This window comes from Ranitomeya variabilis, chromosome 4, assembly GCF_051348905.1.
Source record: "Ranitomeya variabilis isolate aRanVar5 chromosome 4, aRanVar5.hap1, whole genome shotgun sequence".
Classification (NCBI taxonomy): Eukaryota; Metazoa; Chordata; class Amphibia; order Anura; family Dendrobatidae; genus Ranitomeya; species Ranitomeya variabilis.
Genome location: NC_135235.1, coordinates 233927024 through 234071202, shown reverse-complemented (window position 1 = coordinate 234071202; position 144179 = coordinate 233927024). Strand labels below are relative to the sequence as shown.

The window sequence follows — 144179 nt, the reverse complement described above, 5'->3', positions numbered from 1 at the left end:
TCCGCCACTAAGGGGAGTGATGGTACGTCTGATGGCACTAAAGGAGTTCACCTGACCAGGTATCACAGTCACACACTACACTTCACACTCCAACCACCAGGGGAAGCAAAGGGTTCTATGTATTAGGCCACTCCTCACACTCGGGTAAAACTGGGGGTTGGATAGGAAGTTAGAGGAGAACGCTACTGGGTGAGACCCAGGAAAGACCTGTCAGGCAGACAGGGAGAGAAGGAGGAACATCTGAGCTGCAGACAGAGGTCCCTGTCAGGGGTGGGATCCTGGCAGAGACTTAGCGAGATAGAACGTTAAGGAGCTGCGCCTGCACCTCATTGCGGCAGCATCCTAAGAAAGGACAAGAAGCGGAGTATATTGTGGAGAAGTGAGAAACGAGATCACAGCACAAGGAGATAACACCGGGAGGAGTTCTGCCTTAAGATCGGCAACATCCTTCTGAGGTGCGTAGCCGGTGGCCGGAACACCGAGGGAGTAATAGGCTCTACGCATTACTTCAAACTATAGCAGGACAGTTAATTCCAAGTTGGCTGCCCAACCTTTAACCTAATGAAGACAACGGAGGCAAATTGTGGCAGAGGGGCGTCTCTAGGGTCCCTATAAAATAGCTCCAGGCCTACCCCGTCATACGGGTCGTCCTATCCATACCATCTGGGGGACGTAGAGAGAGAATATCAGAAACATACACGACAGTTATGAGGACTATCCCGTGGTGCTCAGCAGGGAAGTACTACAACACACAGGCGCTAGTAGGAAGGCTACTGATTTCCACCTGCAAAGGGAACTCTGGATGTGCCTTCGGACCGGCCGGATTCAACTAGCCCTGTTAGCAGTGCTCAGGATTGTGGATGCTGAAGTCTACAGTAAAAGGTAAAGAGACTGCAACCCTGTGACCTCGTTATTTACTGCGACCTACACCATCATCATCTATCTTACTGGGAAGCCCTGGGGACATACTTCACCTGTGGTAAGGTATACCATCTAGCTGCCATAACATCACCCCAGTGGACCCCTAAGCAGCGTCGGTCACCCTGACCGAACACCACAGGTGGCGTCACGAACACTTGACAAACTACACCTTTAATTGGGCGCCCTTTAGCAGGGCCACGGACCAGGTCGGGCCACCGTGACATCCCCAGAACCGAGACAGAAGGGACCCGGTACCGAGTACCCCATTGCCCTGCGCCTGGGGGCGATCCAGAGGCTTGGGAGAGGGACCTGGGGATCACCTTTTCTGAGGCGGATAGTCTGAAAATCTTCACTCTTGCACATAAGATGACGATGTCCAGTCAGGTGCAGGAGAGGAATTATAAATTACTGACACGCTGGTATAGGTGTCCCACCTTTCTCCACAGGATTAACCCGGAGATCTCGGACGCCTGCTGGAGATGTGGCTCCACCACGGGCTCTATGCTTCATGTTTGGTGGTCCTGTGGTCCTCTGCAACCCTTCTGGAACTCAGTTTTCGATGCCTTTCACTTGATGACTGGGGTCCGCCATGAGCCCTCCCCCCAAATGGCCCTACTGTCCCTAATACCAAGTTCGATAGCTTCCGTTAAAAAGGGGATCCTGAGATTTTTCCTAATAGCTGCCAGGGCAGTTATTCCCCGACATTGGAGGTCCACTGAGGTCCCCTCCATGGAGGAATGGATAGCTGAAATGGATAGATTACATCGCCTGGAGTCGCTGGTGGCGGGTGATGGTGATGCTGCATATGACCAGGGACGCACCCGGTTCCTCTGGCAATCCTTCAAGGAGAGCACAGGGTTCCTGACTTGGCTGCGTACATACTCATAATTCTCAATACGTGGGCGTGTACATTGCTGGGTCCCCCTTAACCCCCCTCCCCTCTCCCTCCTTACTCCCCTTCCCCCCCCCCCTTTTTTTTTTCTTTTCTTATTTTTTTCTCTTTCTTTACTTTTCTCCTATTTCTACAATTGCTTTTCTTACAGGTTCTGTATTCTGTATATAAGGTCCATGTCCCAAGGTGATTCTCAAGATGAGAAGTATGTACCCTTTATGTGCCAGAGTCCTTGTTCAACTACACTTGTGTTGTGTTATCAGAGGCGTAAGGTATAGCTCTGGACATTGTAATTATTCTTTTTATTGTTTTTCCTGTTTAAAACTTCAATTAAAAATTTCAATAAATATATTTACTGAAAAAAAAAAAATATTGCCCATGCTTTCTCCAATATCTGGCGTATCTGATCAGATTGTGAGCTCAAGGTAGTGATAAACCTCGTTACACCATTACTGTCGCCAATAGGGCGATCAGGAGCCCCATATATGAGATTTTCTCGTGAAGTATGTTTGGCTCTCAGGTATGCTTTTTAATGGATCTACCACTATAGCCTCGCTCCCTAAATCGTACCCGCAACTCCTTGGCTCTCTTTTCAAAGTCCACATTGGTGGAGCAGATCCGTCTAAGACGAAGGAACTGCCCCACCGGGATAGACCTTATCATATGTCTCGGATGTCCCGAAGTAGCATGTAGAAGGGTATTCGATGATGTTTTTTTACGAAAGATATCCGTATTTATGGAGCGGCCCCCAAACGCAGGGCAACGGGGTACTCGGTACCGGGTCTCTCTCTCTCTGTTCTGGGGATGTCACGGTGGCCTGACCTGGTCCGTGGCTCTGCTAAGGGGCGCCCAATTAAAGATGTAGGTGACGGTGTAGGTCGCAGTAAATAACGAGGACACAGGGTTGCAGTCTCTTTACCTCTTTACTGAAGGCTTCGGCATCCGCAATCCAGAGCACTGCTAACCGGGCTGGCTGAGACCGGCAGGTCCGAAGGCACATCCAGAGTTCCCTTTACAGTTGGAAATCAGTTGCCTACCTACCAGCGCCTGTGTGTTGTAGTACCTCCCTGCTGAACACCACGGGATAGTCCTCACAACTGTCGTGTTTCTGTTCTTTCTCTCTCCGTATGACGGGGTAGGCCTGGAGTTATTTTATAGGGACCCAAGGGACGCCCCTCTCCCACAATTGCCTCCATTGTCTTCGTTAGGTGTAAAGGTGAGACAGCCAACCTAAAGTTAACTGCCCGGCCGTAGTTCAAAGTAATGCGTAGTCTCTTACTTCCTCGGCGTTCCGGACGCCGGCTACGCGCCTCAGAAGGATGTTGCTGATCTTGGGGCACGACTCCTTCTGGTTCTATCTCCTTTGTGCTGTGATCCCGTTTCTCACTTCTCCACAATATGCTTCACTTCGTGTCCTTTCTTAGGAGTCTGCCGCTAAAGGCACAGGCACGGCTCCGTAATGATCTGTCTGTGCTAGGCCGCTGTCAGGATCCCACCCCTGACAGGTCCTCTCTCGAACTCTCCCCAGTTACTTTCTCCCTGACTTCCTATCCAACCCCCAGTTTTACCCATGTGTGAGGAGTGGCCTAGCAGATAGGACCTTTTGCTCCCCCTGGCGGCCGGAGTGTGAAGTGTAATGTGTGTCTGTGATACCTGCAAGGTGAACTCTTTTAGTGCAATCAGATGTACCATCACTCCCCTTAGTGGCGGAGCGACAGTACTGCAACGACCAGGACTCTGGGGCGCTGCATTTAGAATACCCTTAGAGTCTCTCTTTATTGTCACGTCCAAAAAGTCAATAGATTCAGTATTGAATACAAATGTGAGATGAATATTACGGTCGTTACTGTTCAGGAGAGATATAAATTGCCCAAGGTCGACGGATGTGCCCTGCCAGATGAAGAAGATATCATCAATATACCGTGTCCATAATGGGACACGGTCGATTGATCCCTGTTCATCTGACAGGGGGAGGTCCCTCTCCCACAGCCCCAGAAAGAGACCAGCATAGGCGGGCGCGAAGGCCGCTCCCATGGCGGTCCCCTGGAGCTGTAGGTAGAAGGACCCCTTGAATACAAAAAAATTGTGGGTGAGGGTGAACTCCAGAAGCTCCAGCAGAAGTGATCTCATACCAATGGAAAGTGAAGAAGTTTCCAAGAAAAATCTTACGGCACGAATACCATCTTTGTGCCTAATGTTGGTATAAAGGGACTCAACATCTGCTGAAACCAATAGAGAACCACCCTCTAGACACAATCCGTCGACCCTACGCAAAAGGTCCCCAGTGTCCTTGAGGAAGGACGGAAGGCTGGTTACAAGTGACTGGAGGTGGAAATCTATCCACCATTAACATGCTCCAGCAGGTTACCCCTACCAGAGATTATAGGTCTGCCGGGTGGGGACTGGAGGCCTTTATATATGTATAAAAATGTATATAAATATAATGTTGGTATAGTTGGCTCTTTAACCATTAAGACTGACGCCAGATCTTTGGTGATAACGTCGTCCTGTAAAGCCCGCTGGACAATAGAATCTAATTGTGCAGTAAACGCTGAGAGGGGAATATACGTAAGTTTTTTATAGCAGATATTATTATCCAACTGTCTGAATGCCTGCCTCTCGTATATATCTATGGGCCACAGGACGACGTTACCACCCTTGTCTGCTGGTTTTATGACTACATCAGGAAGATTTTTAAGAAACTGCAGTCTATTCCTTTCAGCCTTGGACAAATTATCCCCTATAGACGACTTTTGGATGTTACCAAGATCCTCCGTCACCACCCGGACAAACATGTCTATGTTGGTACAAGAAGATAATGGGGGGAACCTGCTGGAGCAGGGGCGGATAGATAGAGGAATCTTACCTCCATCGTGCTTGTGTTCCACTGCCAGCTCTTCCAGAATTCTCAGCGTATTCTGCTCAACCTCTGTTGGGAATAATAGATGTAATTCATTGTTAAAGTGATATCTCCTGAACAGCAACGACCGAGCAAAAAGATGAAGATCCTTAATAGTAGAGAATAAATCAAAGTTGGACGTTGGAGAAAAAGAGAGACCCCTCTCCAGTAATTGCACATCAATATCAGAAAGTACGTGATTACTAAGATTAATCACCTTATTATCTCTCTTAGATGTAACAGAGGCCATATTGTTCCTCCTATATGGGTGGTAAGCATGATCACGTAGTCTATTCTCACCACCGCCGGACGTGGATACCGATATCGAGGACACATCCGATCGTCCACTCAGAGGTGACAGGGAAGTGTTAGATGTCACTCTCTCCAATTGTTGATTCACCTTTGTCTTCCATAGGTAGACTCTTTTAGTTTGGTAATCTTTAGTATCCCTACTGAACTTGGAGACCTGGGAATCCTGAATTTTCTTTGCCAAAGAGTCCATTGACTTATCTAGGTCACATTCAAATTGTAATAATTTAGCAGGAGGACAGCCAGTCTTTACTTCAGCCTGCATAGAATCAATTGTTTTATCTAATTCAGAGATACTGCCAGTATTAAAATTAATTAGCAGCTGCATGAGAGCGGTGGAACAGAGGGTACATGCCTCCTCCCATTGTGCTTCTTGGGACTCGCTGGGTACTACCGCCGGTTTGTTAAAGACTTCGCGAAGGTGGTGGTCCTCTTAATGAGTTGTTGAGGGGGACCACTGGAGTGCCGAAGACCCAGCACATCCCCTGGGCACAGGGACAAGACGAGGCCTTCCAGGCTATAAAGAATACCCTTACCTCAGCCCCGATTTTGGCCTACGCAGACTTCGATCAACCATTCCTGTTGTACACAGATGGTAGCCTTCATGGACTCGGTGCAGTACTTTCTCAGATACAGGATGGACATGAGAGAGTCATCGGGTATGCTAGCAGGTCCCTGCGAGACAGCAAAAGAAACCCTCACAATTACAGCTCCATCCGGTTAGAGCTCCTGGCCCTGGTGTGGGCCATGATAGAGAAGTTTGCGGGCTTCCTGACAGGTACCAAGGTTCAAGTTCGAACAGACAATAATCCCCTGGCCCACCTTGAGAATGCTAAATTGGGGGCCTTGGAACAACCGTGGGTGGCTCGCCTAGCCAAGTTCAACTTTACCATCCGTTATCGCTCTGCTACCGAAAACGCAAATGCGGATGGGCTGTCAAGAGTGACTGTGTAGACTCCAGTGGGAGATCTTGATGAGCAACTTGAAGAGGAAGAAACCCCAGACTTTCATAAGTTTAAGCCCCCAATGGTTGCGGCCCAGTCAAGAAGGGAGGCCTGCGCATTACCCCGGTCCCTGGGGAGAACCAATGAGGAATGGGGACACGTTCAGGATGAAGACGAAGGGCTGAGACAGATGAAATGGTGGGTAACTCAAAAGCGGAAGCCTGGCAAACAAGAGAGAGATGATCTGGACTCTGAAATGAGGAGTGTGCTACACCAGTGGGATAGACTGGAAGTGCGAGAATCAGTGTTATATCGTTAGAGGCAACAGCCAAAAGATATGGAAGTAAGGTGGCAAGTGGTCATCCCAGGAAGAATGGCTCAAGAAGTAGCTAAAGAAGCCCACGAGTTTGGAGCACACTTCGGCCCCACAAAGACCTACCAATGGTTACAGCGGTATGTGTATTACCCCCGGTTGGAGTTTGTGGTGGAAGAGGTTTGCCGGCAATGTCGAGTATGTGACCTCTTTAAGAGTACCGAATAGAGGGCACCCATCCAAACCATACAAACTAAGGAACCGCTAGAAGTCTTGATGGTCGACTATCTCCTCGTGGGACACTCGGCCCGGGGGCTGCAATACTGTTTGGTGATGACCGATCATTTCTCTAAGTTCGCAGTAGTCACTCCGACTAGAGATCAGACTGCGGAATCGGCGGCGCAAGCCATCTGTCAAGACTTCATCCGGGTGTATGGGTGCCCAAAGCGCATCCACTCCGACCAAGGCGCATGTTTCCAAGGCAAGGTGATGGAAGAATTGTATTGTATGTATGGCATCGAGCGGTCCCGGACCACCCCTTACCACCCTCAAGGCAACGGAGCTTGTGAACGCTTCAACCGAACCTTACTTCAAATGCTGAGAACGTTGGAGGATAAGAAGGCATGTTGGCCAGACTATCTGCCGGAATTGGTCTGGACCTACAACAATCGGGTCCACTCCACCACGGGTTATACCCCTATCTACTGTTGTTTGGAAGAGCTGGACGAGAGATCATTGAGCTGAATTTGGAACAGCCAGAGGAGCTGATGAAGCGAACTGTCACCTCATGGGTGAAAGAGCATCGGCAACGACTACAAACGATACGGCGGTTGGCGGGTCAGCAGCTGCAAGAAAAAGAACATACGGGCCGCAAACTGACTCAAGAGTTACCCCTCCAACCTGGAGACCAAGTATTAGTGAGAGAGAAGCACCCCAAGGGAAAACTAAGTGAGAGATGGGAAGTACAGCCGTACAAAGTTATCGAGCGAGTGTATGCTAACGGCCCTGTCTACAAGGTACAGACTGAGACTGGGGCATCCGCCCCTAGAGTACTTCACAGAAATATGCTATGGCCTTGCCGGTCTGAGGTCTGTTCTACGCCATTGTTGCCTGAAGGCGCTACTCCACTTCCTGAATCTGTCATGCCTGATGGTGAAATCGATGATGAGTGGTGGACCGTCCCTGACACAGTAAGGGGTCCTCAGCCGCACAGAGACAGTAATCCCATGGATGTACCAGTACCGCCATGCGAGGACGAGACCAGACAAGAGCTCACAATGTCTCCTGCAACAAGTGTTCCTCTGGAAGATAGTCAAGCCTTGCCTGACAGCCAAGAGCTTCGGAGATCCCAGAGGTCTAATGCTGGGGTTCCACCAGTCCGATATGTAGAACAGTGTGCTCTGTCTGTTTTTGCAACTTTATTGCCTCCTCTCTAGGTGCTGTTTCCGCATTGAACGTTCCTCCATTACACTTTGACCCTGATGCTGTGATGGCCGAGGACGACCATCATTAAGAAGGGAGGCATGTAAGAGGCTGGTGCTGTTATGGACAGTAGGGAACACGCTGTCACTTTAAGAGGCTGCACCCCCTTGTCTGGCGTGATGGAATGTTCTGCTTCTCCCCTGCAATAGTCGGTGTGATGAACTAGTCTGGCAGAGTGCAGGTGTGGAGCTGGAGCAGCGTGTGTGAGCTGAGGCTGATGCAGAGAGGACTTCTTGTGCTGATAGCTGAAAAAGAGAATAACTGTGCCCTGATATAACTGCAAGAGAGCCATGAGGATACAGAGGAAGGGATTTACAGTTTCCAGGAGCATCCCTAGGATCCAGAAGCAAGGAGAAGACCAACCTTCACAGAGCTGACAGAAAGCCGTGCGCACCACCGTATTAGACTGCTGGGGGCCCCCTGGGACTGGAGCTGATTCTCCAACATCACTGTGAGTCTGTTCCTGTTTTGTGCACCTGTTAGGGCCTAGTGTAGGCTTCAATAGTCAGTACACGGCAGCCGTGAGGCCTGCTTAGTAAAGGCCAGGGAGGTTATATGTAGAGTAGCATCATCACCTGTTTATTGTTTACATTTGCTGGTTAGATATATTTTGAGTCTGTAATAGTTGGAGCACCATGCTATTTTACGGGAAAGATAAAGTTTATAACTCTTGTAAATTGTCTTTTGCCATTATATACCCCTGTTTGCATCTTCCTCATTCACTTTATCCCTTGCCTCCTAATAAATCTACCCTTTGTTGTTTGCACCTCATCTTGTGTACAGTAGTCTTCCTGCACCGTGGTGGTCCCCCGGCCATCGCTTCACCTTCCTCAGCCCACAATCTACTAAAACTCTTGTGCATGCCCTCATCATCTCCCGCCTTGACTACTGCAACACCCTCCTTTGTGGCCTTCCCGCTAACTCCCTATCACCACTCCAGTCTGTCCTCTACTCTGCTGCCCGGCTCTTCCACCTCTCTCCTCGCTACTCCCCTGCTTCTCCCCTCTGCAAATCCCTCCACTGGCTCCCAATTACCCAACGAATCCAGGTCACACTACTAACACTGATCTACAAAGCCATCCACAACCTGTCCACTCCCTATATCTCTGAACTAATCTCCAAATATCTTCCCTCATGCAATCTCCGGTCCTCCCAAGACCTCCTACCCTCCTCTGCACTTATTCACTCCTCACCCAACCGCCTCAAAGATTTCTCCCGAATACCCCCCATCCTCTGGAATTCCATGCCTCAACACGTCCGATTATCCACCACCCTCGGATCCTTCAGACGGAACCTGAAAACCCATCTCTTCAGGAAAGCCTACAGCCTGCAATAACCATTCTGCCGCCTCACCACTACCGGAGCTACCGCCTCACCAACCGCCCAAGCTGCCGCCCCACCAACCACCCGAGCTACCGCCTCACCAACCACCCGAGCTGCCACCTCACCAACCACCCGAGCTGCCGCCTCACCAACCGCCCGAGCTGCCGCCTCACCAACCGCCCGAGCTGCCGCCTCACCAACCGCCCGAGCTGCCGCCTCACCAACCGCCCGAGCTGCCGCCTCACCAACCGCCCGAGCTGCCGCCTCACCAACCACCCGAGCTGCCGCTTCACCAACCACCCGACCCGCTGCATCACCACCACCCGATCTGCCTGCCTCACAACCGCCCGAGCTGCCGCCTCACCAACCACCCGAGGTGCTGCCTCACCACAACCAGAGCTGCCGCATCCCCGACCTTCTGTCTCTTCCCCATTACCCCGTAGAATGTAAGTCTGCAAGGACAGGTCCTCTCCCCTCTGTACCAGTCTGTCATCATAAATTTGTGTACTGTAAATGATATCTATAACCCTGTATGTAACCCCTTCTAATGTACAGCCCAATGGAATTAATGGTGCTATATAAATAAATAATAATAGATAGACAGACAGACAGACAGACAGACAGACAGACAGACAGATAGATAGATAGATAGATAGGTAGATAGATAGGTAGATAGATCGCCAGAGCAGCCACCTCACCACCACCAGAGCTGCTGCACCTCCGACCTTCTGTCTCTTCCCCACTATCCCATAGAATGTAAGTCCGCAAGGACAGGGTCCTCTCCCCTCTGTACCAGTGTGTCATTGTAAATTTGTTTACTGTAAACGATATTTATAACCCTGTATGTAACCCCTTTCTCATGTACAGCACCATGGAATTAATGGTGCTATATAAATAAATAATAATAATAGATAGCTAGATAGATAGATAGATAGATAGATAGATAGATAGATAGATAGATAGATAGATAGATAGATAGATAGATAGATAGATAGATAGATAGATAGAGATAGAGATAATTAGCTGCCGTTCTGACTTTGAACACTTGATGGCGCACGTCACCTGGCTGCTAGTCTTCCTAAGTGCACGGGCTCCCTCTGGCAGCAGACTCTAGAAGTGCAGCGTGACGTAATTTCTCCGGAGTCCCGGACATGACACGTTAATGTCGCGACAGACTATACTGGCGGGAAGACTGAAACTTCTTGTGAGGAGCGCTGAGATCCGGTTGCTGTCAGTGAATCTCCACTGCAGCCGGTGAAGAACAGTGAATTGTCGCCGCAAGGTTGTTGTGTGAGAGACGCAGTCGCGCAATGTTTTCCTGTCCTCGCGATATGCTGGCACTTGTTCCATTCTTCTGGGTGGGATTTGTGGCTGTTGCGGTTTGCTGTAGTTATAGTACCCCGGGCCTTAGCTGGTACTTGTAGTGCTTCACGGTCTTGTGTGCTTGGTGTAGGGCTGTGCTGGGGCTTGTAGTCCTATCTGTCACTCAGCTGCTGGGACTTGTGGCTCTCCACAGACTGGCCTGCCTCAGCCTTTAGTGTCTGGCTCCCAGGTGTTGCTGGGGGTTGTAGTTCTTGCTGTGCTGCTCGGGGGTGCAGTGTCCCTGTGTGACCACCAGGGGGGGCTGACTATTCTGTGCAGGTAGCCCCCATAGTTATAAGCCCCCATATTTATATTTCAGTGTTTCCTTCCAGGGATGGATCGCAGGAGTCTGGCGCAGGATCTGCGGCGCTGGGCGGTGCAGGAGATGGGGCTCCCGCCACACAAGGCGCCCAGCGAGGAAATGCTGCAGAGGTGGGCATCACCGGCCCTGGAGACCCCCAGGCCCCCCATCATCCCACCACGCAGCTGACACCATTCTGTCTTGCAGACTCTTCATAGGACAGTGCGCCGACATCTGGAAATACGTCATCCGCCACGTGCGCAGCGAGAGGTGAGGGGGTCACTGAGCGCTATTTAAAGGGCCAGCATCGTATTATTGGGGCATCAGACAGTGGATGAACTAATATAGCAAGAAAAAAAGAGAGAAACAGACCAGGTCTATAGTATGAAGGATCACCACACAAAATTTATGATAATAGTAATTAAACACAATTTTATTCAGACAACAATATATATATACAGCAAACCACATACAGTTTTTTTAAAAACAATTAAAAAGGCAATACTTTGCCATATAACATAACCAACAATATGGTTAGTAGCCCACACTTGGTTCAATAAATATAGTGATACTCTCAATACATCCAATACTGCATAGACAACATACCCTACTACCAAAAGAGGCAAAATATAATGCAAATCAACTGCCAACCTTTAAGGTAAGTGTCCAAGGCTTGAGGCTGGTCATGGGGGGTAAAAAATAGTTAGTATATATACCCCACCAAATACATAAATATGTCCTAACCACCCATAGAGGGCAAGTATATGGTAACCTGGCTCAGAAACAGAGTAACAGTATATACATAAAAGGCCACAAAGGGCTACTCAGAGCCAAATGGTAAACAATAAGCATAGCCACACTATGGTGAATCGATGTATAGTTACCAAACGGACCAGTAACCCCTAATACGCAAATAATCCTGCAGCTGGACTAACTCAAAGTGTGGGCTACAAAGCTACCCAACGCGTGTCGCCACCTGCTGGTGGCTTCGTCAGGACCCCTGATTGCTTATTGTTTACCATTTGGCTCTGAGTAGCCCTTTGTGGCCTTTTATGTATATACTGTTACTCTGTTTCTGAGCCAGGTTACCATATACTTGCCCTCTATGGGTGGTTAGGACATATTGATGTATTTGGTGGGGTATATATACTAACTATTTTTTACCCCCCATGACCAGCCTCAAGCCTTGGACACTTACCTTAAAGGTTGGCAGTTGATTTGCATTATATTTTGCCTCTTTTGGTAGTAGGGTATGTTGTCTATGCAGTATTGGATGTATTGAGAGTATCACTATATTTATTGAACCAAGTGTGGGCTACTAACCATATTATTGGTTATGTTATATGGCAAAGTATTGCCTTTTTAATTGTTTTTAAAAAAAACTGTATGTGGTTTGCTGTATATATATTGTTGTCTGAATAAAATTGTGTTTAATTACTATTATCATAAATTTTGTGTGGTGATCCTTCATACTATAGACCTGGTCTGTTTCTCTCTTTTTTTCTTGCTATATTGGTTTACTACAGGTCTTGTTGTGATCCCACGATTCGTGGTGCCCCCTTTTAAAATTATTACAGTGGATGAACTAATTGCAAAAGTTTTCACGCCTTTTGTAGGACGGTGCGGAACATGGAAGGGAACTTGCGCTGGTATCCTTGCAGTCTGTCGGCATCATCCTGAACCAGGAGGCCCCGGATGAGCCGAGTGTGGAAAGTCTCGTTCATACAGCAGAGGGTTTGTTGCAGTGTTACATGTGTTTTCTCCTTAACTGGCAGTCCAGGTATCAGCAGATGCAACACTTGGAGGTGAGTGTGATCCTGGGGGACCCCCTGGCCCTTATAGTTCAGGGGCATCCCGGTGTTAACAAACCCTCTTATATTAAAATGGCGATGGAGGGGTATGCGGATTTATGCAACACCCTGTCTATTGATGGACGGGGAGTATTGACGTGATCCCCCATGTTCCATGGATTATATTTCCTTGTCTGGACCTCCCCTTTAAGTGTCCCCATTGTGGAGAGGAGTCTGAGGGTCTTTGTTCCACTCTTGCAGGTGCAACGCTCTGCGGAGGAGAAGGAGCAGCAGCGCAGAAAGCAGCTGAGTCAGGAGATCCTCGCGCTGCGCTCAGAACTGCAGCATCTGCAGGAGCAAATCCAGAGCGCAGAGAAAGACGTCTCCAGGCAGGGTGAGTGCACAAGTATTCACGCCCCCTGAGTCTGCATAAGTCTTCATGCCCCCTACCACGCTGCACTGCCGCCTTCTCTGTAGAACTGAGCAACCACAAGTCCCAGGATATCAACCAGCGATTGATGCTGCTCCGAGCCTACACCAGGTCCAAAGAGATGGAGTGCGACGGTGTGCGGGACGAGACCCACAATGTGCAGCAGAGCTGCGTCCGGCTGGTCGACATGGGCAGGTAAGGACCGCGCTCGCCCGGCTCTGCTGCGTCGCTCCGCGGAGACCCTCACATGTTGTATGTTCCCCCCGCAGAGTGTCGCAGTGGGACCTCGTCTTCCCACCTCCAGAGGAGGGTCCCACCATAAACAGTATCCCAGAGCCGCAGGTCCTGGTACGTAAAATCTCTCCACATCGCCGGTGACCCGCTATATATCCGTGTCGCCCATTATTCCGCTCATCCGTATCTTCCTCCGTATTAGAGGGATGTGCGCGAGGCTTGTCAGACGCGAGTCAAGTATTTACGCTCCCTGTATGATGACTTTTCTGGCTCCATGCCGTAAGTGTATAGAATCCCTCCTGCTAGTTCTGCTCTTCAGCATTGTGGTCTCTCTGCTCTATACGTAGGGAATCCCTCCCTGCTTGTTGTGTTCCAGTCTTGTGGTCTCTCTGCTCTATGCATAGAGAATCCCTCCTGCTTGTTCTGTTCTTCAGTCTTGTGGTCTCTGCTCTATATGTAGAGAATCCCTCCTGCTTGTTCTGCTCTTCAGTCTTTTGGTCTCTCTGCTCTATGCGTAGAGAATCCCTCCTGCTTGTTCTGCTCTTCAATCTTGTGGTCTCTCTGCTCTATGCATAGAGAATCCCTCCTGCTTGTTCTGTTCTTCAGTCTTGTGGTTTCTCTGCTTGTTCTGTTCTTCAGTCTTGTGGTCGCTATGCGTAGAGAATCCCTCCTGCTTGTCCTGCTCTTCAGTCTTGTGGTCTCTCTGCTCTATACATAGAGAATCCCTCCTGCTTGTCCTGCTCTTCAGTCTTGTAGTCCCTCTGCTTTATATGTAGAGAATCCCTCCTGCTTTTTCTGTTCTTCAGTCTTGTGGTCCCTCTGCTCTATACGTAGAGAATCCCTCCTGCTTGTTCTGTTCTTCAGTCTTGTGGTCTCTATGCGTAGAGAATCCCTCCTGCTTGTTCTGTTCTTCAGTCTTGTGGTCTCTCTGCTCTATGCGTAGAGGATCCCTCCTGCTTGTTCTGTTCTTCAGTCTTGTGGTCTCTCTGCTCTATACATAGAGAATCCCTCCTGCTTGTCCTGCTCTTCAGTCTTGTGGTCTCTCTGCTCTATACATAGAGAATCCCTCGTGCTTGTTCTGTTCTTCAGTCTTGTGGTCCCTTTGCTCTATACGTAGAGAATCCCTCCTGCTTGTTCTGCTCTTCAGTCTTGTTGTCTCTCTGCTCTCTGCGTAGAGAATCCCTCCTGCTTGTTCTGTTCTTCAGTCTTGTGGTCTCTATGCGTAGAGGATCCCTCCTGCTTGTTCTGTTCTTCAGTCTTGTGGTCGCTATGCGTAGAGAATCCCTCCTGCTTGTCCTGCTCTTCAGTCTTGTGGTCTCTCTGCTCTATACATAGAGAATCCCTCCTGCTTGTTCTGTTCTTCAGTCTTGTGGTCTCTCTGCTCTATGCGTAGAAATCCTTCCTGCTTGTTGTTCTTCAGTCTTGTGGTATCTTTGCTCTACACGTAGAGAATCCCTCCTGCTTGTTCTGTTCTTCCGTCTTGTGGTCTCTATGCATAGAGGATCCCTCCTGCTAGTTCTGCTCTTCAGTATTGTGGTCTCTCTGCTCTATGTGTAGAGAATCCTTCCTGCTTGCTGTTCTTCAGTCTTGTGGTCTCTCTGCTCTATGCGTCGAGAATCCCTCCTGCTTGTTCTGTTCTTCAGTCTTGTGTTCTCTGCTCTATACATAGAGAATCCCTCCTGCTTGTTCTGTTCTTCAGTCTTGTGGTCTCTGCTCTATATGTAGAGAATCCCTCCTGCTTGTTCTGCTCTTCAATCTTGTGGTCTCTGTTCTATGCGTAGAGAATCCCTCCTGCTTGTTCTGCTCTTCAGTGTTGTGGTTTCTATGCGTAGAGAATCCCTCCCTCCTTTTTGTCATGTCTGATCCTGATTTTTCGGCTCAGGGTCGGAGGAGATGAAATGCGCTTGTTTACCAATCGGCATTGGATGAGTCAGACGGAGGTGAGTCGGCCGTGGATAATCCGGCAAAGTGTAGTTCCTCCAATAATCCAACGTTTATCCCTCCATCCACTAATCCGGCAGTTTTCCACCCCTCCCCCACGATTCATGTGTTTTGCAGAAGATCTGGTGTTTGTACCCCCCGAACCACGTGGTCTCGTGTCTGAAGCACTTCTCCTTAAAGAGCGCCTGGGACATGAGGCAGCTGCAGATGTCGGGGGCCAAGGACCAAGCATCGACGTCCCGAAGCTTTTCCGAGATGGCGTCCGACCTTGAGCCGGAGAATCTGGAGCCGACCAGACCCAAAAGGTTTGTTGCAATGTGTCAGTCTGGGCCGCAGCGGAATCCTCCATCCTGATCGTCTGCTACAATGTATCAGTCTGGAGATCCGACCAGCTGCCACTGTGACGACCCCTCAGCTGTGAGAAGTGACTGTCCAGGATGGGCTGTGTCACGTGTTTGTGTTTTAGGGCTCTGTACCAGGACGCGCGCCAAGACGTTTTGGATACTGTTCCTGCCTACAGCGCCCTCCTCCAGGTGAGTCCTCGGCAGCGGTCAGGGGGGCACTTACTTTCTGTACCTGGGGTCATTCTCTGTCGTTGCTGCAGGACGGCTGGAAGGAGTCAGTGACCGTCTGCTCCGCGCTCCGCAACGTTCAGCAGCGGCTGATAGAGGTGTCGTCCCGCATGGCGCAGAAGATAAAAGAGGTCCACAGGACGCTGTCAGACGGCACCGAGCTCTCCGCCCTCAGCAGGTAGGGGGCGCCGGCGGGAGCGCATGGAGCCCTAGGGGTGTTGGGGCTGTGTACCTGGGGGGAGTGACAGGGTTTGGGGGCTGTGTCCCTGGTGGTCTAGGGGTGTGACGGGTGGGATTGTGTCCCTGGTGGTCTAGGGGTGTGACGGGTGGGATTGTGTCCCTGGTGGTCTAGGGGAGTGACGGGTGGGGTTGTCCCTGGTGGTCTAGGGATGTGACGGGTGGGGTTGTGTCCCTGGTGGTCTAGGGGAGTGACGGGTGGGGTTGTGTCCCTGGTGGTCTAGGGGAGTGACGGGTGGGGTTGTGTCCCTGGTGGTCTAGGGGAGTGACGGGTGGGGTTGTGTCCCTGGTGGTCTAGGGGAGTGACGGGTGGGGTTGTGTCCCTGGTGGTCTAGCGGAGTGACACGGGGGTTGTAGGCTGCAGCCCTGGTGGTTTAGAGGAGTGACGGGGGTTGGAGGCTGCATCCCTGGTAGTCTAGGGCAGTGACTGGGGGGGTTGGGGGTTGTGTCCCTGGTGGTCCAGGGGTGTGAGGGGGTTAATGTCTGTCTCCCTTTTATGCATGTTGCAGAGCCGCCTTTGATGCGGAGCTTCGGTTGGTGCTGCTGCGCGGCTGTCAGACGGCTCTGCAGCAGGAATGTTGCGTTCTTCAGGCGGAGGTGGCTGACAAGAAGCAAGAAGTGAAGCTCCTCCAGAAGCGGCAGCACAACATCCATGTCGCCTGCGACCTCCTGGTGAGTGGTCCTTGGCTGGGGATCAGTAGTGGTCGGGGATCAGCGGTGGTCGGGGATCAGCGGCGCCTTTATCTGACGTCTGCTTTCCCCACAGGACAGGAAGCAGAAGCAGATGCAGGTCCTCACTCAGGGCACCGCCATCTGCAGGACTCAGCTGCGGCAGCAGAGGCTGGAGGTGAGGTCATGTGACTGCGGATGGGCCAGGGTGCACTGACTTATGAGAATGCAGCAGCCATTCCTCACTGCACCATCTCTGCTTGCTGTCAGTGATATGAGACCCCCGGACTGACCGCAGCGTTTCATTTCACCAGGTGCAGCGGTTCGTGCAGGAGAAGCTTCGCCCGCGGCCGCACGAGATCTTCCAGGAGACGCAGCGGCTGCAGGACGCTGTCCAGAAGGACATGAAGCATTTCTCCTCCGTCTTCCTCCCGGCGATGCAGAAAGTGCGCATAGACCGGTGAGAGAATCCCGGGGGGCCCGTCTGCTGCAGTCACCTCCAGAGCTGCAATCACTGCTCTGCTTCCTCCGCACGGTGGCTGGAGGTCTGGCTCAAGCAGGAAAGTAACAGAAGTTGTGCTTGCATCTCTGGGTGTGACTGGAGGATGAGGTCAGGTCTGTTCTGTATGATCCTGACTGCTGCCCCCTGCTGCTTCAGGACAAATCTGCAAAATTGTGCATGCAGCTCTGGATGTGACTAGAGTATAAGATCTGATGTGAATTGCCCCTTGTGCAGGATGACCCTGGTGCCGACTCAGGACCTGTCCATAAACCGCGTCTCCAATCCCCACTCTCCGCACTACGCCGCCTACAACGAGATCTACGCCAGTGTCGGCCTGTCTCTCTATAAGGTGAGTGATCGGTGCTGACACACTGTGACGCTCTCCAGCTGTGGGGGTGTATAGATTCCTGCTCTGACGCACTGTGACGCTCTCCAGCTGTGAGGTGTATAGATTCCTGCGCTGACACACTGTGACGCCCTCCAGCTGTGGAGTGTATAGATTCCTGCGCTGACACACTGTGACGCTCTCCAGCTGTGAGGTGTATAGATTCCTGCTCTGACGCACTGTGACGCTCTCCAGCTGTGAGGTGTATAGATTCCTGCTCTGACGCACTGTGACGCTCTCCAGCTGTGAGGTGTATAGATTCCTGCGCTGACACTGTGACGCCCTCCAGCTGTGGAGTGTATAGATTCCTGCGCTGACACACTGTGACGCCCTCCAGCTGTGGGGTGTATAGATTCCTGCGCTGACACACTGACGCTCTCCAGCTGTGGGGGCGTATAGATTCCTGCGCTGACACACTGTGGCGCCCTCCAGCTGTGGGGTGTATAGATTCCTGCGCTGACACACTGTGACGCCCTCCAGCTGTGGAGTGTATAGATTCCTGCGCTGACACACTGTGACGCCCTCCAGCTGTGGGGTGTATAGATTCCTGCGCTGACGCACTGTGACGCTCTCCAGCTGTGGGGTGTATACATTCCTGCGCTGACACACTGTGGCGCACTCCAGCTGTGGGGTGTATAGATTCCTGCGCTGACACACTGTGACGCCCTCCAGCTGTGGGGTGTATAGATTCCTGCGCTGACACACTGTGACGCCCTCCAGCTGTGGAGTGTATAGATTCCTGCGCTGACACACTGTGACGCCCTCCAGCTGTGGAGTGTATAGATTCCTGCGCTGACGCACTGTGACGCCCTCCAGCTGTGGGGTGTATAGATTCCTGCGCTGACGCACTGTGACGCCCTCCAGCTGTGGGGTGTATAGATTCCTGCGCTGACACACTGTGACGCCCTCCAGCTGTGGAGTGTATAGATTCCTGCGCTGACACACTGTGACGCCCTCCAGCTGTGGGGTGTATAGATTCCTGCGCTGACGCACTGTGGCGCCCTCCAGCTGTGGGGTGTATAGATTCCTGCGCTGACACACTGTGACGCCCTCCAGCTGTGGGGTGTATAGATTCCTGCGCTGACACACTGTGACGCCCTCCAGCTGTGGGGTGTATAGATTCCTGCGCTGACGCACTGTGACGCTCTCCAGCTGTGGGGTGTATAGATTCCTGCGCTGACGCACTGTGACGCCCTCCAGCTGTGGGGTGTATAGATTCCTGCGCTGACGCACTGTGACGCCCTCCAGCTGTGGGGTGTATAGATTCCTGCGCTGACACACTGTGACGCCCTCCAGCTGTGGGGTGTATAGATTCCTGCGCTGACACACTGTGACGCCCTCCAGCTGTGGGGTGTATAGATTCCTGCGCTGACGCACTGTGACGCTCTCCAGCTGTGGGGTGTATAGATTCCTGCGCTGACGCACTGTGACGCCCTCCAGCTGTGGGGTGTATAGATTCCTGCGCTGACACACTGTGACGCCCTCCAGCTGTGGGGTGTATAGATTCCTGCGCTGACACACTGTGACGCCCTCCAGCTGTGGGGTGTATAGATTCCTGCGCTGACGCACTGTGACGCTCTCCAGCCGTGGGGTGTATAGATTCCTGCGCTGACACACTGTGACGCCCTCCAGCTGTGGGGTGTATAGATTCCTGCGCTGACGCACTGTGACGCTCTCCAGCTGTGGGGTGTATAGATTCCTGCGCTGACGCACTGTGACGCCCTCCAGCTGTGGGGTGTATAGATTCCTGCGCTGACACACTGTGACGCCCTCCAGCTGTGGGGTGTATAGATTCCTGCGCTGACACACTGTGACGCCCTCCAGCTGTGGGGTGTATAGATTCCTGCGCTGACGCACTGTGACGCTCTCCAGCCGTGGGGTGTATAGATTCCTGCGCTGACGCACTGTGACATCTTCTTGCTCCCCGAAGGCCCCGGAGATGGTTGTGCCCCACGTGGCGGAGATGAAGCGCCGCCTCCATTTCCTCCGCTCCCAGCATGGCAGCCGCCGTCGCGCTGCCGCCAGGTTCGAGTGGCAGCTCGCTGACAGCCCGACCACCTGCGTCGACAGTGAGTAGATGTTTCCATCTCACAGCTGAGGGGTCGTTACTTTGTATCGATCGTCCTCTGGGAAGCGCACACCGATCCGTCACAATGTGTTCAGCTCCCAGGATGTGGTCGCTGGTACACTGTAACAAACCCTCTGCTTGGCCGTCTCTTCCCTCCGCAGCGCTGATGCAGCAGCTCTCCTCTCACTACACGCAGCAGACGGAGCAGCTCGTCCCTCAGCTGCAGCAGCTCATCCAGCAGTGCGAGAGAAGCCAGGAGTACGGGAAGGCGGTGCAGGCGGCTGTGAGCGACTGGTGAGTGCGCGGCGCCCCCTGTGGCCACCATATTGGCTGTGACTTGGTAATAAGTCCTCTCTCCTCTGCAGGTGGGAGCAGCCGGCGCAGCTGTGCCTCCCCCAGGAGGAGCGCGGCGGGCAGACCCTGCGCCAGTGGCGGGATCGCTGGACGGTGGCGGTGACAGCACTGCAGAGGGCGACCGGCAGCCACAGCTGAGCGGAGCGGGAAGTCTCACTGGTGGTGGAGGCGGCAGATCCCCTGAATGTTTATACCATTGTGGGGGTCCTCCCCTGTAGACTAGAAACTCCTCACAGCCTACACTTGCACACTGTAACAAACCCTCAGCTGTGGACGACACGAATAGGAACGTTCCCATTCACTGACAGCAAACGGGGCTGAACGTCTGCTGAGACCGGACTCTGCAGCTTTATTTATAGGGGTCCGGCCCGTTAAATGGCAGTTGTCTCCTCAAAGTCGCGGAGCAGAGAACCTGTTCCCTGATATTGGTCACGCACTGCGCTGGAGACGTGCGGCCCCTCACTGTAACCCCCCACTAACCCCAATAAACAGCATTTTCTCCACAACTGTGTCTGATCCCTTCTGCGGAAGTGTCCAGAAACTGTATATGGGGGGGCGGTGGATGCCGACCAGACCCTCCTTGGTAACATTAGTGCAGACACATCGCAAGGTTTCGGCTGCGCTGGGCCTTTATCGAGCCATAAACAAGAGCGCTGCATTCTAAGGCTCGATAAAGGTCCCGCGGCCTCAGCCCTTGATATATATTGTTATTCCTGTAGCAATAATGTTACCAATAGGCCGACGTCTGCTCCCTGGATCTCGGTCTTATTGCACTCGGGGGCCACAGGGCCCTTCTACTGCAAGTGTCAATGTAACGGTGATGGGACACGAGGACAAAGTCGCCTTCCGGCTCGGCCATGAGAGGACTCACATATTGTGGAGTTTTCCTTCCCATTGCTGCTCCATCTCCTGTGTGTGTGTATGTGTATATATATGTATATATGTGTGTGTATATATGTGTGTGTGTGTATATATATATATATATATATATATATATATATATATATATATGAATTCTGGGTGCTCATCACATCTAGGTGGCACTGCTTCCTTTTCTCATTGCTGCCCCCTGGTGGTGATGTTCATTGCTGCCCCCAGGTGGCGCTGCTGCTTATGCTCGTTGCTGCCCCCAGGTGGCGCTGCTGTGCTGCAGCACTGCTAAGCTTCCTCTGGGGGGCACAGTTTGGATTAGGAGCATTAATGGAATTTGCAATATTTTCTCAAAGTGCATTGAAAATAGAACGTGTAGAGGGCTAAGATGATTTATAAGCTGCTGCACTCCCTAGTGTGACCAGCGGGGGCAGATGAGAGCAATGCCAGTGTAGTTCCTCTGATGCCTGTGGGGTGGCGGACAAGAACAGTGCTGGTGCAGTTCCAATTGTGGCCAGCGGGGGCAGACATGAGCAATGATATAATATAATTTTTATTTCTAGAGCGCCTAGAGGGTCTTGTACATAACTCGGATACAGGAGCAGTGAGTCCCACTGCTCGCAGGCTGGAGATAAGGGGGACGTGAATGGTGAAATGTGCTTATATTGTACAATACAGCCATAATGTACTTACTGGGGGCTGCACAGACCGGTCACCGGACAGAGAGGGCTAACCAGAGCATGGAGAAGAGGACAGATGATACGGGGGTCTGGATTCTGTATGGGCGAGTCGGTGGAAACGCGTTTTAGGCCGCGCAGTGGGGGTGATGTCAGGAGTAGAGGTGTATAATTGGGGGTCATCAGCAGAGATGGGACTGGAAACCGAATCTACAGATGGTTTGTCCAATAGGGGCGGTATACAGAGCGAAGAGGAGGGGGTCTAGGACTGAGGACCCCCGACAGTAAGGGGAAAAGGAGTTTGGAGATTACTGACCGGTGTGTAGTTGGCTGCGCAGTTCTGGTCCAGGGATGGTTTTAAGTAATGATGTATGCTGGGGTGATTAAATAAGGAGGGAAAAATACTAGATGAGAGGGAGAGATGAACCCCTTTCTGCCAGCTGACGGAATAGTACGTCAGCTGGCAGATCCCCCGCTTTGAGCTGGGCTCCGGCGGTGAGCCCACCTCAAAGCCACGACATGTCAGCTGTTTTGTACAGCTGACATGTGCGCGCAACGAGCGCGAGCGGAATCGCGATCCGCTCGCGCCCATTAACTAGTTAAATGCCGCCGTCAAACGCTGACAACGGCATTTAACTATCGCTCGCGGCCGGAAGCACTCGCGCCGCTGACCCCCGTCACATGATCGGGGGTCAGCGGTGCATTGCCATAACAACCAGAGGTCTCCTTGAGACCTCTATGGTTATTGATGGCCGATTGCTTTGAGCGCCACCCTGTGGTCGGCGTTCAAAGTGCACCTGCATTTCTGCTACATAGAGGTGATCTGTGCTTCACCTCTATGTAGCAGAGCCGATCGAGTTGTGCATGCTTCTAGCCTCCTATGGAGGCTTTTGAAGCATGCCAAAATTTTAAAAAAAAGTGTTTAAAAATATTTAAAAAAAATTAAAAATTTATAAAAGTTCAAATCACCCCCCTTTCGCCCCAATCAAAATAAAACAATAAAAAAAATCAAACCTACACATATTTGGTATCGCCGCGTTCAGAATCACCCGATCTATCAATAAAAACAAAGGATTAACCTGGTCGCTAAATGGCGTAGTGAGAAAAAAAATCAAATTGCCAAAATTACGTTTTTTTGGTCGCCACAACATTGCATTAAAATGTAATAACGGGCGATCAAAAGAACGTATCTGCACCAAAATGGTATCATTAAAAACGCCAGCTCGGCACGCAAAAAATAAGCCCTCAACCGACCCCAGATCACGAAAATTGGACACGCTACATGTAACGGAAAATGGCACAATTTTTTTTTTTTTAGCAAATTTTGGAATTTTTTTTACCACTTAGATAAAAGAGAACCTAGACATGTTTGGTGTCTATGAACTCGTAATGACCTGGAGAATCATAATGGCAGGTCAGTTTTAGCATTTAGTGAACCTAGCAAAAAAGCCAAACAAAAAACAAGTGTGAGATTGCACTTTTTTTGCAATTTCATCGCACTTGGAATTTTTTTCCCGTTTTCTGTTACACGGCATGGTAAAACCAATGGTATCGTTCAAAAGTACATCTCGTCCCGCAAAAAATAAGCCCTGACATGGCCATATTGACAGAAAAATAAAAAAGATATGGCTCCGGGAAGGAGGGGAGCGAAAAAGGAAAAAGCTCTGGGGGTGAAGGGGTTAAATATATTAGGTGAGTGGTGACAGCTGTGGATAGGGACTGGAGGAGATGTGGGGGAACAGGGTGCTGGTGCAGTTCCTCTCATGGCCAGGGAGGGCAGCCAAGAGCAGCGATGGTGTAATTCTACTTTGTTACCAGCAGGGGCAGACAAGATCAGTGATGGTGCAGTTCCTAATATGACCAGGGGGAGCAGTGACGGTGCAGTTCCTAATGTGACCAGGGGGAGCAGACCAGAGCAGTGATGATGCAGTTCCTGATGTGACCAGGGGGAGCAGACGAGAGCAGTGATGGTGCAGTTCCTAATGAGACCAGGGGGAGCAGACGAGAGCAGTGATGGTGCAGTTCCTAATATGACCAGGGGGAGCAGTGATGGTGCAGTTCCTAATGTGACCAGGGGGAGCAGACGAGAGCAGTGATGATGCAGTTCCTAATGTGACCAGGGGGAGCAGACCAGAGCAGTGATGGTGCATTTCCTAATGTGACCAGGGGGAGCAGACCAGAGCAGTGATGGTGCAGTTCCTAATGTGACCAGGGTGAGCAGACCAGAGCAGTGATGGTGCAGTTCCTAATGTGACCAGGGGGAGCAGACCAGAGCAGTGATGGTGCAGTTCCTAATGTGACCAGGAGGAGCAGACAAGAGCAGTGAGGATGCAGTTCCTCTCCTAACCTGCGGGGGGCAGACTAGCATTGCTGCATTCTTTACAGCACACAGGTTTTTCTCTCCTTGGGTAGGGGGGACACAGGATGATGATGACGACTAATTGAGTCTCTTTTTGGGCCCGTCGCTTGCTTTTTACCCCAGGCTGCTGCTCACAATAATCACATATTACTTAAGAAAAGCAAAAAATATATATTTTATTATGTAAATACAAAATATATCGAAATATTTACAACTAGTCTTAAAGGGGAATGTACCTGAACATGATCTATACAAAGCAAAGGATGACTGGAAACAATCCTTAAAGGGGCGGTGCACCAGTAAGTTAGTGGGTTAGCATATCGCTCAGTTGTTCATCCTGCCCCGTCCCCCGGTATCCTCAGTGCTGGGGTGGTCCTGGCTTTGGAGGATTGAGGGTTTCCCCCCTAACCACAGTCCAGGACCTGTGTGGAGTCCTCAGTGCTTGGCGCGGGGCCCTTGTGGCCCCTCAGATGTTCCTCTGGCTCTTGGCTTCCTGCTGTGAGGGTCGGCTCAGAAGCTCCTGGAGGTCGCACACAAACTTGTAGACGTAGCGCTGGCCGCCCGTCTTGTGGATGATGTTCTTGTGGTAGTAGTAGCGTAAGCCGCGGCTCAGCTTCTCGTAGTTCATTCTGGGCTTGTTCTTACGTTTCCCCCATCGGCGAGCAACCTGTGAGACGGGAAAGTGACGGAATAGGTCAGACCCCGCCCACGAGGAGCAGCGAGAGCAAGGACAGAGGGTGGAGAGGGGGAAACCTACCTCGTTAGGGTCCGAAAGCTTAAACTCCCAGCCGTTCCCCGTCCAGCTGATCAGTCGCTGACAGGAGGAGTCTTGGAGTAATTCCAGGAGGAACTGCCAGAGTTGGATGGGACCAGAACCTGCTGGAAGCAAGAAGAAGCCATTGTTATTGGATGATGGGATCAGATCCAGGCAGTATGGCTGGCGGCGGCTCGGATACACATGACTGGTTAGATACACAGAAGGGGTGTGCTGGGGCTCACCTGATGTCGGGGGCTTGTCCTTTCCTCCGCTCCCCTTCGGGGTAGAAGTGGGGTAGTATCCATCTTTATCAGTGGTTCTGTGTCCGGTGCGGCCGGCCGTCTGCTGGAAACAAGCATCGGTGTAGGAGAAACCTGGGGGACGGCAGCAGATATCGGAATGTCATTGCAGTGATACATTGTAACAAACTCAGAATTATGTAGAATGGATACAATTGAGCCGTACACGGAGCGTACACGCCATTGTTTCTGCCACCCTTCTCTTTACGGTTCCGTGACTCTTATGTTGCACTTTGTTTATTTAATTTGCGCCTTTGTGATGTTCCCTTTATTTGTTTTGTTTATCTTATCCTGATATTTTATCATTCATTTGCAACTTTTTGAAAGTTTTTGCCCGATTGTTCTCCGCTCCCAAGATCTAATCTTTCGGGCACGGATGAAGATTAAGGGTATGTGCACACGTTGCGGATTTGCTGCAGATCCGCAGCGTTTTTTGAGGTGCAGAAATGCTGCAGATCCGCAATTGATTTACAGTACAATGTAAATCAATGAAAAAAAAAAAAATGCTGTGCACACTTTGCAGAAAATCCGCTGCGGTTTAAAAGAAGTAGCATGTCACTTCTTTTTTGTGAATCTCTGCAGTGTTTTTGTACCCACTCCATTATACAAAACCGCAGGGGTAAAAACCGCAGCAAAAACGCACAAAAAACCGCAGGTGCGTTTTCTGCCAGGAGAGGCAGAATCCGCACCAGAAATTCCTAAGCCTAATCCGCATCGTGTGCACATAGCCTTACGTGTGACATATTTTAAAGGATTGTGCAACTTTTTTGCAATTACTAAGACACAATTTTAAAAAATTCTTTGATTTTGGCCAAAATGTAATAATCAGCGCGCGCTGTTGTAAAGTTTGGCACAAAAACAATGAAACTATGACGACTGTTTGCCAAAGTCTCCCAGTCTGTGACGACCAGGCAGGAGGCACCTGCTCCTAGTGTCGTCGGACCCTCCTTACCTGTGACGGGCGCTGTCCGGTGGGCTGTGCCATGTGTCTGCGGGCTGCTCACGTCCTGGTTGCAGTTCATCCAGCTGGCGTCGTCCCAGCTGTGCCATTCCTGCGATGCCCAGGCGAAGCTGTGGTCACCCACCGAGCCGGCTGCCATATGGCTGGGGTAGGGATCTGACATGGGAAAGGACGCCCCCTCCTGGCCGTGGTATATGGAGTCCTCGCTGTCCATCGTAGGGAGACGCTGCAGCTCCTCAGGCATCACAGGGGGTAACGTCTGCAGCGACGGCAGATACTCCTCCTGCGCTGTGGCCTCCAGTCCTAGTAAATAAAAATATATATATTTACCAAGGGATGGCTGCTGTAAGAGATAGGCAGCAGGGAGGAACTACAAGTGCCAGCATGCCTCACAAGACCAAAGGACAAAGTTAAAATATGGGTCCTCATCATCACATTTTCAGACTAGGTAGTAAATGATGGGACTTGTGATTCCACTGCAGGAGTCTGCATGGTGGATGTTGGGAGTAGTCACCCTCAGCCTGATAATTGAGGGGTTGTAGTCGCCAGGTACTGACGCCCCCGCCTACCGTCCTCAGGTACTGCCGCCCCCGCTGCCACCTACCGTCCCCAGGTACTGACGCTGCCGCCTACTGCCCCCGGGTACTGACGCTGCCGTCTACCGTCCCCGGGTACTGACGCCCCCCACTTCCGCCTACCGTCCCCGGGTACTGACGCCCCCCACTTCCGCCTACCGTCCCCGGGTACTGACGCCCCCGCTGCCACCTACAGTCCCCGGGTACTGACGCCCCCGCTGCCGTCTATCGTCCCCGGGTACTGACTCCCCCGCTGCCGCCTACCGTCCCCAGGTACTGACGCTACCGCCTACCGTCCCCAGGTACTGACGCTACCGCCTACCGTCCCCAGGTACTGACGCCCCCGCTGCCGCCTACCGTCCCCAGGTACTGACGCCCCCGCTGCCGCCTACCGTCCCCAGGTACTGACGCCCCCGCTGCCGCCTACCGTCCCCAGGTACTGACGCTGCCGCCTACCGTCCCCAGGTACTGACGCCCCCGCTGCCGCCTACCGTCCCCAGGTACTGACGCCCCCGCTGCCGCCTACCGTCCCCAGGTACTGACGCCCCCGCTGCCGCCTACCGTCCCCAGGTACTGACGCCCCCGCTGCCGCCTACCGTCCCCAGGTACTGACGCCCCCGCTGCCGCCTACCGTCCCCAGGTACTGACGGCCCCGCTGCCGCCTACCGTCCCCAGGTACTGACGCCCCCGCTGCCGCCTACCGTCCCCAGGTACTGACGCCCCCGCTGCCGCCTACCGTCCCCAGGTACTGACACCCCCGCTGCCGCCTACCTTGGGTGTAGGGCTCCCAGTAATACAGGGATTGCTCCGTGTAGGCAGCGCAGGAGGGCAGGGGGACGCTGCCGGGGCACACGGCTGCCTCCGGATACAGGCCCTTGTCTGGGTTCAGCTCAAGATCATGGAGAAAAGTTGGATCTTCATATTTGAAATCTGGAAGAAAAAAAAAAATGGGGAAAAGGGGTTAGCACCTCAATCTGTGCCCAAAACCAGTGCCAGACCCCCATCGGCCGGCCTCAGCCGCTGGCAGTGACACAATGTAACAATTCAGTCTCTTGTGACTGCAACATTGTATCAAGTTATTTACAAATATGTGCACAGTATATAAAAACACCCAGTGATGGCATGATGGGATTTGTAGTTCTACAGAATCTGCTTACTCAGACATGAGCTGTGAGGGGAAGGATTTAACCCTTTATCAGGCCGAAAAGCTTCTTACCTATAGAAGAAGTGTCCACATTGGGGACCTCCTGGGGGGTCATCTCAGGGCAGTAAAAGCTGCTGGACTCCATCTGAGCAGAGAAGATAAGAGGTTACATCAGATGTGACCTGATGGGGGGTTGTCCTGTGTGGTGGGGTGATGATGAGGAGGAAATAGTAGACAATGTTGGGGTGGTAGGAGGAAGAAGGTTAGGGCCCAGGCTAAGAGGAAAGAAAATGTGTTATTGGGTGTATGATGAGGAGATAATGGGGCACAAATAATAAGGAAAATTGGGTCGGTGCCTTTAAAATGTTACAATGTAGATTGCAAGTATTACTAGGGAGCACTGGGGTAAAAGCTGGGGTGCAGAACATAATGGATAAAAAAAATGGGTGCAGGTAAATGAGGATGGGGAGCGGATAGAATGGGGGATAGGGGTGCGGGTAGATAAAAATGAGGTGCAGGCAAATAAAGATGGGATGGAGGCAGATTAGGATGGGGTGCAAGTTAATAAAAATGGGGTACAGGTGAATAAGGGTGTGGTACTGGTTGGTAAGCATGGGGGGCATTTGGGTAAGGTTGGGGGGCATATATGGATGGGTTTGGGCACATGAGGATGGGGGGTGGGTAGATAAAAATGGGGTGCAGGTAAATAAGGATGGGGAGCCGATAGATGGAGATGGGGTGCGAATAGATGGGGAGCGAATACATGGGGAGCTTGTATATAAGGATGGGGAGCGGATAGATGGGGATAGGGGGTGGGTAGATAAAAATGAGGTGCAGGAAAATAAAGATGGGATGTAGGCAGATTAGGATGGGGTGCAAGTTGATATAAATGGGGTGCAGATGAATAATGTGGTCCTGGTGGATAAGGATGGGGGCATTTGGGTAAGGTCGGGGTGCAGATATAGGGATTGGATACGGGCAGATACGGATGGGTTTGGACACATGAGGATGAGTTATGGGTAGATGAGGATGGGGAGCAGGTAGGTAAGGATATGGGGTGGGTAGATAAAAATGGGGTGCAGGTAAATAAGGATGGGGGATAGATAGATGGGGATGGGGAGCGGATAGATGGGGATAGGGGGTGGGTAGATAAAAATGGGGTGCAGGTAAATAAGGATGGGATGCAGGCAGATAAGGATGGGGTGCAGATATAGGGATTGGATACGGGAAGATACGGATGGGTTTGGGTAGATGGGGAGCGGATAGATGGGGATAGGAGGTGGGTAGATATAAATGGGGTGCAGGGATCAGGCCTCTGTGGGGGTCACTCACCTCTCTGTGTGGTGGCGGCTGCTGCTCAGGGCTGCTGTACATTGATGTCCCGGATGAGTAGAACTTTTGACTTTCCCTCCCTGCTGCCCCCTATATACAGTCAGCTCGCCTCTGATTGGTGAAAGGGGAAGTGACGTTTCTTTCTTCTCCAAACTTTCATGGGGGGAGAATTTCCGTGACGTCAGAAATCACATCTCCAGACTCCTGTCCCACTGCAGAGGAGGGGGCTGTTATCAGTGGGGTCATATAGCAGCCTGACACCAGGGACATGGGCTGGGGGGGGCGACAAATAATGTCCAGCACTAATTAATGACAGGAGTAATACTGAGCTATAAATACCCGGCCCTTCTAAAAAAAGATGGAAGAATCCAGAAGTTTGGTAACAGTTTTCTGGGGTGAAACAAAGTTGCAAATTTTGTCTCTTCCATTTTTGTGTAAATATTTACTAATTGTCACTTTTTTGTTATTTTCACCCCTGTTGATATTTTTGCAATCTGTCACCAGGTCATTAGGCCTGATACAACCTGCTCTCCTCCAGTCTGTGTCAGTGGGCATGCTGGGAGTTGTAGTCCTGGTGTTTGATGTTCTTCCTGTGTCAGCAGAGCTGTGACTTTATCTATTGTCTCTGGGGACTGATTTCTTTTCCAGTCCTTTATCTCCAGCTCCCAACTTCTGCTGACGAAGATAAAGGAACAGATATTAATCAGTGTCACTCGCCAGCAGAGCTTGCAATCTAAAGTGAAGCAATTTGCTCATTCGCTCACAGACCGGGGGTGAATTTGCTCAAATCTACATCATTTTCTTGCCAGTTGATTAATTTTCATTATATAGTAGGTGGGATTTGTGGCAAAAATGGAAATGATGGGGTGCCAAAACTTTTGCAACATCCATTAAAATTTTGTGCAATGGCCTAGGACTCAAAGAATGTTGTGTAACATTGCACAAGGATATAAAGAAACCCCAAAAGACAAGATCTTTGTACCTACACCTGGAATGACACATTGTATCTGCTATGGCCGCAGCGATTATTTGGTAGGTATTACCCAAAGGTTCTGTTCACACTTAATTTTTCGAAGAGGACTCGCGTCAAAATCCTTCTTAAAAAAGGCTTTAAAAACTTTTCAAAAACTTTTCCTCTTCATTATTAAAGAAAAATCAACTTTGCAGTTCATATGAGGATTTTTTTAAGGCTTTTTTTCCCCCCTTGAAGAAGACATGAAAAAAACCTGATATGAAAAAAATTTGAATAAAGGAAACGTCCCCAAAGTAAGCAGAGTCTAATCAAAAAGGCTGCAATGAAAAAAAGGAAAAAAATCTCTTCCAAAACTTTTCTAAAGTTTTTCAGGAAAAGAAAAAAAACTCCTCTAAAAACTTCCCCAAAATTTGACTGTTTCCTGAAGTTATTTACACTTGAAAAACTTTTTTAAAAAACATTAAAAATACTTTAATAAAAAACAAAAAACGTAGCCTTAAAAATATTGACTGAATACATATCAATATATGATTTTATGATATCAAGAAAATTAACAGAAATTATATCACTGCCCCCAATTATAAGGATTCATTTTATGGTCCATTGTTATTTTTTGTTTCCTAAAAGTAATAAGGTGTGAAGCCATGAGCTTTAAAGATGCAGTAATAACCAAAAATAGCAGGGTGCCAAAACTTTTGCAAATTCCATCAATGTTGGGTGTCGCATAGGAATAAATGGAAATCATGTGACTACAATGACAATAAAGGACCGAATGTGACACCCCCTTCTCACATTATGGGGACCCCCGCAGAGGTGCTGATTATGGCGACTTTGACTGATGGGATCCCCTTTAGGATAAGTCTCATCAGAGAACCATCAGACTCCGCATTTGGTGCAGATTTTTTCACAGTTTCAGCAGCTTTTCTGCAGCAGAATCTGCACAAGTTAAATGTGGATTTTGGTGCAGATTTTGATGCAGATTAAGGGTATGTTTCCACGTTCAGGATGGCCGGCGGTATCGCCGCAGCGGCGAAGCCGCTTGGCGCTAAGCCCCGCCCCCTTTCTGGGACGCGATCATGCCGGATGTGTTAACTCTTCACATCCGGGATGATCGCTCTCTCCCATAGCGCCCTGTGATATGCCTTGCGGGGACGCTGCGTCCCCGCAAGGTGTACGGACATGCTGCGATCTGAAAAGACGCGCAGCATGTCCGTAGTCGCAGGGCCGCCGCGTGCGGGTTTCCACGCATAGTGGAGACGGGATTTCATAAAATCCCCTCCACTATGCTGGAACATCTGGACGCTGCTTGTTTGACGCTGCAGCTCTGCGCAGCGTCAAACAAGCAGCGTTTCCTGACCGTGGAAACATACCCTTAAGCCGTCATATTGCAGAGTGAGGTCCAACTACTTATGCACAAAGAATAAAAAAATAATCAATTTCCGTGCGATTCTGCACAAAAAAATTGCAGAAACTGGATGATTACATCGAAACTGTAAAATACTGTGGATTTTAGGTGCAGAAAATCTGCACTAATTAAGCGACATGTGAACTCTGCCATATTCTAGATTCACAAGTTGCAAGTTTAGTGCAGATTTTCACCACTGATTTGGTTGCAGAAGATTCCCGGTATAATGCAGTAAAGCAAAGGTGACATCAAGAAATCTCATCTATTTGTTGCACAAGTGCCAAAATCGAAATGCGTATCGGATTTTCGTATTCTTGTCGTGTCAATTTTTTATTCACTGGAGAGGATGAAATCTGCACCAAAATCTGCAGCAAAATCTGAATGTTGCATGTTCAAATTTTGCTGCAGAAAAGCTAGAAAAATCTGCACCGAATGCACAAGGTGTGAACTTATCCTTGCAATAGAACTGTACAGGTAAAACAAGGACGAGCCCACCAAGCCATAGGGCCGAGCGCCCCTTTAAGGGCCCATTATTAGGACCCCCCCAATGTCTGCAGGACAATCTGGAATGACATACGTTGCAGATTTGTTCAGACCTCACATGTCCTCAAATCATGAAGATCCAATTAGTCAAGATAAGAAAGTGCTGACCTGGCCGGGGAGATAAGCTACTGGAATCCACCCCACCCAAGATTCTGGGGGGCAGTTATCAGAGCCCCCCTGCCCGCAGGACCAGAGCACAGAACATTCAAAGAAGAAAAATCTTTGTTTCTTGGTTTTAGAATTTACCCTCAGATTTTCTGCAGTCAGATAACCTGCGCTGATAGCGAGGACGCGGTTAAAGGGACGGTCACCCAAAGCCATCCACAGCCACCAGAGAGCGGAGGGACATAAGGGGAGTTAAAGGGATTCTCAAACAAAACAACAAACAAGTCTATGTGTCTGTTGTCCGAAGTATTTCTGTAATAATTCCCTATAAATAACCACATGGGGTCCATATGATTTCTACATGAACTCTAGCGCCACCTATAGGAAGTAGCGATCCTAAAAGTCAATATCGCCCCTTTAACAAGCCTTGCCACATGACAGGGTAACAAACCAAATCCAGCACTCTATTTGCAGACACGTGCAGGAGGTCTTATTGTCCTGGTGAGAAGCTTCTGACAAGGGGAGATGGGGGGAATGTTTCCCTGTGTGGAGAGTGTGAAGCTGGTGTAAGGAGACTAATAGCACTGCATGGCTGATAAGTGAGAAACGGTACATCGTAAGACCCCCTTAGGGTACGTGTCCACGTTCAGGAAACGCTGCGTGTTTGACGCTGCGCAGAGCTGCAGCGTCAAACACGCAGCGTCCAGATGTTCCAGCATAGTGGAGGGGATTTTATGAAATCCCGTGTCCACTATGCGTGGTAACACGCATCCGTCGGCCCTGCGACTCCGGACATGCTGCGCGTCTTTTAAGATCGCAGCATGTCCGTGTTCCTTGCGGCGACGCTGCGCTGCCGCAAGGAATAACACAGGGCCCTATGCGAGGGGTGCGATGATCCCGGATCTGTGCAATGAACACATCCGGCATCATCGCGTCCCAGAAGGGGGCGGGGCTTAGCGCCAAGCGGGTTTGCCGCTCCGACGATACCGCCGGCCATCCTGATCGTGGACACGTACCCTTACACAATTACCTGATACCCCAATATGTCAGCATTGGTGATAGTGACCCAAATATTGCACCCCTGTCTACTACTTATCTAACTGGATTGATGGAGAGAGAGAGATAATAGATAGATGATAGATAGATAATAGATAGATAATAGATGGATAATAGATAAATAATAGATGATAGATAGATGATTGATAGATAATAAATAGATAGTTAATAGATGATAGATAGATAATAGATAGATAGATAGATAGATAGATAGATAGATAGATAGATAGATAGATAGATAGATAGATAATAATAGATAGATAATAGGTAGATAATAGATAGATGATAGATAACACAGGTCAACAAAAAAAAAAAAATGTTCTGGTGTCCAAAATATTTTAATGAATTTGGGGTATTTTTGGGGTGCTGATTCTGAATATGCTATCAGTTTTGCCAGATTGGCTCAAGTTTTTGAGATTTTTGGTATCTTATTTATAGCACTTGTTGGTAAATGCGACGCATCATCTCATTAATTTCTTTGGATTAGTACTTGAACTGAGCAGTTCTCAATATAGTTTTGTGTTAATTAGTGTTCTAAAAGTTTGTTCATAGCTTGATTTTTGCACTAACTTTATGTTGTTGTCTGTTTTCCAGTGAAAAGCATGAACTCATCAAGAAGAAGTTGTCTTAACGATCCAGACTCATTCTGTTACATTTGTGGTGAATACACACTGCCAAAACATAGAAGAAACATAACAGACTTCGTAAAAAAAGTGTATTTTGCCTATTTTGGGGTTATGCTTGGGGACCAAGACAAGTTTTGGGCACCACACATAGTGTGCAAAGCATGTATCGAATTATTACGAAAATGGAGCAAAGGACAAAGAAAAAGCTTCAAATTTGGTGTTCCAATGGTGTGGAGAGAGCCAAAAAATCATCATGATGACTGTTATTTCTGTGCAGTGCAAGTGCAAGGATTCAATAAGCATAAGAAACGAAAATGGGAGTAACATGGAATCTGCAAGAAGGCCTGTCCCTCATTGTGAAGATGTGCCTGTACCTGTGTTTACCATAAATAACAGTCATCATGATGATTTTTTGGCTCTCTCCACACCATTGGAACACCAAATTTGAAGCTTTTTCTTTGTCCTTTGCTCCATTTTCGTAATAATTCGATACATGCTTTGCACACTATGTGTGGTGCCCAAAACTTGTCTTGGTCCCCAAGCATAACCCCAAAATAGGCAAAATACACTTTTTTTACGAAGTCTGTTATGTTTCTTCTATGTTTTGGCAGTGTGTATTCACCACAAATGTAACAGAATGAGTCTGGATCGTTAAGACAACTTCTTCTTGATGAGTTCATGCTTTTCACTGGAAAACAGACAACAACATAAAGTTAGTGCAAAAATCAAGCTATGAACAAACTTTTAGAACACTAATTAACACAAAACTATATTGAGAACTGCTCAGTTCAAGTACTAATCCAAAGAAATTAATGAGATGATGCGTCGCATTTACCAACAAGTGCTATAAATAAGATACCAAAAATCTCAAAAACTTGAGCCAATCTGGCAAAACTGATGACATATTCAGAATCAGCACCCCAAAAATACCCTAAATTCGATGAAATATCTTTGGCACCAAAAATGCTGTTGACCAGTGTAATAGATGATAGATAATAGATAGATAGATAGATAGATAGATAGATAGATAGATAGATAGATAGATAGATAGATAGATAGATAGATAGATGATCTCTGCACACAGAGCTCAGTCCCCGATCGTCGGCTCATAATTATTTTAGAAATCAGTTAATTTATTGATTCAGAATTTCACATGAATTTGTAAGAAAATGATGAAGAAATAAATGCAATAATTGTAAGTAGCAGGAGCTCCTCAGTGCCTGTGATGGGACCTGTGGGACCTCCATGATGAGCTCCCTGAAGTGCCCCCTGCCTCCCCTCACCCCAGGCACACGCACCAGCAGCCCCTCCCCTGACCCCGGAGCAGCAGGGACCCCCGCTTACAGGACTTGTGTTTAGATAAGTGTTTTTTCCACAGTTCACCGTCTTTTTGATGGATCCTCGCAGCCACTTTCATAGTTGCTGTTTTATTTTGGAAAAAAATCTCATTGACAAATGATGTGGAAATGGTTTCAAATCACAGAGGAGGAGGACAGGCGGCAGCCCCCCACAATCACTGAGCCCCCAGTGAAAGTGCTTTTATCAGGATCACATTCCACCATTCAATCTCCATTTTATTTACCGCCTCTGATCCCACCGCTCCTGATCCCACCACCCCCTGATCCCACCTCCCCTGATCCCACCACCCCTGATCCATCCCCTGATCCCACCGCCTCTGATCCCACCGCCCCTGATCCCACCACCCCTGATCCCACAGCCTCTGGTCCCACCACCCCTGATCCCACAGACTCTGATCCCATCACTCCTGATCCCACAGACTCTGATCCCACCGCCCCTGATCCCACAGACTCTGATCCCATCACTCCTGATCCCACAGACTCTGATCCCACCGCCCCTGATCCCACCGCCCCTGATCCCACGACCCCCTGATCCCACAGCCTCTGATCCCACCGCCCCTGATCCCACCGCCCCTGATCCCACCACCTCTGATCCCACCGTCCCTGATCCCACAGCCTCTGATCCTACCGCCCCTGATCCCACCACTCCTGATCCCACCACCCCCTGATCCCACAGACTCTGATCCCACCACCCCTGATCCCACCACCCCCTGATCCCACAGACTCTGATCCTACCAGCGCTGATCCCACCAACTCTGATCCCACTGCCCCAGCCTGAGATACACGACAAGGTGCAGGGTAACGATAGAAAAGGTGAAAATATCACATTAATAAAGATGGATCATAGGGGAAAAAATAACACTATCATAAATAGTAACAATGTATAAATGGAATGTTCTAAAACTTGGAAACGACAAGAGCAACTAAAATAGTAGGATTGGCTACAGCGGTCAGGAGACTTGCAGGATCGGTAAGCTGGTGCAATAAGGGCTAAGTAACACCATAGCTATGCCTTCCCAGGTGAGGTGGATCCTGAAAGCCCTGCGGATGGAAAAACAGTTGTTATACAGCACAGACAGATGACGCTGGCGCAGCAGAGAGATCCAGATGTAACAATACAAGATGTGGCAGAACAATAACAGGACAAGCAAATGAGAACCCTGAGATCCGATGAAGCAGAGCTGACATTTCGACAACGTCTACCAAAGTTGCGACTCACAAAGGAGCAGAGAGTGAAACTGTATCAGACGTTCCATGATAGAACTGGTCTGATTTCATAGCAGAATTATTTCAGGATTATAAAAACAGTAAACAGAGCTTGGTTTGTCACAGAGTGCTTTGTAGAGCTAGCAGCAATATGGCAGAGTTACTAAGCAAAGTATCAAAAGTAGCAATCTGGGTTATTCACAGAATACTATGTAGAGCTGGAAGCAATACAAGTGTAATCCAGCAAAGTATCAGAAGAAGTAGAGCTGGGTTTGTTATAGAGTGCTTTATAGAGATGGTAGTAATTTAGCAAATTTGCCCAGTAAAGTATCAGAAGTAGAAGAGCTTGGTTGGTCTTGGAGCGCTACATAGAGATGGTAGTGGTATAGCAAAGGTACCCAGCAAAACATCAGAAACAGCAAAGGTGGGTTTGTCACAGAGTGCTACTTAGAGCAGGCAGTATATGGCAGAGTTACCCAAGAAAGAATCAGAAACAGCAGCACTGGGTTAGTCACAGAGTGCTATGTAGAGCATTCTGTAGGTTGATCATACAGTGGTATGGAGAGCTGACAGTGATATAGTAGAGTTACCCAGCAAAGTATAAGAAGTAGCAGAGCTGGGTTTGTCACAGAGTGCTATGTGGAGCGGGCATCGATATATCAGAGTTACCCAGTAAAGTATAAGAAGTAACAGAGCTGGGTTTGTCACAGAGTGCTATATAGAGCGGTCATTGATATATCAAACTTACCGAGCAAAGTATCAAAAGTAGAAGAGCTGGGTTTGTCACAGAGTCCTATGTAGAGCAGCCATTGATATATCAGAGTTACCCAGCAAAGTATAAGAAGTAGCAGAGCTGGGTTTGTCACAGAGTCCTATGTAGAGCGGGCATTGATATATCAGAGTTACCCAGCAAAGTATCAGAAGTAGCAGAGCTGGGTTGGTCACCGAGTGTTATGTAGAGCATTCTGTAGGTTGATGATAGAGTGGTATGGAAAGCTGACGGTGATATAGTAGAGTTACCCAGCAAAGAATCAGAAGTAGCTGAGCTGGGTTTGTCACAGAGTCCTATGTAGAGCAGCCATTGATATATCAGAGTCACCCAGCAAAGTATCAGAAGTAGCAGTGCTGGGTTTGTCACAGAGTGCTATGTAGAGCTGGCAGTGAAATAGCAGAATTACTCAGCAAAGTATCAGAAGAAGCAGAGCTGGGTTTGTCACAGAGTCCAAAGCAGGGCCAGTCAACAATATGGCAACTTTCCAGCAGAAGCCTAAGGGTATGTGCACACGTTGCGGATTCTGCTGCGGATTTTATCGCGGTTTCTTCTGCGGATTCCTCTGCGGGTTTTCAACTGCACTTTCCTATTCGTTCATGTTGAAAACAGCTGCGGAATCCGCAGAAAGAATTGACATGATGCGGAAAATAATCCGCTGCGTTTCCGCGCGGATTTTTCCGCAGCATGTGCACAGCGGTTTTTTTTCCCCATAGGTTTACATGGTACTGTAAACTTAGGGAAAACTGCTGCGGATCCGCAGCGTCAAATCCGCAGCGGATCCGCAGCAAAATCCGCAGCGTGTGCACATACCCTAAGAGTGTTGGAAAACGATGCACTATTGGACATAAAGAGACGCTGCTGGATGCTGGAAACAGTTATTTCTTTATTTGATAACTTTTTCTATCTTATGGCGACTTTGTTAAAATCCAGGATTTATATACCCCCCCCTTCCCTTCATCCCTTTGTCAGCATCGCTGTGATGGAATATTCTTAACCGGTCATTAGCTCCTTTACCAGATCAGGTTCAGCTCTTTATTCCTTTCCGTTGGGTTAATGGGGAGTTTGTCATTTAAGGGTCACTCAGGTCAAACAGCTCAATCCCCCCTCGCCCCCTGCTCGCTATAGTGTAACATGTCCATCCATAGCCATAACATTCCTGATCACTGCTCAGCACAGGAGCACAAACATCACCGATGCACTAAACATATTATAGATACAGTCACCCGGTGAGATGGTTGCTAGATATTTCTGATTTTATCATTTGGCTGTTTTCAGGTCCAGAATAAAGTGCTGATTAATGCCTTTATACATCCCTATCGCAGGCGGGGCTCAACTTTCCAGATAATAAGTTCCAAATCATCTACATATACAAAGTCAAATCCTGTCTACCTGCATTCACCACTAGGGGGAGCTCAGGGGCTTGTTGCATACAGGTTCTACATAGACCTCAGTAATACAAGGAACGGCTCCCCCTTGTGGTGGCTGAGCAGAAAACCGATAATAATATCGACAAACTGATCGGCACAATATTTCGATAAGGTCAAATAGTGATAAAAGCTTGAATGTTAAAGTAGATGACTCTGCCCCATATATTGGGAAAGTCTAAGATCCCCTGCAGCTTCACGTCGGGACATTTGTTCACATCATGTTGTGGGATACAAAGTATTCAGTGCTCTACTGCTGTAACTTCTCACAGCTGAAGGTTTGTTACAATGTATCCAATCTAGACAATGTTCTGTAAACTGATCTTTAACTTGTTACATTGTAACAAAATACAAGTTGGGGTTTTTGACCCGATGGCGATAAATACTAATCTTTCCCATACACTGACAGCAAGCAGAGATAGTGAGCATGATGCAGAATGGAAACACAAGGTTTATTACAAAGATGCACAACCTCCATTGGGGGGACTGGGATGAATGGAAACATAGTGACCAGTTTTATCTGAGGATACAATATTGGGGTCTCCAGACCCCCTGAGATCAGATCAGTGTATGGGGCAGACATCAGCAGACTCCATCAGATAAGCCCCTTATACCGCAGGCCTGCAGACCCCACTGCACACAGAGAAGCCTCTAATCCCCTAATGAGGAGACAGCAGACCCCAGAGCTCCTCTGACACAGACACCAAGACCCCATTGTGAAACCCTGAGCAATCAAGAGAGTCTGGGGGGAAGGAGGTGACGCTGATACATTGCAACAAACCCTCACCTGTCATGCAAAATACTTACCACCCCTAGCAGGGGTCTGATACATTACAAAACGCAGGGTGATCAGCTCTCAGAGCTGATTTATTCCCCCCAACTAGATGTCATCATATATGGTCTGCATGTAGCTGAGCGCAGTAGGTTTTGCAATGTGATATGACCATGGCTTAGCTAGAATTTTGCACAGGACTGCCGGTTCAGCCGTATTATGATGATTGGATGAACCACTTGGCAGAAACAGCGCAAAGACAAATTCAGCTCTGCTACATCTGCCCCGGACACCCGCTCTGCTACATCTGCCCCGGACACCAGCTCTGCTACATCTGCCCCGTACATTCGCTCTGCTACATCTGCCCCATACACCAGCTCTGCTACATCTGCCCCGTACACCAGTTCTGCTACATCTGCCCCAGACACCAGCTCTGCTACATCTACCCCGTACACCAGTTCTGCTACATCTGCCCCGGACACCAGCTCTGCTACATCTGCCCCGTACACCAGTTCTGCTACATCTGCCCCGGACACCAGCTCTGCTACATCTGACCCGGACACCAGCTCTGCTACATCTGACCCGGACACCAGCTCTGCTACATCTGCCCCGTACACCAGTTCTGCTACATCTGCCCCGGACACCAGCTCTGCTACATCTGACCCGGACACCAGCTCTGCTACACCTGACCCGGACACCAGCTCTGCTACATCTGCCCCGTACACCAGTTCTGCTACATCTGCCCCAGACACCAGCTCTGCTACATCTGCCCCGGACACCAGCTCTGCTACATCTGCCCCGTACACCAGTTCTGCTACATCTGCCCCAGACACCAGCTCTGCTACATCTGCCCCAGACACCAGCTCTGCTACATCTGCCCCGGACACCCGCTTTGCTACATTTGCCCCGGACACCAGCTCTGCTACATTTGCCCCGGACACCAGCTCTGCTACATCTGCCCCGGACACCCGCTTTGCTACATCTGCCCCGGACACCAGCACTGCTACATTTGCCCCGGACACCAGCACTGCTACATCTGCCCCGGACACCCGCTATGCTACGTCTGCCCCGGACACCAGCTCTGCTACATCTGCCCCGGACACCAGCCCTGCTACATCTGCCCCGGACACCAGCACTGCTACATCTGCCCCAGACACCAGCTCTGCTACATCTGCCCCGGACACGCGCTTTGCTACATTTGCCCCGGACACCAGCACTTCTACAGTTGCCCCGGACACCAGCCCTGCTACATCTGCCCCGGACACCCGCTCTGCTACGTCTGCCCCGGACACCAGCTCTGCTACATCTGCCCCGGACACCAGCCCTGCTACATCTGCCCCGGACACCCGCTTTGCTACATCTGCCCTGCACACCCGCTCTCCTACATCTGCCCCGTACACCCGCTCTGCTACATCTGCCCCGTACACCAGCTCTGCTACATCTGCCCCGGACACCAGCTCTTCTACATCTGCCCCGTACACCAACTCTGCTACATCTGCCCTATACTTTCGTTCTGCTTCATCTGCCCCGTACACCCGCTCTGCTACATCTGCCCCGGACACCAGCTCTGCTACATCTGCCTCGGATTCCCGCTCTGCTACATCTGCCCTGGACACCAGCTCTGCTACATCTGCCCCGGTCACCAGCTCTGCTACATCTGCCCCAAACACCCACTCTGCTACATCTGCCCCATACATTCGCTCTGCTACATCTGCCCCGTACACCCGCTCTGCTACATCTGCCCCGGACACCAGCTCTGCTACATCTGCCCCGTACATTCGCTCTGCTACATCTGCCCCATACACCAGCTCTGCTACATCTGCCCCAAACACCAGTTCTGCTACATCTGCCCCAGACACCAGCTCTGCTACATCTACCCCGTACACCAGTTCTGCTACATCTGCCCCGGACACCAGCTCTGCTACATCTGCCCCGTACACCAGTTCTGCTACATCTGCCCCGGACACCAGCTCTGCTACATCTGACCCGGACACCAGCTCTGCTACATCTGACCCGGACACCAGCTCTGCTACATCTGCCCCGTACACCAGTTCTGCTACATCTGCCCCAGACACCAGCTCTGCTACATCTACCCCGTACACCAGTTCTTCTACATCTGCCCCGGACACCAGCTCTGCTACATCTGCCCCGTACACCAGTTCTGCTACATCTGCCGCAGACACCAGCTCTGCTACATCTGCCCCAGACACCAGCTCTGCTACATCTGCCCCGGACACCCGCTTTGCTACATTTGCCCCGGACACCAGCTCTGCTACATTTGCCCCGGACACCAGCTCTGCTGCATCTGCCCCGGACACCCGCTATGCTACGTCTGCCCCGGACACCAGCTCTGCTACATCTGCCCCGGACACCAGCCCTGCTACATCTGCCCCGGACACCAGCACTGCTACATCTGCCCCAGACACCAGCTCTGCTACATCTGCCCCGGACACGCGCTTTGCTACATTTGCCCCGGACATCAGCTCTGCTACATCTGCCCTGGACACCCGCTTTGCTACATCTGCCCCGGACACCAGCACTGCTACATTTGCCCCGGACACCAGCCCTGCTACATCTGGCCCGGACACCCGCTCTGCTACGTCTGCCCCGGACACCAGCTCTGCTACATCTGCCCCGGACACCAGCCCTGCTACATCTGCCCCGGACACCCGCTTTGCTACATCTGCCCCGCACACCCGCTCTCCTACATCTGCCCCGTACACCAGCTCTGCTACATCTGCCCCGTACACCATCTCTTCTACATCTGCCCCGTACACCAACTCTGCTACATCTGCCCTATACTTTCGTTCTGCTTCATCTGCCCCGTACACCCGCTCTGCTACATCTGCCCCGGACACCAGCTCTGCTACATCTGCCTCGGATTCCCGCTCTGCTACATCTGCCCTGGACACCAGCTCTGCTACATCTGCCCCGGTCACCAGCTCTGCTACATCTGCCCCAAACACCCACTCTGCTACATCTGCCCCATACATTCCCTCTGCTACATCTGCCCCGTACACCCGCTCTGCTACATCTGCCCCGTACACCCGCTCTGCTACATCTGCCCCAGACACCCGCTCTGCTACATATGCCCCGTACACTCGCTGTGCTATATCTGCCCCGTACATTCGCTCTGCTACATCTGACCAGGACACCAGCTCTGCTACATCTGCCCCAGACACCTGCTCTGCTACATCTGCCCCGTATACTCGCTCTGCTACATCTGCCTCGTACACCAGCTCTGCTACATCTGCCCCGTACACCAGCTCTGCTACATCTGCCCGGTACACCCGTTTTGCTACATCTGCCCCGGACACCCGCTCTGCTACATCTGCCCCCGTACACCAGCTCTGCTACATCTGCCCCGTACACCAGCTCTGCTACATCTGCCCCGTACACCAGCTCTGCTACATCTGCCCCGTACACCAGCTCTGCTACATCTGCCCCGTACACCAGGTCTGCTACATCTGCCCCGTACACCAGCTGTGTTACATCTGCCCCGTACACCAGCTCTGCTACATCTGCCCCGGACACCCATTCTGCTACATCTGCCCCGGACACCAGCTCTGCTACATCTGCCCCGTACACCAGCTCTGCTACATGTGCCCCATACACCAGCTCTGCTACATCTGCCCCATACACCAGCTCTGCTACATCTGCCCCAGACACCAGCTCTGCTACATCTTCCCCGGATACCCACTCTGCTACATCTGCCCCAGACACCCGCTCTGCTACATCTGCCCCAGACACCAGCTCTGCTACATCTGCCCCGTACACCCACTCTGCTACATCTGCCCCGTACACCAGCTCTGTAACATCTGCCCCAGACAGCAGCTCTGCTACATCTGCCCCAGACACCAGCTTTCCTACATCTATCCCGGACACCAGCTCTGCTACTTCTGCCCCGTACACCAGCTCTGCTACTTCTGCCCCGTACACCAGCTCTGCTACATCTGCTCCGTACACCAGCTCTGCTACATCTGCCCCGTACACCAGCTCTGCTACATCTGCCCCGTACACCAGTTCTGCTACATCTGTCCTGTACACCAGCTCTGCTACATCTGCCCCGTACACCAGCTGTGCTACATCTGCCCCAGACAGCAGCTCTGCTACATCTGCCCCGTACACCAGCTCTGCTACATCTGCCCCGTACACCAGCTGTGTTACATATGCTCCGTACACCAGCTCTGCTACATCTGCCCCGCACACCAGCTCTGCTACATATACCCCATACACCAGCTCTGCTACATCTGCCCCATACACCAGCTCTACTACATCTGCCCCGGACACCAGCTCTGCTACATCTGCCCCGGATACCCACTCTGCTACATCTGCCCCGTACACCAGCTCTGCTACATCAGCCCCAGACACCAGCTCTGCTACATCTGCCCCATACACCCACTCTGCTACATCTGCCCCGTACACCAGCTCTGCTACATCTGCCCCATACAGCAGGTCTGCTACATCTGCCCCGTACACCAGCTCTGCTACATCTGCCCTGGACACCCGCTCTGCTACATCTGCCCGTACATTCGCTCTGCTACATCTGCCCCGTGCACCAGCTCTGCTACATCTGCCCCGTACACCAGCTCTGCTACATCTGCCCCATACACCCGCTCTGCTACATCTGCCCCAGACACCAGCTCTGCTACATCTGCCCCGGACACCAGCTCTGTTACATCTGCCCCGGACACCCGCTCTGCTACATCTGCCCCATACATTCGCTCTGCTACATCTGCCCCGTACATTCGCTTTGCTACATCTGCCCCGGACACCCACTCTGCTACATCTGCCCTGGACACCAGCTCTGCTACATCTGCCCCGTACACCCGCTCTGCTACATCTACCCCGTACACCTGCTCGGCTACATCTGCCCCGTACACCAGCTCTGCTACATCTGCCCCGTACATTCGCTCTGCTACATCTGCTCCGTACACCAGCTCTGCTACATCTGCCCCGTACACCAGCTCTGCTACATCTGCCCCGTACACCAGCTCTGCTACATCTGCCCCGTACATTTGCTCTGCTACATCTGCCCCGTACACCAGCTCTGCTATATCTGCCCCGTACACTAGCTCTGCTACATCTGCCCTGGACACCCGCTCTGCTACATCTGCCCCGTACACCAGCTCTGCTACATCTGCCCCGTACACCAGCTCTGCTACATCTGCCCCGTACATTCGCTCTGCTACATCTGCCCCGTACACCAGCTCTGCTACATCTGCCCCGGACACCAGCTTTGCTACATCTGCCCCAGACACCAGCTCTGCTACATCTGCCCCGTACATTCGCTTTGCTACATCTGCCCCAGACACCCACTCTGCTACATCTGCCCTGGACACCAGCTCTGCTACATCTGCCCCGTACACCCGCTCTGCTACATCTGCCCCGTACACCAGTTCTGCTACATCTGTCCCGTACACCAGCTCTGCTACATCTGCGCCGGACATCAGCTCTGCTACATCGGCCCCGGACACCTGCTCTGCTACATCTGCCCCGTACACCAGCTGTGCTACATCTGCCCCAGACAGCCGCTCTGCTACATCTGCCCCGTATAGCAGCTCTGCTACATCTGCCCCGTACACCAGCTGTGTTACATCTGCTCCGTACACCAGCTCTGCTACATCGGCCCCGTACACCTGCTCTGCTACATATACCCCATACACCAGCTCTGCTACGTCTGCCCCATACACCAGCTCTACTACATCTGCCCCGGACACCAGCTCTTCTACATCTGCCCCGGATACCCACTCTGCTACATCTGCCCGTACACCAGCTCTGCTACATCTGCCCCGTACACCTGCTCTGCTACATCTGCCCCGTACACCAGCTGTGCTACATCTGCCCCAGACAGCCGCTCTGCTACATCTGCCCCGTATACCAGCTCTGCTACATCTGCCCCGTACACCAGCTGTGTTACATCTGCTCCGTACACCAGCTCTGCTACATCGGCTCCGTACACCTGCTCTGCTACATATACCCCATACACCAGCTCTGCTACATCTGCCCCATACACCAGCTCTATTACATCTGCCCCGGACACCAGCTCTGCTACATCTGCCCCGGATACCCACTCTGCTACATCTGCCCGTACACCAGCTCTGCTACATCTGCCCCATACACCAGCTGTGTTACATCTGCTCCGTACACCAGCTCTGCTACATTTGCCCCGCACACCAGCTCTGCTACATATACCCCATACACCAGCTCTGCTACATCTGCCCCATACACCAGCTCTACTACATCTGCCCCGGACACCAGCTCTGCTACATCTGCCCCGGATACCCACTCTGCTACATCTGCCCCGTACACCAGCTCTGCTACATCAGCCCCAGACACCAGCTCTGCTACATCTGCCCCATACACCCACTCTGCTACATCTGCCCCGTACACCAGCTCAGCTACATCTGCCCCATACAGCAGCTCTGCTACATCTGCCCCGTACATCAGCTCTGCTACATCTGCCCTGGACACCCGCTCTGCTACATCTGCCCCGTACATTCGCTCTGCTACATCTGCCCCGTGCACCAGCTCTGCTACATCTGCCCCATACACCCGCTCTGCTACATCTGCCCCAGACACCAGCTCTGCTACATCTGCCCCGTACACCAGCTCTGCTACATCTGCCCCATACACCCGCTCTGCTACATCTGCCCCAGACACCAGCTCTGCTACATCTGCCCCGGACACCAGCTCTGCTACATCTGCCCCGGACACCCGCTCTGCTACATCTGCCCCGTACATTCGCTCTGCTACATCTGCCCCGTACATTCGCTTTGCTACATCTGCCCCGGACACCCGCTCTGCTACATCTGCCCTGGACACCAGCTCTGCTACATCTGCCCCGTACACCCGCTCTGCTACATCTACCCCGTACACCTGCTCTGCTACATCTGCCCCGTACACCAGCTCTGCTACATCTGCCCCGTACATTCGCTCTGCTACATCTGCTCCGTACACCAGCTCTGCTACATCTTCCCCATACACCTGCTCTGCTACATATACCCCGTACACCAGCTCTGCTACATCTGCCCCATACACCAGCTCTATTACATCTGCCCCGGACACCAGCTCTGCTACATCTGCCCCGGATACCCACTCTGCTACATCTGCCCGTACACCAGCTCTGCTACATCTGCCCTGGACACCCGCTCTGCTACATCTGCCCCGTACATTCGCTCTGCTACATCTGCCCCATACACCAGCTCTGCTACATCTGCCCCGTACATTCGCTTTGCTACATCTGCCCCGGACACCCACTCTGCTACATCTGCCCCGTACACCAGCTCTGCTACATCTGCCCCGTACACTAGCTCTGCTACATCTGCCCCGGACACCAGCTCTGCTACATCTTCCCCAGACACCAGCTCTGCTACATCTGCCCCGTACATTCGCTCTGCTACATCTGCCCCGTACACCAGCTCTGCTACATCTGCCCCGGACACCAGCTTTGCTACATCTGCCCCAGACACCATCTCTGCTACATCTGCCCCGTACATTCGCTTTGCTACATCTGCCCCGGACACCCACTCTGCTACATCTGCCCCGTACACCAGCTCTGCTACATCTGCCCCGTACACTAGCTCTGCTACATCTGCCCCAGACACCAGCTCTGCTACATCTGCCCCAGACACCAGCTCTGCTACATCTGACCCGTACATTCGCTCTGCTACATCTGCCCCGTACATCCGCGCCTGGTGTCATTCAGAAAACTCCTATAAACTCCTCCAAAAACTAACAGCACCTCACCCCATTAAAAGGCCGGGACCCTCGGCCCATAAACCGTGCCCCCTGAGCTGACACTTTCCTTCTGCAATGTCTGAGGTTAGGGGGAGACGTTTAGGATGAAGGTGATACATTTATGCCTCTTCCTCGCCCATTAAAGCTATTTTGCCAAGTGAAGAGCTTGTTGTTCTTTCCTCTCGGTGACGGCATTTCCTGGTGTTTTCTGACAAATAAACCCGACCTTGTTGTTTTTTTGTTGTTTTTCTTTTTTTTTCTTACAATCTCCCTTTTATATTTTAACAATTAAATCTCGGATTTACCGCCCCTTTAATTTAGGTTCATAATAGGCAACAACGAACTTATCCTTAAAATTCCAAATGTGCTGGCCCTTTAATTTCACCCTTAAACAATTGATCCTTAAAAAAAAACCTCCTAATAAATTTCTTTATATTTTTTTTTATTGTAGAAATCACTCAGCTTTCTCAGACTCCTGAACGGTGCAACAAAGGCATGTAATCTGTAATGATAGATACTAGAGGCAACAATAACTTAGAAAATTCTAAAAATAATATTTATGGAAAATTCTGCAATATTGGCTGAATGCAAATATTTTTAGAAGAATATTTTTTTTCTTTTATTATAATTTATTTATTTTTATGTGTTTCTAAACTTTTTATTTTGCTTTCTTTTTTTTTTTTTGTTTCATTATCTTTTAACTTTTTTTAAATTCTATTTTATTGTTGAATTTTTCTTAATTATATACCTGATTTTTTTTTTATTATTATTATTATTATTATTATTATTATTATTATTATTATTATTATTATTTATTTGTGCTGTTTCTTTGAAATGTTTCCTTCTTGTTATATACAATATATAGTTTTTTACTTTTGTTATTTTTTTTTCTTTTACAAGGGCTACTTTAGATGAAGCCCAGCTACTTTGCTGAGGCTCATGGTCTGTGACCGTTCCGCCACCTGTGGTTTGTGTTTGCTGCCCCTCTTTACACCACGGTGTCCGCACTTTACAGAGCAGCTAATGGAGGCCAATAAACACAACTCTGCTGAGACGCTGCTTTAATTTACTGCAGCTTCCTAAGGCCCCATACACATTAGACAAAAGTCGGCCCAACTCTGATGTGTCAGGAAGTCTCTCAACTATGATGGTGGGAGAGAAGGATCCGACCTGTGGGATTTCTAATAGCCAATCCTTTTTATCTCAGACAGGTAAGTCGTTGCCAGAGACATCAGGAGGAGTCTGAAAGGGACAGAAGGGTCTTGAGATGGGGACAGAGGTGTCTGGAGGAAGGGACAGAGGGTCTTGAGGGAGACAGAGGTGTGTGGAGGGGACAGAGGAGCCTGGAATAGAGGACAGATCGGTCTGGATGGAGGACAGAGGAGTCTGGAGGCAACAGAGGCGTTCGGAGGGGACAGATGGGTCTGGAGGGGACAGGGGTTCTGGCAGAGGGGACAAATGGGTCTGCAGAGGAGACAGAGGAGTCTATAGGAGAGATAGGGGTCTTAAAAGGTACAGAGGAGTCTTAAGGAGGAAACACAGAGGTCTAGAGGGGACAGAGGGGTCTAGATGAGGGGATAGAAAAGTCTACAGGAGAGACAGAGGGGTCTAGAGGGAAGATAGTGGAGTCTAGAGGGGGACAGAGGAGTCTTGAGATGGGAACACAAGAGTCTCAAAGAGGAAACAGAGGATTCAAGAGGGGTCTGGAGGTGGGGAAAGAGGGACTTGAGGGGGACAGAGGGGTTTGGATGGCATAGGTGGGTCTGAAGGAGAGGACAGAGGAGCCTGGAAGAGAGTACAGAGGGGTCTGTAGGTGAGGACACAGGGTTCTGGCGGGGATAGAGGGGGCAGAGGGGACAGATGGGTCTGGAGTGGACAGAGGGGTCTGGAGATGGGGACAGGGGTCTGAAGGTGGCGACAGAGGGGTCTGGAGATGGAGACAAAGGGGTCTGGAGGTGGAGACAGAGGGGTCTGGAGGTGGGGACAGAGGGGTCAGGAGGGGATAGAGGGGTCTGGGGGTGGAGACAAAGGGGTCTGGAGGTGGGGACAGAGGGGTCTGGAAGTAGCGACAGAGGGGTCTGGAGGGGTCAAAGGGGTTTGGAGGTGGGACAGAGGGGTCTGGAGGTGGCAACAGAGGGGTCTGGAGGTGGGGACAGAGGGGACTGGAGGTAGTGACAGAGGGGTCTGGAGGGGACAGAAAGGTCTGGAGGTGGGGACAGAGGGGTCTGGAGGTGGGGACAGAGGGGTCTGGAGATGGGGACAGAGGGGTCTGGAGGTGGTGACAGAGAGGTCTGGAGATGGGGACAGAGGGGTCTGGAGGTGGTGAAAGAGGGATCTGGAGGTTGGGACAGAGGGGTCTGCAGGTGGTGACAGAGGGGTCTGGAGGTGGGGACAGAGGGGTCTGTAAGTGGTGACAGAGGGGTCAGGAGATGGGGACAGAGGGGTCTGGAGGTGGGGACAGAGAGGTCTGTAGGTGGTGACAGAGGGGTCTGGTGATGGGGACAGAGGGGTCTGGAGGTGGTGACAGAGGGGTCTGGAGGTGGTGACAGATGGGTCTGGAGATGGGGACAGAGGGGTCTGGAGGTGGTGACAGAGGGGTCTGGAGATGGGGACAGAGGGGTCTGGAGGTGGTGAAAGAGGGGTCTGGAGGTTGGGACAGAGGGGTCTGCAGGTGGTGACAGAGGGGTCTGTAGGTGGTGACAGAGGGGTCTGGAGATGGGGACAGAGGGGTCTGGAGGTGGGGACAGAGGGGACTGTAGGTGGTGACAGAGGGGTCTGGAGATGGGGACAGAGGGGTCTGGAGATGGTGACAGGGGTCTGGAGGTGGTGACAGAGGGGTCTGGAGTTGGGCACAGAGGGGTCTGGAGATGGAGACAGAGGGGTCTGGAGGTGGGGACAGAGGGGTTAGGAAGGGATAGAGGGGTCTGGAGGTGGAGACAGAGGGGTATGGAGGTGGCGACAGAGGGGTCTGGAGGTGGGGATAGAGGGGTCTGGAGGTAGCAACAGAGGGGTCTGGAGGGGACAAAGGGGTTTGGAGGTGGGACAGAGGGGTCTGGAGGTGGGAACAGAGGGGACTGGAGGTAGTGACAAAGGGGTCTGGAGGTAGCGACAGAGGGGTCAAAGGGGTTTGGAGGTGGGACAGAGGGGTCTGAAGGTGGGGACAGAGGGGACTGGAGGTAGTGACAGAGGGGTCTGGAGGGGACAGAGGGTTCTGAAGGTGGGGACAGAGAGGTCTGTAGGTGGTGACAGAGGGGTCTGGAGATGGGGACAGAGGGGTCTGGAGGTGGTGAAAGAGGGGTCTGGAGGTTGGGACAGAGGAGTCTGCAGGTGGTGACAGAGGGGTCTGCAGGTGGTGACAGAGGGGTCTGGAGATGGGGACAGAGGGGTCTGGAGGTGGGGACAGAGGGGTCTGTAGGTGGGGACAGAGTGGACTGTAGGTGGTGACAGAGGGGTCTGGAGATGGGGACAGAGGGGTCTGGAGATGGTGACAGGGGTCTGGAGGTGGTGACAGAGGGGTCTGGAGTTGGGGACAGAGGGGTCTGGAGATGGAGACAGAGGGGTCTGGAGGTGGGGACAGAGGGGTTAGGAAGGGATAGAGGGGTCTGGAGGTGGAGACAGAGGGGTATGGAGGTGGCGACAGAGGGGTCTGGAGGTGGAGACAGAGGGGTCTGGAGGTAGCGACAGAAGGGTCTGGTGGGGAAAAAGGGGTTTGGAGGTGGGGCAGAGGGGTCTGGAGGTGGGAACAGAGGGGACTGGAGGTAGTGACAAAGGGGTCTGGAGGTAGCGACAGAGGGGTCTGGAGGGGACAAAGGGGTTTGGAGGTGGGACAGAGGGGTCTGAAGGTGGGGACAGAGGGGACTGGAGGTAGTGCCAGAGGGGTCTGGAGGGGTCAGAGGGGTCTAGAGGTGGGGACAGAGAGGTCTGTAGGTGGTGACAGAGGGGTCTGGTGATGGGGACAGAGGGGTCTGGAGGTGGTGACAGAGGGGTCTGGAGGTGGGGACAGAGGGGTCTGCAGGTGGTGACAGAGGGGTCTGGAGGTGGGGACAGAGGGGTCTGTAGGTGGTGACAGAGGAGTCTGGAGATGGGGACAGATGGGTCTGGAGGTGGGGACAGAGGGGTCTGCTGTAGGTGGTGACAGAGGGGTCTGGAGATGGGGACAGAGGGGTCTGGAGGTGGGGACAGAGGGGTCTGTAGGTGGTGACAGAGGGGTCTGGAGATGGGGACAGAGGGGTCTGCAGGTGGTGACAGAGGGGTCTGGAGGTGGGGACAGAGGGGTCTGCAGGTGGTGACAGAGGGGTCTGGAGGTGGGGACAGAGGGGTCTGTAGGTGGTGACAGAGGAGTCTGGAGATGGGGACAGATGGGTCTGGAGGTGGGGACAGAGGGGTCTGCTGTAGGTGGTGACAGAGGGGTCTGGAGATGGGGACAGAGGGGTCTGGAGGTGGGGACAGAGGGGTCTGTAGGTGGTGACAGAGGGGTCTGGAGATGGGGACAGAGGGGTCTGGAAGTGGTGAAAGAGGGGTCTGGAGGTGGTGACAGAGGGGTCTGGAGATGGGGACAGATGGGTCTGGAGGTGGGGACAGAGGGGTCTGTTGTAGGTGGTGAAAGGGGTCTGGAGATGGGGACAGAGGGGTCTGGAGGTGGGGACAGAGGGGTCTGTAGGTGGTGACAGAGGGGTCTGGAGGTGGAGACAGAGGGGTCTGGAGGTGGGGACAGAGGGGTCTGGAGGTGGGGACAGAGGGGTCTGGCAGCAGCTCTCTTATAGAGAACACAGGAGCTCTCGGCAAGCACTCGTTCAGCTGACAGCTATGTACTGTGTATCGGGGCCATTGAGAAGCAGAGCACTTGCTTTTCGGCACTGACTGCAACTATGTAAATGGTGTATGGTGAAGTGAGGCCGATCCACCATTGCGGACCCTGATGTTTTGCATCTTGCGCCCCGCCAGGATTCAGGCAGACACTTAGAGAACACTCTATAACATGGAGGCCATGATTCCATCCTGTGCTCACACACTGCAGCCGCAGGGAGAACCCACCTACAGAACCGGTGGGATTGCTGAGGACATCTCGGTGTCCGTGGCTGACAGGTGCTGCTCAGCGCCGGCATTGCACAAGTCTCCGATCTCTGACCTGAGTAACAGGCATTGCCTCAGTGCAGGGATCCAATATTTTTGCAACTTACAGGGGGTGGCTGTCATTGTAAATGGCTAAGATTGCAGAGTGGCCGCAGTAAGAAAATGCCCTTCCGAAAACTATTAATCATTATTTTCTATAGTCAATAAAAGAGGAAAAAAATAAATAGATTAGGGGGGAGTTGGGTTTGGCCCAAATTGTGGTGTCACCAATGCTGAGGATGCCACCAAACACTAAGGGTTAACGGCTTCCTGCATCGCTGGTAGCTGAAACTTTACAAGCTGTTTAACAAGTTGGGAGATCCAGTTACCCCGGGTGCAGGGGCAGTAGGGGACAGGTTAGGGCCGTCACATCAATCAGCGGTACCTTATAAAATAACAGTAAAGTGAAGGCTTCGGACCTGCTTCCTCCCCCTCCCCAGGTCCCTTCTGTCTGAGGCTATTTTAAGCTCAGTTGTTTGAACTTCTAAGCCCCAGAGGGGTCTGCAGGGACGACCTGGGACCCTCAGATAAGACCTCACTGATTTGGAAACTTTTGGCTGAAATAACATTAAGGGAAGAAGTTGGAAAATTGGTCACCGAGACGCCCCCCACCCTTTACCTCCTCCATCACTTACTGAGACACCTTATACCTCTCCTCTAATAGGGAGGCCCATCACCTCTCGCCCTGTACTACAACCTCCAGTGTCTGTGCGTGATGTCCGGAGGGTGAGGCGAGCAGTGAAGGGGAAAATGACCCCAGGGAAGGGGAGAAACCTGCAAAATCCTTACACCAGATACCAAACCATACTAAATTCTTACAAGAGATACAAAAACGTGCAAAATTCTTACAAGAGATACAAAACCATACAAAAAGTTATTATATCAGATTGGAAAAAAACCCAAATCGTTACATTAGATACAAAATTGTTACATTAGATACAAAATATACAAAATTGTTACATTAGATACAAAAATATAAACAATTGTTACATTAAATACAAAAAAACAACATTGTTACATTAGATACAAAAATCAAAATTGTTACATTAGATACAACATTGTTACATTAAAACACAAAATGGTTACATTAGACACCAAAATATAAAATTGTTACATTAAATACAAGAGATACAAAAATTATGTTACATTAGATACAAAATTGTTTCATTAGATTTCCCACCCCTAAAAAGAAAATGGATAAATGAGATAACAAAATATACAAAATTGTTACATTTAGTACAAAAAAATTACAAAATTGTTACATTCGATGCAATAATCAAAATTGTTATATCAGATGCAAAAAAATACAAAATTGTTACATTAGATACAAAATTGTTATATTTAAATACAAAAAACGCAAAATTGTTACATTAGACACAAAAATACAAAATTGTTACATTAAATACAAGCGATACAAAAAAATATGTTACATTAGATACAACATTGTCACATTAAATACAAAAAAATCCAAGCTTGTTAGATGAGATCAAAAAAGATACAAAATTGTTTCGAGATACAAAAGTGGGGAAATAGTTACATAAAGTAAAAAAAAAGATACAAACTTGTTACATAAATAAATTTAAAAAAATGTATCCAAAAGTTGTTACATTAGATGCAAAAAAAATAAAATTTATCTCGGATAGAAAAAGATACAAAATTGTTTCATTAGATTTCCTGCCCCCCCAAAAGAAAATGGATAAATGAGATAACAAAATATACAAAATTGTCCAATAAAAGATACAAAATGACTACATATGCACTCAAAAAACATACAAAATTGTTGCACGAGTGCCCAAAAAAGATGCAAGATTTTTACCTGAGATCCAAACAGATGCAAAATTGTTACAGAAGCAGTAAATAAAAGGATTTTGTAAATATTTTGATATTTTTGTTACATTTGGTTTGTACCAAAAACTAAAAAAAGGGGTCGGCACTGAGCCCTTGAGATTTTGGAGTGGCCCATTGTGCTTAAACCCAGCAAGTCTTATGGGTAAAGCCATTGTCTTGAGACCCCCAAAATGACCCACAATGACGGTCCCCCAGTTTCTCACAATGCTGAACACTAGATCGGCCCCATTGGCCATTTGGAAGCCTGAAAAAACTGACAACTCCAGTGACTGCTCTAGTGGGAGCTATGCTGGTTGTCACCTAGTTTTTCCAATTCCACTGATGGGCAGAGATTTTTTTCAATCTGGGTTTTTGCTCCATTTTGTGACCCGGACGCTCGGCCCCTGTGGTCCCAAGGAGGAAGGGGGGCTCCAGATGATCCCAGCTCGTGCCTCTGTTATCACAATGGAGGTCCAGATGCAGATATAGGATATCGGAGGACAATGCCAATAGTACATGACTGGGGGAGCGCGGCTTAGTGCAGGACGTGGGGGCAAGGGCCATGCAGGAAGTGGCTCTCAGGCCTCAGTGTTATGACAGCCCGGAGGAAGTCGCTGATGGCACTTTGTAGATTGTTAGATCTCTGCTCCTGAAGTCCCATCATCCACAATCAGGGGCCCCCCATCATTCACACACAATGGCTTCGGGGGGACAGGGATCCATGGGCACCACGCATTAGGTTATAGAAGCAGCTGCAGGGCATATATATTAGCACACACTGTGAAGAGTTAGAATTTGAACACAATATAGCGGTATGACTTCACGGTATAGCAGCGGTATGTATGCACTGTATGGCAGAATTATGCAGGTGATGCAGGGCAACATGAAGGAGACTATAGGGCGGGGTTACACGGGCACACCACGGCAGGCAGGGTGCACAATATTAGGCAGGCTATAGGGCAGGGTTATACGGGCACACCACGGCAGGCAGGGTACACAATATTAGGCAGGCTATAGGGCATGGTTATACGGGCACACCACGGCAGGCAGGGTGCACAATATTAGACAGGCTATAGGGCAGGGTTATATGGGCATGCCATGGCAGGCAGAGTGCACAATATTAGGTAGGCTATCGGGCATGGTTATAAGGGCACGCCATGGCAGGCAGGGTGCACAATATTAGGCAGGCTATAGGGCAGGGTTATATGGGCACGCCATGGCAGGCAGGGTGCACAATATTAGGCAGGCTATAAGGCAGGGTTATATGGGCATGACATGGCAAGCAGGGTGCACAATATTAGGCTATAGGGCAGGGTTATAAGGGCTCGCCATGGCAGGCAGGGTGCACAATATTAGGCAGGCTATAGGGCAGGGTTATAAGGGCTCACCATGGCAGGCAGGGTGCACAATATTAGGCAGGCTATAGGGCAGGGTTATATGGGCACTCCATGGCAGGCAGGGTGCACAATATTAGGCAGGCTATAGGGCAGGGTTATATGGGCAGGCCATGGCAGGCAGGGTGCACAATATTAGGCAGGCTATAGGGCAGGGTTATATGGGCATGCCATGGCAGGCAGGGTGCACAATATTAGGCAGGCTATAGGGCAGGGTTATATGGGCACTCCATGGCAGGCAGGGTGCACAATATTAGGCAGGCTATAGGGCAGGGTTATATGGGCATGCCATGGCAGGCAGGGTGCACAATATTAGGCAGGCTATAGGGCAGGCTTACATGGGCACGCCATGACAGGCAGGGTGCACAATATTAGGTAGGCTATAGGGCAGGGTTATATGGGCACGCCGATAGGCAGGGTGCACAATATTAGGCAGGCTATAGGGCACGGTTATATGGGGACGCCATGGCAGGCAGGCTATAGGGCAGGGTTATATTGGCACACCATGACAGGCAGGCTATAGGGCAGGGTTATATGGGCACGCCATGGTAAGCAGGCTAAAGGACAGGGTTATATGGGCATGCCATGGCAGGCATGGTGCACAATGTTAGGCAGACTATAGGGCAGGGTTATATGGGCACGCCATGGCAGGCAGGCTATAGGGCAGGGTTATATGGGCATGCCATGGCAGGCAGGCTATAGGGCAGGGTTATATAGGCATGCCATGGAAGGCAGGGTGCACAATATTAGGCAGACTATAGGGCAGTACTATATGGGCGTTATATGGTTGCAGTAAGAAGTGCCACATTGGACAGTATTACTATTGGGCTGTTGTCGGTACGCACATTAACTTCTGACCCGGTAGATACTCCACAAACTTCTCAGTCGTGGGCCATACCAGGGCAAACAATTCTAGTTTGAATGAGCTATAATTTTTAGGATTTCTCTCTGTATCCCATAGTATCTGCTATCATGGGCAATCAACCGTTCTTGTCCTTCCTGGACCTGGGCCAGCACGGCTTCCAGACCGTAGAGACTCCCGTCTGTGTATAACATAAGTGGTTGACAGAAGTCTGCTTAGGCCAAGATAGGAGCGTCCATCAATGTGAGCTTTATTTGCCGGGAAGGCTTCTTCTTGTTTCGTCACCCACTGGACTTTTGAGACCTCCTGCCGTCCCCCTTAGTAGTTTGTGTAGTGGTGCCGCAGTCTTCGCAAAATCCTTGATGAATCTTCGATAACACCCTGACAGGCCCAGAATGTTCTTAGCTCCCTCATTGTCGTGGGTGTAGGTAACTTCTGTGCAGCAGCTACTTTCTCGTTTGTCGGCTACACTCCTTCACTGGAGGCAGTGTGCCCCGGGTACTCGATTTGCTTCTGGAACAGATGACACTTTCAAGGCTTCATCTTCAGTCCATGCTTCTGAAGACGCTCTAGTAGAGATGCTGCTCAAATGTAGTGGAGCAAATTATAATGTCGTCCAGATATATCAGCGTCACCTCAAAGTATAAGACATCTTTCCATCAATGGCTGGAACGTCCCTGGGGCATTAGTTAGCCCAAAACGGAATCCGATTAAACTCGAACAATCCCATAGGGAGGATGAAAGCCGTCTTAAGACAATCCCGCTTGCCATGGGGACTAACTCGAGAGAGAAGTATCTAGCTCTTCCCAGTGCCGACATGGATACTTCTATCCTCGGCAAAGGGTACTAATCTCAGACCAACCATCGATAATCCACACAGAACCTCAGAGATCCGTCCTTCTGGACAAACATGATAGGCACAGCCCGAGGGCTCCGGCTTTCTCATATCACCCCGTTTTGTAGCATGTGGGCCAACAGATCCTTCACTTCTTGATACATCTATGGCGGAACCTGCCGATATCTTTTTTGTATTGGGGCAGTATGTCCCGTAGGGGTTTCATGCTAAATCCATACCCAACAGGTCTTCCACTTATCTGGAGACCTCAGATAGATCTACTTTCATCTGTTCCAATATATCATGGTCATCTCTTGCCTTGTATCCTCTCTTCTTTCGGTTTATGGATATCGATAAAGTCCACAGATCCCCATCCATAGGGTGAAGTTCACAGCATCCGGTCTCGCGAGATATTTCTGAGTCACAGACTCATAACACTTCCTTCTTGGACACCAACCATAGGCTTATTCGGCTGAAATGAAGGCATCTCACCAGGACTCATCCTTGGTGCATTGTCTACCAGCAACACCTCTCCTGTCTCCTGGGGTTCACCTCGTCTAGTTGGTGTCTAGGTCTGTATCGACAATACCCCCTGTAGCCGCTGTTCGTACCGGGGAACGGAGTGTGATTCCGGGGCAGTAATAGGTGTTTTTCTTGTGCTCAACATGTCCCCCTTGATTTTGTGCATCTCCTGTCATAACTCGCGGGCCCAGTCTTGTCCAGCAGAGGTGAGTATGGGCCGAAGCCATAATTTGGTTACTTTATGGCTTCGGCCCATACTCACGACATGCGGGGCCTCTTGTCCTCGCACTCCGGCTTCAGCTTCGAACTGAAGGAAGCTCATGTTGGGATTGTGGCATAGACGTTCTTTCAGGGCCTGCCTCAGGTAGGTGGCCCCCTAATACTTCCTCCAGAGGGCCTAGTCGCTCATATTCACCTTTCGTTTTCTTAGTCATGTGGTATATTGCTGAGCATAGCTCCAAGGGGGGACTACCATCTGCGGACTCAGGTACCGACTGATCCACCATTTCTGCTCTCGAGTGTTGCATCCTGCTGACTACGCCAAGTGTAAACAGGTGCCTAAGATGCACCAGTGCAGACGCTGAGGACACAGTGGTAACTTCACCAAAGATTATTTATTACTCTAACACATTTACAATAGATACAAGCATCATGGACCCGTCACTGTCGTTACTCTGTCCACCTGGTGGTCATGACACCTGCCGTCCAGGTCCTTCCTAATGGAAGTCTATGCTACTACGCCGTTAGTGCCTTCTTGGTGAGTCCATTTCTTGGTCAGCTGCGTTCTTTCGGGTCTGGTCACTTGTAATGGCAGCTATAAGCCAACCTCGCTGCACCACACGTCCGTCCTTCTACAGGTTCAGCCGTCGTCTCTGCCCCTTCTCTGTTGTTCTTGGCCTTTTGTAGTTCCTAACTGGGAAACAGCTCTCATCTGACCTGGTGTCTCCTCCAATCTATTCTGTAACGGAACATGTACTACACTCTTCAGTTCCTGCTAATGCAATTCTCTGTGCTTTCCTATCATCTTGGACCAACAGATGGTGGTGTTCACTTGCAGACACTCTGTGCGTCTCCTCACGTGTCCATCTCCTTACATAAACACTGTATAGCAGTATCAGACATGGTATGGCGGTATTATGTAGACACTGTATAGTAGTATCAGATATAGTACGGAGTCGGCAGTGTTGTGTAGACACTGTATAGTAGTAACAGACATAGTATGACAGTATTGTGTAGACATTGTATTGTAGAATCAGACATAGTATGGCAGTATTATGTAGATACTGTATAGTAGTGTCATACATAGTATGGCGGTATTGTGTAGACACTGTATAGTGGCATCAGACATAGTATAGCAATATTATGTAGACACTGTATAGTAGTATCAGACATAGTATGGCGGTATTATGTAGATACTGTTTAGTGGTATCAGACATAGTATGGCAGTATTATCTAGACACTATATAGTAGCATCATAGTATGGCGGTATTATGTAGACACTGTACAGCAGTATCAGACATAGTATGGCGGTATTGTATAAACACTGTATAGTAGTATCAGACATAGTATGGCAGTATTATGTAGACACTATGTAGTAGTATCATAGTATGGCGGTATTATGTAGACACTGTATAGCAGTATCAGACATAGTATGGCGGTATTGTATAGACACTGTATAGTAGTATCAGACATAGTATGGCAGTATTATGTAGACACTGCAAGGAAATTTAATCTGGCCATTGAAAGTCAGTACTCTATTGGTGCTGTGGAGCAGTATGATTTATGCACAATATAGCAATGTTAACGGGGCTTTCCCCTTTTTGTAATAATGAATAAACCTTATTAATGACTGTTATTAATAATTGTTATTGATACTATATTGATTGGTTTCACCTCTCTGCTCTCACACTGATCACTGAATGAAAAGTCTGCACCAAACAAGCAAAAGATTAGTCCCCCCCCCCACTGTCTGCAATGTCGGCCGCTTTGGGTATCTCAGCTAAAAAGAACAGCAGCAGTGCCGGGTATTACAGTACAGAAGAGAGAAAGCTGCAATCCTCATCAAAAACGCCACAGACTACATGTATGTGATTGTTATACTTAAAGAGAAAGTAAACTACAAGTCATAAAGACGCTGTATGGCAGCATTACTGTATGTAGGCACTGCATCACATGAATATGTAAAGGGCAGTTTTACGTAGACACAGTATGGTAGTATTATATTACATCTGTGTGACGTGGATTCAATGTAGCAGAGTTATAATGACGCTGCAGCTGAAAGATATATACTTATTAGAGGAAATGATCTATAAAAAACGTAAATTAGATGAGATGGCAGATCATTCTTTCACCAGAAAACTCAGAGATTATTGCACAAAGATGGCACAAGAATATCAGCCGCATATCACAGCTGCAAAACCACAAGAAGTAAGTCACTGCCAACCTCCACATATTACAGCAAAGGGCGGCAGCCACAGGACTTACACAACCCTGCAGAAGAGAAGAATACAGTAGCCAAGAAAGGATTATAGCACTTATATTCCTGCACATAGGGGCAGTATTATAGCAGTTATATTCCTGCACATAGGGGCAGTATTATAGCAGTTATATTCCTGCACATAGGGGGCAGTATTATAGTAGTTATATTCTTGTACATAGGAGCAGTATTATAGTAGTTATAGTCTTGTACATAGGAGCAGTAATATAGTAGTTATATTCTTGTACATAGGGGCAGTATTATAGTAGTTATATTCTTGTACATAGAGGCAGTATTATAGCAGTTATATTCTTGTACATAGGGGCAGAATTATAGTAGTTATATTCTTGTACATAGGGGCAGTATTATAGTAGTTATATTCTTGTACATAGGAGCAGTATTATAGTAATTATATCCTTGTACATAGGGGGCAGTATAATAGTAGTTACATTCTTGTACATAGGGGCAGTATTTTAGTAGTTATATTCTTGTACATAGGAGCAGTATTATAGTAGTTATATTTTTGTACATAGAGCAGTATTATAGTAGTTATATTCTTGTACATAGGGGGCAGTATTATAGCAGTTATATTCTTACATATAGGGAGCAGTATTATAGTAGATATATTCTTGCACATAGGAGCAGTATTATAGTAGTTATATTCTTGTACATAGGAGCAGTATTATATTAGTTATATTCTTGTACATAGGGGCAGTATTATAGTAGTTATATTCTTGTACATAGGAGCAGTATTATAGTAGTTATATTCTTGTAAATAGGGGCAGTATTATAGTAGTTATATTCTTGTACATAGAGCAGTATTATAGTAGTTATATTCTTGTATATAGGGGCAGTATTATAGTAATTATATTCTTACATATAGGGAGCAGTATTATAGTAGATATATTCTTGTACATAGGAGCAGTATTATAGTAGTTATATTCTTGTACATAGGAGCAGTATTATAGTAGTTATATTCTTGTACATAGGGGCAGTATTATAGTAGTTATATTCTTCTACATAGGGGAAGTATTATAGTAGTTATATTCTTGTACATAGGAGGAGTATTATAGCAGTTATATTCTTGTACATAGGGGCAGTATTATAGTAGATATATTCTTGTACACAGGGAGCAGTATTATAGTAGTTATATTCTTGTACATAGGAGCAGTATTATAGTAGTTACATTCTTGTACATGGGGGGGCAGTATTATAGTAGTTATATTCTTGTACATAGGGGCAGTATTATAGTAGTTACATTCTTGTACATAGAAGGCAGTATTATAGTAGTTATATTCTTGTACATAGGGGGCAGTATTGTAGTAGTTATATTCTTGTACATAGGAGCAGTATTATAGTAGTTATTTTCTTGTACATAGCAGCAGTATTATAGTAGCTATTTTCTTGTACATAGGAGCAGTATTATAGTAGTTACATTCTTCTACATAGGGAGCAGTATTATAGTATTATATTTCTGTATATAGGCGCAGTATTACAGTAGTCATATTCTTGTACATAGGAGCAGTATTATAGTAGTTATATTCTTGTAGATAGGGGCAGTATTATAGTAGTTATATTCTTGTACTTACTTAGGGGCAATATTATAGTAGTTATATTCTTATACATAGGGGGCAGTATTATAGTAGTTACATTCTTGTACATAGGGGGCAGCATTATAGTAGTTACATTCTTGTACATAGGGGCAGTATTATAGTAGCTATATTCTTGTACATTGGAGCAGTATTATAGTAGTTATATTCTTGTACATAGGGGCAGTATTATAGTAGTTATATTGTTGTGCATAGGGGCAGTATTATAGTAGTTATATTCTTGCACATAGGAGCAGTATTATAGTAGTTATATTCTTGTACATAGGGGCAGTATTATAGTAGTTATATTCTTATATATAGGAGCAGTATTATAGTAGTTATATTCTTGTACATAGGGGGCAGCATTATAGTAGTTACATTCTTGTACATAGGGGCAGTATTATAGTAGCTATATTCTTGTACATTGGAGCAGTATTATAGTAGTTATATTCTTGTACATAGGGGCAGTATTATAGTAGTTATATTGTTGTGCATAGGGGCAGTATTATAGTAGTTATATTCTTGTACATAGGGGCAGTATTATAGTAGCTATATTGTTGTACATAGGGGCAGTATTATAGTAGTTATATTCTTGTACATAGGGGGCAGTATTATAGTAGTTATATTCTTGTACATTGGAGCAGTATTATAGTAGTTATATTCTTGTGCATGGGGCAGTATTATAGTAGTTATATTCTTGTACATAGGAGCAATATTATAGTAGTTATATTCTTGTACATAGGAGCAGTATTATAGTAGCTATATTCTTGTACATAGGGGCAGTATTATAGTAGTTATATTCGTGTACATAGGATCAGTATTATAGTAGTTATATTCTTGTACATAGGAGCAGTATTATAATAGTTATATTGTTCTACGTAGGGGGCAGTATCACAGTAGTTATGTTTTTGTCCATAGAGGGCAGTATTATAGTAGTTATATTCCTGTACATAGGGGCAGTATTATAGTAGTTATATTCTTGTACATAGGGGGCAGTATTATAGTAGTTATATTCTTGTACATAGGAGCAGTATTATAGTTGTTATATTCTTGTACATAGGAGCAGTATTATAGTATTATATTCCTGTACATAGGGGGAAGTATTATAGTAGCTATATTCTTGTATATAGGGACAGTATTATAGTAGTTATATTCTTGTATATAGGAGCAGTATTATAGTAGTTATATTCTTGTACATAGGAGCAGTATTATAGTAGTTATATTCTTGTACATAGGAGCAGTATTATAGTTGTTATATTCTTGTACATAGGGGCAGTATTATAGTAGTTATATTCTTGTATATAGGGGCAGTATTATAGTAGTAATATTCTTGTACATAGGAGCAGTATTATAGTAGTTATAATCTTGTACATGGGGGCAGTATTATAGTAGTTATATTCTTATACATAGAAGCAGTATTATAGTAGTTATATTCTTGTACATAGGGAGCAGTATTATAGTATTTTATTTCTGTAAATAGGCGCAGTATTACAGTAGTTATATTCTTGTACATAGGAGCAGTATTATAATAGTTATATTCTTGTAGATAGGGGGCAGAATTATAGTAGTTATATTCTTGTACTTACTTAGGGGCAATATTATAGTAGTTATATTCTTGTACATAGGGGGCAGTATTATAGTAGTTATATTCTTGTACATAGGGGGCAGTATTATAGTAGTTATATTCTTGTACATAGGGGGCAGTATTATAGTAGTTACATTCTTGTACATAGGAACGGCATTATAGTATTATATTTCTGTATATAGGCGCAGTATTACAGTAGTTATATTCTTGTACATAGGAGCAGTGTTATAGTAGTTATATTCTTGTACATAGGAGCAGTATTATAGTAGTTATATTCTTGTATATAGGGGGCAGAATTATAGTAGTTATATTCTTGTACATAGGGGCAGTAGTATAGTAGTTATATTCTTGAACATAGGAACAGTATTATAGTAGTTATATTCTTGTACATAGGGGCAGTATTATAGTAGTCATATTCTTGTACATAGGAGGCAGTATTACAGTGGTTATATTCTTGTACATAGGGGCAGAATTATAATAGTTATATCCTTGTACATAGGTGCAGTATTATAGTAGTTATATTCCTGTACATAGGGGGCAGTATTATAGTAGTTACATTCTTGTACATAGGAGCAGTATTATAGTAGTTATATTCTTGTACATTGGAGCAGTAGCATAGTAGTTATATTCTTGTACATAGGGGCAGTATTATAGTAGTTATATTCTTGTACATAGGGGCAGTATTGTAGTAGTTATATTCTTGTACTTAGGGGGCAGTATTATAGTAGTTATATTCTTGTACATAGGGGGCAGTATTATAGTAGTTACATTCTTGTACATAGGAGCAGTATTATAGTAGTTATATTCTTGTACATTGGAGCAGTAACATAGTAGTTATATTCTTGTACATAGGGGCAGTATTATAGTAGTTATATTCTTGTACATAGGGGCAGTATTATAGTAGTTATATTCTTGTACTTAGGAGCAGTATTATATTAGTTATATTCTTGTAAATAGGAGCAGTATTATAGTAGCTATATTTCTGTACGTAGGTTCAGTATTACAGTAGTTATATTATTGTACATAGGAGCAGTATTATAGTAGTTATATTGTTGTACATAGGGGGCAGTATCACAGTAGTTATATTCTTGTCCATAGGAGGCAGTATTATAGTAGTTATATTCCTGTACATAGGGGCAGTATTATAGTAGTTATATTCTTGTACATAGGGGGCAGTATTATAGTAGTTATATTCTTGTATATAGGAGCAGTATTATAGTTGTTATATTCTTGTACATAGGAGCAGTATTATAGTATTATATTCCTGTACATAGGGTGTTGTGAACTATACTTCTTGGCTCCCTCTTGTGGTCACTAGTGATTTGGCACTTGGATTGTCTTTTACCAGGTTGGTACTCACCTGCTTCGTTAGGCCTGGGGTGTTGCTATTTAAACTTCCTGGATTCTCAGTCCAGTGCCTGGCATCGTTGTAATCAGTTCATTTCTGTTTGCTCCTGTCTTCAGGTCCTGGTTCTTTGCAAGATAAGCTAAGTCCTGCTTTCTTATTTTTTGTTATTTTGCTGGTTCATATTTTTGTCCAGCTTGTACAAAATGTGATTCCTGATATTGCTGGAAGCTCTAGGGGGCTGATATTCTCCCCCCTCACCGTTAGTCGGTTTGGGGGTTCTTGGATATTCAGCGTGGATATTTTGCAGGGTTTTTTGCTGACCATATAAGTCATCTTACTATTTTCTGCTATTAGTCAGTGGGCCTCTCTTTGCTAAAATCTAGTTCATTCTTACGTTTGTCTTTTCTTCTTACCTCACCGTTATTATTTGTTGGGGGCTTGTATTACTTTGGGGTCTTTTCTCTGGAGGCAAGAGAGGTCTTATTTTCCTTGATAGGGTTAGTTAGTTCTCCGGCTGGCGCGAGACGTCTAGGATCAACGTAGGCACGTTCCCTGGCTACTGTTAGTGTTTGTGCTAGGATCAGGTATATGGTCAGCCTAGTTACCACGTCCCTATGAGCTGGTATTTATGTTTGCAGACATTGCTGTAATCTCTGAGATCCTTGCCATTGGGATCATAACAATAGGGGGCAGTATTATAGTAGTTATACTCTTGTATATAGGGGCAGTATTATAGTAATTGTATTCTTGTATATAGGAGCAGTATTATAGTAGTTATATTCTTGTACATAGGAGCAGTATTATAGTAGTTATATTCTTGTACATAGGGGCAGCATTATAGTAGTTATATTCTTGTATATAGGGGCAGTATTATAGTAGTAATATTCTTGTACATAGGAGCAGTATTATAGTAGTTATATTCTTGTACATAGGGGGCAGTATTATAGTAGTTATATTCTTGTACATAGAAGTAGTATTATAGTAGTTATATTCTTGTACATAGGAGCAGTATTATAGTAGTTACATTCTTGTACATAGGGGCAGTATTATAGTAGTTATATTCTTGTACATAGGGGCAGTATTATAATAGTTATATTCTTGTACATAGGGGCAGTGTTATAGTAGTTATATTCTTGTACATAGGAGCAGTATTATAGTAGTTATATTCTTGTACATAGGGGCAGTATTATAGTAGTTATATTGTTGTACGTAGGGGGCAATATTATAGCAGTTACATTCTTGTACATAGGGGGCAGTATTATAGTAGTTATATTCTTGTACATAGGGGGCAGTGTTATAGTAGTTACATTCTTGTACATAGGGGGCAGTATTACAGTAGTTATATTCTTGTACATAGGAGTAGTATTATAGTAGTTACTGTATATTCCTGTACATAGGGGCAGTATTATAGTAGTTACATTCTTGTACATAGGGGCAGTATTATAGTAGTTATATTCTTGTACATAGGGGCGGTATTATAGTAGTTATATTCTTGTACATAGGGGCAGTGTTATAGTAGTTATATTCTTGTATATAGGGGCAGTATTATAGTAGTAATATTCTTTTACAAAGGAGCAGTATTATAGTAGTTATATTCTTGTACATAGGGGGCAGTATTATAGTAGTTATATTCTTGTACATAGAAGCAGTATTATAGTAGTTACTGTATATTCCTGTACATAGGGGCAGTATTATAGTAGTTACATTCTTGTACATAGGGGCAGTATTATAGTAGTTATATTCTTGTACATAGGAGCAGTATTATAGTAATTATATCCTTGTACATAGGGGGCAGTATAATAGTAGTTACATTCTTGTACATAGGGGCAGTATTATAGTAGTTATATTCTTGTACATAGGAGCAGTATTATAGTAGTTATATTTTTGTACATAGAGCAGTATTATAGTAGTTATATTCTTGTACATAGGGGGCAGTATTATAGCAGTTATATTCTTACATATAGGGAGCAGTATTATAGTAGATATATTCTTGCACATAGGAGCAGTATTATAGTAGTTATATTCTTGTACATAGGAGCAGTATTATATTAGTTATATTCTTGTACATAGGGGCAGTATTATAGTAGTTATATTCTTGTACATAGGAGCAGTATTATAGTAGTTATATTCTTGTAAATAGGGGCAGTATTATAGTAGTTATATTCTTGTACATAGAGCAGTATTATAGTAGTTATATTCTTGTATATAGGGGCAGTATTATAGTAATTATATTCTTACATATAGGGAGCAGTATTATAGTAGATATATTCTTGTACATAGGAGCAGTATTATAGTAGTTATATTCCTGTACATAGGAGCAGTATTATAGTAGTTATATTCTTGTACATAGGGGCAGTATTATAGTAGTTATATTCTTCTACATAGGGGAAGTATTATAGTAGTTATATTCTTGTACATAGGAGGAGTATTATAGCAGTTATATTCTTGTACATAGGGGCAGTATTATAGTAGATATATTCTTGTACATAGGGAGCAGTATTATAGTAGTTATATTCTTGTACATAGGAGCAGTATTATAGTAGTTACATTCTTGTACATGGGGGGGCAGTATTATAGTAGTTATATTCTTGTACATAGGGGCAGTATTATAGTAGTTACATTCTTGTACATAGAAGGCAGTATTATAGTAGTTATATTCTTGTACATAGGGGGCAGTATTGTAGTAGTTATATTCTTGTACATAGGAGCAGTATTATAGTAGTTATTTTCTTGTACATAGCAGCAGTATTATAGTAGCTATTTTCTTGTACATAGGAGCAGTATTATAGTAGTTACATTCTTCTACATAGGGAGCAGTATTATAGTATTATATTTCTGTATATAGGCGCAGTATTACAGTAGTCATATTCTTGTACATAGGAGCAGTATTATAGTAGTTATATTCTTGTAGATAGGGGCAGTATTATAGTAGTTATATTCTTGTACTTACTTAGGGGCAATATTATAGTAGTTATATTCTTATACATAGGGGGCAGTATTATAGTAGTTATATTCTTGTACATAGGGGGCAGCATTATAGTAGTTACATTCTTGTACATAGGGGCAGTATTATAGTAGCTATATTCTTGTACATTGGAGCAGTATTATAGTAGTTATATTCTTGTACATAGGGGCAGTATTATAGTAGTTATATTGTTGTGCATAGGGGCAGTATTATAGTAGTTATATTCTTGCACATAGGAGCAGTATTATAGTAGTTATATTCTTGTACATAGGGGCAGTATTATAGTAGTTATATTCTTATATATAGGAGCAGTATTATAGTAGTTATATTCTTGTACATAGGGGGCAGCATTATAGTAGTTACATTCTTGTACATAGGGGCAGTATTATTGTAGCTATATTCTTGTACATTGGAGCAGTATTATAGTAGTTATATTCTTGTACATAGGGGCAGTATTATAGTAGTTATATTGTTGTGCATAGGGGCAGTATTATAGTAGTTATATTCTTGTACATAGGGGCAGTATTATAGTAGCTATATTGTTGTACATAGGGGCAGTATTATAGTAGTTATATTCTTGTACATAGGGGGCAGTATTATAGTAGTTATATTCTTGTACATTGGAGCAGTATTATAGTAGTTATATTCTTGTGCATGGGGCAGTATTATAGTAGTTATATTCTTGTACATAGGAGCAATATTATAGTAGTTATATTCTTGTACATAGGAGCAGTATTATAGTAGCTATATTCTTGTACATAGGGGCAGTATTATAGTAGTTATATTCGTGTACATAGGATCAGTATTATAGTAGTTATATTCTTGTACATAGGAGCAGTATTATAATAGTTATATTGTTCTACGTAGGGGGCAGTATCACAGTAGTTATATTCTTGTCCATAGAGGGCAGTATTATAGTAGTTATATTCCTGTACATAGGGGCAGTATTATAGTAGTTATATTCTTGTACATAGGGGGCAGTATTATAGTAGTTATATTCTTGTACATAGGAGCAGTATTATAGTTGTTATATTCTTGTACATAGGAGCAGTATTATAGTATTATATTCCTGTACATAGGGGGAAGTATTATAGTAGCTATATTCTTGTATATAGGGACAGTATTATAGTAGTTATATTCTTGTATATAGGAGCAGTATTATAGTAGTTATATTCTTGTACATAGGAGCAGTATTATAGTAGTTATATTCTTGTACATAGGAGCAGTATTATAGTTGTTATATTCTTGTACATAGGGGCAGTATTATAGTAGTTATATTCTTGTATATAGGGGCAGTATTATAGTAGTAATATTCTTGTACATAGGAGCAGTATTATAGTAGTTATAATCTTGTACATGGGGGCAGTATTATAGTAGTTATATTCTTATACATAGAAGCAGTATTATAGTAGTTATATTCTTGTACATAGGGAGCAGTATTATAGTATTTTATTTCTGTAAATAGGCGCAGTATTACAGTAGTTATATTCTTGTACATAGGAGCAGTATTATAATAGTTATATTCTTGTAGATAGGGGGCAGAATTATAGTAGTTATATTCTTGTACTTACTTAGGGGCAATATTATAGTAGTTATATTCTTGTACATAGGGGGCAGTATTATAGTAGTTATATTCTTGTACATAGGGGGCAGTATTATAGTAGTTATATTCTAGTACATAGGGGGCAGTATTATAGTAGTTACATTCTTGTACATAGGAACGGCATTATAGTATTATATTTCTGTATATAGGCGCAGTATTACAGTAGTTATATTCTTGTACATAGGAGCAGTATTATAGTAGTTATATTCTTGTACATAGGAGCAGTATTATAGTAGTTATATTCTTGTATATAGGGGGCAGAATTATAGTAGTTATATTCTTGTACATAGGGGCAGTAGTATAGTAGTTATATTCTTGAACATAGGAACAGTATTATAGTAGTTATATTCTTGTACATAGGGGCAGTATTATAGTAGTCATATTCTTGTACATAGGAGGCAGTATTACAGTGGTTATATTCTTGTACATAGGAGGCAGTATTACAGTGGTTATATTCTTGTACATAGGGGCAGAATTATAATAGTTATATCCTTGTACATAGGTGCAGTATTATAGTAGTTATATTCCTGTACATAGGGGGCAGTATTATAGTAGTTATATTCTTGTACATTGGAGCAGTAGCATAGTAGTTATATTCTTGTACATAGGGGCAGTATTATAGTAGTTATATTCTTGTACATAGGGGCAGTATTGTAGTAGTTATATTCTTGTACTTAGGTGGCAGTATTATAGTAGTTATATTCTTGTACATAGGGGGCAATATTATAGTAGTTACATTCTTGTACATAGGAGCAGTATTATAGTAGTTATATTCTTGTACATTGGAGCAGTAACATAGTAGTTATATTCTTGTACATAGGGGCAGTATTATAGTAGTTATATTCTTGTACATAGGGGCAGTATTATAGTAGTTATATTCTTGTACTTAGGAGCAGTATTATATTAGTTATATTCTTGTAAATAGGAGCAGTATTATAGTAGCTATATTTCTGTACGTAGGTTCAGTATTACAGTAGTTATATTATTGTACATAGGAGCAGTATTATAGTAGTTATATTGTTGTACATAGGGGGCAGTATCACAGTAGTTATATTCTTGTCCATAGGAGGCAGTATTATAGTAGTTATATTCCTGTACATAGGGGCAGTATTATAGTAGTTATATTCTTGTACATAGGGGGCAGTATTATAGTAGTTATATTCTTGTATATAGGAGCAGTATTATAGTTGTTATATTCTTGTACATAGGAGCAGTATTATAGTATTATATTCCTGTACATAGGGTGTTGTGAACTATACTTCTTGGCTCCCTCTTGTGGTCACTAGTGATTTGGTACTTGGATTGTCTTTTACCAGGTTGGTACTCACCTGCTTCGTTAGGCCTGGGGTGTTGCTATTTAAACTTCCTGGATTCTCAGTCCAGTGCCTGGCATCGTTGTAATCAGTTCATTTCTGTTTGCTCCTGTCTTCAGGTCCTGGTTCTTTGCAAGATAAGCTAAGTCCTGCTTTCTTATTTTTTGTTATTTTGCTGGTTCATATTTTTGTCCAGCTTGTACAAAATGTGATTCCTGATATTGCTGGAAGCTCTAGGGGGCTGATATTCTCCCCCCTCACCGTTAGTCGGTTTGGGGGTTCTTGGATATTCAGCGTGGATATTTTGCAGGGTTTTTTGCTGACCATATAAGTCATCTTACTATTTTCTGCTATTAGTCAGTGGGCCTCTCTTTGCTAAAATCTAGTTCATTCTTACGTTTGTCTTTTCTTCTTACCTCACCGTTATTATTTGTTGGGGGCTTGTATTACTTTGGGGTCTTTTCTCTGGAGGCAAGAGAGGTCTTATTTTCCTTGATAGGGTTAGTTAGTTCTCCGGCTGGCGCGAGACGTCTAGGATCAACGTAGGCACGTTCCCCGGCTACTGTTAGTGTTTGTGCTAGGATCAGGTATATGGTCAGCCTAGTTACCACGTCCCTATGAGCTGGTATTTATGTTTGCAGACATTGCTGTAATCTCTGAGATCCTTGCCATTGGGATCATAACAATAGGGGGCAGTATTATAGTAGTTATACTCTTGTATATAGGGGCAGTATTATAGTAATTATATTCTTGTATATAGGAGCAGTATTATAGTAGTTATATTCTTGTACATAGGAGCAGTATTATAGTAGTTATATTCTTGTACATAGGGGCAGCATTATAGTAGTTATATTCTTGTATATAGGGGCAGTATTATAGTAGTAATATTCTTGTACATAGGAGCAGTATTATAGTAGTTATATTCTTGTACATAGGGGGCAGTATTATAGTAGTTATATTCTTGTACATAGAAGTAGTATTATAGTAGTTATATTCTTGTACATAGGAGCAGTATTATAGTAGTTACATTCTTGTACATAGGGGCAGTATTATAGTAGTTATATTCTTGTACATAGGGGCAGTATTATAATAGTTATATTCTTGTACATAGGGGGCAGTGTTATAGTAGTTATATTCTTGTACATAGGAGCAGTATTATAGTAGTTATATTCTTGTACATAGGGGCAGTATTATAGTAGTAATATTGTTGTACGTAGGGGGCAGTATTATAGCAGTTACATTCTTGTACATAGGGGGCAGTATTATAGTAGTTATATTCTTGTACATAGGGGGCAGTGTTATAGTAGTTACATTCTTGTACATAGGGGGCAGTATTACAGTAGTTATATTCTTGTACATAGGAGTAGTATTATAGTAGTTACTGTATATTCCTGTACATACATAGGGGCAGTATTATAGTAGTTACATTCTTGTACATAGGGGCAGTATTATAGTAGTTATATTCTTGTACATAGGGGCGGTATTATAGTAGTTATATTCTTGTACATAGGGGCAGTGTTATAGTAGTTATATTCTTGTATATAGGGGCAGTATTATAGTAGTAATATTCTTTTACAAAGGAGCAGTATTATAGTAGTTATATTCTTGTACATAGGGGGCAGTATTATAGTAGTTATATTCTTGTACATAGAAGCAGTATTATAGTAGTTACTGTATATTCCTGTACATAGGGGCAGTATTATAGTAGTTACATTCTTGTACATAGGGGCAGTATTATAATAGTTATATTCTTGTATATAGGGGCAGTATTATAGTAGTAATATTCTTTTCCAAAGGAGCAGTATGATAGTAGTTATATTCTTGTACATAGGGGGCAGTATTACAGTAGTTATATTCTTGTACATAGGAGCAGTATTATAGTAGTTACTGTATATTCCTGTACATAGGGGCAGTATTATAGTAGTTACATTCTTGTACATAGGGGCAGTATTATAGTAGTTATATTCTTGTACATAGGGGCGGTATTATAGTAGTTATATTCTTGTACATAGGGGCAGTGTTATAGTAGTTATATTCTTGTATATAGGGGCAGTATTATAGTAGTAATATTCTTTTACAAAGGAGCAGTATTATAGTAGTTATATTCTTGTACATAGGGGCAGTATTATAGTAGTTATATTCTTGTACATAGAAGCAGTATTATAGTAGTTACTGTATATTCCTGTACATAGGGGCGGTATTATAGTAGTTACATTCTTGTACATAGGGGCAGTATTATAGTAGTTATATTCTTGTACATAGGGGCGGTATTATAGTAGTTATATTCTTGTACATAGGGGCAGTGTTATAGTAGTTATATTCTTGTATATAGGGGCAGTATTATAGTAGTAATATTCTTTTACAAAGGAGCAGTATTATAGTAGTTATATTCTTGTACATAGGGGCAGTATTATAGTAGTTATATTCTTGTACATAGAAGCAGTATTATAGTAGTTATGTTCTTGTGTATAGGAGCAGTATTACAGTAGTTATATTCTTGTACATAGGAGCAGTATTATAGTTGAAATAATTATTGTGCATAGGAGCAGTATTATAGTAGTTATATTCTTGTACATAGGGGGCAGTATTATAGTAGTTATATTCTTGTACATAGAAGCAGTATTATAGTAGTTATATTCTTGTACATAGGGGCAGTATTATAATAGTTATATTCTTGTACATAGGGGGCAGTATTACAGTAGTTATATTCTTGTACATAGGAGCAGTATTATAGTAGTTACTGTATATTCCTGTACATAGGGGCAGTATTATAGTAGTTACATTCTTGTACATAGGGGCAGTATTATAGTAGTTATATTCTTGTACATAGGGGCGGTATTATAGTAGTTATATTCTTGTACATAGGGGCAGTGTTATAGTAGTTATATTCTTGTATATAGGGGCAGTATTATAGTAGTAATATTCTTTTACAAAGGAGCAGTATTATAGTAGTTATATTCTTGTACATAGGGGGCAGTATTATAGTAGCTATATTCTTGTACATAGAAGCAGTATTATAGTAGTTATGTTCTTGTGTATAGGAGCAGTATTACAGTAGTTATATTCTTGTACATAGGAGCAGTATTATAGTTGAAATAATTATTGTGCATAGGAGCAGTATTATAGTAGTTATATTCTTGTACATAGGGGGCAGTATTATAGTAGTTATATTCTTGTACATAGAAGCAGTATTATAGTAGTTATATTCTTGTACATAGGGGCAGTATTATAATAGTTATATTCTTGTACATAGGGGGCAGTATTACAGTAGTTATATTCTTGTACATAGGAGCAGTATTATAGTAGTTACTGTATATTCCTGTACATAGGGGCAGTATTATAGTAGTTACATTCTTGTACATAGGGGCAGTATTATAGTAGTTACTGTATATTCCTGTACATAGTGGCAGTATTATAGTAGTTACATTCTTGTACATAGGGGCAGTATTATAGTAGTTATATTCTTGTATATAGGGGCAGTATTATAGTAGTAATATTCTTTTACAAAGGAGCAGTATTATAGTAGTTATATTCTTGTACATAGGGGGCAGTATTACAGTAGTTATATTCTTGTACATAGGAGCAGTATTATAGTAGTTACTGTATATTCCTGTACATAGGGGCAGTATTATAGTAGTTACATTCTTGTACATAGGGGCAGTATTATAGTAGTTATATTCTTGTACATAGGGGCGGTATTATAGTAGTTATATTCTTGTACATAGGGGCAGTGTTATAGTAGTTATATTCTTGTATATAGGGGCAGTATTATAGTAGTAATATTCTTTTACAAAGGAGCAGTATTATAGTAGTTATATTCTTGTACATAGGGGGCAGTATTATAGTAGTTATATTCTTGTACATAGAAGCAGTATTATAGTAGTTACTGTATATTCCTGTACATAGGGGCAGTATTATAGTAGTTACATTCTTGTACATAGGGGCAGTATTATAATAGTTATATTCTTGTATATAGGGGCAGTATTATAGTAGTAATATTCTTTTCCAAAGGAGCAGTATGATAGTAGTTATATTCTTGTACATAGGGGGCAGTATTACAGTAGTTATATTCTTGTACATAGGAGCAGTATTATAGTAGTTACTGTATATTCCTGTACATAGGGGCAGTATTATAGTAGTTACATTCTTGTACATAGGGGCAGTATTATAGTAGTTATATTCTTGTACATAGGGGCGGTATTATAGTAGTTATATTCTTGTACATAGGGGCAGTGTTATGGTAGTTATATTCTTGTATATAGGGGCAGTATTATAGTAGTAATATTCTTTTACAAAGGAGCAGTATTATAGTAGTTATATTCTTGTACATAGGGGCAGTATTATAGTAGTTATATTCTTGTACATAGAAGCAGTATTATAGTAGTTACTGTATATTCCTGTACATAGGGGCAGTATTATAGTAGTTACATTCTTGTACATAGGGGCAGTATTATAGTAGTTATATTCTTGTACATAGGGGCGGTATTATAGTAGTTATATTCTTGTACATAGGGGCAGTGTTATAGTAGTTATATTCTTGTATATAGGGGCAGTATTATAGTAGTAATATTCTTTTACAAAGGAGCAGTATTATAGTAGTTATATTCTTGTACATAGGGGCAGTATTATAGCAGTTATATTCTTGTACATAGAAGCAGTATTATAGTAGTTATGTTCTTGTGTATAGGAGCAGTATTACAGTAGTTATATTCTTGTACATAGGAGCAGTATTATAGTTGAAATAATTATTGTGCATAGGAGCAGTATTATAGTAGTTATATTCTTGTACATAGGGGGCAGTATTATAGTAGTTATATTCTTGTACATAGAAGCAGTATTATAGTAGTTATATTCTTGTACATAGGGGCAGTATTATAATAGTTATATTCTTGTACATAGGGGGCAGTATTACAGTAGTTATATTCTTGTACATAGGAGCAGTATTATAGTAGTTACTGTATATTCCTGTACATAGGGGCAGTATTATAGTAGTTACATTCTTGTACATAGGGGCAGTATTATAGTAGTTATATTCTTGTACATAGGGGCGGTATTATAGTAGTTATATTCTTGTACATAGGGGCAGTGTTATAGTAGTTATATTCTTGTATATAGGGGCAGTATTATAGTAGTAATATTCTTTTACAAAGGAGCAGTATTATAGTAGTTATATTCTTGTACATAGGGGGCAGTATTATAGTAGCTATATTCTTGTACATAGAAGCAGTATTATAGTAGTTATGTTCTTGTGTATAGGAGCAGTATTACAGTAGTTATATTCTTGTACATAGGAGCAGTATTATAGTTGAAATAATTATTGTGCATAGGAGCAGTATTATAGTAGTTATATTCTTGTACATAGGGGGCAGTATTATAGTAGTTATATTCTTGTACATAGAAGCAGTATTATAGTAGTTATATTCTTGTACATAGGGGCAGTATTATAATAGTTATATTCTTGTACATAGGGGGCAGTATTACAGTAGTTATATTCTTGTACATAGGAGCAGTATTATAGTAGTTACTGTATATTCCTGTACATAGGGGCAGTATTATAGTAGTTACATTCTTGTACATAGGGGCAGTATTATAGTAGTTATATTCTTGTACATAGGGGCGGTATTATAGTAGTTATATTCTTGTACATAGGGGCAGTGTTATAGTAGTTATATTCTTGTATATAGGGGCAGTATTATAGTAGTAATATTCTTTTACAAAGGAGCAGTATTATAGTAGTTATATTCTTGTACATAGGGGGCAGTATTACAGTAGTTATATTCTTGTACATAGGAGCAGTATTATAGTAGTTACTGTATATTCCTGTACATAGTGGCAGTATTATAGTAGTTACATTCTTGTACATAGGGGCAGTATTATAGTAGTTATATTCTTGTATATAGGGGCAGTATTATAGTAGTAATATTCTTTTACAAAGGAGCAGTATTATAGTAGTTATATTCTTGTACATAGGGGGCAGTATTACAGTAGTTATATTCTTGTACATAGGAGCAGTATTATAGTAGTTACTGTATATTCCTGTACATAGGGGCAGTATTATAGTAGTTACATTCTTGTACATAGGGGCAGTATTATAGTAGTTATATTCTTGTACATAGGGGCGGTATTATAGTAGTTATATTCTTGTACATAGGGGCAGTGTTATAGTAGTTATATTCTTGTATATAGGGGCAGTATTATAGTAGTAATATTCTTTTACAAAGGAGCAGTATTATAGTAGTTATATTCTTGTACATAGGGGGCAGTATTATAGTAGTTATATTCTTGTACATAGAAGCAGTATTATAGTAGTTATATTCTTGTATATAGGAGCAGTATTATAGTAGTTATATTCTTGTACATAGGAGCAGTATTATAGTTGAAATAATTATTGTACATAGGAGCAGTATTATAGTAGTTATATTCTTGTACATAGGGGGCAGTATTATAGTAGTTATATTCTTGTACATAGAAGCAGTATTATAGTAGTTATATTCTTGTACATAGGGGCAGTATTATAATAGTTATATTCTTGTACATAGGGGGCAGTGTTATAGTAATTATATTCTTGTACATAGGAGCAGTATTATCTATATATATAATTGTCTAAGGGTTTTTCCGTCTGTCTGTCTGTCTGTCCTGGAAATCCCGCGTCTCTGATTGGTCGAGGCCGCCAGGCCTCGACCAATCAGCGACGGGCACAGCATGGCGACGATGATGTCATAATGGAAATCCCGCGTCTCTGATTGGTCGAGGCCGCCAAGCCACGACCAATCAGCGACGGGCACAGTATCGACGTAGATGTCATAATGGTTGCCATGGTGACGATGATGTCATAAAGGTTGCCTCGACCAATCAGCGACGGGCACAGTCTGCCGCGAATTCTGGAATCATCATTGTCCATATACTACGGGGACATGCATATTCTAGGATACCCAGTGCGTTAGAATCGGGCCACAATCTAGTAGTAGTTATATTCTTGTACATAGGGGCAGTATTATAGTAGCTATATTCTTGTACATAGGAGCAGTATTGTAGTAGTTATATTCTTGTACATAGGGGGCAGTATCATAGTAGTTATATTCTTCTACATGGGGGCAGTATTATAGTAGTTATGTTCTTGTATACAGAAGCAGTATTATAGTAGTTATATTCTTGTACATAGGAGCAGTATTATAGTAGTTATATTCTTGTACATAGGGGCAGTATTATAGTAGTTATATTCTTGTACATATGGGGCAGTATTATAGTAGTTATATTCTTGTACATAGGAGCAGTATTATAGTAGTTATATTCTTGTACATAGGGGGCAGTATTATAGTAGTTATATTCTTGTACATAGAAGCAGTATTATAGTAGTTATATTCTTGTACATAGAGGCAGTATTATAATAGTTATATTCTTGTACATAGGAGCAGTATTATAGTAATTATATTCTTGTACATAGGAGCAGTACTATAGTAGTTGTATTCTTGTACATAGGGACAGTATTATAGTAGTTATATTCTTGTACATAGGGGCAGTATTATCTATATATATAATTGTCTAAGGGTTTGGCTGTCTGTCCTGGAAATCCCGCGTCGCTGATTGATCGAGTGGGATTTCCATTATGACATCATCGTCGCCATGCTGTGCCCGTCGCTGATTGGTCGAGGCCTGGCGGCCTCGACCAATCAGAGTCGCGGGATTTCTACGTCGATACTGTGCCCGTCGCTGATTGGTCGAGGCCCAGGCGGCCTCGACCAATCAGCGAATGAATAAACGGGACAGACAGACAGACAGACAGAAAAACCCTTAGACAATTATATATATAGATTTGTTATTTTGGTTTTTTTTTAACAGGGATATGGTGTCCACATTGCTATATACTATGTGGGCTGTTATATACTACGTGGCTGGGCAATATACTACGTGGCTGTGCTATATACTACGTAGCTGTGCAATATACTACATGGCTGTGCTATATGCTACGTGGCTGTGTTATATTCTACGTGGGCCGTGCTATATACACCGTGGGCTGTGCTATATACTATGTGGGCTGTGTTATATACTGCGTGGGCTGTGTTATATACTGCGTGGGCTGTCTTATATACTATGTGGGCTGTGGCCTGTGCAACATACTACGTGGCTGTGCAATATACTACGTGGCTGTGCAATATACTACGTGGCTGTGCTATATACTACGTGGAAACCTTCATAAATAAACTACATACATATTCTAGAATACCCGATGCGTTAGAATCGGGCCACCATCTAGTAGTAGTTATATTCTTGTACATAGGGGGCAGTATTATAGTATTACTAGATTGTGGCCCGATTCTAACGCATCGGGTATTCTAGAATATGCATGTCCCCGTAGTATATGGACAATGATGATTCCAGAATTCGCTGCAGACTGTGCCCGTTGCTGATTGGTCAAAGCCAACCTTTATGACATCATCGTCGCCATGGCAACCATTATGACATCTACGTCGATACTGTGCCCGTCGCTGATTGGTCGAGGCGAATTCGCGGCAGACTGTGCCCGTCGCTGATTGGTCGAGGCAACCTTTATGACATCATCGTCGCCATGCTGTGCCCGTCGCTGATTGGTCGAGGCCTGGCGGGATTTCCAAGACAGACAGAAAAACCCTTAGACAATTATATATATAGATTTTCCAATTATATACAGTAATTGTTACTGACAATGTATCACTGAGCCATGTATCTAATTACATCCGGTGTGATACTATCTCCTGTGTAAATTTAGATTTTTCGCTTTCATGGAATTGGATCTTTTCTGACATTGATGTCAGGGATTCCACCTGATTGTTCTTCGGTTCTTTACAACCTGGTTACTGGTCCTCTGGAAGGCAGCCATTATTGCTGATCTTATATTACCAGTCCCAGGTATATGAAGCCTCCTGAGTGGAAAAAATATTTTCTGATTTCTCCCAATGTAAAAAAAAATGCGGAGATCCCTGCCCAGTGCCCTGCATCTGCAATAAAGTGTAGTAGAACAGTGCCCCCAGTGGTCACTCACATCACTGACACCCATTTGCATCTCTATATGTATAAGGTGCAGATTGAGAAAACCTGTCACCAAAATATGCAAGAAACAGCATTTTATTGTTTACTTTTATTATTTAATATAATAACAATAATAATAATACAAATAATAACAATATGCATACAAATAATAATGTTATAATAATATTGCATTATTATTATTATTCATAGACACTTCTCGCTTTATAAATGTACTCTTTATATTTCAGCTTCTCTGTACCTCTGCTTGCTATCATTAAATGGAAAGATTCATCTTTATATACTGTATAGATCTCATGATTGTCACAGCTGAGGGTTTGTTACAAAGGTGTTAACAATCGCCTGTGATCTAAACCCATCAGCTGCCATTTGTCTTTCCTGCCCTGATGGTTTGTTACATTGTATCAGTCTGGATGTCACATACAGTGACTGAATATATCTGTAACAAACCCTCATCTGAGAGAAGTCTCAGGCCTCTAACCATGAATATTTCCATACTTTGACAACAAGCAGAGGTCTTGGATCAGGTTTCAGAATGACATGGGTTTTATATGACACTAGATTGTGGCCCGATTCTAACGCATCGGGTATTCTAGAATATGCATGTCCCCGTAGTATATGGACAATGATGATTCCAGAATTCGCGGCAGACTGTGCCCGTCGCTGATTGGTCGAGGCAACCTTTATGACATCATCGTCGCCATAGCAACCATTATGACATCTACGTCGATACTGTGCCCGTCGCTGATTGGTCGAGGCGAATTCGCGGCAGACTGTGCCCGTCGCTGATTGGTCGAGGCAATCTTTATGACGTCATCGTCGCCATGCTGTGCCCGTCGCAGATTGTGGCCCGATTCTAACGCATCGGGTATTCTAAAATATGCATGTCCCCGTAGTATATGGACAATGATGATTCCAGAATTCGCGGCAGACTGTGCCCGTCGTTGATTGGTCGATGCAACCTTTATGACATCATCGTCGCCATGGCAACCATTATGACATCTACGTCGATACTGTGCCCGTCGCTGATTGGTCGAGGCAAATTCGCGGCAGACTGTGCCTGTCGCTGATTGGTCGAGGCAACCTTTATGACATCATCGTTGCCATGCAGTGCCCGTCGCTGATTGGTCGAGGCCTGGCGGCCTCGACCAATCAGAGACGCGGTATTTCCAGGACAGACAGACAGACAGACAGAAAAACCCTTAGACAATTATATATATAGATGAAGCAGACTTTTTGTATAGACTTGTTAGACTGTGATCTCATCCTGAGCCGCCTGGTTCATGAGTAGAATTCCAGAGCTGCAGTTGTAGACTGACACTTCCACATGCAGTGCATTGTGATGGGTGATGTTGGGGTGGGACCCTGCTGCCCCCTCTCCTGGGTTTCTGTCTGTTCTGTAGATTGTACAGGGCTGCGGCTTAGGCTGTAGATATAGTGGTTGTAGCAACAAAGGGTCTTATCTTCATCTATGAACCAAATGTCATCTAACCATGGAAAGTGTGAGTCACCCCCAAAAGAAGCAGCAGCAGCAGCGCACCCCCCCCCCCCCCCCACCCCCGGTCACTGTGCAGACAGATAGCAGAGACCTCCACACCAGGATGGGGGATGTCAGGCATTAATATATAGTCATGGTGGCAGTAATAGTCCCAGTAGTAATAGCAGTCTTAGGAGGAGGAGGAATAATAGTGGTAGTAATAGCTAAAGTAGTTTTTGTAGCAATAGTAGAAGCCTTAGAAGTAATAGTAGTGGTAGTAGTCTGTAGTAGCCGTATTAATAGTCATAGTAGTCTTAAAAGTAGTAGTGTTAGTAGTCTTAGTAGTGATAGTAGTAGTAATCTTAATAGAAGTAGCCTTAGTAGTAGTCATAGTAGTAGTAATCTTAATAGAAGTACATTCAATAGTAGTATTAGTAATAGCCGTAGACATGGTAGCAGAACTATGCTTAGTACTAGTAGTAATATTAATCTTAATAGAAGTGCCCTTAATAGTAGTAGTAGCAGCAGTAATAGCCTGTAAGTAGCTTTAGTAGTAGAATTACTAGTAGTACTAGTAGTATCACTATTAATATTTGTAGTATTATCATTTCTTCCATGGTATTTCCTTCATATATTCTTATAGTAATAGTAGGTATATTAGTATTAGTAATAGTAGGAATATTTCCAGCAGTATTGGTAATAGTAGGAATATTACCAGCAGTATTAGTAATAGTAGGAATATTAAGACAGCAGTATTAGTAATAGTAGGAACATTTCCAGCAGTATTAGTAATAGTGGGAATATTACCAGCAGTATTGGTAATAATAGGAATATTACCAGCAGTATTAGTAATAATAGAAATATTACCAGCAGTATTGGTAATAGTAGGAATATTACCAGCAGTATTAGTAATAGTAGGAATATTACCAGCAGTATTAGTAATAGTAGGAATATTACCAGCAGTATTAGTAATAGTAGGAATATTACCAGCAGTATTAGTAATAGTGGGAATATTTCCAGCTGTATTAGTAATAGTGGGAATATTACCAGCAGTATTGGTAACAGTAGGAATATTACCAGCAGTATTAGTAATAGTAGGAATATTATCAGCTGTATTAGAAATAGTAGGAATATTACCAGCAGTATTAGTAATAGTAGAAATATTACCAGCAGTATTGGTAATAATTGGAATATTACCAGCAGTATTAGTAATAGTAGAAATATTACCAGCAGTATTGGTAATAGTAGGAATATTACCAGCAGTATTGGTAATAGTAGGAATATTACCAGCAGTATTAATAATAGTAGGAATATTACCAGCAGTATTAGTAATAGTGGGAACATTTCCAGCAGTATTAGTAATAGTAGAAATATTACCAGCAGTATTGGTAATAGTAGGAATATTTCCAGCAGTACTAGTAATAGTAGGAATATTTCCAGCAGTATTGGTAATAATAGGAATATTTCCAGCAGTATTAGTAATAGTAGGAATACTACCAGCAGTATTAGTAATAGTAGGAATATTACCTAGTAATAGTAGAAATATTACCAGCAGTATTGGTAATAGTAGGAATATTTCCAGCAGTATTGGTAATAATAGGAATATTTCCAGCAGTATTAGTAATAGTAGGAATATTTCCAGCAGTATTAGTAATAGTAGGAATATTTCCAGCAGTATTAGTTAAAGTAGGAATATTTCCAGCAGTATTGGTAATAGTAGGAGCATTACCATATTACCAGCAGTATTAGTAAAAGTAGGAATATTTCCAGCAGTATTATTAATAGTAGGAATATTTCCAGCTGTAATAGTGGTAGTGATACTTTGGTTTCCATCAGTATTAGTAATAGTAGGAATATTTCCAGCAGTATTAGTAATAGTAGGAATATTTCCAGCTGTAATAGTGGTAGTGATACTTTGGTTTCCATCAGTATTAGTAATAGTAGGAATATTTCCAGCAGTATTAGTAATAGTAGGAATAATACCAGCAGTATTAGTAATAGTAGGAATATTTCCAGCAGTATTAGTAATAGTAGGAATATTTCCAGCAGTAACAGTGGTAGTGATGCTTTGGTTTCCATCAGTGGCAGCAGTGTCTCTTCTTCTTCTCAGTTGTAGTATTATGTTATTACACTACAATCCTGAGACCCCTCACATCCCCACATTCTCTGCAGACCACCCTCCTGGAGAATAAGGTCCTATCGCTCATTATTTATACCTGCAGGCGCAGCCCCCCATCTCTGCTGCCTGTGGAGCTGCTGACAGGGGTGGTTGTAGACTTAGGACTCCCAATAGCCACCACCCTTCTTTCTCCATACACCCCTTCCCATCTTTGGGCTCTCTCTGGCTCCTGCTGGAGGGATAGAGGGACCATGGAGTCTTCTCTTGGTTTCTTCTTCTTCTCTGCAGCAAGTTCAGGAGTGAAGTTAAAGTTTCAATTTTTTTTTCTTGAACATCTGTCACCAAAAAGGAAACCAAAGTGACATCACTTCCCCAAAAAGAGGGGACCCAGAGTCAGAGAGCAGCGCACAGTCACACACAGCCGGATCTGCTGCAGAACCTCACCTGGACATGGCCTCCTCCTGAGGCTCCTGCAGCACCTGCTCCTGAGCTCCACTCCAGGTGACATGGACTGCACCATCAAGGTAGGTGATGCTGCTGCAGCAGCAGGGAGCCCAGGAGCTGGACACCAGGGCCTGCAGCCACCCCCTTCCTTCTTCCCCTGTGACACTCAGCCCTGGGGCGGTTATTCCGAAGCCCCCACTCTTTCCTTTTGGTACCAGATTTCCTCTTCCTTTAGTGGTTCATGTCTCAGCTTAAATAACAGCAAGAGAAACCTCCAGATCTAGAGCTCAGAGCTGGGACCTGGGGAGGGACTCAGCACCACCCAGGGGAGCAGCATGGGGGACCCACTGCAGACACCTGGGGGGCTCAGCAAGACTGGGGGGCTGCAGCTGTTACCTGTAGTCAATGGACAAGAAGGGAGGAACAGAGCCTGGTGCTCAGGATCCTGGGGCTGAACAGGTGGGTGATGGCAGCAGAAGGGAAAGGGGCTGGGGGCCCCAAAAATTCAGCAGGTGAGGGGACAAAGAGGAGACCCCCACCCCAGACATTCCTGTCCCAGGAAAGTGTAATATAGAATCACTGTCTGTTATTCATTGTTACATTTAGATTCTTTGTATTGTTTAAAATATTGTGCAAATTGGCTTCAACATTTTTTTTCTATAAGTGCTAAAAATATAATATAAAGAGATAAGGTAGAAGCAATTTATATGAAATAATATTCCACTGCCTCCACTTATATTATATATAATTTTTCAGTACTGGGATATTTTATAATTATTTATATATATATATTTATTAATTCATTTTACTTATATGTATATTATATATGTGTGTATATATGTATATATATTCACATTTTTATATCCTATTACATTTCGATTTATGTATGATTATTCTTATTAATAACAGTTGTAATTAATGATAGTAGTTATTTTATAATTATTAATAATATAAACGACAGATTTTATATTTATACAATATGTTGTACATTCTGAACATATATTATATACAGATAGTGAGCCCATAGGTATATATATATATATATATATATATATATATATATATATATATATATATATATATATTTCTAAATGCTCCCTTTCTAAGCTTCTGCATTTGTAACATTTGTTTCGCAGTGTATTTCTTTTCCTTCTCTATAACTTTTCCCCCTTATACTTCATTTTTAGATTGTCGTTTAGATTTTAGTTCTCAATGACATTTGCGCTTTTTTTTTTTATCATTTTCCATCAGGGCAGGGGGGCTCATGTTTAGAAAACTGCAGCTAAAAATGGAGAATAACTAGGGGTTGATGAGATGAGTAAAGATTAAGAGATAAAAGGAATCTGGGCGCGAATAAGATGATGATGATGGTGGTTGTAGTCTCAGGTTGGGGACCACTATAAGTAGAATTCTCTCCCAGATTCTGGATCTTTTGTGTAACCATTTTTATTATTATAGATCTTGATGTTATTTCTGAATTTATGATTGATGTGAATGCATTGATTACATTTCTATACCTGTGTTATAGATTTTTTTTTGTTATTTTTTTTGTTATATTTGTTCTTTCCTTTTATCTCTATTATTTGCCCTAATTATGTTTTCTTATTGTTGCATTTATTTTGTTTACTAAGATAAGTATTATATATATGTAATAATTTCCTTTTTAGCTATTGCAGCATTTATTTTGTTTAGTAAATATGTATTATATAGATGTAATCATTTTCTTTTAAATTATTGTTACATTTATTTTGTTTACTACGATATGTTTATATATATGTAATCATTTTCTTTTTAGTTATTGTTGCATTTATTTATTTAATACATTTTGACTTTGTATTCATTTTATATAATTAGATTATTTAATTTGCAATTTATTTGTATTCTTTTGTATTTGTTAAATGTCGTTTTTACAGTTTTTTTATTGATTGATTTCACTTTTTTTGTATTTGTAGTTTTTTTTTTTCACTTTGTATCATTCTCTGGAAAAAAAAAAAAAGGGACCAATTCGTGCAGTTGTCCTGATCTCCATCAGTAATGTTATTTACACTATAACTCATAGCAGGAGGCATGCTGAGAGTTGTAGTCAGACCTGAGCCACTGGTTGGAGTCCAGAGTATATTTTCTATGGGGATGCATTAATGACGTAGATATAAGTCCTACATATAATATGCCAATTATAAGAGAAGCAGAAAGAAACATGATGGAACATTAATGAATTATCCAGATAAATGGAGATTTCTGTGCTATAGAAAGTGCTACTTAGTAACAGTTTTTGGTAAGTTTAGTAGATGAGGAAGCTGCTGTTTCCGCAAAGTGAAGCAGATTCGGAGAGGGGGGAGTTAACCCCTTGTGGGGAGAATGGTTTCAGAGCTACAGATGTAGCAGAGCCGAGTGTGTCATAAAGGTGAATACTAATGCATAGCATTTAGCCAGGTCTAAGGACACACTCAGCTCTGCCTCATCTCAATCAGGTGTCCACTGTAATAGAGGGAAATGGAAAACCAGATGACAAACTCAGCATTCCTACTTTTATATTCTATGATAATATTGTAAGATTCAAAACCCAGATGCTGATTTCTTGAGTTTTTAAGAATGGAAAAACTCAGCCCTGCTACATTTGTATATGAGGTTTGGTGTTAGAAGATATTTTATCAACTGTAATGCTGATTTCTTGAGTTTTGAGAATGACAATGTCATTACTGCTACATATATATATTAAAAGATGTTTTATCAAATATAATAAATGCTGATTTATTGGATTGTGGAGTATGACAAACTCAGCTGTGCTACAACTCTATTAGGAATTTATAATAATGCTGAGAGTTGAAATATATAAAATGAATAATAATAATAATAATAATAAATATATAATATTATATTATATATTATATATATATATTATATATTCTATTATTATTATATATTAGATTATATATTATAATAATAATATAATAGATACCGCTTTCTGGAGTTGTAAATTAAAACAAACTCAGCTCTGCTACAACTCTATTAGGAATTTATAATAATGCTGAGAGTTGAAATATATAAAATAAATAATAATAAATAAATAATATAATAATATTATAATTATATATTATAATATTAAATATATTATTTTATATATTATATTATTATTTATATTATATATATGATATATTATTATTATATTATTATTTATATTATATATTATAATAATAATAATATAATAGATACTGCTTTCTGGAGTTAAAAAGTAAAACAAATCAGCTCTGTTACAACACTGAAGAATTTATAATAATGCTGAGAGTAGATATATATAAAATAAATAGTGAAAAATATAATATAACATAATATAATATGATGTAGTATAATATAATCTAACATAATATAATATGATATAGTATAATATAATATAACATAATATGATATAGTATAGTATAATATAATATAATATAACATAATAGATGCTGATTTCTGGAGTTTTAGAGTAAAACAAACTCAGCTCTGCTACATCCCCGTATTGTGTCTCTATATTAGGTATAGGTAATATGAATTATATATATGTAAGTTTACATCCACATAAAACTATTAATATAATTCATTATTTTATGGCATACAGATGTAGCAGAGCTGACTCTGTCATTCAACTCTCTGGTTATTTGTAAGCAGTACATTCTGATAGATAGGCAGTTAATGCAATTAATTGCAGTCTTATGTTAAAAAAAAAAAATGAATAAAGGCTGCAATCTTAAATTGTGCCAGATGGCAAACTCAGCTTCACCCTTCCAAAAGGCAAAGTCAGCACGACTTCGCCTCCTTATATTTTCATATTAAATCCGGATGATGTATGAAGCAAAACTTAAATGACTGCTGTGTTAGGACATCAGAAGGGACAAAACTACCACAATAGAGTATGGATGTAGCAGAGCTGACTCTGTCATTGACCTCTTTGGGACAGTGTCAGCACATGTTGATGCCTTGTGGATGTTACTTGCAGTCCTATGTAAAAGCACATATAACAAATCCATGCTGATATCTTGGGTTGAGCCCCAGGACACACTCAGCTCTGCCACATCAGGTGATGCGTTCTGGGGTGCACATGTGAGGGTCTGAGCTAATGAGAAGGTTCCCACAATGGGGTTCTCTGCTGTCTGCGCCCGCCATGATCTAGTTTCGCCCTTGTGGCGGTCACCATTGTTGCAGATGTTGTGTTCTTGCACGTTGGTGTCAGCGTTGTGTAACCTCAGCCCCACCGTCGCACGCCCGCCTCCATTTACTGAAAGCGCTTACCCAACACTGCGCTGTTAACCCTTCTCGTGCTGCAGGGCACTTGTACGCAGGAAATCTGCTGAATCTCTGGGGCCCATTGTTGTGTCAGAGCCGGGGCTCCTGCAGCATCCTCTGGTTTCAGGTGCCCTGTTTCAGACCAGCATGTTTGTACCTACGGCATAATATAGACCAAATCCTGGCCCGTCCGCTGGTCCAATTACCCAAAGTGACAATTTCATATCTGGGCTGTAATATGGGCACAGAGATCTGAAAAACTGCCCGTCACCTCCATCATCAGTATCTGGTGACCGCCCTTCACCTCCATCATCAGTATCTGGTGACCGCCTGTCCCCTCTATCATCAGTATCTGGTGACCGCCCGTCACCTCCATCATCAGTATCTGGTGACCGCCCGTCCCCTCTATCATCAGTATCTGGTGACTGCCCGTCACCTCCATCATCAGTATCTGGTGACCGCCCTTCACCTCCATCATCAGTATCTGGTGACCGCCCTTCACGTCCATCATCAGTATCTGGTGACCGCCCGTCTCCTCCATCATCAGTATCTGGTAACCGCCCTTCACCTCCATCATCAGTATCTGTTACCGCCCTTCACCTCCATCATCAGTATCTGGTGACCGCCCTTCACCTCCATCATCAGTGTCTGGTGACCGCCCTTCACCTCCATCATCAGTATCTGGTGACCGCCCTTCACCTCCATCATCAGTATCTGGTGACCGCCCTTCACCTCCATCATCAGTATCTGGTGACCGCCCGTCTCCTCCATCATCAGTATCTGGTAACCGGCCATCCCCTCCATCCTCAGTGTCTGGTGACCACCCGTCCCCTCCATCATCAGTATCTGGTGACTGCCCATCACCTCCATCCTCAGTATCGAGCTTCTTCTCAGGTCCTTAGTAGTGTTGAGCATTCCGATACTGCAAGTATCGGGTATCGGCCGATACTTGCTGTATCGGAATTCCGATACCGAGATCCGATATTTTTGTGGTATCGGGTATCGGTATCGAAACAACATTAATGTAAAAATGTGTAAAAGAAAGAATTAAAATAAAAAATATTGCTATACTCACCTCTCCGACGCAGCCTGCACCTTACCGAGGGAAGCGGCAGCGTTCTTTGTTTAAAATTTGCGCTTTTCTTTCCTTTACGTGAGTCCCGGCTTGTGATTGGTCGCGTGCCGACCATGTGGCCGGGACGCAACCAATCACAGCAAGCCGTGACGTAATTTCAGGTCCTTCAGGATTTTAAAATTACGTTCCGGCGTTGTGATTGGTTGCGTCGCAGTCACATGGGCAACGCAACCAATCACAGCAAGCCGTGACGTAATTTCAGGTCCTTAAGGATTTTAAAATTACGTCCCGGCTTGTGATTGGTTGCGGCGCGGTCAACCAATCACAAGCCGGGAGGCTGGACACGCGCGCATTTTAAAATGGGCGCGTGTCCAGCCTCCCGTGACGTCCCGGCTTGTGATTGGTTGCGTCTCCCATGTGACTGCGACGCAACCAATCACAAAGCCGGGACGTAATTTTAAAATCCTGAAGGACCTGAAATTACGTCACGGCTTGCTGTGATTGGTTGCGTCCCGGCCACATGGGCGGCACGCAACCAATCACAAGCCGGGACTCACGTAAAGGAAAGAAAAGCGCGAATTTTAAACAAAGAACGCTGCCGCTTCCCTCGGTGAGGTGCAGGCTGCGTCGGAGAGGTGAGTATAGCAATATTTTTTATTTTAATTCTTTCTTTTACACATTAATATGGTTCCCAGGGCCTGAAGGAGAGTTTCCTCTCCTTCAGACCCTGGGAACCATCAGGGATACCGTCCGATACATGAGTCCCATTGACTTGTATTGGTATCGGGTATCGGTATCGGATTGGATCCGATACTTTGCCGGTATCGGCCGATACTTTCCGATACCGATACTTTCAAGTATCGGACGGTATCGCTCAACACTAAGTCCTTAGCGGGTCTTAACATATAGGCAGAGCCCTAAGATATCAGGATTGGGGCTCCCTTTTTCGGCTCCCCGGCTGTTCCCTTCTGGATGACCCCGGACTTCAGCACTTTCTGTAGATAACTGGAATGGACAAGTAGAGACCCTGCAGTATAAATGGCAGATCAGCAGGGGGTGCACCAGCCAATACAGAATGTAATAAGGGGCCCCCAAAATAAAGGAATGAAACCCTCCATAACACCTGCTCTCAGCTGTCCCTATTGCTTTCTGTTATCAGCCACCCTTTTAAAGCTGAATTACTGAACCAACACTTGTAGTCAGTCTCCTTCTGCTCTGCCTCCATTTTCCAATATCTCTGCTTGTTGTCACTGAATGAGAACATTCTCGCCTATATCCTTGAAAACAGCTGAGGGTTTGTCACAGTTGTATCCAGTGTAGACGATCCTCTCTGGGCTGAACACATCTCTGTCCTCTGCTGATGGTTTGTTACATTGTATCAAGTTTTGGAGAATAGAGAATTGTCTAAACTGGATGCAACAGTAACAAACGCTCTGCTGTGAGAAGTTTTAGATCAATGCAAATTTTCAGCCTCTATAAATTTTTCTATTTTTGTTGTTTTTAATCATCAGTTTTCGGGAAGAGAACGGTAAAATGTCCGAGCGCAATAATTAGGACTAATCCTTTCATGTGTCTTGTTCTAATCCTCCCTTTTGGGTTAGGTGGCTCCTCGGGGGCGGGGCTAAAGGTGTTCAGGTCAAAGGTTATTCTCGATGAGAGCTGCACAATGTAAAAAAGTAAAAGAGAAAATCTATAAAGTAGAAAAGGAGAAATCTCCAAATGTCTATCTGGTAATAAAAATTAAATTACCGGCAGTCACATGACCGGCGCCGACACCGCGACTAACGCTGACCGAGATCGGATACGGCGATATACACCACAGGCCAGGAGTGTCTGTGGATCTGAGACTGTACCACACATCACAGTCTTAGATACGCTGGACTAACAGTATCACACAGGATAGGATTAGATACACAGCTCAGCAAACAGTATCACACAGGAGAGGATTACATACAAAGCTCAGCAGTCAGTATCACACAGGATAGGATTAGATACACAGCTCAGCAGTCAGCATCACACAGGAGAGGATTAGATACACGGCTCAGCAGTCAGTATCACACAGGAGAGGATTAGATACACGGCTCAGCAGACAGTATCACACAGGAGAGGATTAGATACACAGCTCAGCAGTCAGTATCACAAAGGGTAGGATTAGATACACGGCTCAGCAGACAGTATCACACAGGATAGGATTAGATACACGGCTCAGCAGACAGTATCACACAGGGGAGGATTAGATACACGGCTCAGCAGTCAGCATCACACAGGAGAGGATTAGATACACAGCTCAGCAGTCACTATCACACAGGAGAGGATTAGATACACGGCTCAGCAGTCAGCATCACACAGGATAGGATTAGATACACGGCTCAGCAGACAGTATCACACAGGAGAGGATTAGATACACGGCTCAGCAGTCAGTATCACACAGGATAGGATTAGATACACAGCTCAGCAGTGAGTATCACACAGGAGAGGATTAGATACACGGCTCAGCAGACAGTATCACACAGGAGAGGATTAGATACACGGCTCAGCAGACAGTATCACACAGGATAGGATTAGATACACAGCTCAGCAGTCAGCATCACGCAGGGTAGGATTAGATACACGGCTCAGCAGTCAGTATCACACAGGAGAGGATTAGATACACGGCTCAGCAGACAGTATCACACAGGAGAGGATTAGATACACGGCTCAGCAGACAGTATCACACAGGAGAGGATTAGATACACGGCTCAGCAGACAGTATCACACAGGAGAGGATTAGATACACGGCTCAGCAGACAGTATCACACAGGAGAGGATTAGATACACGGCTCAGCAGACAGTATCACACAGGAAAGGATTAGATACACGGCTAAGTTGTAGTGTACAGTGTGATGGGAGTTGTAGTCCTCTGTAGCATAGAGTTGTTATTACAGATTTCCTGTTCTCTTGCAGGATCACCTGGAGTCAGAAGTTTATCTCACTGACTGTTTCCAGGTTGGAGCAGTTTCCTTCCTCCATTACTCCCTGCCCATCCGCAGCCCCTCAGATCTGTGCCCCCCGGACTGTGACGCTGGGGATTGTCCTAGTACTTAACTTAAGAGATTATACCTGCTGCCATATTGGACTGTCATGTGATCTGGGCCGGGTTCACACTCTGGGGTCTGGGCCGGGTTCACACTCTGGGGTCTGGGCCGGGTTCACACTCTGGGGTCTGGGCCGGGTTCACACTCTGGGGTCTGGGCCGGGTTCACACTCTGGGGTCTGGGCCGGGTTCACACTCTGGGGTCTGGGCCGGGTTCACACTCTGGGGTCTGGGCCGGGTTCACACTCTGGGGTCTGGGCCGGGTTCACACTCTGGGGTCTGGGCCGGGTTCACACTCTTCTGGGGTCTGGCCGGGTTCACACTCTGGGGTCTGGGCCGGGTTCACACTCTGGGGTCTGGGCCGGGTTCACACTCTGGGGTCTGGGCCGCTGTGACGTGTAGTCCACGCCGCATCTCCGAGCTGGAAAGCGGTTACCTGTCTTCAATACGTGGAATTGGCGACTAGAGGACCCCCACGCGACTAATTAAAGGTTACGGGGTCGCTGCTCCTACATTGCACAGGACAGAGAGGCACCTACGTGACTCCATGAAAGCTGATGGCTTGCTGGGACTTGTAGTGAGACCTGCAGCCCCCGTTATCAGGACTGGTGGCCGCTCACCACTTCTCCAGCACAGGAAGCCGCGCGTCCATTGTGATAATCCGCTCTTATCTGCAGCTCCAGACGGTAGGAAATTTCCGTCCCGGCATCCGGAGTATCCCCCCTGCACAATCAGGGAGAGGCCTGGACCCAGAGGAATGCGGGATCTGGAGAAACACCCGAGCCCCCCAATCCTGAGACCCCTGGACGCCAATCCGCTACATGTGATGCCGCATTACAACATTCCGCGACTGCAAATCTGAAAACTCACCGTAGACTTCAATGCAAATCCCGGACCACCGAAAACATCCCGGACCACCGAAAACATCCCGGCCTCGCTGCAGTGCAGCCATATTGGAGATACGAGTCGCCACCGTGCACGACTCACATTGAAGTCTATGTCGCATGCAACTTGCAACCTGCAACCGAAAAATCCATCCGAGCACCTGCGGCAGCCACGTCGTGGTCACAGTCGGCCGTGGGCTACAACGTGACGCTATTGACCACCGCTAGACGCTGCCATCTTCATGCCACGCGATACACGGCGCCCCGTGATATAGTCAGTACTTTGGTCACGTGACATTTTTGCCCCCAAGCAATTGCGACTGTTGCAAAAGAAAAAAAAACTTTTAGTTCGAAGTTGCAAATTGCGCGCAACTTTGCCCCAAAAATGTAACTTTGCCCCAAAAATGTAAAGACCCCGGCAGGTTCCGTCGGAACTCGGTGTGACTCTCATTGAAGTCCATGCATGTGGCCAAAATTCCATCAGGTTTGGACTGTCGCTCCCGTTGCGATCTTATGGCGTGATGTCAGTGGCCCCAATGCAAATTCTCCCATGGGGCCCCGTAGTCCCCAGGGCCAGGATGCATCCCCTGCACCCACCATAGTTACCCCCTGGGGCAGCACTTGTGACTCTTGCCACCGGCTGGCAGCGAGATCATGCGATGTCTTGACGGCAGGGCGCGGCTCGGGTGCGGTGCTACTTGTGGTTTTTCAGATTTCGTAGCCGGGTCACGTAACGTCTGATGGTTTCCTATCATAACAGAATCTTGCAGCCTCCGGCCGTCGTCCTCGCATGTCCCCACCATACAGCGGCTCTGTAGTTAGCGGAGCTGAAATTCAACATTGGAGCAGTTTTTATTATATTATTTTGCCGCTGTCACTTTTTTGCAGTATTTTACTTCCATCTGGAAACCATCAGCAAGCAGCTGTTAACGCAATCTGTTCATAAAAAGGAAAATCTGACACATGCATTAAGCATACAGGATGACCCATGTTACCAATGCACCGATCCACTGGCTGGGTCTGTTTTTTTGGCTCTGCTCCATTGAAGTGTACGGGACTGAGGTGCAATACCACGACCTACCAGCGGACAGGTGTGATGCTGTTTTTGGAGGAAAGCAGCCACCTTTTGCTACTCTTGATCCATGGTCTCCATATATTGCATGTAACCACCCCGCTATTACATGGGGGCGCAGGTTGGGCAGGAGCGCTGCTCTGATCTCTTGTGGTTTCTGCTCTTCCTGTTTACCAGGGAACCTTCTATCTGTTCACTCATCTCCTCTCTTCACACATCTTACTATTTTCGTCCGTGCCGTCATTCACATTGAGGGGAAATGACGGTTTCTGTCAAACGGTTGCTGCAATGGCGTCCTCGGGGCTGAGAGTACCCACGTTACCAAAACAACTCCGCTGCTATAACATAGGGCTGCAGCACAGAGCATTTCAGGAGGAGAGCATGCTGATCAAACGAGAAGTCACTTTTTTTTAGTGTTAGAACATAAGAAGCTGTGGGTTTCGCAGCAGGACAGAGTATTTAAGGCTACTTTCACACTAGCGTCGTGCACTGCACGTCGCAATGCGTCATTGTGGAGAAAAAAACGCATCCTGCAAACTTGCCTGCAGGATGCGTTTTTTCTCCATAGACTTTTATTAGCGACGCATTGCGACGCAGAGCCGCACGTCGCAACCGTCGTGCGACGGTTGCGTCGTGTTTTGGTGGACCGCCACCACAAAAAACGTTACATGTAACGTTTTTTTGTGCGTCGAGTCCGCCATTTTCGACCGAGCATGCGCGGCCGAAACTCCTCCCCGGACCTTGCAATGGGGCAGCGGAAGTGTCCTAAGACTGCTTCCGCTGCCCACGTCGGGCATTTCCTTCACAGCATGCGTCGGTACGTCAGCCCGACGCACTGCGAAGGGCCCGTACCGACGCTAGTGTGAAAGCAGCCTAAGAAAAGCAAACTCCAGGAGGACAATGGAGAAAGTTGTATATAAACTTCATGAGATGCAGCACACAGTATTTCAGCAGAGAAGAGTGCTGTCCTTATGGGAAATTACTATTTGTGAGTGACATAAGGGAAAAAGCTGGGTTTTCCAGTAGTGCAGAGTATTTCAGGAGGGGAGAATGCTGTCCTTATGGGAAGTTACTATTTGTGAGTGACATAAGGAAAGAAGCCAGGTTTTCCAGTAGCACAGAGTATTTCAGGAGAAGGAGCGTGCTGTCCGTATGGGAAGTTACTATTTATGAGTGACATAAGGGAAGAAGCCAGGTTTTCCAGTAGTGCAGAGTATTTCAGGAGAGGAGAGTGCTGTCCTTATGGGAAGTTACTATTTGTGAGTGACATAAGGGAAGAAGCTGGGTTTTCCAGTAGTGCAGAGTATTTCAGGAGGGGAGAGTGCTGATCTAGAGAGGTACAGATTCCAGGAAACAGGGTCCCCAGCAGCACAGAGTATGTCAGGAGAGGAGTAGCTAATCCTGTGAAAATGACAGACTGAGGGGTACAAGGTAGAAGAAGTTGGGTCAGGGGAAGGAGCGGTGTGTGTGTTTGTTCATGCAGGAACAGCGCTCTAGCCGACGGGAGGCAATTGGAAACATTGGGTAGGTAGCTTCATATTCAATAAGAGCATTACCGTACTGGCAGCAAAGAGTATTTCAGGAATGGCGTGCATTAATCCTGTAGTAAGCAATAACCTGTTCATAACAGGAGGAGAAAGCAGCAAAACTGAACATCAAGTGGGCAAACTGCAAAGGAAGGGTTAATTCTGGGCAGAGTCACCGAGCAACGCGTTTCGGCCTGGGTCCGAGGTCTTCGTCAGGCTCTTGGGACGCTGAGCTGGGTGTGATCTCGGTCACTCTGTGGCTCTGATTCTAACGCCATGTCTTACGTCACTCCCAGAGCAGTGTTTCAGGCCACCAGCAGCACAGAGTATTTCAGATGAAAAGTCAATTACATTACCAGAAATGGAAATAAATGAAATTTTGCAGAAATCTCTCCCCCTCTGTAGAGAAGACTTTGTGTCCCCTCGGCTACGAGATCATTTACCGATATAGACATCACAGTCATTGTGAAACTCCAATAAAGCAGCGACACTTCTGCTGTAAGAAACCAGAAAACACAGACGAAGCCAGAAAGTGCACAAAAGATGGCGGATTAATGTGTGTTCTGGAGAAACGACCTTCTCACCACCGTCCATTACCATCTACTTATAATGGGTCTGGCTACCAGCTTGCTGACTGTTTCCATAAACAACATGCAGAATTGTGAATGCGGCTCTGCAGTATAAAGAGATAGAATGTATCTAAAATGTGTCGGCGCAGTGTAAGAAGGTGACATTGAGATTGTAAAATAGCAAGAAGGTAATGACACCAGAGAACAGCAGAAATGGACGCACAGATTCACCAGGAACTGATCCAACCGGACCGAGCGGACGACCTGTACAGAGCGACCCAGAGGCCAGGGCTCGGAGTACAGGATCATAACGCTGGACCAGTCCACTCATGGAGAGGAATGATGGCAACGATGAGAGCCCTAAACCCAACCTGTGTGATACCGACTGCTGAGCCGTGTATCTAATCCTCCCCTGTATGATACTGTCTGCTGAGCCGTGTATCTATTCCTATCCTGTGTGATACTGACTGCTGACCTGTGTATCTAATCCTATGCTGTGTGATACTGACTGCTGAGCCGTGTATCTAATCCTCTCCTGTGTGATACTGACTGCTGAGCTGTGTATCTAATCCTGTCCTGCGTGATACTGTCTGCTGAGCCCTGTATCTAATCCTCTCCTGTGTGATACTGTCTGCTGAGCCCTGTATCTAATCCTGTCCTGCGTGATACTGTCTGTTGAGCCGTGTATCTAATCCTCTCCTGTGATGCTGTCTACTGAGCTGTGTATCTAATCCTCTGCTGTGTGATACTGTCTGCTGAGCTGTGATTCTAATCCCGTCCTGTGTGATACTGTCTGTTGAGCCGTGTATCTAAGGGTACTGTCACACAGTGGCATTTTCATCGCTACGACGGCACGATTCGTGACGTTCTAGCGATATCGTTACGATCTTGCAGTGTCTGACACGCAGCAGCGATCAGGGACCCTGCTGAGAATCGTACGTCGTAGCAGATCGTTTGGAACTTTCTTTCGTCGCTGGATCTCCCGCTGTCATCGCTGGATCGTTGTGTGTGACAGCGATCCAGCGATGCGTTCGCTTGTAACCAGGGTAAACATCGGGTTACTAAGCGCAGGGCCGCGCTTAGTAACCCGATGTTTACCGTGGTTACCAGCGTAAAAGTAAAAACAAAAAAAACGTACATACTCACCATCTGATGTCCGTCAGGTCCCTTGCCGTCTGCCTCCCGCTCTGACTGTCTGCCGGCCGGAAAGTGAGAACAGATCACAGCGGTGACGTCGCCGCTGTGATCTGCTTTCACTTTACGGCGGCACTCAGTCAGCGGGAAGCAGACGGCAAGGGACCTGACGGACATCAGATGGTGAGTATGTACGGTTTGTTTTTTTTTACTTTTACGCTGGTAACCACGGTAAACATCGGGTTACTAAGCGCGGCCCTGCGCTTAGTAACCCGATGTTTACCCTGGTTACAAGCGAACCTCGGCATCGTTGGTCGCTGGAGAGCGGTCTGTGTGACAGCTCCCCAGCGACCACACAACGACTTTCCAACGATCACGGCCAGGTCGTATCGCAGGTCGTGATCGTTGGTAAATCGTATAGTGAGACGGTACCCTAATCCTCTCCTGTGATGCTGTCTACTGAGCTGTGTATCTAATCCTCTGCTGTGTCAGTCTTCCCTCTGCCCTGGTGAGGCGGTCTATGGGGTAACATGGGTTTGTGTAACCTGAGGTCCATGGGGCAATGTCTGCTGGTCGTACAAAGTGAAGCAATATGGAGGAGGCGCTGGGTGAGATCTTGCGGATCTGCAGTCCTGTGCCAGGACACACAGGACTGCAGGTATTACCTGTGGGATGAATACTGGACAGGAGCATAAAGAGCAATTTTCTGATATAACAATTATTAGAAATCCTGTAGTCGTGACCAAAAGTTCTGATACTGACAAAAAATGTTGCTTTTCATGTAGTTTTGCTGCTTTGGTTTTTATATTGTCAGTTTCCATTAAATCTGGATTATTATACAAACTAATCGCAAAATAAACTCCTGCTCCCCCTTCTCATCCCCCTCCTCCTCCACCTGAGGCTCCTCCTGCTCCCGCTTCTCCACCTCCTGCTTGTCCTGTTCCCCTTCTGCTCCTCCACCTCCTACTCCTCCTTTCCATATTTTGCAGTCATCATATTATACAGCACTGTGTACTTACAATTGCTAATTTTACCCTTGTACCCAGATAATTCTTCTCTTTTCTCTGCTCTATGAAGAAACAGGAAGTCTCTTGTTCCTGCAGAAATCATTCCCCTTTTCAACCCCTGTCCAGGCTTCTCCCTCCTCCTCCAGTCTGTCGTTGACTTTTGCAGTGAGTGTTGACTCATTCAGGCAAAATTGACCTCCTGTTTCTACTAAGGGTACTGTCACACAGTGCAATTTTGATCGCTACGACGGCACGATCCGCGCTTAGTAACCCGATGTTTACCCTGGTTACCAGCGTAAACGTAAAAAAACCAAACAGTACATACTTACATTCCGGTGTCTGTCCCCCGGCGTTCTGCTTCTCTCCACTGTGTAAGCACCATAGCCGGAAAGCAGAGCGGTGACGTCACCGCTGTGGTCGCTTTCCGGCCGGCAGGCGCTCACAGTGCAGAGAAGCTGAGACGCCGGAGGACAGACACCGGAATGTGAGTATGTACTGGTTTTTTTTTTTACGTTTACGCTGGTAACCAGGGTAAACATCGGGTTACTAAGCGCGGCCCTGCGCTTAGTTACCCGATGTTTACCCTGGTTACAAGCGAACACATCGCTGGATCGGTGTCACACACAACGATCCAGCGATGTCAGCGGGTGATCAAGCGACGAAAGAAAGTTCCAAACGATCTGCTACGACGTACGATTCTCAGCAGGGTCCCTGATCGCTGCTGCGTGTCAGACACTGCGATATCGTAACGATATCGCTAGAACGTCACGAATCGTACCGTCGTAGCGATCAAAATTGCACTGTGTGACAGTACCCTTAGAGCTTAGGAGGATTCAGTTTTTAATCACATGATGTCATAGACTTAATGAAAAACTGAAGAATTAGCTGGGTAGAAAGACAAAAGGAGCAACTGTAAGTGCACAGTGTTATATCATATGATGACTACAATACATTAAGAGGATAAAAACTTTGATGGGAGGAGGAGGAGAAATATGGGGGAGGAGGAGTGCTTCTCTAAAAGCAAAAAACATTTCCACGTAATTTCAGCTCCCCCACAAATGATCTGGTAGATTATTTCAGTGATCGTCTCGTAAGTTCAGGAGAAAGTGTTAACGAGGACAAGGCAGCTGATATCACATTGTGATGCTGATTGACATATAAGAGCAAACTGGTTGCTTTATAATAGGGCTTGTTCTTGAAATCATGATTTTCTTCTCTAAACCATCATTACGTTGCAGTTATAATTGCTTGGCATTTTAAAGAGCTTTACAGGCAAGGGCACTGATCTTGTAAGCATTGCTTTGCATGAAAAGGGCTTTATAGGAAAGGACATTGCTGCTTGTAAGATTGACCCTAAATCAACCATTTATCATATCATGAAGAGATTCAAAGGCAAAGGGTTCAACTGCTGTGATGAAGTCTTCGAGGTGCCCAAGAAAGTTCAGAAAGTGTCAGCAATGTCTCAAAGAGGATTCAGCTACAGGATCGGTTAAGCAGGTGCAGAGCTTGCTCTGGAATGGCAGCAGACAGGTGTTGTGAAGCGAAGGCTGTTGGAAGCTGCTTGGTGTTGCTTTGCTTTTCCCACTGTATTTGGATACAGAGCGAGGACATCACAATTCCACGGACACATGACATCACCATATAACCACCCCACCCTTCCACTACATCTCATGAGATGACATCATGGGGCCTGGGCGTGATGTCACCAGGATGACATCTTAACAAAAAAATCTGGAAAAGGGGAAAAAACACAACTTTTAAGTGGAAATCCCCTTTAAGACTTCTGAAGGTCAAGGGTGGAGTAGTAACCCAAAAATTAGTCTGTGGAATTTCCGGAGATACAAAGAATCACAATAAAATGTATTTATACTCAGATAATAACTTCTAGAAATTTCTTGGCTGAAGTTTCGGCCATTGTTGTCGCTTCCCCTGGGAAAACTTATTTGTTTCAGCAGTGTAAAGAACTATTTACCTGTTTACATGGACTTGACGGGGGTCTGGTCACAAGGAGAGCCAAATATTGGGGGGGGGGGGAAGCCTTAGAGGAAAAAGAACGAGATGATCTGTTATATGACACCTCTTAGCCAGTCAGAAGAACTATCTGAAGTCACATATGACACCACTTAGCCAATTAGAACTAACTGAAGTCACGTGACCGACTTCCTGCTGCTGCATTAAGTAGGAAGTGACCTCTATGAAGGAGTCAGGAAGGCGGGGCTAGCTTCTTATTGACCTCTGAGTGACACCTCTGGGGTTATTTAGGGGGGTTCAATTGTAATCATGGATTTAATACTTATTAGACAATGTATAGACGACCTATTTAAATCTGGAGACGGTATCCCTTTAACTCATTGAGTGACACCCATAGATATTGTGTTGGACACTATGTATGGTCTTCTCTTCCAGGAGGCCCTCACAGTGGTCAGTGAGGACCACCATCTCTACCCTCTTCTGATGAAGACTGAGATGCCCGATGAATATTCACCCAGCATTAAGGAACGTGGTGGGAACCTTCCCGAGGCCACATGGGTGTCCACCAGTGATCGCCATCAGAACATTAAGCAGGAGGCTGAGGAGCACTCTCAGAACCGGTGAGAGCACATTGAGTCTAGATATATATATATATATATATATATATTTGTATCTAGAAGTCTTGTGGTTGTTTTGCAAACTCTGCAGAACCAAAAGTCAAGAGAAGACCCATCCAAATATATCCAGAAGATGTTATGATTCCACCCATGATGAAAGCTGATACATCTTGGAACATACCAGAAGGATGGTGTCCACCATTCAAGAAGACCAAACATGGGCTTTGGTGTTGGAGATTCATCTCCCCGACCCCAAGTACTTGGTGTCTATGGTCGGCCATACCAAGTTCTCACAGTGAAGACAACCCTTGAGGATTAGATCTTCATACTCAATAATTCACATTCCCAATGAGCACAAGAGGCTGAGATATCTGGTCATAGATCTGTAGGAATCCCATCAGTCCTGATGGATCAATGCAACCTCAAACACCGCCACTGGTGATTAAAGTACAACATACAACCCCTTTACAACATCAATACTCCTCTTTTCTTCTCCCGTTCAGACTCTCCCATGTTGGGGCAACTATAGAAGAAACAGAAGAAGAAACCGAGACCCCACATACAAATTACCAGACCAACTACCCTGACTCCACGAGCAACAGGACACAGTCACCGAGTCAAATTAACGGCAACGAGGAAAAGAGGGTGATCGTACCGGCAGGTCAGGAACATGGAAAATCAAGTCACAGCAGTATTATAGTACTTGTATTCTAGAACATAGGAGCAGTAATATAGTAGTTATATTATTGTACATAGGGGCAGTATTATAGTAGTTATATTCTTGTACACAGGAGCAGTATTACAGTAGTCATATTCTTGTATATAGGGACAGTATTATAGTAGTTATATACTTGTACATAGGGGGCGGTATTATAGTAGTTATATTCTTGTATATAGGGACAGTATTATAGTAGTTATATTCTTGTATATAGGGACATATTATAGTAGTTATATTCCTGTACATAGGGGCAGTATTATAGTAGTTATATTCTTGTATATAGGGACAGTATTATAGTAGTTATATTCTTGTACATAAGAGCAGTATTATAGTAGTTATATTCTTGTATATAGGGACAGTATTATAGTAGTTATATTCTTGTATATAGGGACATATTATAGTAGTTATATTCTTGTACATAGGGGCAGTATTATAGTAGTTATATTCTTGTATATAGGGACAGTATTATAGTAGTTATATTCTTGTATATAGGGACAGTATTATAGTAGTTATATACTTGTACATAGGGGCAGTATTATAGCAGTTATATTCTTATATATAGGGGGCAGCATTATAGTACTATATTCTTGTACATAGGGGCAGTATTATAGTATTTATATTCTTGTACATAGGAACAGTATTATAGTAGTTATATTCTTGTATATAGGACCAGGATTATAGTAGTTATATTCTTGTACATAGGAGCAGTATTATAGTAGTTATATTCTTGTACATAGGGGCAGTATTATAGTAGTTATATTCTTGTACTTAGGGGCAGTATTATAGTAGTTATATTCTTGTACATAGGAGCAGTATTATAGTAGTTATATTCTTGTACATAGTGGGCAGTATTATAGTAGTTATATTGTTGTACATAGCGGCAGTATTATAGTAGTTATATTCTTGAACATAGGAGCAGTATTATAGTAGTTATATTCCTGTACATAGGAGCAGTATTATAGTAGTTATATTCTTGTACATAGGGGGCAGTATTATAGTAGTTATATTCTTGTATATAGGGGCAGTATTATAGTAGTTATATTCTTGTACATAGGGGCAGTATTATATTAGTTATATTCTTGTACATAGGGGCAGTATTATAGTAGTTATATTTTTGTACATAGGGGCAGTATTATAGTAGTTATATTCTTGTACATAGGGGGCAGTATTATAGTAGTTATATTCTTGTACATAGGGGGCAGTATTATAGTAGTTATATTCTTGTACATAGGGGCAGTATTATAGTAGTTATATTCTTGAACATAGGGGCAGTATTATATTAGTTATATTCTTGTACATAGGGGCAGTATTATAGTAGTTATATTTTTGTACATAGGAGCAGTATAGTAGTTATACAGCTCTGGCAAAAATTAAGAGACCACTGGAAAATGTTTACTTTGTCTGATTTTTCTCTTTATAGGTATATTTTTGAGTAAAATGTAAATTGTCCTTTTATTCTATAAACTACTGACAACATGTCTCCGAAGTTCCAAGCAATACATTTTGTATTTATTTTCTGAAAATGAGAAATGGTCAAAATATAAAAAATGCATTGCTTGCAGAACTCAAATAATGCAAAAAAAGCAAGTTTATAATCATTTAGAAACAACAATACTAATGTTTTACCTCAGGAAGAGTTCAGAAATCAATATTTTGTGGAATAACCATGATCTTTAATCCCAGCTTTCCTGCGTCTTCGCATGCTTTCCACCAGTCTTTCACACTGCTTCTGGGTGACCTTGTACCACTCCGGGTACAATAATATAAGCAGTTCTTCTTTGTTTGATGGCTTGTGACTATCCATCTTCCTCTTGATTACATTCCAGAGGTTTTTAATGGGGTTCAGGTCTGGAGATTGGGCGGCCATGACAGGGTTTTGATGTGGTGGTCCTTCATCCACACCTTTATTGACCTAGCTGTGTGGCATGGCGCATTGTCCTGCTGGAAAAACCAGTCCTCAGGGTTGGGGAACATTGCCTGAGCAGAAGGAAGCAGCTGTTTTTCCAGGATAACCTTGTATGCGGCTTGATTCATACGTCCTTCACAAAGAACAACCTGCCCAATTCCAGCCTTGCTGAAGCATCCCCAAATCATCACCGATCCTCCACCAAATTTCACAGTGGGTGCACGACACTGTGGCTTGTACGCCCCTCCAGGTCTCCGGCTAACCATTAGACGACCAGGTGTTGGACAAAGCTGAAAATTAGACTCATCATTGAAGATTACCTTACTCTTGTCCTCTATGGTGCAATCCTTATGGTCTTTGGCAGTCTTCAGCGTGGCTTTCTTTTGCTTCTCATTGATGAAAGGCATTTTTCTAGCTTTACCTGACTTGAGTCCTGACTCTAGGAGCCTGTTACGACTGTTCTTGCCGTGCACTTAACCCCAGCTGCCATTGCTTTTGTAGGTCACTTGATGTACTCCTGCGGTTGCTGAGTGACATTCGAATAAGATGACGGTCATCCCGGTCAGTGGAGAGTCGTTTTCACCCTCTGCCGGTCTGTAGCTTCGTTGTCCCTAGTTACTGCTGCTTGACCTTGTTGTAATGGACTGACGTCTTAGAAATTTTAAGGATGGAGGCAACATGACGCTCACTGTGCCCCTCTGCTAGTTAAGCCAGAATTGAGCCCTTCTTTTCCTCACTCATGATTTTTCTTTTCATCTCCTTTGGCATGGTTAAAAGTTATTTTTTCATCCCTATTACTTTTGGGATAATACCAGCACTTGTTTTGCCATCCAGCTTGTCCTATTGCAAGAGGATTGTGAACACCACAGCAGAGTTTTTTTTATACTTTCCTTCATTAAATAAGATTTGGTTGGGGTGATCACCTAATCAGCAGCACATTAAGTAGAATGAGGTGGACTTTGGTTGGAATTCAGCTGACACTGGGATGGAAGTCAGATATGTAGAGAAGCGGATTTTTATAAAACTGTGCAGTGGTCTCTTCATTTTTGCCAGAGCTGTATTGTTGTATATAGTAGCGGTATTATTGTATAGTTTAGTGATGCGATTATATCTCTGACTACAGACCCCTTGGCGTGGACGCAGGAACATGTCACCCAGTGGTTAGATTGGGCGGTGAAGGAATATGGCCTCTGTGATGTGAACACCTCACTGATGCAGGGAGTGGACGGGAAGGAGCTGTGCCGGATGACCCGGGAGGACTTTCTACGCATGGCCTCATTATACAGCACCGAACTGCTGTTCTCGCACTTAGCATTTCTTCGCCAAAGTAGGTTCTCCCCCCAAATATCCTATCAGTCAGTCATTAACTCTTACCCTCCTGTGACTGATATTTTCCTCCTGCTTTCCATAGACAGCCCGACGTTCACATATTCGGTGGCTCCGGCTGCTCCGTCTCATCCTGTGACCCCAAGGAACCCAGTGAAGTCAGGTAGGACAGGTGACCAGATGTCACGTCAACGCTCCGTGTCTTTTGCCCTCTTGGTGTCTGACTATCTTTCCCGCCATATTTACAGAACCGATGTATGAGGACGTGCGGCGGACGAGCTGGAATCCCAGCAGCAGCAGCACTATCCACCGAGGTGAGAAGTCAAACTCTACAGAGTCTATCGATCGATCCCAGAAATGGCCCCCGGGGATCAATAGAAATAAGACAGAATATATTTCTTGTATATTTTATTATAGGTTCTCCTTCCCCGACTCCGGCAGCCCCCATACGCAACACCCCAGGTGAGAGGGCACCGTACACACTGGAGACTAGAGAGCAAAAGGATCCAAAATAAGTTCTGCAACTTTGTAGCATCAAAAAAAGTGATGAAATGTGTAACATTAATGACTTTCACTGACAGCAAGCGGGGATCTGCACAGTGATGAGAAATTGACGCACAATATTAACTTTAGAGCTGAAAAAGTTCTGGATCATTTCTTTGCTCTGAGAAAAACACATTTTATTTTTTTTGCAGATCCGTATCAGGTTCTGGGGCCGACAAGCAGCCGTCTGTCTAATCCAGGTGAGAGAGCGCGTCACATAGTTGGTGGATTGGAATTTTGCAAGAATTATAAATATAATATATATACATACACACACATATACATATATATACACTGCTCAAAAAAATAAAGGGAACACTAAAATCCCACATCCTAGACATCACTGAATGAAATATTCCAGTTACAAATCTTTATTCATTACATAGTGGAATGTGTTCATAACAATAAAACCTAAAAATGATCAATGCAATGTAAATAACAACGAATATCCCACGGAGGTCTGCAGTTGGAATGGTGCTCAAAATCAAAGTGGAAAATCAAATTACAGGCTGATCCAACTTCAGTGGAAATGCCTCAAGACAAGGAAATGATGCTCAGTAGTGTGTGTGGCCTCCACGTTCCTTTATGACCTCCCCACAATGCCTGGGCATGCTCCTGATGAGGCGGCGGATGGTCTTCTGAGGGATTTCCTCCCCAACCTGGATTAAAGCATCTGCCAACTCCTGGACAGTTGTTATGGTTCTCAATGGCAAGAGAACATAGCCCAGCATACATAGGAACTAGCTCTTGGAAGGATGGAAACTTAAACTGACCATGAACTAAACCTGCCGCACAACTAACAGTAGCCGGGTAGCGTAGCCTGCGTTTTATCCCTAGACGCCCAGCGCCGGCCGGAGGACTAACTAATCCTGGCAGAGGAAAATATAGTCCTGGCTCACCTCTAGAGAAATTTCCCCGAAAGGCAGACAGAGGCCCCCACATATATTGGCGGTGATTTAAGATGAAAATGACAAACGTAGTATGAAAATAGGTTTAGCAAAATCGAGGTCCGCTTACTAGATAGCAGGAAGACAGAAAGGGTACTTTCATGGTCAGCTGAAAACCCTATCAATACACCATCCTGAAATTACTTTAAGACTCTAGTATTAACTCATAACATCAGAGTGGCAATTTCAGATCACAAGAGCTTTCCAGACACAGAAACGAAACTGCAGCTGTGAACTGGAACAAAATGCAGAAAACAAACAAGGACAAAAGTCCGACTTAGCTGGAAGTTGTCTGGTAGCAGGAACATGCACAGAAAGGCTTCTGATTACAATGTTGACCGGCATGGAAGTGACAGAGGAGCAAGGTTAAATAGCGACTCCCACATCCTGATGGGAACAGGTGAACAGAGGGGATGATGCACACAAGTTCAATTCCACCAGTGGCCACCGGGGGAGCCCAAAATCCAATTTCACAACAGTACCCCCCCCCCCTCAAGGAGGGGGCACCGAACCCTCACCAGAACCACCAGGGCGATCAGGATGAGCCCTATGAAAGGCACGGACCAGATCGGAGGCATGAACATCAGAGGCAGTCACCCAAGAATTATCCTCCTGACCGTATCCCTTCCATTTGACCAGATACTGGAGTTTCCGTCTGGAAACACGGGAGTCCAAGATTTTTTCCACAACGTACTCCAACTCGCCCTCAACCAACACCGGAGCAGGAGGCTCAACGGAAGGCACAACCGGTACCTCATACCTGCGCAACAATGACCGATGAAAAACATTATGAATAGAAAAAGATGCAGGGAGGTCCAAACGGAAGGACACAGGGTTAAGAATCTCCAATATCTTGTACGGGCCGATGAACCGAGGCTTAAACTTAGGAGAAGAAACCCTCATAGCGACAAAACGAGAAGACAACCACACCAAGTCCCCGACACAAAGCCGAGGACCAACCCGACGCCGGCGGTTGGCAAAAAGCTGAGTCTTCTCCTGGGACAACTTCAAATTGTCCACCACCTGCCCCCAAATCTGATGCAACCTCTCCACCACAGCATCCACTCCAGGACAATCCGAAGATTCCACCTGACCGGAGGAAAATCGAGGATGAAACCCCGAATTACAGAAAAAAGGAGACACCAAGGTGGCAGAGCTGGCCCGATTATTGAGGGCAAACTCCGCTAAAGGCAAAAAAGCAACCCAATCATCCTGATCTGCAGACACAAAACACCTCAAATATGTCTCCAAAGTCTGATTCGTCCGCTCGGTCTGGCCATTAGTCTGAGGATGGAAAGCAGACGAGAAAGACAAATCTATGCCCATCCTAGCACAGAATGCCCGCCAAAATCTAGACACGAATTGGGTTCCTCTGTCAGAAACGATATTCTCCGGAATACCATGCAAACGAACCACATTTTGAAAAAACAGAGGAACCAACTCGGAAGAAGAAGGCAACTTAGGCAGGGGAACCAAATGGACCATCTTAGAGAAACGGTCACACACCACCCAGATGACAGACATCTTCTGAGAAACAGGAAGATCTGAAATAAAATCCATCGAGATGTGCGTCCAAGGCCTCTTCGGGATAGGCAAGGGCAACAACAATCCACTAGCCCGAGAACAACAAGGCTTGGCCCGAGCACAAACGTCACAAGACTGCACAAAGCCTCGTACATCTCGTAACAGGGAAGGCCACCAGAAGGACCTTGCCACCAAATCCCTGGTACCAAAGATTCCAGGATGACCTGCCAACGCAGAAGAATGAACCTCAGAAATGACTTTACTGGTCCAATCATCAGGAACAAACAGTCTACCAGGTGGGCAACGATCAGGTCTATCCGCCTGAAAATCCTGCAAGGCCCGCCGCAGGTCTGGAGAAACGGCAGACAATATCACTCCATCCTTAAGGATACCTGTAGGTTCAGAATTACCAGGGGAGTCAGGCTCAAAACTCCTAGAAAGGGCATCCGCCTTAACATTCTTAGAACCCGGTAGGTATGACACCACAAAATTAAACCGAGAGAAAAACAACGACCAGCGCGCCTGTCTAGGATTCAGGCGTCTGGCGGACTCAAGATAAATTAAATTTTTGTGGTCGGTCAATACCACCACCTGATGTCTAGCCCCCTCAAGCCAATGACGCCACTCCTCAAAAGCCCACTTCATGGCCAAAAGCTCCCGATTCCCAATATCATAATTCCGCTCGGCGGGCGAAAATTTACGAGAAAAAAAAGCACAAGGTTTCATCACGGAGCAGTCGGAACTTCTTTGCGACAAAACCGCCCCAGCTCCGATTTCAGAAGCGTCGACCTCAACCTGAAAAGGAAGAGCAACATCAGGCTGACGCAACACAGGGGCGGAAGAAAAGCGGCGCTTAAGCTCCCGAAAGGCCTCCACAGCAGCAGGGGACCAATCAGCAACATCAGCACCCTTCTTAGTCAAATCAGTCAATGGTTTAACAACATCAGAAAAAACAGCAATAAATCGACGATAAAAGTTAGCAAAGCCCAAAAATTTCTGAAGACTCTTAAGAGAAGAGGGTTGCGTCCAATCACAAATAGCCCGAACCTTGACAGGATCCATCTCGATGGAAGAGGGGGAAAAAATGTATCCCAAGAAGGAAATCTTTTGAACCCCAAAAACGCACTTAGAACCCTTCACACACAAGGAATTAGACCGCAAAACCTGAAAAACCCTCCTGACCTGCTGGACATGAGAGTCCCAGTCATCCGAAAAAATCAGAATATCATCCAGATACACGATCATAAATTTATCCAAATAATCACGGAAAATGTCATGCATAAAGGACTGAAAGACTGAAGGGGCATTTGAAAGGCCAAAAGGCATCACCAAATACTCAAAGTGGCCCTCGGGCGTATTAAATGCGGTTTTCCACTCATCCCCCTGCTTAATTCGCACCAAATTATACGCCCCACGGAGATCTATCTTAGAGAACCACTTGGCCCCCTTTATGCGAGCAAACAAATCAGTCAGCAGTGGCAACGGATATTGATATTTAACCGTGATTTTATTCAAAAGCCGATAATCAATACACGGCCTCAAAGAGCCATCTTTCTTAGACACAAAGAAAAAACCGGCTCCTAAGGGAGATGACGAAGGACGAATATGTCCCTTTTCCAAGGACTCCTTTATATATTCTCGCATAGCAGCATGTTCAGGCACAGACAGATTAAATAAACGACCCTTAGGGTATTTACTACCCGGAATCAAATCTATGGCACAATCGCACTCCCGGTGCGGAGGTAATGAACCAAGCTTAGGTTCTTCAAAAACGTCACGATAGTCAGACAAGAATTCAGGAATCTCAGAGGGAATAGATGACGAAATGGAAACCAAAGGTACGTCCCCATGCATCCCCTTACATCCCCAGCTTAACACAGACATAGCGTTCCAGTCGAGGACTGGGTTATGAGATTGCAGCCATGGCAATCCAAGCACCAACACATCATGTAGATTATACAGCACAAGAAAGCGAATAATCTCCTGATGATCCGGATTAATTCGCATAGTTACTTGTGTCCAGTATTGTGGTTTATTACTAGCCAATGGGGTGGAGTCAATCCCCTTCAGAGGTATAGGAGTTTCAAGAGGCTCTAAATCATACCCACAGCGTTTGGCAAAGGACCAATCCATAAGACTCAAAGCGGCGCCAGAGTCGACATAGGCATCCGCGGTAATAGATGATAAAGAACAAATCAGGGTCACAGATAGAATAAACTTAGACTGAAAAGTGCCAATTGAAACTGACTTATCAAGCTTCTTAGTACGCTTAGAGCATGCTGATATAACATGAGTTGAATCACCACAATAAAAGCACAACCCATTTTTTCGTCTAAAATTCTGCCGTTCGCTTCTGGACAGAATTCTATCACATTGCATATTCTCTGGCGTCTTCTCAGTAGACACCGCCAAATGGTGCACAGGTTTGCGCTCCCGCAGACATCTATCGATCTGGATAGCCATTGTCATGGACTCATTCAGACCCGCAGGCACAGGGAACCCCACCATAACATCCTTAACGGCATCAGAGAGACCCTCTCTGAAATTCGCCGCCAGGGCGCACTCATTCCACTGAGTAAGCACAGACCATTTACGGAATTTTTGGCAGTATATTTCAACTTCATCTTGCCCCTGAGATAGGGACATCAAGGCTTTTTCCGCCTGAAGCTCTAAATGAGGTTCCTCATAAAGCAACCCCAAGGCCAGAAAAAACGCATCCACATTGAGCAACGCAGGATCCCCTGGAGCCAATGCAAAAGCCCAATCTTGAGGGTCGCCCCGGAGCAAGGAAATCACAATCCTGACCTGCTGAGCAGGATCTCCAGCAGAGCGAGATTTCAGGGACAAAAACAACTTGCAATTATTTTTGAAATTTTGAAAGCAAGATCTATTCCCCGAGAAAAATTCAGGCAAAGGAATTCTAGGTTCAGATATAGGAACATGAACAACAAAATCTTGTAAATTTTGAACTTTCGTGGTGAGATTATTCAAACCTGCAGCTAAACTCTGAATATCCATTTTAAACAGGTGAACACAGAGCCATTCCAGGATTAGAAGGAGAGAGAGAGAGGAAGGCTGCAATATAGGCAGACTTGCAAGTGATTCAATTGAAAGCACACTCAGAACTGAAGGGAAAAAAAAAAAAAAAATTTTCAGCAGACTTCCTTTTTTCTCTCCTTTCTCTGCCAATTAATTTAACCCTTTGTGGGCCGGTCAAACTGTTATGGTTCTCAATGGCAAGAGAACATAGCCCAGCATACATAGGAACTAGCTCTTGGAAGGATGGAAACTTAAACTGACCATGAACTAAACCTGCCGCACAACTAACAGTAGCCGGGTAGCGTAGCCTGCGTTTTATCCCTAGACGCCCAGCGCCGGCCGGAGGACTAACTAATCCTGGCAGAGGAAAATATAGTCCTGGCTCACCTCTAGAGAAATTTCCCCGAAAGGCAGACAGAGGCCCCCACATATATTGGCGGTGATTTAAGATGAAAATGACAAACGTAGTATGAAAATAGGTTTAGCAAAATCGAGGTCCGCTTACTAGATAGCAGGAAGACAGAAAGGGTACTTTCATGGTCAGCTGAAAACCCTATCAATACACCATCCTGAAATTACTTTAAGACTCTAGTATTAACTCATAACATCAGAGTGGCAATTTCAGATCACAAGAGCTTTCCAGACACAGAAACGAAACTGCAGCTGTGAACTGGAACAAAATGCAAAAAACAAACAAGGACAAAAGTCCGACTTAGCTGGAAGTTGTCTGGTAGCAGGAACATGCACAGAAAGGCTTCTGATTACAATGTTGACCGGCATGGAAGTGACAGAGGAGCAAGGTTAAATAGCGACTCCCACATCCTGATGGGAACAGGTGAACAGAGGGGATGATGCACACAAGTTCAATTCCACCAGTGGCCACCGGGGGAGCCCAAAATCCAATTTCACAACAGACAGTCTGTGGTGCAATTTGACGTTGGTGGATGTTGAGCGGCCCCCAAACGCAGGGCAGCGGGGTACTCGGTACCGGGTCCCTCGGTCTCGGTTCTAGGGGCGTCACGGTGGCCCGACCCGGTCCGTGGCCCTGCTAAGGGGCGCCCAAATAAAGGTGTAGGTGAGAGTTTGTCAAGTGTTCGTGACGCCACCTGTGGTATTCGGTCAGGGTGACCGACGCTGCTAGGAGTCCGCTGGGGTGATGGAATGGCAGCTAGATGGTGTAACTTCCCACAGGTGAAGTATGTCCCCAGGGCTTCCCTTGATGAGTAGATGGTAATGGTGTAGGTCACAGTAAATGACGAGGACACAGGGTTGCAGTCTCTTTACCTTTTTACTGAAGGCTTCGGCATCCACAATCCAGAGCACTGCTAACAGGGCTGGCTGAGGCCGGCCGGTCCGAAGGCACATCCAGAGTTCCCTTTGCAGGTGGAAATCAGTAGCCTTCCTACTAGCGCCTGTGTGTTGTAGTACCTCCCTGCTGAGCACCACGGGATAGTCCTCACAACTGTCGTGTATGTTCCTGTTCTTTCTCTCCGTCCCCCAGATGGTTTGGATAGGACGCACCCGTATGACGGGGTAGGCCTGGAGTTATTTTATAGGGACCCTAGAGACGCCCCTCTCCCACAATTGCCTCCGTTGTCTTCATTAGGTGTAAAGGTGAGACAGCCAACCTAGAGTTAACTGCCCTGCCGTAGTTCAAAGTAATGCGTAGAGTCTATTACTTCCTCGGCGTTCCGGCCGCCGGCTACGCGCCTCAGAAGGATGTTGCCGATCTTGGGGCATGACTCCTCCTGGTTCTATCTCCTTTGTGCTGTGATCTCGTTTCTCACTTCTCCACAATATACTTCGCTTCGTGTCCTTTCTTAGGATGCCGCCGCAATGAGTTGCAGGCACGGCTCCGTAACGATCTGTCTCGTGCTAGGCCACTGCCAGGATCCCACCCCTGACAGGGACCTCCCTGAGTCTTCCCAAGCAACTCTCTCTCACTAGATGTTACCTGGGCAAAACCCAGTCAGCTTCTCTCTAACTTCCTATCCGACTCCCAGTTTTACCAGAGTGTGAGGAGTGGTCTAATACATAGAACCTTTTGCTCCCCCTGGTGGCCGGAGTGTGAAGTGTAATGTGTGACTGTGATACCTGGTCAGGTGAACTCCTTTAGTGCCATCAGACGTACCATCACTCCCCCTTGTGGAAGAGCGACAATACTGCAACGACCAGGACTCTGGGGCGCTGCACTTGGAGTGAGACATGATGTCCCAGATGTGCTCAATCAGATCCAGGTCTGGGGAATGGGCGGCCAGTCCATAGCTTCAATGCCTTCATCTTGCAGGAACTGCTGACAACACTCCAGCCACATGAGGTCTGGCATAGTCCTGCATTAGGAGGAACCCAGGGCCAACCACACCAGCATATGGTCTCACAAGGGGTCTGAGGATCTCATCTCGGTACCTAATAGCAGTCAGGCTACCTCTGGCGAGCACATGGAGGGCTGTGCGGCCCTCCCAAGAAATGCCACCCCACACCATTACTGACCCACTGCCAAACCGGTCATGCTGAAGGATGTTGCAGGCAGCAGATCGCTCTCCACGGCGTCTCCAGACTCTGTCACGTCTGTCACATGTGCTCAGTGTGAACCTGCTTTCATCTGTGAAGAGCACAGGGCGCCAGTGGTGAATTTGCCAATCTTGGTGTTATGTGGCAAATGCCAAACATCCTGCACGGTGTTGGGCTGTGAGCACAACCCTCATCTGTGGACGTTGGGCACTCTTGCATGAAGGCGGAGGTAACGGTCCTGCTGCTGGGTTGTTGCCCTCCTACGGCCCCCTCCACATCTCCTGGTGTACTAGCCTGTCTCCTGGTAGTGCCTCCAGCCTCTGGACACTACGCTGACAGAAACAGCAAACCTTCTTGCCACAGCTCGCATTGATGTGCCATCCTGGATGAGCTGCACTACCTGAGCCACTTGTGTGGGTTGTAGAGTACGTCTCATGCTACCACGAGTGTGAAAGCACAACCAACATTCAAAAGTGACCAAAACGTCAACCAGAAAGCATTGGTACTGAGATGTGGTCTGTGGTCCCCACCTGCAGAACCACTCCTTTATTGAGGGGGTCTTGATAATTGCCAATAATTTCCATCTGTTGTCTATTCCATTTGCACAACAGCATGTGAAATTGATTGTCAATCAGTGTTGCTTCCTAAGTGGACAGTTTGGTTTCACAGAAGTTTGATTTACTTGGAGTTAGATTCTGTCGTTTAAGTGTTCCCTTTATTTTTTTGAGCTCTGTATATACATATACATACACCCTCAAGGAACATGTTAATATATAAAAAATGGGATATACATAGTGAATGACTCTAAAAGGGCCACTAAGGACGCGGTTGATATTAGCACTGCTGTTGCCCGGAGAAGACATCACTCCCATCATCCTTCGTGGTGGAGCAGAGGTTTCTCGGTTCCATCTTGCAGGGAGGAACAAGGCTCGATGTCGCCCCCTGCTGAGTAACACTATATATACACTCTACCCATAGCACTGAAAAAAAAAGTTTTTAAAAGTTCTGGAATGGTCAAAATAAAATGGTAAATTGCATACAAAGCGATTACAAATGTGCATTTATTAAAAAGCAGGGGGTCTGTCACTGATCAGATTGCTCCATAAGCCGGGAGGATTTGGTAATGGCCCCCACGCTGCTGCTGCGTGTTGTGTCAGTAAACATTGCCGTGTTGTAATGCTCATTAGGGGACATCTCCGCTGCCCCCTAGGATCGCTGTCTGTCTCCTCCTGCCATCCACGACTTCTGCCTGCTCAGCTGGCAGCCACTTGTAGCTCCCAGTGAGCAGATTAGGCCTCTCCGTGGGGCGCCTGGCCCTTTAATTACTCGCTCTTTAAGACTACAAATGTGTAAATGTTTTTATTAGTCCGTCCCTAATAATCCGGCTTATAATAAACGAGCCTGTAATCGCCTTATAATGACTTCAGCCCTAAAGTAAAGCTGAAGAGATGTGGACAATTTCACGTATTGTAATCGGGGTGGGAAATGGGCGAACGTTCAATGTTATCGTTATTAATCCGACTTAAAGGGGGTCGTCCAACTTTTTCTTTAAATCCACACATTCAGGGATAACATAATTAAATACATCACTTTTTCATTAAAATCTTTCTGTCCACTTTGTATTGTTGGCTGCAAAATGAGTTAACTGAGGATCCATCAGCGAGCTCGTTCCACTCTGAGTTTGTAGCTTTTAACAATTGATGACCAGTGACCACATTGAAGGTGAAAGGAAACAAAATCCAGAGGGTGCAAATTTTTTTTTTAATTAACCCAAGACCCAAATATTAAAAAGAAAAAAAATAACAATAGTTTCCCCAAGCCCTTTAATGCCGCCATAGCACAGCCCATGCCCCCCAGGGTTTGGAATGATATAGGAGCCCCCCTAGTGTATAAATGTGGCCATTGGAGAGTCCTGGCGCCTTCCTAGAACCCCAACATTGGGATCGCCTTGATTCGCGGCGCGCTCGCTGACTTTTCCGCCATTTTTTCCTTTAGGTAGTGGCCAGATCCAGCTGTGGCAGTTCCTCCTTGAGCTCCTGTCGGACAGCGGGAACGCCGGCTGCATCGCCTGGGAAGGAGTGAACGGCGAGTTCAAGATGACGGATCCGGACGAGGTGGCCCGCCGCTGGGGGGAGCGCAAGAGCAAACCCAACATGAACTACGACAAGCTGAGCCGGGCGCTGCGCTACTACTACGACAAGAACATCATGAGCAAAGTGCATGGCAAGAGATACGCCTACAGGTTCGACTTCCAGGGGATCCAGGTGGTCCAGCAATCCCACCACAATGACCCGTCAGGGTGCAAATATCAGGAAGGGAACTATTATACCCAGCAAGCCAAGTCCGCTGTGCAACCACCCCCCCACCATAACCAGTCCCCGACCCTGCCCGCCATCATCCCTGTGCAGTACTACAGCACGCCTCCAGGGGGTGGACTGTACCCGGGGCAGACACGGCAACATGGCGGCCAGCTGGGGGCTTACTACTGAAGGGGCGAACTACAGAACCCAGGAGAACTTTGTGAATAGTCTCAGGCACTGAGATTTGTATCTACGCCGGGGTCTTGGAGGGTTTTATATATTTTGTATTTTACTTATTAAGTGCATTAGGCTTGGACTTGTCTTCTAGATTCGGGCCGGACTCGGTGGAGACGGCGGATTCTGGGAGAAGTTCTGGCTCAGGTTTTTGTGTGTTTTTTTGCAGATTTTGGTGAGGAGGTGAAAGGGTTAAGCTGGATGGTGTAAAGTGTTTCCTATCTGTAATAATAAATTATATTCTCCTGTAGATTATAAGATCGCGACGATACATTATATCCGTCTGCGGGAGGCGGAAAACCAGGCTGTAAGAATACTACAGCTATTGCTCTCTGTTTTCAGCCATTTCACACAGGGAAGAAGCGGACTTCTATCTTCCTTTGGGAAAATTCCTGCATTTCTAGAGAGGTCCTGTCCTCATAGCTGGGGGGCTGGAGACCCCACAGTTGGGCTAGGAACTGCCCCCGCTATACCGGCAAACGTGCTGAATAAAGTGACCTCGCAGCCCCCGCTATACCGGCACATGTGATCCATGCAGTGACCTCACGGCCCCCACTATACCGGCACACGCAGGAGGATGGTAACTGTGCCCTGGAAAGAAAAGAAGGGCTGAAAGGGACTACAAGTACCAGCCCCACCAGCTTAGATGTGCATCCCATTTTAGTGATCACCGTGAGGGTACCATGTTCTGGGTCTTTTATGCTTAATACGGAGGGCCGACAGTGACAGCCGCCCCCATATCCTGTGTGATCGTATACCCGCAGGCCATTAATGCACATCCTGTGTACGCCACATGCGCAGCCGGCTTCCTGTTTATCAGGAAATAGGACAATGGACGGGCCGGACTCCCACAATCCCCAGCTCCTGAAGGGTGAAGGTATAGGGGGCACAAGGAAAGAGGTAGTCAATGATTACTGAAACGTGAGGGGCTTTCTTCCAAGAACAACGCCCCTTATATCCACAGGAGACCTCTGGTACTGCAGCTCCTTATTCCCCACAATGGACAGAGCTATGGTAGAGGGTCCATAGATAGTGAGTGTAGTCATGGCGGGGGGCAGTGCGTTAGGGTGTCCTTACATATCAGGTGTAGTTATGGGGAGCAGTGTGATAGGGGGTCGTTACACATCATGTGTATTCATGGCGGGGGTCAGTGCGGTAGGGGATGCCTAAATATAAGGTGGAGTTATAGGGAGCAGTGCAGTAGGGGGTCCTTACATATCAGGTGTAGTTATGGGGAGTAGTGCGGTAGGGGATGCTCAGATATAAGGGCAGTGCAGTAGGGGGTCCCCAGAGATAGGATGTAGTTATTGGGAGTAGTGCAGTAGTGGGTCCCCGGTGATCGGGAGCAGTGCAGTAGGGGGTCCTAAGACATAGGGTGTAGTTATGGGGAGCAGTGTGGTAGGGGGGCCCCACATATAGGGTGTAGTTATTGGGAGTAGTGCGGTAGGGGTCTCCCAGTTAACAGGTGTTATTATGGGGAGCAGTGCTGTAGGGAGTCCCCAGATGTAAGGTGTAGTTATGGGGAGCAGTGCAGTAGGGGGTCCTAAGACATAGGGTCTAGCTATTGGGAGTAGTGCAGTAGGGGGTCCCCGGTTTTCGGATGTAGTTATGGGGAGCAGTGTGATAAAACAAAACTAAAGCTCCCAGTAATACACTTTGGGGCGCAGAGCGTTTCAGCTTACAGAAGAGAACGAGTCGTGGAGGGGGGAGCAGCATGGAATAGGGGTACACAGGTATAACAGTAATGTGGTCCAGGCCGTGCTACTGATATTCCCAGGATATAAATCAGAAGAAAAAAAAAAAAAAGAAAACACATGAAAAGAAAACCGACATTAACTTTATTTACACTGTACATCGGCCGAACATGAAAGACCAATCATCTGCGGGGAAATCTGATATTGTGAAGGAGAAAAATGAAGTTGGAATGAACCAATCAGAGTGACACTAATATAAATATACAGTAAGACAAGAGGGTGCGGCGCAGAGGGGGTTAATATTTCAGGACTCCTGTGAAGGAGTCATCTTCAACTTCTTATAAGGGTGTATGGCGTCACCTGCTGGCCATTAGTGGTAGTGCCACATCCCGCACTTGGGGAAGATCTCGACCCCATGTCCCCCAGACGTAGCAATCAGCCAAAAACAACAATCAACAAATCAAAAAGTGGGCTTTATATTTATAGACTCAAATAAAGGGGGTGGGGGATCTGATGCCGCACTGACCAGACAGACCAAGCTCAGGCTGTCACTTTGCATTGCTCAGCAGTTCCCGTGTGTCTGGGGTTATCTCAGGCCGAGCTTCTTCTTCTCCCGCTGCTTCTTGCGAACAATGTCTATATTTCGATCCTTCCACATGCTCTTCCGAAGCTTGATGGGCCGAGAGCCGACATATTTGCCTGCGGAAGATGAAATAAGTCAGGAAAAAATAAATCCTAAGCATCAGCGTGAGCTTCATAGGTGCGGGACTCGTTACAGTGTATCAGAGCTCCACGATCAATCCAGATGTGCACAAGAATATTCACATTCACTGACAGCAAGCAGGGATATTGAAAATGAACCATTCCTTACAGAACGATGGCCACAGAGGACACGCCAACAGACAAGGGGGGGGGAACATTGTGATCTGGCCTCAGGATAAATATGAGCAAGAGGCCCTCAGACAACTGAGGGATTCTGAGACACACTCTAGATTATCCTATAATCCTCTGGGCTCTTTCTCTCTCGATCTACAGGGTATTTTGGTCAGAGCTCTGGAGAAAGATGTGATTACAAAGCAGGTACTTGATGGTTTAACTGTCAAATTTCCAAAAATTCTGACCTTTTACCTGCTTCCTAAGATCCACAAGAATGCCCTCGACCCTCCTAGGCGTCCTATTGTGTCCGAGATTGGGGGCCTTTGTAACCCGATCTGCCAATTTATTGACTTTACCTTAAACCTTTGGTGGAAACTTTACCGTCATATGTACAGGACACAACGGGCGCCCTGGCTAGGGTCGATGGCATTTTTGTGGACCATGATACATTGATGGTGACCGCCAACGTGGAGAGCCTTTACACATGTATTGATCACCAACATGGCGTCGATGCGGTCCGCCTCTTCCTGGGGGCCTCCGACCGTGATGGCCCCTTGTGTGAGATAATCCTCGAGTTGCTACACTATGTCCTTACCCATAATTTTTTTTGTCTATAAAGATCATTTCTATTTACAGAAGCGCGGCACAGCCATGGGCGCGGCCTGTGCGCCCTCGTACGCCAATCTCTTCCTGGGTGCCTGGGAGAGATCTTTGTTTGGCGACGGGGGCCCACCGGCCGCCTCCCATGTGCTGTGCTGGCACAGATATATAGATGATATTTTCTTTTTGTGGGATGGGACGGTGCAGCAATTCATGAGGACGCTGAATCAGAAGTCTTTGAACATCTATCTGACATACACCTATGATATTAAAAAAGTCAACTTCTTGGAAGTCAGCTTTGAAGTTGATCAGAATGGGTCCATCCAGACGGATGTATACCGTAAGCCGACATCCGTGAATTCACTGATTCATGCGTCCTCGGCTCACAATCCTTCCACTATCAGGGCCGTCCCAGTCGGACAGTTCCTCCGGATGAGGCGGATCTGTTCATCTGATGCCAAATTTGAAACACAGGCCTCGGATTTGAAATCCAGGTTTGCTGCACGTGGATATTCCAACCGGTGCATCAAGCAGGGATATCAGAGGGCGACTCCACAAGGTGATCTCCTCAAAAGTACTAGAGCTCGACCACGTACCACTGAGAATGGACCTATCCGCATTTATCTCTACATTCAACCATGAATGGGAGGATATGAGGCAGATCCTTTCAAAACATTGGTCTATTTTGAATGCTGAGCCCTGGGAACATCTCTTGGTGACTATCCTTCCATGACTACAAGAAGATCCAAAAATTTAAAGGACCTCTTGGTAAGCAGTCACTATGTACCTACCTTGAAGCATCCATTCGGCTCTAAAGGCCCGACACCCGGCTCCATACATGCAGTCGCTGTCTTGCCTGCACAAATGTCCTGCGCTGCACCACGTTCTGCTCTTCCGACGGTAAAAAACATTTCGATATCAGACACCGGATTTCGTGTAGTAGCACAAATGTGATCTGTTACGCCACATGCGGGTGCTCAAAAATTTATATTGGACTTACATCAAGAGAACTTAGAGTACGAGTGCGTGAGCATGTGCGGGACATTTGTGCGACCAAGACAGCGACCGACATCACCCTCCTCAAAACAATCCCCCGTCATTTTAGACAGTATCACAACAGCGAACCATCCACTTTTAAAGTGAGAGGGATTGATGCGATCTATTTAGGAATAAGAGGGGGTGATTATAAAAAAATCCAAATGGATCACATTATTAGATACACTGACCCCTAGGGGTCTAAATGAGTCACTGTATTTTTCATCTTTTTTGTGATCCATTACTAATAATACTTCAATAATTGTTTGTATTCTTGTCATACCCCCATATTCCCCTGCTCAGGGTGTTTGTTTCTTGTTTTTATCATATTTTTTTAATTTGTGTACTATTTTATCTCTAATATTTTCACTTTTTATAACCTTTTGCAGTGGGATAAAAAAAATCTGTGGCCCTTCCTCTTTTCCCCTCTTCTTCACCAATGCCGGAAGTTGGATTTAACTTTGTACCATCCACTCTAATCAACAACCATGCTGGAACCTCATTAGATGATGATTTATGGAACTGGTGGACATTAGAATTGTTATCTGATTTATGGAATTTACATTTGTCTCCATGCCTACGATGCTATATGTATATTTTCTATCATCATTGTGGTTCCTACATAGTGCATTATTGTCAATACCACCTAGATATGTTAGGAGTGGAGGTTGAGTGATTATTCAGACCTTGCGTTGGTGATATAGTGGTTGTGCGCATGCGTGCCGTCATCCCGGATCTCTGGTGTGCGGCGGTGCGTCTCTGTGCCTTGCTCGCGCGCCCGGGGACTTTTTTTCTTATTCCCCGCGCGTGCACAGTAATGCGTGACGCTCTGGTGCACTTCCAGAACCTGGGACATACGGTGCGCATGCGCCACTTTCAACCACTCGGATTGGCCCTTAAACAACATGTGACTTACCCTATGACCTTAAAAGATCCTTGCTGCTTAGGCTATCTCACTTCCCTTGAAAAAGCGGTCTATTGGAGACGCGAAACGCGCGTCGGGGCTTTCTAACACCCGGCCCAGGATCCCCTAATCTCTGCCCGTGGTAAGTGCTTGTTTGCCCCATATGGTGCTTTATCTTCTGACCCAAGTCGCCTTATATATAGTGTGTTTGGGGGAGGCAAGCCTACCGGTGTTATACTGCAAATAAACAGCAATTGAAAATCTAGCGTACTGCTCTAGATAAACTGACTATCAAATTACGTATACTTCAGCATAGACAGAAATTATTCTTAAAACTTAACCTTTAATATGCATACCTAAAAGAAATAGATTTGTTTAAAATCAATCGATTGAGAACAGTGCTCATGATTACCAGTGCATTTAAAATATGGCACGATCTCACCCATTTGTCGCCTCTCGATTTTCTGAAGGTTCCTGTGGCCTCAGGATCCGTGAAACTTTTAACCATGGGGAGAAGAAAATACACCAGAGGGGGGAGAGGGGACAGGACCTACTATCCCTGTCGTGCCCTGTGTGAAAAACTCCCGCCCTCACAAGGGCAGTACCCAAATATGAGCCTGTTAAAGTGATACCCTTGGCAAATGTAGCCACCCTGGAATTGTGTTTCCCTAACTCTTCCCAACGCGTTTCCTCCCCTGTTCAGGGGGTTCATCAGGGGAAGTTGCCCAGGTTAGAGGGGGTATTCTGCAGTGGCAGACATAACCTCCAGTGGTAATAAATGTAGTAACAGATTCCTCAGTGTGAGGAGCAAAATGGTCTCTGTCACACTAGGTTCTAATTGCCATTATATAATGGCAATTAGAACCTAGTGTGACAGAGACCATTTTGCTGGAGGTTATGTCTGCCACTGCAGAATACCCCCTCTAACCTGGGCAACTTCCCCTGATGAACCCCCTGAACAGGGGAGGAAACGCGTTGGGAAGAGTTAGGGAAACACAATTCCAGGGTGGCTACATTTGCCAAGGGTATCACTTTAACAGGCTCATATTTGGGTACTGCCCTTGTGAGGGCGGGAGTTTTTCACACAGGGCACGACAGGGATAGTAGGTCCTGTCCCCTCTCCCCCCTCTGGTGTATTTTCTTCTCCCCATGGTTAAAAGTTTCACGGATCCTGAGGCCACAGGAACCTTCAGAAAATCGAGAGGCGACAAATGGGTGAGATCGTGCCATTTTTTAAATGCACTGGTAATCATGAGCACTGTTCTCAATCGGTGTTATACTGCACAAGCACTTTAGAAAAGGATTGATTCCTAGGCACAGATGGGCAGGTGCAATTAGTGGTTCCTGGTATCCCTGTTCTCTTTCTGCACATGTATCACTTTATTTGTGTTTTTTCTTGATTAGTTGCGCATATAATGATGTTTTGTGAACTTTCAATAAAATCTGTTTTTTTATTCATGATACCTAAAAACTCTTGTTTCTCTTTGCATGCAGAAGATGAAATAAGTCAGGAAAAAATAAATCCTAAGCATCGGCGCGAGCTTCATAGGTGCGGGACTCGTTACAGTGTATCAGAGCTCCACGATCAATCCAGATGTGCATAAGAACATGCACATTCACTGACAGCAAGCAGGGATATTGAAAATGAACCATTCCTTACAGAACGATGGCCACAGAGGACACGCCAACATGGCGCTAAACATGACTCCACCGATCAGAGGGAAAGGAAGCGACAGCCCCCCATCTTCACTCACCGTTCATCTCCCTCATTGCCCGGACGTAATCATTGGGGTCTTTGAAGCTCACGAAGCCGTATCCTTTTGTTTTGCCCGTACGCTTGTCTCGAATCACTTTGGCCTTCAGGAACGAGGGGTAGCGACTGAATGCCCGGGCCAGTATGTCGTCGTTCACCTCATTTCCCAGGTCCCCGCAGAATATCCGGAAGTCATCTGTGGGGTTTAAGCAAAATGCATTTACATATTGTCAGACGTAGTAAGATCTTACCAAGAAGCCGACAAGGGGCTACAGCCATGGAAGGATGGGCTACAGCCTTAACATGTGCCAAATGGCAATACGGACTGGCCTCAGTGTCAGCCAAGCATCAGGCACCCCCACTCATCGGCTCGTATGCTGGGGGGCTGTCCTAGCGTACCAGCCTAGAAGTCTTCAGGGGCCACTACCACAGGCGCCAGGACGCTTCTGGGACATCCTGCAGAAGTGGCCGCTTTCCCCCTATGTGAATGGAGCCACGTCTGCCCGCGGCGGTGACATCTGTCCAGTCCTCACCAGTATCCCACTCCAGTAGACTCTGGTCTTCCCAGGACGTCCCGGCTGCGGTTCGGATACAGCGCTTCAGCTTTTCCGGCTTCATCTTCTTTTTGTCTTCCTGCACTGGCTCCGGGATCACCTAGAAGACCACGGCTGTAAATAACGGGGACAGACCGGACTACAGACCCCATCATCTTCATACACGGACCTCTGGCTGTACGGGCTCCAACTCCGGCATGCTGGGACCAATCACCGCTTCCTCGTAACTCAGCTCCTTGTCCTCCGTCAGGGCCGGAGGTTCTGGGATTTCCTCCTAAAGACATGAGTGATGTGAGGAGCAGCGGAAAGGACGCAACGGCAAAGATGCGGCAAAAGGGGCAAGGATGCGGGGGCAAAAGGGGCAAGGACGCCGGGGCAAGGACGCCGCGGCAAGGACTCACCTCTATCTTCCTCACAGGAGGGGCTGTATACACCGTGGGGGCTGCCTGAATGACCGTCGGGTTGATTTTTGGAGACGCCTGTATAACAGGACGAGGTGGAGGCGGCATTGGACCAACTGGGGCTGGCTGCAAGAGCAAAAACATAAAAGACACTTCATGTGTGGGGTCGCACACATTCAGCAAAGCATCGCATTAGCTAAGCATCAAGCTAAAAGGCAGTTACTCCATGGCAGTTAGCGAAGCATCAAGCTAAGAGGCAGTTATTCCATGGCATGATGGCAGTTAGTCAGGGCAGGAGTCAGGTAACCCACACTCTGCTCTCCCTGTTATCCATGTGCTTTATTCCTATCCTATGTTCCCTTGCCATCCACATTCACCACCCCATCCCTCCTCCATAACGACTCATACACATCAGCCCCTCTCTCCTTCCCTCTCCCATGTACGGCTCCCATGCACTTCTCACCTTTCTGAAAAACCTCAGCCCATCTTGCCCAAACACACTGCACAAAAAAAAAAATCTTCGTACAATTTAAAAAACTACTTGCTCATTATCTTCCTACTGATTTCGGGGGACATCTCCCCCAACCCCGGTCCCCCATCCGCTACCCTACCTCACATCAAAACCATACTAACCTTATTAATATTACTTGCATTCCCTCACACCTCTCTGTCAATTGTGCCCTTTGGAATCCACGGTCTGTATGTAACAAGCTTCCTTTCCTACACAACTACTAACTGAACAACTCTCTGAATCTGTGGGCGCTCACTGAAACCTGGATTCAAGATTCCGACACAGTCTCTCCTGCTGCCATTTCCCATGGTGGCTTACAATTCTCCCATTCCCCGACACCCACAAACGAACCTGGTGGTGGAGTCGGCATACTCCTGTCCCCACAATGCACCTTCCAGGTCATCCCCCAGCTCCATCACTCTCATTCCCTTATTTTGAGGTCCACACCATCAGGCTCTTCTGTCCCCTCTCCCTCAGAATAGCGGTCATATACCGGCCCCCAGGCTCACCCACCCACTTCCTGGACCATTTCTCAGCCTGGCTGCCGCACTTCATGTCCTCAGAACTACCATCCCTTATCCTGGGAGACTTCAACATCCCCATTAACAGCCCCACTTCCACATCTGCATCCCAGCTTCTATCACTAACCACTTCTCTAGGCCTCTCACAGCTCTCAACCTCTGAGACACACAAGGACGGTAACACTTGACCTGGTCTTTGTCCGGCTCTGTTCAATCTCCTACCTAGATAAGTCACCGCTTCCCCTCTCTGACCACAACATTCTCTCTTTCACACTCACAATCCCTCGCCCACCCCAGCACCCTCCTACCTACCACACATTCAGAAATCTACATGCTATCAACCCTCACACACTCTCAGACTCCCTACACTCATCACTGTCCCCAATCTCTTCTTTTTCCGTCCTGATCTGGCGGTACATAACTTCAGTGACACTCTTAGAAGCACCGTGGACCAAGTAGCGCCCCTCACCCTCAGAACCTCCAAACAGAGTGAAACAGCCCTGGCTCACAAACTCTTGGAGCTCCTGATCTACTTCCGCCTTACCCGTTACCTCTCCTTTCACTCCCTCCTAGACCCTTCATAGTCCGGCTTCCGCCCCCTACACTTAACGAACTGCACTCATCAAGGTGACCAATGACCTTCTGACAGCAAAATGTAACGGTGACCACTCTCTGCTCATTCTTGTCGATCTTTCTGCAGCTTTCGACACTATTGACCACCCTCTCCTACTCTCTAGGCTCCAGTCTCTAGGCATTAAGGACACTGCTCTCTCCTGGTTCTCCTCCTATCTTTCTGACCGCTCCTTCAGTGTTCTGTTCTCTGGCTCCACTTCATCTCCTCTTCCTCTCACTGTCGGGGTACCTCAGGGCTCAAGCCTTGGCCCCCCCTTCTCTTTTCTCTCTACACGGCCCCAATTGGACAGACCATCAGCAGATTTGGCTTTCAGTACCATCTTTACGCTGATGACACAACTATACACGTCATCCCCTGGCCTTACCCCCGCTGTACTACAGAACGCCACTGACTGTCTGTCTGCAGTCTCCAACATTATGTCCGCTCTCTATCTGAAACTCAACCTCTCCAAAACTGAACTTCTTTTGCTCCCGCCATCTACTAACCTCCCTAAATCTGATGTTTCCCTCTCCATGGGTGGCACCATAATAACACCCCGGCAGCAGGTGCGCTGTCTGGGTGTTATGTTTGACTCCGATCTCTCCTTCACATCCCATATACAATCTCTTGCTCGCTCGTGCCGCTTACACCTAAAGAACATCTCTAGAATCTGTCCTTTTCTCACCATGGAAACAACAAAACCCCTCACTGTCGCCCTGATCCACTCCCGCCTGGACTACTGTAACGCTCTATTAATTGGCCTCCCCCTCACTCGACTTTCCCCTCTCCAGTCTATCCTTAATGCAGTAGCCAGGGTTGTCCATCTAGCTAATCGTTACTCGGACGCGTCCGCTCTTTGCCAGTCATTACACTGGCTGCCCATTTATTACAGGATACAATTCAAAGTACTTGTTCTCCCCCACAAAGCTCTCCACAGTGCGGCACCCCCTTGCATCTCTTCCCTCATTTCGTTCCATCGGCCTAACCGACCGCTGCGCTCTGCAAATAACTTTCGACTAACCTCTGCACTAATCCGTACCTCCCACTCCCGACTCCAAGACATCTCCCGTGCTGTGCCAATCCTCTGGAATGCTCTACCCCAAGATATTAGGACCATCCACAATTTGCATAGTTTTAGGCGCTCCCTCGAAACACATTTGTTCAGAGCGGCCTACCACGTTCACTAATCAGTCATTTTATGTTTGTGTGTGTGTAGCCCACTCACTATCTCCATCTATCCCCCACCCCCTGAAGATGGCTGGACCATCATTGTAAATACATCATTGTAAATACACACCTGTACTTTGTATCCCCCACCTCATGGTAGATTGTAAGCTCTCACGAGCAGGGTCGTCTTATTGTGCTTTAATTAATGTATTGTTAACGTTGTTACTTATGACTGTTGTGTTTGAAACTGTTAAACTGTAAAGCGCTGCGGAATATGTTGGCGCTATATAAAGATTATTATTAAATGTTGCCTTGGTTACCGGCCTCCTCAGAGTGGCCAGTCTATTAAAGGGAACCTGTCACCCCCCTCAGGCGTTTGTAACTAAAAGAGCCACCTTGTGCAGCACAAATGCTGCATTCTGACAAGGTGACTCTTAGTTATGATGCCTGCACACGCTGAAATAATCACTTATAAAATGGGCCCCCTCTTACCCTGAAATCGCCAGGGAGGGGGGTCTTGCCTTCCTAATCAGACGCAGCACAGCCGTCACTCTGGGCCTGTGCGCGGCGGGCGCTGCCTCCTCTTGCTTCATTATCGTCCTCGGCGCCTGCGCATTACGTTTTTTTTTCGGGCGTGCGCAGTTGCGCTGCCCTTTGGACTTACAGCGCAGGCGCCGGGGACGATAATGAAGCAAGAGGAGGCAGCGCCCGGCGCGCACAGGCCCGGAGTGACGGCTGTGCTGCGTCTGATTAGGAAGGCAAGACCCGCCTCCCTGGCGATTTCAGGGTAAGAGAGGGCCCATTTTATAAGTGATTATTTCAGCGTGTGCAGGTATCATAACTAAAAGAGTCACCTTGTTAGAATGCAGCATTAGTGCTGCACAAGGTGGCTCTTTTAGTTACAAACGCCTGAGGGGGGTGACAGATTCCCTTTAAGCAGTAATACACGCTTGCAAGCATCGCTCTCGATGCTAGCTGGATCACTGGATCCCCCAGCTTCAGAGCACCTGCTCTCCCTCAATGATGCAACTCACAGTTCAGCCATTCCACCAGCTAGAGCTGTCAATCATCAGAGGACTTACCGGTGGGCCGGTTCTCATGTTTAAAGGGGGAGGAGGCATATGACTCATCAGTGGTGGCGGAGGTCCGTGCATGGGATGTGCCATCAGAGGCTGTGGTGGAGGCATGCCGGGGTGCCGGGGACCCACTGAGGAATAAAGACAGAGTTACAACAGGAACGGCAAAATAGAAAGCTATTTCAGAAGCAACAAGAGGCCGTACTTACTGGTTCGCTGGTGCTGCAAGACGTGTGGGATGAAGGACAGCCGCGGCGGCATCACAGGATGAGGCTCCGAGGGTCTCTGTAACGCGTGAGGGATAAAACTGTGCCTCATAATAGGGGGTCTGGGGGGAGGGATCGCTGGTGGGCAAAAAGGAAAATAGGGATTTTTGTGTACTCACCATAAAATCCTTTTCTCCGAGCCATTTGTTGGGGGACACAGGACCGTGGGTGTTATGCTGCTGCCACTAGGAGGACACCAAGTGAATACAAAAAAGGGTTAGCTCCTCTTCTGCAGTATACACCACCCATTTGCTCCGGATAGAACCAGTTCAGTGACCAAGCAGTAGGAGATTAACAAAAATTAACCGTAGGTACAACATGTCAAAACTAGAACACTCATCATAGGCAACAGGCCAAAAGGGTGGGTGCTGTGTCCCTCAATGAGTGGCTCGGAGAAAAGGATTTTACAGCGAGTACACAAAAATCCCTATTTCTCCATCGCCACATTGGGGGACATAGGACCGTGTGACGTCCCAAAGAAGTCCCTGGGTGGGAAGTAAAAACATAACAGAGTAAACTCCCGGCGCCTGCTGTCTAAAGATGCACTACCGCTGCCTGCATGATATGTCTACCCAGGGTTGCGTCTGCAGATGCCAGAGTAAACACATTATAATGCTTTAAGAAAGTGTGCAGGCTGGACCAGGTCGCAGCTTTACAAACCTGCTGGATGGAGACGGTCTGAGGACCACCTTGTCATGGTGAATAACCAGAAAGGGAGCTTGACAGGAAAGAGCAGCCAAATCAGAGACTCTTCTGATCCAAGTAATCGCTACAAGGAAGGCAACCTTCCATGAAAGAGATAGGGAGATGTCCTGCAACGGCTCGAAGGGAGACTCTTGTAGGACACCCAGGACCAAATTGAGGTCCCAGACGTCTAGAGGTGCTCTATAGGGAGGTACAATGTGGGAGACTCCATGAAAGAACGTTCTCATCTGGGGTTTGGAAGCAATCTTACGCTGGAACAGGATGGACAAGGCCGAGACCTGCCCTTTGAGGGAACTTGGCGCTAGACCCAAGTCCAGACCAGACTGAAGAAATTCCAAAATGGTGGGAATGTTGAAATTGAGTGGAGGACGACCTCTGCTTCTGCACCAATCGAAGAAGATTATCCGATGATAGACACCAACACCGGCTTTCGAGCATTGATCATGGTGGAAACTACTTTGCGGGAAAAACCCGCACGAGTCAGGACGCAGCATTCAACGGCCAAGCCATCACACACAGGGCCTCTGAGTTCTGGTGGTAAATCAGACCCTGAGAAAGCAGATCCGGCCGATCTGGGAGTCGCCAAGGGACGTCTGTGACCAACTGACCGAGTTCTGTCTACCACGCTCGGTGTGGCAAGTCCGGGGCAATGAGAATCACCGGTACCCCCTCCGCCTTGACCTTCCGAATGACCTTCAGAATCAAGGGTAAGTGGGGAAACATAAGGAAGACGGAAGTGACTCCTGGCGAGGACCAGTGCATCCACCCCAATAGCTTTCGGGCCCCGAAATCAGGCCACAAACACTGGTACCTTGGCATTAGACCGAGATGCCATCAGGTCTACGTCTGGAGTCCCCCAGAGAAGGCAGATCTGCTGGAAAATTTCCTGATTGAGAGATCACTCTCCCGAGGCCAGGCCTTGACAGCTGAGGAAAACCGCAGCCCAATTTTCCGCTCCTGGAATGTGAACGGCTGATATGACCAAGTGGTTCCTTTCAGCCCAGCGAAGGATGTGTTCCACCTCACGCACTGCGGCTTTGCTGGGAGTGCCTCCTTGATGATTGATGTAGGCCACAGCTGTGGCTTTGTCCCACTGGATTTGGATGGGGCGGCCTGCTAGGAGACGATGGAACCGACGCAGGGACAACCAAATCGCTCGGCTCTCCAGGACATTGATGTGAAGACGAGATTCTTGCGGGGACCAACTGCCCTGGGCAGGTGATGATGAAAAACAGCTCCCCAGCCGAGAAGACTGGCGTCGGTCTTGACAACCAGCCAATGGACAGGGAGAAAGGACTTTCCTTGAAGGAGGGAGGACCGGAAAGTCCACCACTGGAGTACCTGCTTGATCCAAGGGGGTCAGTCGACATGGACGATCGAGGGAAGGACTCTTGTCCCATGCACACAAGAGTGCGTGTTGTAGGGGCCGAAGATGGAGTTGGGCGAACGGGATTGCATCTTTTGCAGCTACCATCTTTCCGAGAATCTTCATGCCGAAACAGATGGAACAAGGAGATGAATGACAGAGCTCCTGAACTCTGTGTTGAAGGGCTAGGACGTTTTTCCAGAGGGAAAATCACCAACCCTCGTGAAGTGTCCAGGATCATGCCAAGGAAGGAAATCTGCTGAGCCAGAATGGGAGAGGACTTGTTCAGGTTGATTAACCAGCCAAGCCGAGAAAAGTATCCAAGGAAATGCAGATGCACTCCTCGCAGGCTTGGAAAGATGGCCCTTTGATTAGTAGGTCGTCTAGATAAGGTAGAACGACTAAGCCCCGAGAGTGTAGAATGGCCATGGCAGCCGCCATGACCTTTGTGAATACCCTGGGGGCGGTGGCGAGGCCAAAGGGCAAGGCTGTGAACTGAAAATGTTCTTCTCGAAACGCAAAGCGAAGAAATCTTTGGTGAGGAGGAAAAATTGGGATCTGAAGATAGGCATCCCGAAAGTCGATGAGGCTAGAAACTCCCCTCGGTCCATTGAGGAGAATAAGGAACAGCGGGACTCCATCCTGAAATGCAGCACTGATTAATCTGTTTAGAAGCTTTAAAGTTCAGGATGGGTCTGAGTGAACCATCCTTCTTTGGTACCGTGAACAGGTTTGAATAGAACCCTTGGAACCTTTTGTTCTTTGGGACTGGGGTAATAACCCTGTCTCGGTGGAGAGACTCCTTGGCTTGGTAAAAAGCCCGAGCCCGCGTACCCACCTCGGGTGGATGGGAAGCAAAGAATCGGGTTGGAGGAGGGGAAGAAAATTCTATTTTGTACCCGAAGGACACCAGATCTCTGATCCACTCGTCGTGAACGACTGTGAGCCAGACATGCTCAGGAGCACCTTTCCCCCCGCCCCGGATGAAAAACTCACCGCTGAGGTTTCCAGATCTCCTCCTGGAGGAAGCGATGGGAAGAGGGAAGAGCTGCTACTCTGCATGCAGGTCAGGGCTGCAATAGGGACGGTGCAGGAACCCTCAATCCGCCATCCCTTTGACAGGGAGGAGGAGAGGGACCATCCAGCTCCCTGCAGCTCCGCTTTTCCATTAGTGGTGCTGCAGTGGGAGCAGCAAGGACGCAATGGAAGGGGAGAGCCTCTCTGTTTCCTAAGGGTTCGCTCCCCTAGGATTTCACAGGGCTGTGGCCTGGCTCAGAAGGGGGTACATGGAGGCGACACTCCGTGTTCCCGTCTGCTGCTGATGAACGGAGATAGGAACCCTGAAGGGAACAGTCACCCCTAAAATAGCACAGGCCTGGCATCCCACGTCGCAGGAGAGGGTACAGGGAGGCTACTCTCGCCTGTTGTTGTTTGGGGGAGATCGGCCGCTTGAAAGGGTCCGTTGCCCCAGTCTACCTCTTGCGCAAAAAGGTTTATAAAAAATATAAAACATAAAAATGAGTATGGTCTGAATAGCAGACCCCAGTGTGCCTCCTACGGAAACTAAGCATGAATTGGTTCTATCCGGAGCCAGAGGGCGGTGTATACTGCAGAGGAGGAGCGAACCCTTTCTGTATTCACTTAGTGTCAGCCTCCCAGAGGTAACAGCAAATACCCACGGTCTGTGTCCCCCAATGTGGCGAAGGAGAAACATCACATAGGTGTCTCTTACTACAGCAGAAGTAGAAAGCAAAGTCCAGAGCTGAGGCAAGACAGGTAATGTATGTATACAGTGTCTGCACCAGCAGAATAGAGAGTGCGAATAGAGAGTGCAGCTCTGGGGTATAATACAGGATGTAACTCAGGATCAGTAATGTAAAGTATGTACCCAGTGACTGCACCAGCAGAAGAGTGAGTGCAGCTCTGGGGTATAATACAGGATGTAACTCAGGATCAGTAATGTAATGTATGTACACAGTGACTGCACCAGCAGAATAGTGAGTGCAGCTCTGGAGTATAATACAGTATGTAACTCAGGATCAGTAATGTAATATATGTACACAGTGACTGCACCAGCAGAATAGTGAGTGCAGCTCTGGGGTATAATACAGGATGTAACTCAGGATCAGTAATGTATGTACACAGTGACTGCAGCAGCAGAATAGTGAGTGTAGCTCTGGGGTATAATACAGGATGTAACTCAGGATCAGTAATGTAATGTATGCACACAGTGACTGCACCACCAGAATAGTGAGTGCAGCTCTGGGGTATAATACAGGAGGTAACTCAGGATCAGTAATGTAATGTATCTACACAGTGACTGCACCAGCAGAATAGTGAGTGCAGCTATGGAGTATAATACAAGATGTAACTCAGGATCAGTAATGTAATGTGTGTACACAGTGACTGCACCAGCAAAATAGTGAGTGCAGCTCTGGAGTATAATACAGGATGTAACTCAGGATCAGTAATGTATGTACACAGTGACTGCACCAGCAGAATAGTGAGTGCAGCTCTGGAGTATAATACAGGATGTAACTCAGGATGAGCAATGTAATGTATGTACACAGTGATGGCACCAGCAGAATAGTGAGTGCAGCTCTGGGGTATAATACAAGAGGTAACTCAGTCAGGATCAGTAATGTAATGTATGTACACAGTGACTGCACCAGCAGAATAGTGAGTGCAGCTCTGGGGTATAATACAGGATGTAACTCAGGATCAGTAATGTAATGTATGTACACAGTGACTGCACCAGCAGAATAGTGAGTGCAGCTCTGGGGTATAATACAGGAGGTAACTCAGGATCAGTAATGTAATGTGTGTACACAGTGACTGCACCAGCAGAATAGTGAGTGCAGCTCTGGGGTATAATACAGGAGGTAACTCAGGATCAGTAATGTAATGTGTGTACACAGTGACTGCACCAGCAGAATAGTGAGTGCAGCTCTGGGGTATAATACAGGAGGTAACTCAGGATCAGTAATGTAATGTGTGTACACAGTGACTGCACCAGCAGAATAGTGAGTGCAGCTCTGGGGTATAATACAGGAGGTAACTCAGGATCAGTAATGTATGTACACAGTGACTGCACCAGCAGAATAGGGAGTGCAGGATGTAACTCAGGATTAGTGTAGAGACACTTTTATGCTTACCTGGTCCTACACACGGCACGGGTGGAGCCATTAGTGGAGGGAGCACACTTGCTGCAGCGGCGGCCCGCGCATCCAGGCTCTGCTGCACCTGTGATGGAAGCACACATTATTATCCCCCGGGCGCGGTGGTGCTGGCTCGGCCCCGCACTGTATTGAGCTCCTACCTGGCTGTAGGTGTTGGTCACTATAACCGGGCGGATGACGGGCACAGCAGGGAGGGCTAACGGCACCGGGGCCGGCTCTCCGGGCGGCTGCGCTATGGGGGCGCCCAGCACCTCCTGTTCAAATCTGAAAAAAAAAATAAGAAAGTGACTACTTGTATACAGGACTGAGGGGAGGACGGTGCTCCCCCAGCTGTGGCGGCCGGCAGGACACACGGCCTCCTCTCTGCCCCTACAAGTGCTGAGATAAGCACTACAAGTCCCAGCACGGGACCCCACACCCCGGACATCACTCACAGCGCCATCTCCGCCTCCATCGCCTTCAGCTTCTCCTCCCCGCTCTTCCCGGCCATGACGCCGCTTCACAGACAAGGCACAAGTCGCACAAGTCCCCTCCGTCCCTCCTCTCTCTCCGCCATACACTGGTTTACGTTGCGGCGCACGGTTTCTACGTCACTTCCGTTTCTGGCCTTGCGTCGTAAATGGTAGACTGTATGGGCGGTTTCCGGGTGTGACGTCACTTCCGGGGCGTGTCATACTGGGGTGGGGGCGTGTTCTGACTTAGCACAGGCAGGAGGAGAAGGCAACGCCGCCATTATACATCTCTCTGAGCAGTCCGGTGCCGGTGTAGGGAAGCAGCAGGGAGGAGGTCAGTGTCTCAGTGAGAAAACAGCAGGGTTTATCTATTAAGGCCTCTTTGACATTTCAGTCTTTTGGCGTCAGTTTGAATCCGCCGTTTTCATCAAATAGTGGATCCGCCATTTTTTTTTGGCGGATCCGCTATTTTCCCATAGACTTGCATTAGCGACGGATTGTGGCGGATGGTCGTCCGTTCCATCCGCCATGTGACGCGGACGTCATCTAGACATAGACGGACATTATAACGTTTTTTGTCTGCGCCAAAATGGCGGTTCGCGACGGATCCATCGCGTCCGCCATTCCATAGAATGGGCACCTATGGGCGATGGATCTGTCGCCCCAATCCGCTTTTTCAATTGCGCATGCTCCAAAAAGTAGATACTTTTCCCAGACAACCCCCAAGTAACTGATCCGTCAAAAAAACGGATCCGTTAGAACCGTTTTCTCAACAATTGTGACGGATCCGTCCCTATGTCGGAGCAGACTGACGCCAAACAACTGAAGTGTGAAAGAAGCCTAACGGGTTGATATAGGCTACTTCCATCTTCCAAAACTACACAGGATCCGTCAAGACGTTGAAAAGACGGATCCTGTGCAGATTGTGGAAAACGTGTGCACCGGGCCCGTCTTTCTGACGGACCCCTCGAGCCTATGTGCACCTGTTATGTATGCGTCTTCGCAGCGGTTTTCCGCTGCGAAAACGCATACACAACAAAACCCAGGTTAAAAAAAAAAAAAAAAATCGCAGTATTCTCACCTTCCGCCGTCCCACGCAGCGATGCTCCCGGCAGCTAGCGTTCCTTGTAATACATTGCGAAATCTCACGAGAAGTTGCGGTCTCCCAAGATTTCGCAATGTATTACTAGGAACGCTAGATGCCGGGAGCATCGGTGACGCTGCGCGGGACGTCGGTAGGTGAGAATACTGCGATATTTTATTTTCTTTTATTATTTTTAACATTATATCTTGTTACTATTGATGCTGCATAGGCAGCATCAATACTAAAAAGAGAAAGAGAGCGAGAGAGAATTTCCCTGACGGGAAATTCTTCCACGCATGCTCTCTTTGAAAAGACGGGACCTGTCACTGGATACCTGCTTTTCACAGGCAGCGACGCATCCTGCGCCCTCTGAACTTTTTCTCTGCCCGACGGTCCTTTTTAAATGCAGGATCTAGTGAAAGACGGATGGAACGGATGTCCATCCTTCACAATCCGTCGCTAAGGCTACTTTCACACTTGCGTTTTCTGCTGTCCGTCGTCCAGCAAAATGACGTATCAATGGACGTCACAAAAATACGTGTGTGACGCATCCAGTGTAATGACGGATGCGTCATCTACAAATTGCCGGGAAATAAATGGCCGGGCACGAGAGAGAGGAGAGAGTGAGATCTCAAAAGGGAAAGACGGGATACGTCGCTGGATTCCTGTGTGTGACTGTCAGCAACAGATCCTGTGTCCACAGGCTTCCATTGTAGCCAGTGACGGGCAGCGCAGGATGCGTCACTGACCGATTTTCCGACGTGCACAAAAAACGTTCCTATGAACGTTTTCTCTGCACGACAGACCGCTATTTTACGACGGATCCAGTGCACGACGGATGAAACGGATGGCCATCCGTCACAATCCGTCGCTAATACAAGTCTATGGGAAAATACAGGATCCTGCATTCTCAAAAATTGACGGATTGTGACGGGAGCTGAAAGACTGAAGTGTGAAAGAGGCCTTAGGCCTCTTTCACACCTCCGTATTTTCAGATCTGTTGCAATGCGTCGTTTTAGGAAAAATATGGATCCTGCAAATGTGCCCGCAGGATCCGTTTTTTTCCTATAGACTTGTATTAGCGACGGATCGCGACAGATGGCCACAAGTCGCATCTGTCGTGCGACGGATCCGTCGTGTTTTGGCGGACCGTCGTCTGGAAAAAACATTCAATGTAACGGTTTTTTGTCTGCGTCGAAAAAACGTACAGCGACGGATCCTGCGGCGTCCGTCGTTTGCTAGAATGGAAGCCTATGGGCGCAGGATCCGTTGCTGTCCGTCAAATGACGGAATCCAGCAACAGATTCCGTTTTTTTACAGTGAGCATGCCTGGAAGGATTTCTATTCCTTTAATTTAACCCATCCGTTTTTTACACTCTGCACAGGATCCGTCTTTTCAACACTTTGACGGATTGTGACTGATTCTAAAAGATGGAAGTGTGAAAGAGGCCTTAGGCTACTTTCACACTAGCGTCATTTGGAATACATCGCAATGCGTCGTTTAGGAGAAAAAAACGCATCCTGCAAAGTTGTCTGCAGGATGCGTTTTTTACCCATAGACTTACATTAGCGACGCATTGCGATGTATGGCCACACGTCGCATCTGTCGTGCAACGGATGCGTCGTGTTTTGGCGGACCGTCGGCACAAAAACACGTTAGGCTACTTTCACATTAGCGTCGTGCACTGCACGTCGCAATGTGACGTTGCGGCGCACCGACGCATACTGTGGAAGCGCCGCACAACGGGGGCAGCAGATGCTGTTTTTCAACGCATCCGCTGCCCCATTGTGAGGTGCGGGGAGGAGGGGGCGGAGTTCCGGCCGCGCATGCGCGGTCGGAAATGCTGGACACGACGCACCAAAAAACGTTACATGCAACGTTTTTTGGTGGCGACGGTCCGACGCAACCGTCGCACGACTGTTGCGACGTGTGGCAATGCGTCGCACTGCGTTGCTAATGCAAGTCAATGGAGAAAAAACGCATCCTGCAAGCACTTTTGTAGGATGCGTTTTTTCTACAAAACGACGCATAGCGACGTGCAGTGCACGACGCTAGTGTGAAAGTAGCCTTACATGTAACTTTTTTTGTGCGTCGTGTCCGCCATTTCCGACCGCGCATGCACGGCCGGAACTCCGCCCCCTCCTCCCCAAACATTACAATGGGGCTTCGGATGCGTTGAAAAACTGCATCCGCTGCCCCCGTTGTGCTACTTAACACACTGTCCGTCGGTACGTCATGTCGACAGTTTGCGACGGCCCGTACCGACGGACTAGTGTGAAAGTAGCCTTAGGCTTCTTTCACACATCTGTTGTCTGGTGGCTGTCACAATGCGTCGGCGCGACGTATCGACGGATGCGTTAAAAATAGTGAAAAATGGATGCAACGCATACAGTATTTAGACGGTTCCGTCGAAAAACTGGATCCGTTGCATCCGTCTTGTCCGTTTTTACCATCCGTTTCATCCGTTTTTTTGACGGATCTGTTTTCCATGCCTAAAAATGGGAGTCTCCCAAATGTGATTGGCTACTGGAAAATAAGGGAAACAATATATTGACTGTTTTTACACCCCATCTTTGACAGGGTTTAGAGAAAGTGGCAGAGATGGAGGAAGTGCTTGTGAAAATTGCGACCTTAGTTACTGATGTTATTTTTGAGACCAATCGGCTGGATATAATAGTTCGGGAGAAGGAGGCAGCAGCAAGACGGAGGATTCTTCGACAGCGACGTCGCCGGCGCCACCTATGGATACATCCCATAAACGCACAGCGGATGACCCGGGGCGTGTATTCAACTCTCTATATGGAGTTGCGGCAGAACCCGGATAAATTCTTTAATTATGTTCGGATGACACAGGATCACTTCGATGTTTTGTTGGAACTTGTTGGGGATGTCATCCAAAGGCAGGACACACGGTTCAGTTGTTCCATCTCACCGGCGGAGCGGCTGATGGTGACACTGCGGTAAGCCTATTTTTATGTATTTTTTTTTATAATTGTTCATAGTTAATGCCGTGTGCACATGTTAACCTATGGAAAACCACATCAGCAGTGAACATGCAGAAAATACTGCGCTGAAACACTGCGTTGCATTTTCTGCAGCATGTCAAATATTTTTGTATTTGTGCCCATTCCACAGTATTTAACACCTGCTCCATAATAGGAATGCACAGATGTAAAAATGCTGGTTTATATGTGCACTAAAACGGAAAAAAAAACGCAGTGCCGTTTAACAAAATTAAAAAAAACATAAAAAATTAAAGATATTATTATATTTGTGAAAATTGCTTTAACCCCTTCCTGACCTGTGATGCCACGTAGGTGTCATGAAAGTCGGTGCCAATCCGACCTGTGACGCCTATGTGGCGTCGCGAAGGGTTATCGTACCTGCAGATCGGGTGAAAGGGTTAACTCCAATTTCACCCGATCTGCAGGGACAAGGGGAGTTGTACTTCAGCCCAGGGGGGGGGGGGGTGACTTTGCCCCCACGTGGCAACGATCGCTCTGATTGGCTGTTGAAAGTGCAACAGCCAATCAGAGCAATTTGTAATATTTCACCTATGAAACTTGGTGAAATATTACAATCCAGCCATGGCCGATGCTGTAATATCATCGGCCATGGCTGGAGACTGCAATCTGCCCCCTCCACCGACTGACAGCGACGATCTACCGTCGCTGTCAGTCTTTCCTCCCCTCCGTTCTGTGCTCCGCTGCCCTCCTCTCCCCTCTGCCTGCTCCCAGCCTCCCCTCCGGGAAACCCCAACCCAACCCCCCCTTCCCCCGTCCCATCCTACCCCCCATACTTACCAAGTCCTGGTGTCCGTCCGTCTTCAGCGATGGGCGCCGCCATCTTCCAAAATGGCGGGAGCATGCGCAGTGCTCGCCGAATCGGTCGGCAGATTTGTTCCAGGTACATTTTGATCACTGTGATAGGTTATATCACAGTGATCAAAATAAAAAAAATAGTAAATAAAGCACCCCCTTATCACCCCCATAGGTATATATATTTATTTTTACTTTAGGATTAGGGTTAGAATTGGGATAGGGTTGCAATTAGGGTTAGGGTTGCAATTAGGGTTAGAATTAGGCTATGTGCACACGGTGCGGATTTGGCTGCGGATCTGCAGCAGATTGGCTGCTGCAGATTCGTTGCAGTTTTCCATCACGTTTACAGTACCATGTAAACCTATGGAAAACCAAATCCGCTTTGCCCATGGTGCGGAAAATACCGTGCGGAAATGCTGCGTTGTATTTTCTGCAGCATGTCAATTCTTTGTGTGGAATCCGCAGCGTTTTACACCTGTTCCACAATAGGAATCCACAGGTGAAATCCGCACAAAAAACGCTGGAAATCCGTGGTAAATCCGCAAGTAAAACGCACTGCGTTTTACCTGTGGATTTTTCAAAAACTGTGTGGAAAAATCCGCACATGAATCAGCAACGTGGGCACATAGCCTTAGGGTTGGAATTAGGGTTAGGGTTGGAATTAGGGTTAAGATTAGGGTTAAGGGTGTGTTGAGGTTAGGGTTGGGATTAGGGTTGGTTGTGGTTAGGGGTGTGTTGGGGTTAGGGTTGTGATTACGGTTATGGTTAGAGTTGGGATTAGGGGTGTGTTGGGGTTAGTGTTGGAGTTAGAATTGAGGGGTTTCCACTGTTTAGGCACATCAGGGGGTCTCTAATCACGACATGGTGCCACCATTGATTCAAGCCAATCTTGCATTCAAAAAGTCAAATGGTGCTCCCTCCCTTCCGAGCCCCGAGGTGCGTCCAAACAGTGGTTTACCCAAACAAATGGGGCATAAGCGTACTCAGGAAAACAACAATTGTACAACAATTTTGGGGGTCTAATTTCTCCTGTTACCCTTGGAAAAATAAAAAATTAAGGGCTAAAAAATTATTTTTGTGGGGCAAAAAAAATGATTTATTATTTTCACGGCTCTGCGGTATAAAATTCTGTGAAGCACTTGCGGGTTCAAAGTGCTCACCACACATCTAGATAAGTTCCTTGGGGGGTCTAGTTTCCAAAATGGGGTCACTTTGGTGGGTTTCTACTGCTTAGGTACATCAGGGGCTTTGCAAACGCAACAAGACGCCGGCAGACCATTTCATCAAAGTCTGTATTTCAAAACGTCACTACTTCCTTTCCGAGCCCCGATGTGTGCCCAAACAGTGGTTTACACCCACATATGGGGTACCAGCATACTCAGGACAAACTGGACAACAACTATTGGGGTTCAGGTTCTCCTGTTACCCTTGTGAAAATAAAAAATTGGCAAAAAAATTATTTTTTATTTTCACGGCTCTGCGTTATATACTTTTGTAAAGCACTTGGGGGTTCAAAGTGCTCATCATCGCACATCTAGATAAGTTCCTTGGAGGGTCTAGTTTCCAAAATGGTGTCACTTGTGGGGGAGTTCAAATGTTTAGACACACAGAGGCTCTCCAAACGCAACATGGTGACCGCTAACGATTGGAGCTAATTTTTCATTAAAAAAGTCAAATGGCGCTCCTTCCCTTCCGAGCCTTGCTGTGTGCCCAGTGGTTTACCCCCACATGTGAGGTATCGGTGTACTCTGGAGAAATTGCCAAAAACATTTTAAGATCCATTTTATCCTGTAGCCCATGAGAAAATGAAGAAATTGAGGCTAAAATAATTTTTTTGTGAAAAAAAAAGTGTTTTTTCATTTTTACGGATCAATTTGTGAAGCACCTGGGGGTTTAAAGTGCTCACTATGCATCTAGATAAGTTCCTTGGGGGGTCTAGTTTCCAAAATAGTCAATTGTGGGAAAGCTCCAATCTTTAGGCACACGGGCTCTCCAAATGCGACATGGTGTCCGCTAAAGATTTTAGCCAATTTCTTTATCGCCTCTCATTGGTGGACACAGGAACCATGGGTGTATGCTGCTGCCACTAGGAGGCTGACACTATGCAAATAAAAAAGTTAGCTCCTCCTCTGCTGTGTACACCCCACTGACTGGCATTATACTCTTCAGTTTAGCTTAGTGTCAGTAGGAGGTGGACACGGGTCTTTCATTAGACCCTTATCTACCTCAATGTGCGTCGTTTCTTTTCAGGTTTTCCGGAAGGGATACAGGGTGAACAGTCACACCTGTAATCCCACAAAGCGGACTATGAGTACGGCGTGTACTGCCACCCCGTATCCTCATAGATCCCTCTCCAGGACCAAGATCCTAGCACACAAGCGTGCTCAGAAGTCCGGTCCTGGCTCCGTCCCCCACCCACTCGCCCACCAGAGCCTGTCGGTTGGAGGAGACGAGGACGTCCATCTCCAACTCCACGGACGTCTAATACGTTTTAAGGTTAGTACCAACGGCGTGGGATGCTAGGTGAGTATTTCCCTTAGGGGGCCCCTGCGGACCCCCTCCTTTTCTCTTGCGGTACCCTGCAATCCTTTTCCTCCAGAACTTACCACCAATTGGACGGTCTCTCCCTCGGTGGATCCCCCTGTTTCCAGGCTGTCCACCAACACAGTGCATCCACTGTCCGGCGGAGCATCCCTGAAGGACTCTAACGATAGAGTTGTAGAATCCTTCGCGAAGTCAGCCTTTGAAGCAGCTGCGGCGGCGCTATGCCCAGCTTTTGCTTCTACTTGGGTTTCTAAATCCATTTCCAAATGGGCCAAAGATCTCTGTCGAGGTATCCTGGACGGGGCGCCTCCCGCGCAACTAGCGGAGCTTGCCAACCAAATTTCCCACGCTGGTGAATATCTGGTCTCCGCCTCCCTGGATGCCGCGTCTTGTGCTGCTCAGGCTTCCAGCAATGCTGTTGCCAACCGCCGGACCGTTTGGCTCAAGGCCTGGCAGGCGGACTTATCTTCCAAGAAGTCCCTTACCAGTCTGCCCTTCCAGGGCTCTCGTCTATTTAGATCCCAGCTGGACCAAATCATTAAGGACGCCACCGGAGGTACAAGTTCTCTTCTCCCCCAGGCTAAGCCTCGTCGCCCTCCTAGGCGGCAGTTTTGACCCTTTCGGCCTTTTCGCTGCTTCGCTGCGTCAAGCTTCTTTTCCCAGCAGCAACAGAGGCCACAGGCATGTCAAGAGAAGAAGGCGGTGTCCTTTAGGCCCACTCCGTCCTGGCGTCCTCGCTATTCCCAGGGTAGATCCTCCAGGCCCAGGACTGGAAGATCCACCTCTGCATGACTCTCGGCAAGACTCCAGCCCAACTCCCAGGTTGGGCGGCCGTCTTCTCTTTTTCAGGGACGTCTGGCTTTCCGCAGTAGAGGACGCATGGGTCAGGGAAGTTGTATCCTCGGGATACAAGATAGAATTCGTTTCACGACCCCGGGATCGTTTCTTCGAATCCCGTCCTCCAAGAGATCCCACTCTAGTTCCGGGCTTCTTCGCAGCCATCGCTTCTCTCCTCAAAGCTGGGGTAATCGTTCCTGTCCCAGAAAAAGAACAGTTCACGGGCTTCTACTCGAACCTTTTTGTGGTACCGAAAAAAGACGGCAAGGTTCGCCCCATTCTGGACCTCAAATTGCTGAACAGGAGAGTTTGTCTGAGACACTTCAGGATGGAATCCCTTCGTTCAGTAATTGCTTCCATGGAGGCCCAGGAATTTCTGTGCTCAATAGACATCCAGGATGCCTACCTCCATGTCCCAATATTTCCCGGACATCACCGTTTCCTGCGCTTTGCAGTGCTCCGGGAACATTTTCAGTTCGTCGCCCTGCCGTTCGGCCTCGCAACCGCTCCAAGGGTGTTCACGAAGATCATGGCGGCACTGATGGCCATCTTGAGAGTCAGAGGCCTGGTCCTATTTCCATACCTCGACGACATCCTCATCAAGGCTCCGTCCTTTTCTCAGGCTCACGAAAGCCTGTCCATTGTTCTCGACACCCTAGTCCGTTTAAGGTGGCTGGTCAACCGGAAGAAGTCCTGCCTTATTCCTTCTCAGCGCATCATCTTTCTGGGCATGCTCTTCGACACTCGTCAGACCAGAGTCTTCCTTCCCAAAGACAAGAGATCCACTCTTTGTCGGGACATACGCTTGCTCCAGGGTCCTCGGCCTCCCTCCGATTGGCCATGAGGGTTCTGGGGAGGATGGTAGCAACATTGGAAGCGATTCCCTTCGCCCAATTTCACTCGCGACCCCTTCAGCAAGCCATTCTGTCTCAATGGGACAGGTCTGTCTTCTCCCTGGATCGGCCGATCCGACTCTCTTCTCGGGTCAAACGGTCTCTCAACTGGTGGCTGTCGTCACCTCTCGTCTCCCAGGGCAGGTCCTTCCTTCCAGTTCACTGGCAGGTGGTGACGACGAACGCCAGCCTGCTCGGCTGGGGTGCGGTTTTTCGCCACCTGACAGTCCAGGGCCGTTGGTCGTCGCAGGAGTCATCTCTGCCAATCAATGTCCTCGAAATTCGGGCCATCTTTCTGTCCCTCCGCCACTGGGAAAGGATTCTCAGGGGCCTGCCAGTCCGGATCCAGACGGACAACGCCACGGCTGTGGCATATGTCAACCATCAGGGGGGGACCCGGAGCTCCTTGGCCCTTGCCGAGGTATCCAAGATCCTCCTTTGGGCAGAGGCAACAGTTCCGGTGATATCCGAGGGCCTCGCGGCAGGGGAATGGTCCTTGCATCCGGAGGTCTTCCATCAGATTTGTCTTCGATGGGGGACTCCGGACGTGGATCTCACGGCGTCTCGAATCAACAGGAAGGTTCCGCAGTTCGTCTCCAGGTCTCTCGATCCTCTCTCAGTGGGCGTCGACGCTGTGGCCATTCCTTGGTCACAGTTCGTGCTGCCCTATCTGTTTCCACCCCTTCCACTACTTCCCAAACTGTTGAAGATCAAAGCGGAAGGGGTGTCGGTCATCCTGATCGCCCCGGATTGGCCCAGGAGAGCTTGGTTCGCAGAGCTCGTCAACCTTCTCGCGGACGCTCCCTGGCGCTTTCCAGACAGGCCTGATATGCTGTCTCAGGGTCCGATCTGCCACCTGAATTCTCGGTCGCTCAGTTTAACGGCGTGGCTGTTGAGACCGCGGTTCTAAGAGCGTCCGGCCTTTCGGACCGGGTGATTCACACGATGATTCAGGCTCGGAAGCCTTCCTCTTCCAGGATCTACTACCGTACCTGGAAGGCTTACTTCCGCTGGTGCGAGTCCAACCGCGTTCCATCTATGACCTTTTCCCTGCCTTCTCTTTTGGCCTTCCTTCAGGCAGGACTGGATTCGGGCCTGGCTCTTAGCTCCCTGAAGGGCCAGGTTTCTGCGCTTTCCATCCTCTTTCAGAAGACTTTAGCTTCTCGGCCACAGGTTAAGACCTTCCTTCAAGGAGTAGCCCACGCTGTCCCGCCGTACAGGGCCCCTGTGGATGCATGGGATTTAAACCTGGTACTGGACGTTCTGAGGGTTTCTCCCTTTGAGCCCCTTAGGGAGATTCCTCTATCAGTTCTATCTTGGAAGGTCACTTTTCTTGTGGCCATCACGTCTATTCGCCGCGTTTCCGAGTTGGCTCTGTCTTGCCGACCTCCGTTTTTGGTCATTCACCAGGACAGGGTGGTCTTCCGGCCTCCACCTTCTTTTCTTCCTAAGGTGGTCTCCACCTTCCACCTCAACGAGGACATCATTTTACCTTCCTTTTGTCCAGCTCCGACTCATCCTCTGGAGCGATCGTCGAACAAGCTGGACCTCGTCAGGGCCGTGAGGATCTACCTGGATAGAACCTCCACTTTCCGAAAGACGGATTCCTTTTTCGTCATTCCTGATGGCACGCGCAGAGGCCAACTGGCTTCTAAGGCGACTATTGCTCGTTGGATCAGAATGGCAATTTTGAAGGCTTACCGGGTCAAG

At 46.5% G+C, this 144179-nt stretch overlaps 4 protein-coding genes across 9 annotated transcripts; 2 read left to right on the top strand and 2 right to left on the bottom strand.

The window, feature by feature from the left end:
• The first annotated feature begins 10204 nt into the window (after positions 1 to 10204).
• Positions 10205 to 20432, top strand: HAUS5 (HAUS augmin like complex subunit 5). Of its 3 annotated transcripts, none has more exons than XM_077260246.1 (20): positions 10205 to 10337; positions 10778 to 10877; positions 10954 to 11016; positions 12363 to 12395; positions 12527 to 12551; positions 12798 to 12930; positions 13014 to 13161; positions 13236 to 13314; positions 13403 to 13479; positions 15083 to 15140; positions 15259 to 15446; positions 15608 to 15674; positions 15746 to 15891; positions 16460 to 16622; positions 16717 to 16797; positions 16934 to 17079; positions 17356 to 17470; positions 19437 to 19575; positions 19736 to 19868; positions 19940 to 20202. In XM_077260246.1, the coding sequence occupies exons 2-20, from the start codon at positions 10780 to 10782 to the stop codon at positions 20064 to 20066; spliced, it is 2019 nt and encodes a 672-aa protein (XP_077116361.1). In that variant the 5' UTR covers positions 10205 to 10337; positions 10778 to 10779; the 3' UTR covers positions 20067 to 20202. The 3 variants fall into 3 exon arrangements, with proteins under 3 accessions (XP_077116361.1, XP_077116358.1, XP_077116359.1); XM_077260243.1 differs by having other exon boundaries at positions 10228 to 10365; positions 19940 to 20432; XM_077260244.1 differs by having other exon boundaries at positions 10235 to 10373.
• Positions 20433 to 23987: 3555 nt separating this feature from the next.
• Positions 23988 to 29061, bottom strand: ETV2 (ETS variant transcription factor 2). Of its 2 annotated transcripts, none has more exons than XM_077257403.1 (7): positions 28903 to 29061; positions 27643 to 27715; positions 27198 to 27356; positions 25843 to 26154; positions 24834 to 24965; positions 24592 to 24713; positions 23988 to 24501 (listed from the first exon to the last, which is right to left on the bottom strand). In XM_077257403.1, the coding sequence occupies exons 1-7, from the start codon at positions 28942 to 28944 to the stop codon at positions 24301 to 24303; spliced, it is 1041 nt and encodes a 346-aa protein (XP_077113518.1). In that variant the 5' UTR covers positions 28945 to 29061; the 3' UTR covers positions 23988 to 24300. The 2 variants fall into 2 exon arrangements, with proteins under 2 accessions (XP_077113518.1, XP_077113519.1); XM_077257404.1 differs by having other exon boundaries at positions 24182 to 24501; positions 24592 to 24710.
• Positions 29062 to 83314: 54253 nt separating this feature from the next.
• On the top strand, positions 83315 to 115874 carry LOC143770542 (Friend leukemia integration 1 transcription factor-like). Of its 2 annotated transcripts, none has more exons than XM_077260242.1 (9): positions 83315 to 83457; positions 100387 to 100571; positions 101072 to 101229; positions 104316 to 104519; positions 104604 to 104681; positions 104767 to 104832; positions 104936 to 104980; positions 105214 to 105261; positions 115078 to 115874. In XM_077260242.1, the coding sequence occupies exons 1-9, from the start codon at positions 83440 to 83442 to the stop codon at positions 115569 to 115571; spliced, it is 1296 nt and encodes a 431-aa protein (XP_077116357.1). In that variant the 5' UTR covers positions 83315 to 83439; the 3' UTR covers positions 115572 to 115874. The 2 variants fall into 2 exon arrangements, with proteins under 2 accessions (XP_077116357.1, XP_077116356.1); XM_077260241.1 differs by lacking the exon at positions 83315 to 83457 and adding an exon at positions 83660 to 83836.
• A 1559-nt stretch (positions 115875 to 117433) lies between these two features.
• Positions 117434 to 133444, bottom strand: RBM42 (RNA binding motif protein 42). 2 transcript variants are annotated; one of them, XM_077260239.1, is made up of 11 exons: positions 133272 to 133444; positions 132978 to 133101; positions 132814 to 132901; positions 127531 to 127665; positions 127328 to 127452; positions 123434 to 123559; positions 123202 to 123306; positions 123012 to 123132; positions 122480 to 122674; positions 119578 to 119672; positions 117434 to 118009 (listed from the first exon to the last, which is right to left on the bottom strand). In XM_077260239.1, the coding sequence occupies exons 1-11, from the start codon at positions 133325 to 133327 to the stop codon at positions 117947 to 117949; spliced, it is 1233 nt and encodes a 410-aa protein (XP_077116354.1). In that variant the 5' UTR covers positions 133328 to 133444; the 3' UTR covers positions 117434 to 117946. The 2 variants fall into 2 exon arrangements, with proteins under 2 accessions (XP_077116354.1, XP_077116355.1); XM_077260240.1 differs by lacking the exon at positions 119578 to 119672 and having other exon boundaries at positions 133272 to 133440.
• Between the last annotated feature and the right edge of the window lie 10735 nt (positions 133445 to 144179).

Excerpts from the sequence above, each read along its gene's own strand:
- HAUS5 (XM_077260243.1), top strand. The coding sequence starts at position 10,780 with ATGGATCGCAGGAGTCTGGCGCAGGATCTGCGGCGCTGGGCGGTGCAG. Across the intron at positions 11,017-12,362 it reads CGCCACGTGCGCAGCGAGAG|GACGGTGCGGAACATGGAAG; the intron begins GTGAGGGGGTCA and ends CGCCTTTTGTAG. Across the intron at positions 15,447-15,607 it reads GAGCCGACCAGACCCAAAAG|GGCTCTGTACCAGGACGCGC; the intron begins GTTTGTTGCAAT and ends TTTGTGTTTTAG.
- LOC143770542 (XM_077260241.1), top strand. The coding sequence starts at position 83,783 with ATGGACAAGAAGGGAGGAACAGAGCCTGGTGCTCAGGATCCTGGGGCT. Across the intron at positions 104,520-104,603 it reads CTTAGCATTTCTTCGCCAAA|ACAGCCCGACGTTCACATAT; the intron begins GTAGGTTCTCCC and ends TGCTTTCCATAG. Across the intron at positions 105,262-115,077 it reads CAGCCGTCTGTCTAATCCAG|GTAGTGGCCAGATCCAGCTG; the intron begins GTGAGAGAGCGC and ends TTTTTCCTTTAG.
- RBM42 (XM_077260239.1), bottom strand. The coding sequence starts at position 133,327 with ATGGCCGGGAAGAGCGGGGAGGAGAAGCTGAAGGCGATGGAGGCGGAG. Across the intron at positions 132,902-132,977 it reads TGACCAACACCTACAGCCAG|GTGCAGCAGAGCCTGGATGC; the intron begins GTAGGAGCTCAA and ends CTTCCATCACAG. Across the intron at positions 123,560-127,327 it reads ACATGAGAACCGGCCCACCG|CCAGCCCCAGTTGGTCCAAT; the intron begins GTAAGTCCTCTG and ends TTGCTCTTGCAG.
- ETV2 (XM_077257403.1), bottom strand. The coding sequence starts at position 28,944 with ATGTACAGCAGCCCTGAGCAGCAGCCGCCACCACACAGAGAG. Across the intron at positions 27,716-28,902 it reads AGCCGCCACCACACAGAGAG|ATGGAGTCCAGCAGCTTTTA; the intron begins GTGAGTGACCCC and ends TTCTCTGCTCAG. Across the intron at positions 24,714-24,833 it reads GGACAAGCCCCCGACATCAG|CAGGTTCTGGTCCCATCCAA; the intron begins GTGAGCCCCAGC and ends TCTTGCTTCCAG.